The 144,179-nt window shown below is 43.3% G+C and overlaps 1 protein-coding gene and 1 long non-coding RNA gene across 5 annotated transcripts; one reads left to right on the top strand and one right to left on the bottom strand.

The window, feature by feature from the left end:
- Positions 1–29,712: 29,712 nt before the first annotated feature.
- On the bottom strand, positions 29,713–88,112 carry LOC141128991 (uncharacterized). The gene is made up of 3 exons (XR_012241753.1): positions 88,022–88,112; positions 30,276–30,401; positions 29,713–30,194 (listed from the first exon to the last, which is right to left on the bottom strand). It is a non-coding gene; the product is annotated as an uncharacterized lncRNA (long non-coding RNA).
- Positions 87,809–106,236, top strand: LYRM9 (LYR motif containing 9). Of its 4 annotated transcripts, none has more exons than XM_073616680.1 (4): positions 87,809–87,923; positions 96,771–96,987; positions 101,992–102,084; positions 104,862–106,236. In XM_073616680.1, exons 2-4 carry the CDS (start codon positions 96,862–96,864, stop codon positions 104,877–104,879), a joined length of 237 nt encoding a protein of 78 aa, XP_073472781.1. In that variant the 5' UTR covers positions 87,809–87,923; positions 96,771–96,861; the 3' UTR covers positions 104,880–106,236. The 4 variants fall into 4 exon arrangements, with proteins under 4 accessions (XP_073472781.1, XP_073472783.1, XP_073472784.1 ...); XM_073616682.1 differs by having other exon boundaries at positions 87,814–87,923; positions 96,847–96,987; XM_073616683.1 differs by having other exon boundaries at positions 87,820–87,949; positions 96,847–96,987.
- Positions 106,237–144,179: the final 37,943 nt, after the last annotated feature.

Below are 144,179 nucleotides of genomic sequence, written 5' to 3'. Positions count from 1 at the left end.
CCCCCTAGCGACACCACTGTATACTGTACTAATTAAGAGCTGAGGTTTTAAAGTTTTACAAGTATGCAATAAAAAATGTAAAAAGACCTGTCCCCCCCCCCCCCATAAAAAATGAAAAACTAGTAACCAAGTTGTATTTGTCTCTCTGGTGACCAGTGGAAGTATATCCCTGCCAAGGTGTCAAAAATCTTAAAGCACGGGACCAAGTCCACCCTAAAGAAAATAATCCAGTTTGGGTGGACTTGAGCTTTAAATTGTTATCATGTTGCAAAGGAAAATATGCCTTCAATATGCCTTTACACACATTAAGAAGCATACATCCTCTACAATATACAGGGCAGGTGAGTTTAAAGAAGATCCTCAGATTAGTATTTATGTAAGCCAGGCATTCAAATGTAAACTTCTGGGGTAGAACGGGCAATCAACATAAACAGCAAAACAACACACAATTTCTACACAAATGGGAGCTGAAAAAAAACAAAACAAAAAAACATTCAGAAAGAGTCCTATGTAATTTCTCTGCTATTTTCAGTAATTGCAAGTTTAGTGAATAAATCTTTTTATGCAGAAATTTTCACTGTGAGCTGAATCCAAAATATTTATAAGCAGAATGCAGCCTGAATGCTTAACAAAAGATATGGTATGTTCATATTACAGATATATGCAATCACCATCTTTCAGTTCTTTATTATACTTACTAAATAGGCTTTGTTCCTGGAATTCTCAGAAACCTGTGTCAAAGCCATTACAGTAATTACATATGACAGGCAACTCAGGAAAAAATTTAGGATTTGATTCTGTTATGTTTTTCTACTTTATTTCTTATCCCAGGTAAAAAGAAAAGAGATTGACTTTAAAAAACCTTCTTTGACTCTCATGCAGCCTAATGCCGCATACACACGGTGGGACTTTTCGACCGGACTTGTCCGATGGACGCCGATGGACCAAATCCGGCGGACAATTCGATCGTGTGTGGGCTTCACCGGACCTTCCGCTGACTTTTCCAGTCGCAAATCTGACGGACTTTAGATTTGGAACATGCTTCAAATCTTTACGTAGCCGGACCCAGAAATCCGCTCGTCTGTATGCTAGTCTGATGGACAAAAACCCACGCTAGGGCAGCTATTGGCTACTGGCTATCAACTTCCTTATTTTAGTCCGGTGTGCGTCATCACGTACGAATCCGTCGGACTTTGGTGTGATTGTGTGTAGGCAAGTACGGTCGTTTGAAAGTCCGCCAAAAGTCCGTCGAAAGTCTGTCGAAAGTCTGTTGGACGGGCTGTCGGACTTTTGTAGCTGAAAAGCCCGACCATGTGTACGCGGCATAAGGGCCCATTCGTACCAGCAGCATCGGGCATGCAGACCCAACACAAGAACAGGGCAATTAGCTTAATGTCCTATGTCTGCGTTGGTGTGCAGTGTAGGACATGCTGTATTTTTGCATTGCATATTCCAATGCAATGTAGTACAGCATGCTGCAATGCATACAATACCATTTAAATTGGACCTTCAGTCATTTCTTCAACTTTCCATCTATTAAATCTTCTGCCCTTGTTGTTTTCATTTTGGATAGTAAAACATTTTTTTTCTGCCAGTAAATACGTTATACAGCCCACTTCCTGTTTCTTGTCTGGTAAAAAGCCTAGGCTTATGACATCATGCACAGCTCTCTCTCTTACTCTTATGAGAGTTTGCCAGGAAGGGAGGGGGGATGAGTCATAAGAGGGCCAAAGAAAGCTGCAGAGCTGGAGGTGTGCCTCTGTGTGTCTGTGTAAATCCGGGAAGTGAACAGGCAGCAGCTTCAGCTGCCCACAGTTAAAATGGTTTCAGCCAGACTCAGCGGAGAGAGATTTCTGCAGCATATTTGGCAAGTAAAGAATCACAGTATATATAAAATAATATGCAAAGTGGTTGGAGGGAAGCTTCAGAATGGCAAAGATGTTTTAATTACAAATTATATGAGCAGACTGCAGTTCCTCTTTAAACGCTTAAAAAAGGCACTGCAATACCTGCTAAGGCACTACTAGCACACGTGCAATGGGCTGATATTTCTGTTTTAAATAGACTATGGTGAGATTTTTTTTTGTTTTTTGAAAAATGAGTAACTGTTATTAAATTGGAAATATCACCAACTTCACTCATATATAATGTAGATAATATACATTAAGTCAAATCTGGCACAAATCCTGTAATGGTTTTTTTTCTTCACTTCATCAAAAATCTTTACCCTCCACTGACATGATACCTCAGGGTTAGAGTGCTAAAAAGTATGGGACACCCCCTCTGGAAAAATATTTAATGCGACATGGGCAAGGCGCAGACAACATTGCTCTTTCCTGAGTGGCTGTGTCACGAGTGATGCGCAGTTTCACCGCCGCAGTTTTTAACGAAAGCAGGATAACTAAAGCTGGATGAAGATACAACAAGAACTCTGCTCCACTCTGAAAGATGACAAGCAAACCAGCATTTGACATTTATTATATATGAAGTCAGATTCCTACTCTCTATCCACTAACATGCTCCTTCTTCTCTTCCTTCTCACATCGGTGTCTTCTATCTTCAATATATCCTTAATCTAACCCTCCTCACTACCCTGAAGCATGCATCTATCACCCTCACTCGTACCCTCTCCCTACTACTGCACCTATCATCTCCTGCATTTGCTGCACCCACATGCTGACATAAACTCCAGGGCCATTAGACATGTGCGCTCATGCACATCCTACTCCCATCTTGCCTTCCTCACCCTCCTCCTTCTCCTAGTCTCAGGTGACATTTCTCCTAATCCTGGTCCACCATTTTCCAACTGCAAGCCACATATCCAATATCCCTCCTCCTCTGACAACCACCGCAATCCACTCAGTTTTATTTCTATCCCCCTGCTTCCTCAAAGCAGCACACCAATCTCATGCACCCTTTGGAAAGCCCGCTCCATCTGTAACAAGTTAAGATCTGTACATGACCTCTTCATCTCTCAGGGCTTTAACATAGACAGATAACATACATTTTGACTCAGCTTCTCCTGCTGTCCTCTCCCATGGTGGTCTCCATTGGACTCACTCCCCCAGACCCAATGGACAGAAAGGAGCCACCTGGATTCCTTCTATTCCCACAAAGCACCTTCCAAGTCCTTCCTATCACTCCCTCTCTATCCCTCTCTTCTTGTCGAGATGCACTGTATTCGTCTGTTTTCTCTTATTTCTCTGAGGATTGCAGCAATTTATTGGCCTCCTGGACCAGTATCGCACTTTCTTGATGACTTTGCTGCCTGACTACCCTACGTTCTCTCCTCTGAAATACCCACTATCATTCTTGGTGACTTCAACATTCCTGTCAATGTTAACAGCCCAACTACAGCTCAACTTCTCAAATTAACCTCATCTTTTGACCTAACCCAATGGACATACTTCCACTCACTCCAGTGGTAATACCTTTGACCTTGTATTCTCCCATCTATGCAATCCTGGCAACTTCACCAACACCCACTTTCCTCTCTCTGATCGCAACCTCATCAGTTTCACTGTATCCTTGCTTCCAACCACCCATCCCTCCAAGCAGCAAACAATTACTTGTAGAAACCTTTGCCACTTTAACCCTTCTCTTCTCTATTCTGCTACTGACCACCTATATGACATAATCTCTCTCCTGTCCTGTCCTGACCTGGCCACCTCTGTCTACAACAGTTCACTCTCATCATCACTAGATGCACTTGCTCCTCTAACCACACGCAGAATCAGGCCCCGACCGTTACAACCCTGGCAAACTGACAACACTAGAAATCTCAAGAGACATTGCTGTGCTCTTGAACGACTTTGGCGTAAAACCAAATGCCTGCAAGACTTCACCCTATATAAATCTGCCCTTCTAAAATACAATTCCTGCCTCCATGCTGCCAAACAAGCCTACTTTGTCTCTCTTATTAATACCTTGTCATCCAGTCCCCATCGGCACTTCTCAACCTTTAACTCTCTGCTTCGTCCCCCACCCCCCCTCTACCCACTAGCTCACTTACTGCCCAAGAGATTGCCAATCACTTCAAAGACAAAATTGATGCAATTCGTGAGGACACCTCCACTGTGCGTACATCTTCCCCACCCAACATACCTTGCCTAACAGCACATTCAACACTCTCTCCTCTTTTGAATTGGCTACTAATGAAGAGGTTACAAACCTTTTCTCAGATGCTCACCTAACCAATTGTCCCTTGGATCCTGTTCCCTCACAACTACTATGGTCACCCTCTTCTTCTATCCTATGCTCCCTCACTCACATTTTCAATCTCTCTCTCTAGTGGCACAATCCCCTTCCCTCTAAAACATGCGCAGATCACTTCCATACTTAAAAAGCCCTCACTGGACCCCACCAACCTGAACAACTTAAGACCCATCTCATTGCTCCCATTCACCTCTAAACTTCTAGAACGCTTAGTCTACAACCGTCTTAGCTCTTACCTCAGTGAAAATAACCTTCTTGACCCCTTACAGTCTGGCTTTTGCTTGCAGCACTCCACGGAAACTGCCTTATTAAAACTCACTAACGATTTACTAACTGCTAAAACCAACAGCCAGTACTCCATACTCCTACTACTTGACCTCTCTGCTTTTTTTATACTGTTGACCACCCCTTCTTCTCAATAAACTCCATTCCTTGGCCTCCAAGATTCTGCTCTCCCCTGCTTCTCTGCCTATCTATCACAGCGCTCCTTCAGTGTTACCTACAACTCTGTCTCCTCCTCTCCATTGCCCCTTTCGTGGGGGTCCCCCAAGGCTCTGTTAATGGACTCCTTCTCTTCTCTATCTACACCTCCTCCCTTGGTCACTTGATAACTACCCACGGCTTCCAATACCACTTATACGCCAACAACACCCAAATCTGTCTACTCCTCACCTCACTCCTTCAGTCTCCTCTCGCATTACTAACTTACTAACTGACATATCAGCATGGATGTGGCACTCTAAAACTGAGCTAATAATATTCCCCCCGGCCGTGCCCCCCTCCCTGACTTTTCCATCAAAATCAACAATGCAACCATCAGTCCCTCCCCTCACGCCAGGGTACTAGGTATAATCCTAGACTCTGACTTGTCATTTCAGCCTCAAGTCCAATTGTCAAAAGTTTGTAGAATTCACCTCTGTAACATCTTTAAAATTCGCCCCTTTTTAACAAATAAAACCACCAAGCTCCTTATTCACTCCCTTGTTATCTCTCGTCTATTGCAACTCCCTTCTCATTGGCCTGCCTCTCCATAGGCTATCCCTATTTTCAGTCTATCATGAATGCTGTTGCCGGACTTATCCACCATACCAACCACTCAGTGTCTGCCAACCCTCTCCTCCAATCCCTACACTGGCTCCCAATCACCCAGCAAATTAAATTCAAAATACTAACCACAACATACAAAGCCATTCACAACTCTCCCCCCGAGCTACATCACTAATCTTGTCTCCAAATATCACCCGAACCGTCCTCACCGCTCTTCTCAAGACCTCCTTCTCTCTAGCTCTCTCATCTCCTCCTCCCATGCTTGTCTCCAGGATTTCTCCTGAGCCTCTCCCCATCCTCTGGAACTCACTACTTCAACCTGTCCTGCTATCCCCTACTCTTGCTACCTTCAGGCGATCCCTGAAAACTCATCTCTTCAGGGAAGCTTATCACGTCTCCAACTAATCTTTTACCACTTCCATCAGCTCATTCCCCACAGCTACAACCTTTTGTACCACCTGCCCCACCATATTAGATTGTAAGCTCTTCTGAGCAGGGCCCTCTTAGTTCTCTTGTATTTTATTGTATTATAACTGTATTGTCTCCCTTGTGTATTGTAAAGCGCTGCGTAAACTGTTGGCGCTATATAAATCCTGTATAATAATAATAATAATGCTTGAGCACATACAAGCTGGTTTCCGTACAACAGTGGGCCACTTATTTGAAAGCCCTCAACCTTGGGGTACTATTCTGTATACCTAATGTGTCAGGCTGGCCTCATTAAGGTGAGGAAGCAAGCAGTTTTTCTTTTTTTTAAGGAAGGTATAGCGGTTTACTTTTTAAAATTTGTTTATTAGCCTGAATTAAAAAAAAATAAATAAAATTTTTTTATTAAGTAAACATGAATATGAAATTAGTCATATCTTTATACTACAATCTGCTCTCTGCAATGCTCCTGTTCCCTGGCGGCTGCTGGTCTCGATCCAGCGTGCTGATTTTGGCTGAGTTAGACTCTCCCTGTCTCACTGACCACCTGCAGGGTAAATGATGTGGACACACCTTCTGGGTGGAGACAAAACCCGTTTTAAGCCTGCCAAGCCCTTAGTGTCAGGCTTCTGATAGTGTTTGCAACACATGCTTCAAGCTCCCTGTTTGCCTGCCCCATTCCTGTGTCTTGACCTTTACATTCGCCTGATCTCCGCCCTGCCATCTAGTTTGAACTCCCTTGTTATCGACATCAGATCATACTTTTGACTATTTTCTGAACTCAGCCTGCCTTTTGACCACAGATTTGATCCTGACTACTCTCTGAATGATGCCTGCCCTGAACCCGTACTGCCATTGGACTGCTTTGCCTGTGTACTGGTTTGCTGTGCTTACCTCGTGCCTGCCCCAGTATGGTAGCATTGTGTATAAGAACTGGGGGCAACCGAGTCCTCCTAGGGGTGACTTGTCCCATCAGATATTTTAGTACAAGGGTAAAAAGAAGGTGCAAAGAAAACAGTGTCTGGCATGCATTCTTCTTGGACTCCGATATGCTGTATAAAATTTGTTGCAATATTAATTGACTGTGGTAATGTATAAAAACATGTTGACTGGTCATGTTACCTTGATGGTAGGTGGTTAAAAAGTGGCAGTTGATCTGCATTTTCTCCGAATGAAATGTGATCTATGAATGGGGGAGGGGTAGATGATTGAAAGGTCCATTTCCTCATTTATAGATCAATTGATATAGCTGTATATACAGCTTCTATTAATAGAGGAGCTGGGTTGAAAGGGCGGGCATTGTCAGGTACTCTTGATGAAAGCCTCTGAGAGTTACTCAATTCCATTATCCCCTGTTGCACCAGAAGATTAAGTTGGTGGGGGCGCATGAAGAGAGGAGGATTCCACCTGTAAGTTATGTCCCTTGTACTGACTTTGTGTTCTTTTATTTTGGCTGCACTTACAACATTTTTGTTTTCTTAACTTCAACCAGGAACCCTGGAGTCCTTCACCATGTGTAAGTTCGAAACCTAGGTGATGCATACACACTATGCATAATCCCACTATATATATATGTTTATATATATATATATATGTGTGTGTATGTATATATATATATATATATATATATATATATCATATACAGTATGTGTGTGTATATATATATATATATATATATATATATATATATATATATATATATATATACATACATACAATGGGGACGGAAAGTATTCAGACCCCCTTAAATTTTTCACTCTGTTATATTGCAGCCATTTGCTAAAATCATTTAAGTTAAGTTAACTTTTTTCCTCATTGATGTACACACAGCATCCCATATTGACTGAAAAACACAGAATTGTTGACATTTTTGCAGATTTATTAAAAAAGAAAAACTGAAATATCACATGGTCCTAAGTATTCAGACCCTTTGCTGTGACACTCATATATTTAACTCAGGTGCTGTCCATTTCTTCTGATCATCCTTGAGATGGTTCTACATCTTCATTTGAGTCCAGCTGTGTTTGATTATACTGATTGGACTTGATTAGGAAAGCCACACACCTGTCTATATAAGACCTTACAGCTCACAGTGCATGTCGAGCAAATGAGAATCATGAGGTCAAAGGAACTGCCTGAAGAGCTCAGAGACAGAATTGTGGAAAGGCACAGATCTGGCCAAGGTTACTAAAAAATTTCTGCTGCACTTAAGGAAGAGCACAGTGGCCTCCATAATCGTTGAATGGAAGACTTTTGGGACGACCAGAACCCTTCCTTGAGATGTCCTTCCGGCCAAACTGAGCTGACAGGGGAGAAGAGCCTTGGTGAGAGAGGTAAAGAAGAACCCAAAGACCACTGTGGCTGAGCTCCAGAGATGCAGTCGGGAGATGGGAGAAAGTTGTAGAAAGTCAACCATCACTGCAGCCCTTCACCAGTCGGGGCTTTATGGCAGAGTGGCCCGACAGAAGCCTCTCCTCAGTGTAAGACACATGAAAGCCCGCATGGAGTTTGCTAAAAAACACCTGAAGGACTCCAAGATGGTGAGAAATAAGATTCTTTGGTCTGATGAGACCAAGATAGAACTTTTTGGCCTTAATTCTAAGCGATATGTGCGGGAAAAAAACAGGCACTGCTCATCACCTGTCCAATACAGTCCCAACAGTGAAGCATAGTGGTGGCAGCATCATGCTGTGGGGGTGTTTTTCAGCTGCAGGGACAGGATGACTGGTTGCAATCGAGGGAAAGATGAATGCGCCCAAGTACAGGGATATCCTGGAAGAAATCCTTCTCCAGAGTGCTCAGGACCTCAGACTGGGCCGAAGGTTTACCTTCCAACAAGACAATGACCCTAAGCACACAGTTAAAATAACGAAGGAGTGGCTTCACAGCAACTCCCTGACTGTTCCTGAATGGCCCAGCCAGAGCGCTGACTTAAACCCAATTGAGCATCTCTGGAGAGACATATAAAAATGGCTGTCCACCAATGTTTACCATCCAACCTGACAGAACTGGAGAGGATCTGCAAGGAGGAATGGCAGAGGATCCCCAAATCCAGGTGTGAAAAACTTGTTGCATCTTTCCCAAAAAGACTCATGGCTGTATTAGATCAAAAGGGTTCTTCTACTAAATACTGAGCAAAGGGTCTGAATACTTAGGACAATTCTGTGTTTTTCTGTCAATATGGGGTGCTGTGTGTACATTAATGAGGAAAAAAAATGAACTTAAATGATTTTAGCAAATGGCTGCAATATAACAAAGAGTGAAAATTGAAGGGGGTCTGAATACTTTCCGTCCCCACTGTGTATATATATATATATATATATATATATATATATATATAATGACAGGGCTAGACCCTGCCACTGTGTTAACATAGGCAAAAATGACATGCGGGTTGCACTAATGCAGGGTGAAGAGCTCTGGAGTGACATGCCTGAGCTGAGAAGACTAGGGTTTCAGTTTTCTCCAGGCCTTCTAATTCCAGATCAGGGTCTGGAGCTTGGAGACTTTGAAGAGATTTGGGTGGCAAGAGGTTTCCAATCCTGTGTCCAGGTCATACTGGTGACCTACAGGCTGGCTGTGTGAGTGTGCAGGTAAGCACACTCGTTATAAGCGAGGCCTGGCCAAAGCTCAGGGCTCCCATCAGGAACAAGGTGTGTGCTCCCATTTGGAGACAGAGATACTCTACCCCTAACTCAAGAGACAGCACTCCATGCTGGAGGAGAGATTCTATGTCCATGGGACTGGGAGAGTCCAGGTGGCTAAGACTGAGAGAGTCTGGGAGATTCAAAAAGCCAGGATGACTAGGGATCTTAAGGAATCTGTAAGTCTCCGAGGAGTGAAGGAGCCCGTAGTGTGCCCCTATTAAGAGGGCAGGAGTGGGCCCATACAGCAGGGTGCTGTAACTACAGCCTGAGTGAGCCAGGAAAGCCTAGAGAGCCAGGAGAGCTGGGTGAGATGGTTTGAGTGACCAGTGACAAGAGCAGCAGTGCTGCTGAAGAGAATCAGGTGGCTTGGTATTTTTTTGTTATTTCTTTCTACTGGTAAAAATCCCCTGAAGGGGGAAATATATTAACATCTCTCCACACAAACACACAAACAGACAGATATACACATGGACAAGCTGGTAAGTTAACTGCTTGTTATATGTATGTCAATCTCTACATATTTTTTTTTTTTATACAGATACATGTAACCATACATGTAATGCAATCTGATCTATATTTTTATCCTTCGATAACTGGTGACTGTCAGGAATTTTCTATCTCAGTAATGGTGCCACTGTGCCATCTCCAAAAAAGAAATGATTTTGCTTTAGCAGATCTAACTATTCAGGGAATGATTAATATATTCAACTAAAGTTGATTATAGTCATCCTAATGAGTGATAGCTCATTGACGCAGATCTGCAAATTTCTCCAATCAGGATGAAAAGGCTCTTTGTCCTGCAGAGAAATCACTTTAACATGTTTCCGCATAAGAAGAGGCCGTCATCTAGACAGCGAAAAAAATAAGCATTAAATATTGTGGATATCGAAATATCTGATATGCAAATGTATGCGCAGAGAGCATTTGTATTCTTCAGTGTAGTTCTTTGAAGTTCTGCATCCTTTTCATGTGCAAGTACACAAGCTTTTGTCTTTGATGCTGTTAGTAATGCTTTATGAGAACAGACCCCACCCTCCTTTCATAAAACAGCTGGGAAACATATGCCGAATGCACTGTTCATGTATGATATAGTACACTGATTGCTGAGTATTGCTGAAGTATCTGTCAGAAAAAGAGATGCAGTTGTGTTTTATTTTAAGTGAATTTAAATATCAAGAACTGACTAAAGCATATATAACGAAAGGTCCATATAAAACAGAATCCAATAAAAAGCTTCTGCCTGTATGGTATTCTCATTATTTTTGTATTCTGTATCTTTGTTTTTATTTCTATGAGATTTACAAATGTTCACAACATATTTATAATGACTGATAATAGCTCACTAAATGTAACTTTTTAAAAATGTTGTTATTTTTAATAATATTACTATTATTATTGTGAAAAAGGAATCTAGAATAAAATAACAAACTCTATACATAATGCCTGGGAACAGAAAATTATTTTCCAATAATTGCAAAAAATGTCATAAACTCCTGTCTCCCTCAATGTTTTTTATTATAACCTAATAAGAGGATTTAACATTTTTAGAAATAGGTGAGGTTAGAATAGGTGGGATAAGGGGGCTGAGATGGGGCTTAATGTTTGAGTTAGCTGTGGAAAACTTTTAATGATGGAGAAATGTGGGTTTATCAAATAATGATATTAAGAGGTAACATGATATAATAAATAATGGTATCTAGACTTAGATGAAATTAGGAATTTTTCAATGTTGGATCCCATTACTAAGGAGGAGGCTGGTGGGATAGGCAAGATCCCCTGAAGGATTGACATCCCAGGGCAGCCAAGATAAAAGCAAGTATACACAGAAATATTGTAATATTGAAATATTGTAACCAGTGAATGAGGTGGTTCAAAATGGCAATCTTATAACAAAGAGCAAAATTATGGAGAATTATCACCACTGCATGAACATCCATGAGGGATATGACCTCTCATGGGGCTCTTACACTGCGTACTGAGAATTGGTGGAACATTCCACTTGGGCTGGGCTACTCAGGTGGGTCAAAGTTCGACTTAGTGTAGAGAGGTCCCGTGGCTCTTGAGGTCTAATGGTGACCTCCAGAGTTGGGGACAGTTGACATCCTTCTGTGTAAATTGGGTTACAAGGCATGGTGGTTGCGATGCAAGGTAGATTAATGGGCACCAGACACTTCTTGAATGCGAAGATATTTATTGTCTCTTAAACAGAACTGTGGGAGAGAGGGTTGGGGCGAGTGTTGGGGCCAGGACACCCTTTCGTAGTTGCAATGTTAATTTAGCAGACTCCGAGACTTCTACAGGTAGACAGCCATGCAGGGAAAGGCATCCAGCAAGACACCACATCTGCATGAGTAGGACCTCTGTCTCCTATGGCAACAATGGTGTTCAATGGCTCGCTTCTCAGTGCAGAGGTGGCAGCGACAGATGCAGCATCACTTCGATGCTGCATCCACCTAGGTAAGTATGATTATGGAAAAAAAAAATTCCCATACTTCTCTTTTAACTAATGCCTGGAAAGCTTCAGCATAAAAAGATTTGTCATTACACCTGAACCATCCTAGGACAGCCTACTTCACTTCGTCATCAGTGCTAAAAATGCTGACCTCGTCTCTTCTGCAATTTCACGATAGGTTATATGTTGATTATCCAGGTTCAGGCGCTCCACATGCTGAATGTTCACAGGAATGACTGCTGTGGGCTGAGAACTACTCCGGCCCAGATCGTCACTGATGGACATACGGCCATCTTTGAAATGTTTACACCATTCAAATGTTTTACAGAGTGTCTCATCACCGTACTGTCCTTTAAAGTCTTCTAGTTATCTGGTTTTACAAGAAACTTCATCACCACATGCTGTTCCATGCACTAACACTGTTGTATGCCATCTTGAATAACGTTCTCTGGACTGGCCTGTGACATGTGCACCACCTATCAGTAATAGGACACACTTGCCTTTTATCACTATGTGCAGTACCGCCACGTTAGCATTCCTTTTTATACCTGTAAAACTAAAAGTTCCGGTTTGACCTGAACGCCCCTCTTACTTAATATAGACCTTGGGTGCTGCTTTACATTACCACTAGAAGCTTGTAGTGGGCAAGAGAATTCTGATATTCAAAGAGGAACAGCAGTATCTGTATGGCGTGCCATGATCCAGCTAGGATTATCCAATTATTTTCAGGTTGTTGAGTCCTGTTGATTTTGCCTAGTTCTGTTGGAATCAGCCTCCGGCCATCTCTTTCTTTGTGACAAACCTGGCATAGTATGTTTTAAATACCACTCCGGTACAGTAGGATAAGATTCAGAGGCAAAGACTTTACATTTTAAGATGTGAGAAATTCAACTAGGTACGGTAAGCAGTATTTTATGCTTATTTCCCTTAATAAAATAAGCAGAGCAAGTCAGAGTGGATTAAAACCAAGAATTCGACCATAGAATTTGACCTCCCCTTGAAATTTAATAGCTGTTGTTATAGCCATTTGACTTTGTGAAAGTGTATTCGGTGTCTGTTGGGGTCATGGTTTTAAAGCCCACAGCACGGAGCCTGTACTTTAAGGTTTTTTCTTGCACACCTCACTTCCTAACATAACTTTGTTAGGAAGCAGACAAAATAAGCATATGACAGCCAGAAGTTTGAACTCCACCTTGCTCCTCCTCCTGGCTAGCTATATTATAGTGGGAGGTCAAAGACAGTATTTAAACTAAGAAGGTTTTAACCCTTGCCAAGTTTATTACAAAAGAAACATTTTGTACATATAGTAGTTACATTTTAAAGAAAAACTCTGCCTTTTAGTGGAAATATGAAAGGAATAATCCATTTGACAAAATAAAAAAAAAATCTTACTGCTTATGTTGGAACATTAACTCTTGACAGCTGAATTGAAGTAACAATTCAGGTAGATGGTGCTTCCCAACAAGGACTTTGCTGTTTTGCTGCAAAAAAGGAAACTGATTATTTATGCCTCTAAAGTCACTGATAGAGACAGATATCAGCTAATCCCAGTAAAAAAAGAATGAGCAGTTATATTTGTATGTGAACATTTCCATAAATACATATATAGATGGGAAACTCAGTTTGAGTTGAAAAGTGTTGGAAATTGGATTAAAAAAACATGATGCTACAACTACAAAAACACTGTATAGATTTACAAGACTGGGAACATGATTTTAGTTGCCGATACCCTTAGCAGAATACCACTCAAAGATAGGGCAACTATTGATTAAGCATTTGAGACTCAAGTGCATTTAATTATACTCAGCTTTCCAATTTTAGATAAGAAAATAAGACAACCAAAATAGCACACAGCTAATAATGCTCAAGAAGCACTGAAAATGTCATTCTAAGTGGCTGGCAAAAGGTAAAGCATTTATGTTCTCCAACAGTGAGTTCTGCAACTTTTATGTATGTATAGTATCTCACAAAAGTGAGTACACCCCTCACATTTTTGTAAATATTTTATTATATCTTTTCATGTGACAACACTGAAGAAATGACAATTTGCTACAATGTAAAATAGTGAGTGTACAGCTTGTATAAAATTGTAAATTTACTGTCTTGGGCCCAATTAGCCATTTTCCCTCCCTGATATCATGTGACTCTTTAGTGTTACAAGGTCTTAGGTGTGAATGGGGAGCAGGTGTGTTAAATTTAGTTTTATCGCTCTCACGCTCTCATAGTGGTCACTGGAAGTTCAACTTGGCACCTCATGACAAAGAACTCTCTGAGGATCTGAAAAGAAGAATTGTTGCTCTACATAAAGATGACCTAGGCCAGTGATGGCAAACCTTGGCACCCCAGATGTTTTGGAACTACATTTCCCATGATGTTTGTGCACTCTGCAGTGTGGTTGAGCATCATGGGAAATGTAGTTCCAAAACATCTGGGGTGCCAAGGTTCGCCATCACTGGCCTAGGCTATAAGAAGATTGCCAAAACCCTGAAACTGAGCTGCAGCTTGGTGGCCAAGACCATACAGTGGTTTAACTGGACAGGTTCCACTCAGAACAGGGCTCGCCATGGTCGACCAAAGAAGTTGAGTGCACATGCTTAGCATCATATCCAGAGGTTGTCTTTGGGAAATAGATGTATGAGTGCTGCTAACATTTCTTCAGAGGTTGAAGGAGTGGGGGGTCAGCCTGTCAGTGCTCAGACCATATGCTGCACATGGCATCAAATTGGTCTGTATGGCTGTTGTCCCAGATGGAAGCCTCTTCTAAAGATGATGCACAAGAAAGCCCGCAAACAGTTTGCTGAAGACAAGCAGACTAAGGACATGGATTACTGGAACCATGCCCTGTGGTCTGATGAGACCAAGATAAACTTATTTGGTTCAGATGGTGTCAAGCGTGTGGCGGCAACCAGGTGAGGAGTACAAAGACAAGTGTGTATTACCTACAGTCAAGCATGGTGGTGGGGGTGTCATGGTCTGGGGCTGCATGAGTGAGGCCGACACTGGGGAGCTACAGTTAGTTTGATGAGGAAACCATGAATGGCAACATGTACTGTGACATACTGAAGCAGAGCATGATCCCCTCCCTTCAGAGACTGGGCTGCAGGACAGTATTCCAACATGATAACAACCCCAAACACACCTCCAAGATGACCACTGCCTTGCTAATGAAGCTGAGGGTAAAGGTGATGGACTGGTCAAACATGTCTCCATAACTAAACCCTATTGAGCACCTGTGGGGCATCCTCAAACACAATGTGGAGGAGTGCAAGGTCTCTAACATCCACCAGCTCCATGATGTCATCATGGAGGAGTGGAAGGAGACTCCAGTGGCAACTTGTGATGCTCTGGTGAACTCCATGCCCAAGAGGGTTAAAGCATTGCTGGAAAATAATGGTGGCCACACAAAATATTGACACTTTGGTCCTAATTTGTAAATTTTCACTTAGGGGTGTACTCACTTTTGTTGCCAGTGGTTTAGACATTAATGGCTGTGTGTTGAGTTATCATGAGGGGACAGCAAATTTACACTGTTATACAAGCTGCACACTCACTACTTTACATTGTAGCAAAGTGTCATTTCTTCAGTGTTATCACATGAAAAGATATAATAAAATATTTACAAAAATGTCTGGGATATACAGTGCATTGCATAAATGTTTACTTCTTTAGGCTCTTCCACATTTTATAGAGTCACAATCTGCAATTAAAATGGATTTAGATTTAAAGTGGAGCCCTAAATCTTATTTGTTTTTAAGACACCCGAGCTGTTCATGTAACCTAATGTTACAAATGCTAAATATATGACAAGACGCTGTATTATAGCATATTTTTTGAGAAAAGTAACCTTTATATTCAGCCTGCAGCGTGCTCCCATCTTAATTGTGAGCATGTGAAGCCCACAATCGGCACTGCTGGTTACCCAGCATGCACCTCCAGATCTCGCACATGCGCAGAAGACACAAGGCGCGGCACCCGATTATGTCTGTGGTTGCCATCACAATGGCGGCATTGTAGGAAGGTTCTGCCCCATTGTTATGGCAACCAAATGTAAGCTAGACAATGGCGCCTTGCATCGCACCATTTCCTGTTTGGAAATAACACAATGCTATCAGGCGCCCACTGACTCCTAAGAATGATGACACGCACATCTCCAGGGGCCAAAGCGCCGCAGAATATGACGTACCTTGCCGTGGCGCAGAAAGAGGAAGAAATAAGAAGACACCCTAGCAACAAGGTAATCAGAGCTTAAAAAGAAAAAGGCCAAATGTTGTTTAAACTTGCGGGATTGTAGCAAGTAATGCAAAGATGAAAATATGGGTGGAACTCCGCTTTAATATCACCGATCTATATGTATATGAATGTATAATTTATTACAGGTACTTTATATATGTCTGTAATAGCAAAGTGGAAAAATATCTACATAGTTTTCTAGATTGTTTACAAATAATAGTTAGAAATAAACTAATTAGTCCTGATTTAGGATCCATGCACACTAGACGCTTAAAAAATGCTGAAAAAAATGCTGAATAAAAACCGTTAATATTTAGTGCTTTTTGCCAGCATTTTTGCAGTGTTTAGGAGCGTTTTGAAGTGTTTAGGAGTGGTCACCCTTAGCAACCAGTGAATAGCTGGTTGTTAAGGGTTCCCCGCTAAACAATTGCCTGCAATAAAAAAAATGAGAAATAAACAGCGTGCCCCCCCCCCCCCCCCCATTCCATGCCAGGCTCTTTTGGATGTAGTACAGATTATAAGGGGAAATCTACGCAAAAAAATAAAAAACGACGTGGGGTCCCCCTCAAATCCATAGCAGACCCCATGACAACATTTTTTTAAAAATGTTGTGGGGTCCCCCCCAAAATCCATACCAGACCCTTATCCGAGCATGCAGCCTGGCAGGCCATAAAAGTGCCCCCGCTCCTCAACCATACAAGGCCCTAATGCCCTCAACATGAGGGGGGGCTTTGGGGTGGGGGGGTGTAATCTCTGTTCTGTTCCAGCAAACTGTAGAAACACCTTATGATTTATGACAGTGGGTTCTAAACCCGGTTTAATAATACTGGATGTGCTGCTATATATGTTTTTAATGTACACTTAATAAATTTATTGATTTTATGTAAAGAAAAAAACATTTTTTTCTGGTGCCATTCACTACATGCCCTAAAAAGTACTTGGCTACAAATTTGTGTGAAGTTCTATATGTACTGTTTAGGTCTATGATGTGGGCATATAGGACATAGAACCTCCATCCAATTTTTCACTCTACACCTTCTTGTTATTATTTATTTGTTTATTATTATTTATTTATTATTGCTGTAATTATACCAGTCGTTTTGGGTATGTCTCTTCAGCTTTGCGCATCTAGAGAGTGAAATTTTTGCCCATTCTTCTTTGCAAAATAGCTTAAGCTCTGTCAGATTTGACAGAGAGCGTCTGAACGGTAATTTTTGAGTCTTGCCACAGATTCTCAATTGGATTTAGGTCTGGACTTTGACTGGGCCATTCTAACACATGAATATGCTTTGATCTAAACCATTCCATTGTAGCTCTGGCTGTATGTTTAGGGTTGATGTCCTGCTGGAAGGTGAACCTCCACCCCAGTCTCAAGTCTTTTGCAGACTCTAACAGGTTTTCTTCAAAGATTGCCCTGTATTTGGCTCAGTCCATCTTCCCATCAGTTTCCCTGTCCCTGCTGACCACCATGTTTCAGTGGGGAATGGTGTGTTCAGGGTGATGTGCAGTGTTAGTTTTCCGCCACACAACTTTGATTGACAGCAGCGAGAGCCAATTGCGCCACACTGCTGTCTCAGCCAATGAGGAGGGGAGTCTCGGGCAGCTTAAACACTCCTACAACATCGCTGGATCGAGATGAGGCTCAGGTAAGTATTGGAGGGGCTGAGGGGGGCTTCTGCACACAGAAGGCTTTTTATCTTAATGCATAGACTGCATAAAGGTAAAAAAACTTCTGCCTTTACAATCACTTTAAATCTCCCATATTTTTATTTAGAAGATGAAGAGATTGACTAAAGTCAGTAACTTTAGAAAACTTCATGTAGCCAGGAGCTGGATATTATGCCCGCAATTCAGAGACATTTTGCTGTGTTATTAATGTGGGGTTGGCTCCCTCTAGCAGTGCTGTATTTTGGCCTAGGCCGACAAGGCCAAGGGCGGCACTTTGTGGGGTGCGGCAAAAAAGCCACCCCCCGCATGAAAAAAAGCCTCCTCCAGAGTCCCGGCTCCTCCTCCCGCTTTAACAGTCCCCGGTGGCCAGCGGCTTGCTGTAGAGCCAGTATTATGGGGCTTACTTGGCAGCGACCGCCCATACTTCAGATCTACCGCACTTCATGCAACGGGCAGAGGCGGAGCCTAATGCTCTGCCTACCGTCCTCCGCAGCATCCTAACTTCCTCCAGGCTCGTGTGTAGTAGGAGAGCGAAGGACGAGGGGAACCCCCGGGCCTGAAACTTCCCATCAGTCAGCAATTGTCATCATGCAGCCAGTGTGCTTTTCTCCTCCTGGTTCTCTATGGTGTCTGGAGCGCAGAGCAATGCTAAGGGTGAGTGGGAATGTGTTCTTTACACTGCGTTGCAGTGCCAAGTATAGTCACTTTAAATCTCCCATATTTTTATTTAGAAAATGAAGAGATTGACTAAAGTCAGTAACTTTAGAAAACTTCATGTAGCCAGGAGCCGGCTATTATGCCCGCAATTCAGAGACATTTTGCCCTGTTATTAATGTGGGGTTGGCTCCCTCTAGCAGCGCTGTATTTTGGCCTAGGCCAACAAGGCCTAGGGCAGCACTTTGCCAGGGGCAGCAAAAAAGCACCCCCCGCACGAAAAAAAACCTCCTCCCGAGTCCCGGCTCCGCCTCCCGCACTAACAGTCCCCACTGGCCGGCAGCTTGCTGTAGAGCCAGTATTTTGGGGCTTACTTGCCAGCGACCGGCCGTACTTCAGACCAGCCGCACTTCATGCAAAGGGCAGAGGCGGAGCCTAATGCTCCACCTACCGTCCTTTGCTGCATCCTAACTTCCTCCCGGCTCGTGTGTAGTAGGAGAGAGGAGGACGAAGGGAACCCCCAGGCCTGAAACTTCCCATCAAACAGTCAGCAATTGTCATTGTGCAGCCAGTGTGCTTTTCTCCTCCTGAGTCTCTATGGTGTCTGGAGCACAGAGCGATGCTTAGGGTGAGTGGGAATTTGTTCCAAGTATAGTCACTTTGCATCCTCAGCAAAAGTAAATTCTTTATGTCTCAGCCAGTGGATTTATTGGAGAGGTGCATGTAAGAGATCCAAAAAATATTTTTTTTAAGTCTGCTTTTATAAAAGTGAATAATCTGTATAATGTAATGACTTTTACAAAGTTGTGCTGTTTTTTTCCCTACTAATCATATAGGCTTCCATGCATTTAGTTAGTTCTGAAAAAGTGAATGAGCTCATAAGATGGCAAATACCTAAAAACATTTTTATTTTACAAAAGTGAAGGACTGCAAGTGCCAGCATGAACCCCAACTAGTGAAGGACTACAAGTTAAAGATGTGACCCCCTTAGATCTCAGGGCCCAGGGTTCCTTCATGCTTGGACCGCATAGCCACCAGAGACACCTCACAGCCACCAGAGACCCCGCACAGCCACCAGAGACCCCGCACAGTTGCCAGAGACTCCGCACAGCCGCCAGAGACCCCACACAGCCACCAGGGACCCTCCACAGCCACCAGAGATCCCACACAGCCACCAGAGACCCCACACAGCCACCAGGGACCACTGTCAGGGTCTTAGTAGGAGGCCGAGATGCTGAGAGGGCTCCCCTTGCGGCCGATGCAGCACAACCCTGAAGATGACACAGGGATGCTGTTCTCACAGAAGCACGGGTTGCCTGGATATTAGAAGCTGGTGTTGGGAACTTGACAGAACAAAGTCACTGGAGGCAATGTGCTTGAGGTCCAGACAGGGGGACCAATGGAAGTCCAATAGAAAATCAGAAGCCAAGCCAGGGGGTAAAACACAGTAAGACAGTCCAAGAACCGATTCAACAAATCCAGGTACAGGAGACAGAGCGAAGCGGAGTCCGTTAGTCAAGCCGGGTTCAGGTGCAGGGAGCAGGCAGGAGGGGTCCAAAGCAAGCCGGTGCGTAGAGTCAGGAGGTTCAGAGGAGTAGATAAACAAGCCGGGTCGGTACACAGGAGGTCAGGAGAACAGGAAACTCAATCACAGGAACACAGGAAGAGCTGATGATAATCCACTGTGGCACTGTCAGTGGAGCGTTTAAATAAACAAGGCGCCTGTATCACTTCGTACGCACGATTGCGGCATTGTCACGCACGCGCATTCGCCCGATCGTGGCGCCAGGCGTTCGTCTAGTAACGGTATTGTACCTTCATGTACGCTGATGCGCGTTAGTGCGACCTTGCCTGTGATGGTTAGGTGACCTTGTGGAACTGTGCATGGGGATGGGCCTGTTTCCCTGACAGTGTCCCCCCCCCAAGGGGTAGCCTCCGGGTGCCTAAACGTGCCCATTTTCCGGGGTACCTACTGCGGAACCTCTGTATCAGCCTAGGAGCGTGCACATGTCTTGCAGGCTCCCAAGAGTTCTCTTCTGCAGAATACCCCTTCCACTTAATTAGAAACTGAATTGTCCTACCTCTCCGACAACAGTCAAGGATAGATTCAACTTCGAATTCAGCTTCATCTACAACCTGGACTAGAGGTGGGGGCACTTCTTCTCTCCCTGGAAAAGGACTAGAAACAACATGTTTAAGGAGTGAAACATGAAAAACCGGATGGATCTTGAAAGACTCAGGTAAGATAAGTTCAAAAGCTACAGGGTTAATTTCACGTTTGATCTCAAAAGGACCCAAAAACTTGGGTCCCAATTTCCAAGATGGGCATGGTAACTTGAGGTTCACTGATGAGAGCCACACCTTATCCCCTATCTTGAAGGTAGGGTTTGCTCTTCTTTTTCTATCTTTTTGTTTTTTATATTCTTCTTGGGCCTTTTTCATGGTATCCTGGAGCATTTGGTAATTTGTATGGATGAAATCTATTCTGTCCTGAACTGCTGGGACTGAAGATTCTGGAATGACGTTGGGTAAAAATGAAGGATGGAAGCCGTAATTCGCCCAGAAGGGTGATTGGTTGGTAGACGCGTGTACCGAGTTATTATGTGCAAATTCTGCACACGGTAATAGTTGAATCCAGTCATCCTGAGAGAAAGAACAGAAGCACCACAGATATTGTTCTAGCGTCTGGTTGGTCCTTTCGGTCTGACCGTTACTCTGTGGGTGGTAAGCTGTGGACAAGCATATTTCAATTGAAAGTAGTTTGCAGAGATTCTTCCAAAATCTAGAGGTAAATTGTACCCCTCTATCTGATACGATGTTGTCTGGCAATCCATGTAATCAAACAATTTCCTTAATAAAGATCTTTGCTGTATCCAAGGCAGAGGGGGTACCTTTCATAGGCAAAAAATGCGCCATTTTGGACAGGCGATCTACCACTACCAAGATGGTAGTAAATTCTTCTGAGGGGGGCAGATCCATGATGAAGTCCATGGAAATCTTCTTCCATGGTTGTTCTGGGACTGGCAGTGGTCTTAACAAGCCCCAAGACCTGGCGTTGGACCTCTTGTTCCGTTGGCAGATTATGCAAGAGTTAACGTATCTTTTTACAATCAGATCTCAAAGTGGGCCACCATAGGGACTGCTGAACCAGCTCAGTTGTTTTTCTGACCCCGAAATGACCAGCTAGCTGATGGTCATGAAAGGCCTTCAATACTTGTAGTCTGGCTTGCTGAGGAACGAAAATCTTGTCTTGGTGCCATAGGATTCCCTCTTGGCTTCTCAGGGAGGAGACTTCCGCTTCTGTACATTGACTAGAGGCCTGCTCAATTGAGGATCTTAGGTCAGGTTGGATTAGTAGGAAGTTTTGGGGAGACAAAAAATTGTACTGGGTGCAATTTCTTCAGGAGTGTCCGGGAACATCCGGGATAACATTCCGTTCTTCGACCCAGGGCGATAGGTTATGTGGAAATGAAACCTAGAGAAAAATAGAGCCTATCGAGCCTGTCGGGGTCTCAAGCGTTTGGCCGTGCGGAGGTAATCTAGGTTCTTGTGATCCGTGAAGATCAGGATGGGATGAGTGGCACCTTCCAGGAGATACCGCCATTCCTCGAGAGCTGTCTTAATTGCCAAAAGTTCCCAGTCCCCCACATCGTAATTCCTCTCTGGAAGGCTCATTTTCCGTGAGGAAAAGGCCACAGGATGCAGCAATGCCTTGGGACCCTGGCGCTGAGAGAGAATCGCCCCTGTAGCGACTTCTGAGGCGTCAACTTCCAGGACATAGGGTAGAGCAGGGTCAGGGTGTCGTAAGATTGGGGCAGAAGTGAAGAAGATCTTAAGCTGATCGAAGGCGGATTGTGCCGCTGCGGACCACTGAAACTTGTTATGTTGGCGGGTGGTCTGAGTAATGGGTGCAACAATGGTGGAAAAATTCTTTATAAATCTTCTGTAGAAGTTTGCAAAGCCAATGAATCTCTGTACACCCTTCCTGTCCGAAGGGGCCGGCCAGTCAAGGAGAGACTTCACCTTTTGAGGATCCATGGCAATTCCACCTGTGGTGTTGATAAGTCCCAAGAATTGAATTGAAGTCTTTTCGAAATCGCATTTTTCAGATTTAACGAATAACCCGTGGGTTCTGAGTATGCACAGTACCTTCTTAACATGTATTCTGTGGAGTTCCAGAGTGGCTGAAAAAATAAGAATGTCGTCGAGGTAGACAACAACAAAGTGATCTAAGTGCTCCCGGAAGATATCATTAATGAAATGCTGAAAGGTTGCCGGGGCATTGCACAACCCAAACGGCATGACCAGGTACTCAAAATGTCCAAATCTTGTTCTGAAAGCCGTTTTCCACTCGTCCCCCTCTCGGATACGGATGAGGTTATAAGCACCATGGAGGTCAAGTTTAGTGAAGATGTGTGCTGTGTGGAACCTTTGAAAGAGCTCGGGGATGAGCGGGAGTGGGTAGCGGTTCTTAAGGGTAATTTTGTTTAATTCCCTGTAGTCCACACATGGTCTCAGTTTCTCATCCTTCTTCTCGCCGAAGAAAATGCCAGCACCGGCAGGGGAAGAGGAAGGACGGATAAATCCCTTTTCAAGGTTTTCATCAATATATTGCCTCAGGGTTTCAAGCTCAGTCTTGGAAAGGGGGAATATACGGCCAAAGGGAATAGTAGCTCCTGGCAGTAACTCGGTGGGACAATCGTAAGGACGATGTGGCGGTAAGGTATCTGATTTCTTCTTATCAAAGACATCAAGAAATTCCCGGTAGACTGTTGGTATATTAGGATCCGGACTGGGTGTGGACTGTACAGTCAAGCAACTGGAAACATATTGGGATTCGGGGGCCAAACAATAGGCAATAGGCAATGGCAATAGGAAGATGTAATAAATACCTTCTTCTTGGACCAATCAATCTGAGGATTGTGTGCTTTTAGCCATGGGATTCCTAGGATGACCGGGAACATAGGGGAACTTAAGGAACTTAATCGAATCTAAGAAACTCCCGATGACCTGAATTGGTAAGGATAGGTACGGTTTCCTGGGTGACATAACCCGAGCTCGGCATGGAGCCGTCAGCCAAATGGACTGTCAGTCTCTGTTTCTTATGGTTCAACGGAATAGCAAGGTTTTTAGCTAAGGTCAAGTCTAAAAAACAACTACATGCCCCAGAATCCAGTATTGCTTGCAGGTGAACTTCTCTGCCTGCCACTAGCAACGTAACAGGGAGTGAGATATGAGCAGAGGAAGACTTGGCTACTTGAAGATAAACCGGAGTGCAAAGGGGTAGTTTTCTTGGTCTTGTGGGGCAGTTGTCTATGAAATGTCCTGACTCACCGAAGTAGAAACAAAGTTTCCCTTTCGGCGATTAATTTTTACCTCAGAGGTTAATGCTGGACGGAACATGCTGATTTGTATGGGGGCCGGTGCAGACTGGTCTTGGGGCTGTGTCCGTGTGGAGCAAGAGGCCCGATCGCGTTCAACCTGATGTTCCCGTAAACGTCTGTCAAGCTGAACTGTTAACTGGATGAGATCTTCTAGTGTGGATGGAATCTGTAACCTGGCTAATTCATCTATGAGGGCCTCAGACAACCCCATTCGATACTGGTACTTTAATGCTGCCTCATTCCAGCCAGAGTCTGTAGACCATGTGCGAAACTCTACCGTATAGTCTTCCGCAGGGCGCTGACCCTGACGAAGGGAGTGTAGAGTTGCTTCGGCAGTAACTACCCGTAGAGGATCATCATATAGCTGGGCCATGGCTTCAAAGAACTGGTCCACAGTGTTGATGATGGGGCTGCTTCGTTCCAACAGGCCATGGGCCCAGGTCTGTGGCTCACCACGTAGTAAGGAGATAGTGAAACCTACTTTGATTGTTTCACTGAAAAAAGTCTGTGGTTGCAAGGCAAAGTATAAGTAACAAGAGTTCTTAAAGGACCTCAATTTCCTTCGATCGCCACGGAAACATTCTGGCGCTGGGATTCGTGGTTCTGGAGGGGCCATAAACCCGGTAGTTGCCACTGGAGGCGGGCTTTGAACTGAGAGAGAGGGAGACTCAGGTAGGTGCTGCAGACGTTCCTTCAACCGGAAGTATTCCTCCTGAAGCTGCTGGATGACTGGGGTAAGAGCCGTGATCTGCTGGAGAACAGCCTTCATCGGGGAGTCACCTCCGTCGGCCTCTGACATGGCTGGATTATACTGTCAGGGTCTTAGTAGGAGGCCGAGATGCTGAGAGGGCTCCCCTTGCAGCCGAGTGCAGCACAACCCTGAAGATGACACAGGGATGCGGTGCTCACAGAAGCACGGGTTGCCTGGAAGTAGAAGCTGGTGTTGGGAACTTGACAGAACAAAGTCACTGGAGGCAATGTGCTTAAGGTCCAGACAGGGGGACCAATGGAAATCCAATAGAAAATCAGAAGCCAAGCCAGGGGGTAAAACACAGTATGACAGTCCAAGAACCGATTCAACAAATCCAGGTACAGGAGACAGAGGGAAGCGGAGTCCGTTAATTAAGCCGGGTTCAGGTGCAGGGAGCAGGCAGGAGGGGTCCAAAGCAAGCCGGTGCGTAGAGTCAGGAGGTTCAGAGGAGTAGATAAACAAGCCTGGTCGGTACACAGGAGGTCAGGAGAACAGGAAACTCAGTCACAGGAACACAGGAAGAGCTGATGATAATCCAGCGATGTGGCACTGTCAGTGGAGCGTTTAAATAAACAAGGCGCCTGTATCACTTCGTGCGCACGTTTGCGGCATTGTCACACACGCGCATTCGCCCGAACGCGGCGCCAGGCGTTCATCTAGTTAGGGTATTGTACCTTCGTGTACGCTGATGCGCGTTAGCGCGACCTTGCCTGTGCTGGTTAGCTGACCTTGTGAAACTGTGCATGGGGATGTGCCTGTTTCCCTGACAACCACACATAGCCACCAGAGACCCCGCACAGCCACCAGAGACCCCGCACAGCCACCGGAGACCTCACACAGCCACTTGAGAAGGAAAGGTTGAGACAAATTTAGATGGGGGGGCGCCTGATTTTAGTCTTGCCTAGGGCAGCACAAAACCAAAATACACCACTAGTGTTGGCTGGACTCCATATGTCATTTCCTTTTCCTTGTGACAAAAACTCAGAGCAAAGCATTGTGGGATGCGTAGTTCAGAATGATGAAGTTTCAATGCCAGCAGGGCTGATTTGAACTATGACTACCAGAATGCTGTAGGAACAGAACAGACTGCTGGGAGAGGATATAAAATGGGCTGGCGCAGCCTAGGTCATTCTCTTGGGATGACTCTGCCAGCTGCTGTTAATTTGCGGCCTACACAGCGGGGAGCCGTTCAGCTATACCCAGAGGGACCTCTGTGAACAGCATCGCTTCTTCCCTGTAGTGGACCGGAGGGTGTTCTAGGTTATCCAGAGACGTCTGCACTTCAGATCCAAGTAGGCCGCAGCATGGCACGCACAATTTCCTAGAGCCAGGATACAGAGAACGTTCCTGATAGAGTCCTATTCATCACCTACATCGTTGCCAGCTGTATCTGAGTCCAGTGTGTTGAGCAAGCATAGCCCATTTAGTTGCTATAAGACACTGCTTACAGACATCATTTACTCAGCTCAGCTTGGTGGCACTTGTAGTGCCACTGGAAGTCAGTTCTTATACTATAACGAACACTGTAAGCAGACATCTATGCCTTGTTCCCATCATTGCTTCTTGTAGTTTTACTGGATACAACACCACTAGGATCATACAAGAGGAGATTAAGGTAAAATAAGGATATTCTAAAATCTGCCAAATTTGCTATTCCCTATTATTAAGTATTACCTTAATCACATCACATCAAAGCTAGCTGAAGACATCTGGATTTCAAGAAACAACCCTTCCACCCTTTTATTATCCTTTCTTCATCTGCTCTAGGCTATTTGAGGGAGTCAGACAATTTGAATATAATATTTTGTATATTGTTATTTTCATGTTGTAAATTCTTGATGAGCTGTGGGCTGAGGAGATAGAAGGGAGTGAGCCTGACGTAGGAAATACAGTGTCAGTTCTCTACCCTTCTGCTGACCTGTTCACATAGGTTTCTGTGATTGGGTTAATATCTAATTGAATTGAATCATACTGTGTTGATCTGTGTTCAGTTACAGTTGAAGAAGCTCTAAATCACTATATTGCTTTTTCCATAAACAGAGTCATAGTGTTCACATGAGTGTACCTTTTTCCTGTTGCAGTGTTAAAATATACGTACTTCTGTGTTCTCACAAATTCAGTAAACAAACTTGAACTGTTTCCTTAATATTGTGTGAGTCTCTTATTATTAGTACAGTTGGTAAGATGACTGAACCCAGGGTGTCAGTGGTGATGGAGGGTCGAGGCAACCAGCAGGGTACAGAGTCTATTAGTAGCACTTATGGGGGTACTGCTACATTCAGGTAAAAGAAAAGTAAATTAAAGTATTTTAAATGCTTGCTTTCCATGTTTTTCCTTTCCATAAATAATTGTTTGTTCAAATGCAGTGTACCTTTGAACATGCTAGAAAATAAGACTGAAAGAGTCAATTCTATAGCATTGCCCACTCTCTCCTTGCACATTATTGGCCTTTCCTCTTCTTGGAGCATCAAGTTACACTCTGTGCTAGGCCAGCTCATCTGCCCCCCCCCCCCCCCCCCACCTCCCTATATAACCCTTCATATACTGTAGCTGCCAGGGGAGAAGTGAAGATGAATACTATGGAGTGGTACTTAAGTGACAGCTCTGAGCATGCTGTCAACATCACATCCACAATAGCGGCATCTAGAAGCCGTCTCAGGGCATTTGGAGATGTCTACACAAGGGAGATATGCATATATAACATTTTGAAAAGATTTGTGTTAAAATGAATGGTCTACGACATATTCTCTTTTATTCTACAGACCCTTGCTCCTTTACCTAGAAAATTCATCCAGCTGCAGAGATTTGTTCCTGTACTCCATCTTTTTTTGCCAGTTTTAGGTTGTCTGATTCTAATCCATTCTCCCCTCTTTTTTGTTGTTTTGTTCTTTTTTTAGTTCACTAAAATGCCTCTAAAAATCAAAGTCAAATGTGCATACCTCACTGTACTTCAATAAAAAATAAAACAAAGGGAAACTTTATTGCAGGCTAAACAATCTATATTTAACAAAACTATACAGTATTTTAATACCTAAAGAGGCCCCTTAACTGCATAGGCTATTTTCTTGAAAAGGTGAACTTCAATCCCGAACTGTCACAAGACGTGTTCAGCATTTCCTGTTGAACGTCACCCAGTTACTTAGGAGGCTGAGAACAACTGTGAATGCAGGATGTCATGGGCCTGCCCACTGAGGGTGCAATACCACAGTGTACTTCATTCACACAAACCTTGTGACTGGACTGAAGACATGAAAAAGATAAATAGATAAGTAAAAATAGAAATAAACAAGCCTTCAGGGGGACCTTCAGAGGGGTTAGGGGGCAATTTGGAGGAGCAAGGATTTAGCCAAGAATGGGATGTTAACATTTACAAACAACACAAATAGCGGGTACAGGAGTTAGAAACATATCATTTTGCTATTTTCTACTTTCAGAAGCACCCTCTGTATGTAAATATGATGTTATATTCCCCGATTGTAGTGTTATAAACCAAAAGCTCTTTAACTTGATCTTTTTAGAGTTCCCCATAACCATATTTGACACAAGAGCCATTTATTCATGGTGACATCTCAGTATTAAAAGCTCTCATGTGACTTTGTAACAACAATGGTTTACTTGTTTATTCAGATACATCTTTCACTTTTAGCTGCTAGCACCATTGCTTAGTGTTTGCAAACTGCATAAAGATCAGTCATGTTTGCACTTGATAGATAAATGGAAAAATATATGAGTCAAAACTGACCTCTCGTTTATGATATGATTTGTTATGCTATTACTATATTTAGTTATCATTTCTTCCTTCAACAAATGCATGCCTGTATTAATAAATTATGAAATTCAATAAGCCATTTCCGTCTTTATTTTCTAATAAAAGATTGCGTTGTACAACTGTATATGCTGTGAAATCTCTGTGCAGCGAATTACATGGTAAGAAAACTCAGTTAAAGAAAATCTGTTCTAAGAAAAATATGGGGGCTGCCAATAATGGCTTTCTGAGTCATTGACCCAGAACATGTATGAAGATCTGGTGTCCTGCTTTTGCTCTGACTTTACTTTGTCTTGCTTATTCCAAATTAGTGACTAAGAACATGTTGTAGACAGGGAAAGCCAGTCAGTTAGCATTTGCAGAAGGAGGTCAGCAATTGCAACCTATTAATTTCTTTCATTGCATGTTTCCTTTCCTCAATTACCTCTTTAAGACCAGGCCTATTTTTCAAACTTGTTGTTTACAAGTTAAGCCCCTTTCACACGAGGCGGACTCCGCTTCCACGGAGTCCGCCTCTGTCCGCCGGCTCAGCGGGAGATCAGTCCGTTGATCACCGCTGAGCCGGCGGATGACAGGTCCCTCTCTGCTCACTGAGCGGGGAGGGGCTTGTCAGGCGCCGCTGCCGCCTATGGAGGGATCGGATGAAAACGGACAGCATGTCCGTTTTCATCAGATCTCACCCGATCCGTGCCACCAGCGACGGACCTGGACGTAGGGCCATCCATCCGCTTTTAGCAGATCGGACCGGGTCGCTCCACAGGCTAACATGGAGCGCCCGTTCAGGTCCGCCGTCAAAACTGACAGGCGGACCTGAACGGTCCGATCGTGTGAAAGGGGCCTTAAAATCATGTTTTTTTGCTAGAAAATTACTTAGAACCCCCAAACATTTTTTTTCGAACACCCCAGAGAATAAAATGTATGTCGTTGCGCAGCGATCTTACAAGCGCACTTTTTTTGGAAAAAATACACTTTTTTGAATTAAAAAATAAGACACAAGTAAAGTTAGTCCAATTTTTTTTTATATTGTGAAAGATGATGTTACGCCGAGTAAATTGATACCCAACATGTCACGCTTCAAAATTGCGCCCGCTCGTGGAATGGCGACAAATTTTTATCCTTAAAAATCGCCTAATGCGACGTTTAAAAAATTCTACAGGTTGCATATTTTGAGTTACAGAGGAGGGCTAGAATAGTTGCTCTCGCTCTAGCAATCGCGGTGATACCTCACATGTACCTCACATGTACCACATATACCTCACATATGTGGTTTGAACACTGTTTTCATATGCAGGCGCTACTCACATATGCAAGCTCAGCGGGACGGGGCACGTTAAATTTTTTTTTTTTATTTAATTACTTTTTATTTAATTTTTTTACACTGTTCTTTAAAAAAAAAAAAAAATCGTGTCAATTTAATTCATTGTAATAGAAAAAAAGCATGACAGGACCTCTTAAATATGAGACCTCAGATCTCATATTTACACTAAAATGCAAAAAAAATGTCCCTTTAAGAGCTGCCATTGTATGGAGCCGAGCGGGGGCTATCTTCCCCTCACTCAGCTGCATACCAAGCAGGGGAGAGGATGCGATCGCCTCTGACGCTGCCGGCGGCACTGGTAAGGGGAAGGGGTTGCACCCACAAAACGTGTACATTGATATCCCCTGATGGCAGACAGCACATGTTGACACACTGTGTGCATCTTCAAAATTTGGTTTTTAAAATGCGTCAAAAATTTGAAAAAAATGGTCCCCACAAATAGAAAATGGTGTAATTTTGTTGTTCTTTAAATTCTTCCTAGTACATCAATCATGTTCTTCAGTTTTTGTTCTATGTCATTTGTTTTTTGCTTGATGAGGTCTAAATCCTGACTACAAAACATTATGTCCTGGATTAGCCTTTGTGCACTGTCACTCGTGAAATGAGGAGATTGTTCTTCCACAACATGCACATCACCTAAAAGAAAAAATACACACCATGTATTATAAATATGCAGGCATACATTTATTACCTGAATCTGTGGTGTCAGGCACTCACCTGTTGTGGTGACAATCTCAACCACCTCTCCTTCCTCCACATCCTCAGGTTGTCGTGTCCTCTGTTCCCCTTCTTCAGGAGGTGGGGGTTTCCTGGTGTCCTCAGATGTCAGGAGTCTTTTCTCCCCTATGAGAATGAAACCAAAGGTATACTTAGCACACAGATATTTGAGGCCAGAAATAGGAATATGAAACATTGCTTGGAAGTAGGGTACAATTGTCTGTTTTGGCAGAGTTCCAAGCTGAAGACATGATTTTTTTCACTTACCAAAGCTGGAATACTTACCTTTTTTGGACAAGTTTCACACATGGAGACACCCCAAGTATCCACTGGAGATACCCTAAAAAGTTTGTTCTTGTGTACCACACTAGTGCTCCTGAGTCCAGATGTGTAAACAGCTGCTGAGTGTCCTCTCCTTATATTACACTGAATCAAGTTTGCAATTCTTGCTAGTTTCAAACACATCTAGACAACAATGTCCTAAACTTATTTTAATACAAATTAGCATGACCAAGTGTAGTTAACCCTGTATCTGCCCAAAACATTGTATTTAGTTGGCAAACTAATGATGTTTCCTACAAACGATTGCTCTGCCCATGAGCATGAAAGTAGCAATTTTAAACTGTACATCAGTAAAGAAAAGCACATGGAGCAGCATGCAAGTAATACTAATAATAGGAACGCACGACACGAAATAGAAATAGTTAAACTATTTTATAGAATCACTAGCCAGAACAATCATGCAAGGCTGGGAAGCTGGCCATGCACCCGTATACTGACAACTACTGTGCATATTACTGCATTAAGCTTTTTGTTTTTGGTGTGAACCTTGTTAAATGCAAAAGCGACATGTCTGTGATATGTAGGAAAACATAGGAGGACCTATGAAAATGACTAGATGCTTATTTTAAACATATTTTGAAGGTATAGCTGAGGGATTTTAGAAAATAAGACATCTTCCTTTAAAAAGAAAAATTATTATAGAATATCTAAAAATTTTCATGAGAGCAACGCGGCTCTTTGAAATCAGTCACACACTAAAAAGCTGGTGTATGCAGTCAGCATGACGGAATCAAATCTTTCCTAAACTGATTAATCATTTTCATCTGGTTTACTGCTTACTTCCCCTCCCACCTTCTGTGACTGAGCTTCTACTGGGTGTATGTGTAGGGACAGATTTAAGTCAGCCACTGTCATCATAAATCAAACATCATCACTTATATTCATCTATCTTGTCTTTCCTTTAATTGTATGCAAAGTTTATTTTATAGTGAGAGGGAAGAGTTGGAATTCCTCCTGATATGGCAAAATTCCATAAAGTTTTCAGCGACTCCTAATTAAAGCAATTATAAAGAGAGGAAGCGCTTCAAGATTGTCATACATCGGTAAATTTAAAGAAAAATAACTTCTACATGAATCAGTAATGCCCCGTACACACGGTCGGACTTTGTTCGGACATTCTGACAACAAAATCCTAGGATTTTTTCCGATGGATGTTGGCTCAAACTTGTCTTGCATACACACGGTCACACAAAGTTGTCGGAAAATCCGATCGTTCTGAATGCGGTGATGTAAAACACGTACATTGGGACTATAAACGGGGCAGTGGCCAATAGCTTTCATTTCTTTATTTATTCTGAGCATGCGTGGCACTTTGTCCGTCGGATTTGTGTACACACGATCAGAATTTCCGACAACAGATTTTGTTGTTGGAAAATTTTATATCCTGCTCTCAAACTTTGTGTGTCGGAAAATCCGATGGAAAATGTGTGATGGAGCCTACACACGGTCGGAATTTCCGACAAGAAGGTACTATCACACATTTTCCGTCGGAAAATCCGACCGTGTGTACGGGGCATTAGTCTGCAGGGGGAAGCTGCCAGAAATTAGAGAAGATCTGTGTTTTTAATTTTTTTTCTTTAGGAGCTGTTGTGGATCCAGTAATTTGCCCAAGGAGGAATCATCCTTCATGTACTAACAATTTCTGACTTCCTTTTAAAGTTGAACGTTCATAAGCCCCCTCAACAGCACTAGCATTTTTTCCCTGGCTTCCTCTGGGTTCAAGGTCCTCAAACATCTTATTGGCCGAGTTAGGATGATGTAACTCCCACGCATGTGCGCAGGAGTTCATCCATATTTTGGCACCGAAGCATACCAAGAATGTACACTGTGCTGCCCATGTGCAGCTCAGTGTACATTCTAAAACATCTTTATATGTGGAGGAAGGTAAGAAGCCTCTATTGTATATATAATTATTCCTGCACTATCATGTGTGTTAAAGAGAGCTATAGGGAAAAGCTGCCTGCACCGAGTAGGGTACAACCAGACCCTGCCAGTAAATGGATAAATAGATAGAGTGGTGCTGCGCTAATCCCAGCAGGAACACAAATTATATTAATAAGATGCTTCTAGTAGACTTGATCGAAAATACTAAGGTACAAATAAATCTTAAAAAAACGATATGCATCAATAATAGATAGTAGTGATCCCTTAAAAAGATCAACCACTAAACAGGAAGTGACTAAGCAATAAATAGTGGATTATAAAGTGCACTAGTGCTGTAGTGCTGTAATAATAACAGTGACTCTGTGTTCCAAAATATCAATATAAAATACAAAAATAGTAACAGCAGATGTAGCAGTAGCAACTTCTGTATAAAGTGCAAAAAATCCAATATAAGAGTGGATTCCGACGTGTAGCATACATGCAACACACAAAGTGACTACGTGCAAGAAAATTAAAAATAAAAAAGCAAAATCAACGTGACACTAAAATAAACAGTTCAATCAAGGTGTTTCAGTATATAGAAGTCCTCCTTCATAGAGTGACAACAGCTTCCTAGCATGCAAATAATGCAGTGGAGTGCTCAAATGTGACACAATAGTGCTCCTCTTCATGTTCACACACACTAGTGGGTAGTGGCCCCTTACCTTAGGGTAATGGGGTGACAGCAAATGACTAGTATTGGGAGTTCCATCCTTTACATTCCTCCTCAATCCTCACGGTCCTAATCCCGGGCAAGGAAATGGAAAAAAAGGAAGATCCCACAATAGTGTAATATTGTATGGCTAAAACTGTTTTTTTATTGACAAACAGCATTGGTACTCACAGTAAAACAGCTAAAAAAGGCTTATCTCCAATGAGTGGCGAGCTCGTAAGCCACAATCAGCATCGGTACCTGTCCTGATTTTACTGTGAGTACCCATGCTGTTTGTCAATAAAAATCAGTTTTAGCCATACAATATTACATTATTGTGGGACCTTCCTTTTTTCCATTTCCGTGCCCCCCTATCATCTGAGGGAACATGCTCCGGGATTAGGACCGTGAGGATTGAGGAGGAATGTAAAGGATGGTACTCCCAATACTGGTCATTTGCTGTTACCCCATTACCCTAAGGTAAGGGGCCACTACCCACTAGTGTGTGTGAGCACGAAGAGGAGCACTATTGTGTCACATTTGAGCACTCCACTGCATTATTTGCATGCTAGGAAGCTGTTGTCACTCTATGAAGGAGGACTTCTATATACTGAAGCACCTTGATTGAACTGTTTATTTTAGTGTCACATTGATTTTGCTTTTTTATTTTTAATTTTCTTGCACATAGTCACTTTGTGTGTTGCATGTATGCTACAGGTCAGAATCCACTCTTATATTGGATTTTTTGCACTTTATACAGGAGTTGCTACTGCTACATCTGCTGTTACTATTTTTGTATTTTATATTGATATTTTGGAACACAGAGTCACTGTTATTATTACAGCACTACAGCACTAGTGCACTTTATAAGCCACTATTTATTGCTTAGTCACTTCCTGTTTAGTGGTTGATCTTTTTAAGGGATCACTACTATCTATTATTGATGCATATAGTTTTTTAAGATTTATTTGTACCTTAGTATTTTCGATCAAGTCTACTAGGAGCATCTTATTAATATCATTTGTGTTCCTGCTGGGATTAGCGCAGCACCACTCTATCTATTTATCCAAGAAGCCTCTATTGCAGAAGAGACACAGGCCCTGGAATTAATAACTAGAATCTAAGAAACTCTTTAGAATTCCAATGTGGCTCAACAAGACAAATGTCAGTGAAGGGACAGATTCATGTACCGGTTGTAGACAGGTGCATGAATCTGGGGCAAGCACCGAGTGTGGAGAGACACTGAGAGTGAAGTGTCCATATGGACACTCTCACCTCAGTACAGCAGCACTTCCTCCCTACCAATGAAGCTGTCAGTGCAGTGCAGTGGTGGTGCAGTTCTATACCTGGGGGGGGTATAACCTGATGGGGATTTACAGACACAAGTTCCTCATCAGGTCCAAACAAGCTGAATGCAACGAAGGAAAACCTCTTTAGGTGAGATAATGTATGATGTAAAGGTGCTGACAACTCCAATGCATGCCCAAAGGTGTCGGTCCAGTTCTTGGCCAGGAAACACAGGGAAGAAGAAGAGTGGATGACCACACTCAAGGGTTTGAAGCACCACAAAAAGCTTTCTTATAAATCCATAATAACACACAATAACATGGCTCAACAAATAGGGAGGCAGTTAATGCGTTTCATGCTATAAGCGCTTACTCATAACTGAGATCAGGTCTGCTCCCCTTGGGATTGACAGCAGGCAGTAGGCGGATCTTTAGCCAATAGACTGCTATTGGCTGAAGAATCTGCCCCTCACTGCCTGCTGTCAATTACATGGTGAGGCTTGATGGGGAACTAGAAATAGAAATTCCCCTATTATGGGACTTTGTAGGCACTTCAATAATATAACAATTGAATTGAAAAAAGCAATCCAGATATTAGGGAAATCTCGGTAAGAGGTAGAGAGTTCAAAATTTCCCTCTTCGCCGATTATATTATACTCACACTGACTCAACCCCACGTTACTGTTACGTTAAGTCAGAAGCACTCCCGATTAATATCCCAGCCACGGAGGTCATGCTCTTAAAATCCAATTTTCCATTCACATGGAGATCGACCTCCCTGAAGTACCTGGGAACTCACATCACCTCCAAATACAACACTCTGTACCAAGAAAACTTCCCCCCACTGTTCCGCTCTATTAGATCCTCATTGCTCCAATTGAAAAAGCACCATATCTCTCTATTAGGACGAATCGCTTCACTCAAAATGACTATCCTCCCGAAGCTCCTATATCTTTTTCAAACACTACCCATTCCAATTCCACTCAATCAACTGAAAAAACTCCAGTCCGACCTGCTTCACTATGTTTGGAGTTACAAAAGACATAGGGTACCGGGATCAGTATTGATGGCATCCCGCAATGAAGGGGGATTAGCGTTCCCCAACATTATTAAATACTACTACGCAGCTCAGCTGCAAGCAGTAGCTTCGTAGTTCACCCACAAATCCTACAATAAATGGACAGAAATTGAGAAGCTATGGCTGGCTCCCATACATCCAAATAATCTGCTGTGGAGTGCGAATGCGGATGTAGCCCCTGAACACATGCTGGGCCCCATGTCCCAATTGAGAAGGATATGGCGTAAACTGGCTCATTCTCATGAATTGTCATCAGAAAAATCACTCCTGACCTCTTTCATTGGTAATCCCAAAGTGCCAAATAGCTTAACTTACCTAGTGTCACATCCCTGGACTTCCCGGAATTTATTCCACTTTGGGAATCTGGTGGACCCCAGGACACGGAAATTTTTGCCATTTACTGACCTACAAAACAAATATGAACTCCCCAGACAGGTGTTCTATGGGTATTTACAAATCCGACATTATGCACTTACTATAACACCTAACCTGCAATTTTCACCCCTTTCCCCATTTGAAACTATAATATTGGTAAGTAATACCCAGAAGGGGCTCATATCAGCCATATATAAGATCCTAAACACATTCTCCCGGGATGGGCAAGGCAAACATTCTTATATGACCAAATGGGAAAAGATCCTCGGCGAGGAAATCCCTATAACACAATGGCAGACCATATGGTCCTAAACGGCAAAGAGCTCAATATGCTCATTATACAAGGAAAACTTTTATAAGATTCTTCTACTGTGGTACATGACTCCAGAGGTGCTCCACGCCATTTTCCCCAATAGTCCTGATAGGTGTTGGCAATGCCAAGGAGCAAAAGGCACCTTTTTACATATATACTGGAGCTGCCCGTTACTAGTCCCCTATTGGTCCACAGTCCAACAATTACTGGCTCGCCTTCTGGACACACAGGTCCAGGCGTCCCCAAAATTCTTTTTGTTAGGTCTATCGCCACTTAAACCTTCCACCCCATATAAGAAGCTAGTGTGTCATATTTTAACAGCAGCAAGATGTCTTATAGCATTGCACTGGAAACGCACTACCCCACCCTCTGCTGAGGATCTTTATGCCAGAATTAAGGATGTCGAAGTGATGGAGAAAATGACAGCCAGAATACAAGACAGATTGGAGGCACATAACAGGGTTTGGGAGCTATGGCATCTCCAGGAGGATCCACCATGATCAGGCAACACCACCACTTCTATAACTTCTATACCCCCCCCTTTTTTTTTTTTTTACCCCCCCCTCTTTCTTCTACCCCCCCTCTATTTCCCTATACTGTATAACCCTGTGACTCCTATAGTTACAGATAATAAAGTTACAGTCTTGCAATAGCACTAACGTTACATGTAAGCCAATTGATCTACTAAAAGACAGATACTGGATCACCGATGGCATTTAACACTGTTCTTACTTTAATGTATAGATGTTTAACACCAGCAACATATATGATAACTTACGTTTTTGTATTGCCATTGCAATTATCATTCTCTTTTACACATTGTACTGCACATACGATGGAAAATAAAAAATGTTATTTGAAAAAAAAAAAAGAAAAAAAAAAAAAAAACAGGTTTTATTTATAAATCATCAGTAAAAAACAAAAGACAAAAACCACAGAATGTACATGGTATGAGCAGCCAAAAATACATCAACTGAAGTGCAGAGCGATAATACAGTCTGGTATCCTCCATCCGACGCATTTCAGAGGTTATGCAGCTCCTTCATTAGGGGTGTAGGAGGTATCATTTGTAGTCGCTAAAATGGTATATTGATGAACATGTTTGGTTTAAAAACAAAGTCTCAGAAAATCCTGCCTTCATGCCCAACCATAGAGGTAATGTATATTGCTCTGAGTAAAGAAGCCAATATTGGAAAGGAGCATCACCAAAAGTGCTCCCCTCAACCTGGGAAACACTGAAGCCTGACAGACAAGGTCCTATAATTAAAAACAATGTTGAGTAATATTTATATTCGGGGGGTTCTAAAGCATGTACATAGAAAACTTATAAAGAATTAAAGAGATTAGATGTAATCGGGCCTACCTGCACCTATGGACCCATGAGAAGGCCTCACAATGAGTAATGATATAGATATAGGCTGAAAGGTAAAATGAGTATAAATAAATATATATATATATATATATATATATATATATATATATATATATATACACACACACCTGCATATATACATCTGCACGCTTGTATAGATTGTATATCTATTGTAGAGATACAAGGAGTATTTGCGGAAAAAAAAATATATGCAGCGCTTTGAAAAAGTATTCATACCCCCTGTAATTTTCCACATTTTGTCACGTTACAACCAAAAACATGTATGTATTTTATTGGGATTTTATGTGGTAGACCAATACAGTTGGTTTTCACATAATTGTGAAGTGGAAGGAAAATGATAAATGTTTTTCCAAATCTTTTCCAAATAAATATCTGAAAAGTGTGGCGTGCATTTGTATTCAGCCCCCTTTACTCTGATACCCCTAACTAAAATCTAGTGGAACCAATTGCCTTCAGAAGTCACCTAAATAGTAAATAGAGTCCACCTGTGTGTAATTTAAACTCAGTATAAATACAGCTGTTCTGTGAGGCCCTCAGAGGTTTGTTAGAGAACCTTAGTGAACAAACAGCATCATGGAACCGAGGAACACCAGACAGGTCAGGGATAAAGTTGTGGAGAAGTTTAAAGCAAGGTTAGGTTATAAAAAAATATCCCAAGCTCACATCAACATCTCAACAACACAGCAACATTTCACTGAGCACTGTTCAATCCATCATCCGAAAATGGAAACAGTATGGCACAACTGCAAACCTACCAAGACATGGCTGTCCACTAGGGATGAGCTTCGAGTTCGAGTCAAACTCATGTTCGACTCGAACATTAGCTGTTCGCAAGTTCGCCGAACAGCGAACAATTTGGGGTGTTCGCAGTGACGTCACAGGGAAGTCCCGTCAAGTCACCGTGCGTCAGAGGGGGGCGGGGTCACTGGGTGGCCCCGCCCCCTGTTATTTAAGAACCGTCAGACAAGGAGACGCCGTCACACAGCGGGAGCCTCCCTTCATGCCAGCATGGATGCGGAGCGGCCCGGAGAAGAAAATGAAATAGAGAAGAAGGAAGAAGAGAAGAGGATGAAGAAGAAGATGAAGAGAAGAGCGGGAGCCTCCCCCCATGCCATGGGTGCGGAGCGGCCCGAGGAGAAGAAGATAGAAGACGCCGCGGAGGAGATGCTGGACGAGAACGCCGGAGGAAGAACCAGAAGAGCCAGAAGAACCAGAAGAAGAAGAAGATGAAGGAAGATAGAAGAAAGAAGAAGCATTTAAATAAAGGAATTGTCAAAAACTGTCTCTTGTCATTTTTAACATTTTTGACAGTTTTTTAGTGAAATGGTAGGGGTAAGTACCCCCTTACCATTTCACACGGGGGGGGCCGGGATCTGGGGGTCCCCTTGTTAAAGGGGGCTTCCAGATTCCGATAAGCCCCCCGCCCGCAGACCCCCACAACCACCGGCCAGGGTTGTGGGGATGAGGCCCTTGTCCTCATCAACATAGGGACAAGGTGTTTTGGGGGGCTACCCCAAAGCACCCTCCCAATGTTGAGGGCATGTGGCCTGGTACGGTTCAGGAGGGGGGGCGCACTCTCGTCCCCCCCTCTTTTCCTGCGGCCTGCCAGGTTGCGTGCTCGGATAAGGGTCTGGTATGGATTTTTGGGGGGACCCCACGCCGTTTTTTTTTTTTGGCGCGGGGTTCCCCTTAAAATCCATACCAGACCTGAAGGGTCTGGTATGGAATTTAGGGGGAACCCCACGTCATTTTTTTTTTAAGTTTTGGCCGGGGTTCCCCTTAATATCCATACCAGACCTGAAGGGCCTGGTATGGAATTTAGGGGGACTCCCACGTCATTTTTTTTTTTTTAATTTTGGTTCGGGGTTTCCCTGTGGGGAATTCCCATGCCGTTTTTATCAATGAACTTCTATGTGTATTGTCGGCAATGCAATAGCCGCGGGTAGTTTTAAATGGGTTTTTTCCTTCCAAATGTCATTTTGCTGTCAGACTGTTCTAAACACGGGAAACATGCGCCCCTTTACAGGCATACTATAGACACCCCCCAGGTACGAAATTTAAAGGGATATTACACTTTTATTGTTTGACTTTAAGCATTATTAAAATCACTGCTCCTGAAAAAACGTCCGTTTTTAAAACTTTTTTTTGCATTGATCCATGTCCCCGGGACAGGACCCGGGTCCCCAAACACTTTTTATGACAATAACTTGCATATAAGCCTTTAAAATTAGCACTTTTGATTATTCATGTTCGTGTCCCATAGACTTTAACGGTGTTCGCGTGTTCGAGCGAACTTTTTTCCTGTTCGCATGTTCTGGTGCGAACCGAACAGGGGGGTGTTCGGCTCATCCCTACTGTCCACCTAAACTGACATGCCAGGCAAGGAGAGCATTAATCAAATAAGCAGCTAAGAGGCCCATGGTAACTCTGGAGGAGCTGCAGAGATCTAGGGCTTAGGAGGGAGAATCTGTCCACAGGACAACTATTAGTCATGCACTCAACAAGGCTGGCCTTTATGGAGGAGTGGCAAGAAGAAAGCCATTGTTGAAAGAAATCAAGAAGAAGTCTCAAAAAGCCATGTGGGGGACACACAGCAAACGTGTGGAAGAAGGTGCTCTGGTCAGATGAGACCAAAACTGAACTTTTTGGCCTAAAAGCAAAACGCTATGAGTTGCGGAAAACTAACACTGTGCATCACCCTGAATACACCATCCCCACCATGAAACATGGTGGTGGCAGCATGTTGTAGGGATGCATTTCTTCAGCAGGGACAGGGAAGCAGGTCAGAGTTAATGGGAAGATGGATGGAACCAAATACAGGGTAATCTTGGAAGGAAACCTGTTAGAGTCTGCAAAAGACTTGAGACTGGGGCTGAGGTTCACCTTCCAGCAGGACAATCACCCTAAACATACAGCCATAGCTACAATGGAATGGTTTGGATCAAAGCATATTCATGTGTTAGAATGGCCCAGTCAAAGTCCAGACATAAATCCAATTGAGAATCTGTGGCAAGACATGAAAATTGCTGTTCACAGACGCTCTCCATCAAATCTGACAGAGCTTGAGCTATTTTGCAAAGAAGAGTGGTCAAAAATGTTATTCTCTAAATGTGCAAAACTGGTAGAGACATACTGTCAGAAACCATGAATCAGACTGAGACAGAAGTACAGTTAAATCACACATGTTTAATAATAATAAAAAAAGGTAAACAGAGTATAAACGTAGTCAAAACATAGCCAGAGTTCAGGAACCGGAACGGATAATCAGACAAGCCAAAACGGCAGGGAGCCAGAGAACAGCGTAGTAGAACAGCAAGCAGGATCTGGAGCCAGAAGGAATGTCAGCCAAGCAAGTCTTAAACAGGAACAAATTAGAGCGTCTCTAGAGATGTGACCAAGGCAAAGGCAGAGATCATCTGGACTGGACGGCTTTAGTAGGCCCCTCCACTACCATAACCCCCACCCCCCCAACTACTGCCCTGCCACTCACCACTGACAAACCCCCCCACTGACAAATCACCACCCCCAACTAACACCCAAACCCCCCCTACTAGCAGACCACCACCCACCCAACTACTGACCCCCACTACCAGACCAAGTGGTTCATCCAGCCTGCGTGTCCTCTGTTCCAGCCTGTGACTGCATGCCCGACTGACCGCTCAGCATGTAAGGAGTTAATATTTGTAATCTGCCTGTTTGGCTGCAGCATCTCTGCTTGTATAGCCTGGAACCAGCACATGCGCAGTAACAGGAGCCGGGACTCGCGAGACCATAGCTGTCACTGTAAACACAGAAGTCCCTGTGTTTACAAGTGACAGCAGGAAGAGCGGTTGAGAGCTGGAGGTGGCAGCCGAAGGCCGATGTGGACCACATGACAAGGCTCGGTGGACCGAATTCGGCCCGCGGGATCTGTGTTTGACGCCCTGTGCCCTAGGTCTTAGGCTGCTCTCACACTGATTTGTAGGTACAGCGCAGTGACTTCTATTATATCCTGTGGGTTTTTTGTGCTTTCTGAAGTGCAACTTTCAGAAAGTGCACCACACCCACAAAATGTAATAGAAGTCTATGGCTCAGTGAAGTTAACCTGCAGGAAAGCCACAGGTGCACTGAGCTGTACCCGCAGTATGTGTAAACTACAGCATATCAGTGAAAGCAGCCTTATAGGGGGCTCAAGACAGTAATGCCGCGTGCACACAAGCGGAATTTCCGACAGAAAGAGTCCAATGGGAGCTTTTCATCGTATATTCTGACCGTGTGTATGCCCCATCGGACTTTAGACGGACTTAGACAGAGAACATGTTCTATATTTTTCTGATGGAACAAATCACTATCGGAAAAACCGCTCGTCTGTATGCTGCACCAAAAACGAAGCATGCTCTGAAGCAAGTACGAGACGGAAGCTATTGGCTACTGGCTATTGAACTTCCGTTTTCTAGTCCCATTGTATGTGGTGTACGTCACCGTGTTCTGGACGATTGGAATTTGGTGTGACTGTGTGTATGCAAGACAGCTTGAGCGTAATTCCGTCGGAACTCTGTCGGAAAAACCTTCAGAGTTTATTCCGACGGCAAAACCAGTCGTGTGTACAGGGCATTAGGGCTCATTTACATTAATGGTTTGGGGGGGCAGTAAAACCCTGTACTTCATTGTGGCCCACGACCGATTACTAAATCACTTAATTGGCCCCCGCTCTTCAAAAGGTTGAGCATCCCTGGTATATACCAAAAGGTAGAGGTAGACCATACCTACTTTTATGTGTTGAACATCTTTAGGGTTTTAATTAATGAGAAGATATTATTTATACTGAAATAATCTGTTTTCTTTCAACACTGGAATAGGGTGTACACAGGATACTAGTCTCTTTGGTTCAATTGTCATTCATATGGCGGGAAACCTGGGGTACATTCCAGGCGGAGTGATCTACTGCCAAATAGTGCCTGCATAGCTTTATTACCATGGTTGCAGACAAACAGCCAAGAGCAAAGAGGTGCAGGACCTGTGGAATTCTCCTCTTTCTGGTAATTAACCATCTATTTTACTTAACTCACCAGACAGCCAACCATAGGGGCCACTCACCACTGACCACCCACTGTATCTCTCTTTGTAGCCACTTTCTGTCAACATGCACTCTACTGATGGCTACATAGTATTTCTCAGAGCAAGCTTCCTGATAATGGCAAGAGTGGACCCTGCCCTTTAATAGCCATTAGTCGTCTCCAGCGTATGACCATGAAACAAGGAGACAATGCAGGAGCACAGTTGGGAGATAGAAGGAATGCTGTCATGCTTTAACAACAAATGCCTGAACAAGGAAATTTATAGCAGGACCACCAGGTTTTACCTGAAATAAATCTGAAGATTATAAAATATTGAATACTGCAGTGCCTGTAAATTGGCTTATGAATTATAATAAATTATTATGACTTACAGCATAATAGCAGAAAATACTGGATAACTTTGGACTGCTCTATTTGTCAGTAACTGCCAGATTTTTAAAAATAAATATTTTTTTGACACTCAAGTAGTGAATGAGTTAATTAAGGGGCCCACTTTGCAAAGTATTTGTTAGGTTACAGTGCCAGCACTGCTGAGGCCAAAAAGACAGACGTGATAAAATTCCTCATCCTCTTTGTTTATAATTATAGTTTGCTTTAAAGCTGGAAAATACCAATGTCACTGTTAAATTTACTGCCTTGACAGAGGTTGCATATCCATAATTTTATGAAATGAATCTAAATAAAAGCTTCCAACCATACCTAACAATTGTCAGCGTGTGCTGATCTCTCTCCTTTCCTACTGTCAGCATGAGAGACAGGATCTCAGCGCAGGGGGAAATGGAGTGTAATAAACACATTCTACTTTATGTTTATGTCAGTGGCAAGACCCTAACAAGCTTTCTATCAGAATGCCAGAGTGAAAAATATATAAAAAAAAAATAAATGACCTGATCAGGGCCTAGCAATAGGAAAATGTTTGCTGCTACTGGGCTGCCAGCTGCTGGAATATTTTGTGGCTAGTTGACTTGTTCGTTATGGATCACGTCAGTCATCCAAATATGCAGTCATGGGATGGTAATATCGAGACAGAAATACCCTGTGCTAGAACCTATATAAAAGGCACCTGTCATTTTTATAGAGACGATATGCAGCTAAGAAGGAGAAACAGTAGGGATTGACCTTGTTTTTTCATATCATTATAGTTTGGAGGTTTAAAGAGAACTTTTCACATAATAACACCTTTTCAGAAAGTGAGTTCCTATAAAGAAAAGACGTAATACTCACCTTTCCTCTGAAATAGTCCTCTGAAATCACCTGGGAAAACAACACTTCCAAAGGTGTCAATCCTTGTGGTCTTTCACAGCTCTCACTGGTTCTTCCAGTTGACCTCAACATCATTACTCTTGTCTACAGTGATGTGGAGGTCAGACAGAAGAACCAGCAAGAACTGCAGCAACTGCTGGCCACAAAAGAGGAGTATTAAGTCTCTTCTTTACAGGGATATGATTCCCAGAGAAGGTTGTAAAATGTGACAGGATTACTTGTATACATACAATGCATACTGGAAGAAATATCTGGGCTACCACTGCTGAACACAACACTTTCAGTGACCCTGAACAGACATGCAATAAGAAAAGGCAATATAAAGGGAACATCTCATCTGCATATTTATTTCAAATCACTGATGCAGAAAGTATTGAAACTTTTGGATCAGTATAACAGTCAGGCAATTAGTAATTTTACAAGGTGGGTCTAGAAATGGCAGTATATTAATTTTTCTCTTTCAAGATTGCCTTTAAAGCCTCACTCAAACCTTTTTGTCTAGATTGAGCAGGGGAAAAAATTTGAAACTCTTATACGTTTTTGTTGCTATGTTTGATCCTAATGGGAAGATTTCCCTCTACCTCCTTTGAGAACAAGTGGTGTGACTTTTCTCCAATGAGGACACAGATAAAAATTGTGACATCATCACGCACAGCCACGTTGGATCCCATGGCCATTTGTGGATTTTAATTACTGCTTGTGAATTCTAGTGTAAGTGCAATTACTTTTTAACAATTTGGATTTTAACAGTATAGTTCTATGAGGCTTCTCCTTTTCTGTGTCTAATATATATTCTTGCTGGAGCATGCTGGTGGCATATATTCCTGTGGTGGGGACCTTGCAGCTGAATCTTGCTGACCAGGTCACGGAGCTGTCTTGAGGTCCGATGATGAGAGCGTCAGCTCCCTATTGTGAAACAAAGTGCAAGTGATCTCTATTTTTTTTATATCAATCCTCCCTGTTTGAAAAGCACTTTGAGCACTGGAACACTTTTTTATATACAAGCACTGAATACTTTCAAGAGCACTTGGATAGACTTTATGAATGTTTATTCATATTTAAAGGTAGTTCATGAATTGATGTTTTTTAATTTGTATTTTTACATTATTAATCAAGGTGTTGTTTTGCAGATTTTGATTATGCACAGGATATTAAATATATTTTTTAATGCATGTTAATTTTTGTTACGTATATGCAATTTGTCCAGCATGAGTGCTTGTCATTTTGGGGATATTTAAAGAGACAGTACACTTTTTTCTTTTTGTAACAGCACATTTTTAGTGACAAAATATATATTACAAGAATGCCGTCTTCATCTTTCATCCCTAATGAAGGGGGCAAGGCTTAACCCCCAAAACGTGTTGGCTATATATATAGTATTATTTTGATATTGCAAACTTTTAACTGGATATAACTGTGGCAAATCAATCCTAGATTATTTTTACCCAATCACAACCTAAGAAGATTAGAGTCCAGACATCATATACCCAAACGATCTTTACTTCGTTTGGTGATATTAAGAAAAGTTTCAGAGAATCTGGCATCATCTATCCACTTCTTCAAGCAGAAGTCAGAAAATGGCTATTTCCATGAGATTCTTCTGAGATAGGTATTAACTTTCACAATAGATAGAGTTCCTTTAAAATCTAGCTGAAGAAATATTTGCAATGAATTATTGGCAAATCAGACAGCATTTGTTAAGTTTACTAGTTAATCACCATTAAACCTAGTATTATAATGCAGTTACTTTTATAAAATTACAAGTATTGCTGAAAGATAATTATCATGCATAACTATGTCATAATTTCATAATAAACAGCATAGCAGGCATGCAGTCATGCTATTAACCAGTAATAGCTATGCCAGCTATTATTTATTAAGTAAACACAGTTTATTGGGCATGTCAATTCTTTAACAGCTGACTAGAGCAGGGAGGATGTTGATTAACTTTTCCAATGTAATGTTGTGGAGGCGTATAAATTATAGGCAGCAATATATCTTTAATATTCTGCACAGATCATTAATGCAATTCATTACCTGTGGATGGGTAACCACTGGGTGATAATAAATTATTACTCTAGTCTAAACGTATCAAAATGCATGGGCACCGATCTAGGATGTCTGTTTCTTAGGATTGCAGCTGAGGGCCTGCTGAGATGGTTGTGCAGCATGTCATTGTGATATTACAGATCACCAGACCTGGGAAAATACCATACTACAATAGTGAAACACCATGCTAATTCCTACACACTTACATAAATGTACTCACCAAGGCACCGCAGCCAGAAGCTAAGGGAAATACATCTGTCTTTTAAAGTTTTATGCAGCATTTCTAAAAGTGGGAGGGGTGACACATTTAAAAAGCAGACCTTGTAATTTGGGTGCACAGCCTGCTTTAAGGCAACACTCTGCCTAGAGATGCCTCGGGATGGGTTTCGCCTTCTGCTGCACCTTGCTGCTGGAAGAAAACCCAAGAAAATTCTCAAGTCAACTTACCAACCAGCCTGCAACCAACTGAATTGTCCTGTCTAACAGTATGAGTTAAAAATAGGGGTTTAGTTTGCACACATTTGCAAATACATGCGTAAGCTACAGTCCTAACTCTAAATTTTGAGAGCCTCCATAGTAGAAGCACATGCATTATAATGGACAGGCTGAGGACAGGTGATGCTGGAGGGAGCCCACCCCTCCTTAAAGGCACAGAGGTGCACTGGACACTCAGCATATAGCACAATGGCAGGGATGGTGTCCAGTGCGTCCCCTCACCAGTATTACAACAGTACAAACAAATGGCCACTGCCCCCACCTATAACTGGCCTTTGGAGCAAGGAGCACATGGAAGGACAACACATGTCAAACAAAGACAAAGAAAATTCCCAGTTCAACGTACCGACCAGCCTGAAACAACCAAATTTTCCTGTCTAAAAGTATGCATTAAAAACAGGTGTTTAGTCTGCACACATAACTCAAAAACAAAACTCAAAACTGCATAACATAACTCAAACATTTGAGAGCCTGCATTGTAGAAGTACATGCATTATAATAGATAGGCCTTCTCTTTAATTTTTGTTCCTGCTACATACATCCAATGTTTTTGAGAGAATTTAAAGGGATAGTGGAGTACTTTTATTATTGGTGGAGGATTGGTCATATGGTGCAGTTGGTGTACTGTGCAAGAGTCCATTCTGATCCAGCATATGGTGTATCTGGCATTAACAATTGCATTTGACTTTCTTGTTCTAACAAGAGGTCAATATGATGGAACCGTCCAGCACCCAGCTTGCGTGCTTCTTTCAAGATATAGCTTCCTAGAGTCTGGAACCAAGAACCAGATATTATAGCTGACCATCCAAGACTAGCTGACAATAGCTTAGATGCAAACTGGAACTCTCTTTATTGAAATCTTAGGCAGAATTTATATACCACACAAGATCAGGTGAGCCTGATCACATTATTGTATAAAATAAACAGGAATATAATTACCATAGCTAATGAAATGCCAACATAAACATAATCTAAGTAAACTAATCAACATATAACATCCCACAATAGTTTGATAACAAGGTAACGTGGACACAATATTAATTTGATCTCCAAGAGGAGCAGACAGACAGAAACAATAGGTGACTCCAATAACATTGGCAATGCACACCTAGGAGGCACACAATGGAAGAGACTTAAATACAATAAACACATTATAGAAGGAAACCCCAGTGGTTTGAGTTGATTATATTAACATCTACTTTGAGTCTCACAGTCTAAAACAGTCATTGCTGATTTGGGCATACAGGCCCCAAATATGTATGTTGGTCCTCCAGTTCCCAGAGTCTGTGTGTTTTGGGGAGACATGGACTTGAATCAGAAGCAAGACCACTCCAAGGGTCCCCCAAACACACACCTCCCAAAGAGTAGTGTTCCCTTAAAAGCCAGGGCCCACAGTCAAGTCAGTATGCAAGAGGCCACCCTGCAGCCCTCTCCAAAAGCCTCTGTGCCAGTTGGGTCAGTCACATTTCTCCCCCATCAAAGGTAGACTAACAAGGTCCCAGACCTCCACCTGGGCTGGACCTGTGTTAGTCGGGCAGAGTGAACCCACATAGTTGATCCACATAATGTCCATTCTTGGTCGCAGGGAATAGTTGTCATCGGTAGGTGTGGGACAGAGGTAATGGAATCTCTGTCCGGCTGCCAGCGCTTCAGCTGGGTGATTTTTACCATTCCGGGTATTGGTCTGTTGCTTAGGAGAAGGGCTGATTGCCCTGGCTACCTGAAGCCATGGGGACACTATAGGTGCTAGGCAGAGGCCAGAGGCGCTCTGACCTGTTGCCAGCACTTCAACTGGGAGTAGGAGCTTCACTACATAAGCTTGTTGCCCGGGGAGAGAGGCCACCTGCCTTGGCTCCCTGAAACTCCCAAGTTGTTGCCGATGCTGAGCGGAGGTTGGTAGCACTCTGCCCTGATGCCAGCTCTTCTGCTGGGGATCTCACATAATCCTCTCTGGCTAACTGTTGGGGAGGGAGGCTGACTTCCTCCACTCCCAGACTGTGGATCTGCCACTGGCGAGGGAGGATGACTTCTTCCCCTCCCTGTATCTCGGACTGCTGCTGGGGAGGGAGGACGACCACCTCTTTTTCAGCCTGTGGAACTTCCACTGGGGAGTGAGGATGGCTTTCTCTCCTCCCTGGTCCTTGAACTGCTGATGGGGAGATGAGCTGGCTGCTCCATCTCCCATACTCCCATCCAGGTGCTGGGATGGCATTTCTCTGGTACTGCACGGATCCTTGTTTGGGAAGGAAGACCATTTCCTCCGCTCTGTCTGACTGTTAGGGAGGGAGGCAGGGCTGATCCTGGCCGGGTGCACGGGGGTGCAGTGCAAAGAGGTGGGGGCGCTGAAGTGCCAGAGTGATCCCCTCCCTCCTCCTCTCCTTGTCCGTAGGCGGCTCTTTCCACCGGTCACCGCCGCCCCTGTGTTTCTTGCCGAAGCCCATCCCCCCTCCCTCCTCCTGTTAGAGGAGGAGAGCTGGAGATTGGGGCGGCTGTGTCTCTGTGTGCAGAGAGACCAGCTGCGCAGTGATGTCACGGGGGGGGCTGTTCGTGCCCGAAGTGTTCCAGTTCTCCTCCTCCTGTATCTCACTCCTGCCTGCTGCCCAAGCCTGACGCGCTCTGTTCTCCACCCGGGCGGCGCGGCTGCACACTGTCCTCTTCACTCCAGCTGCCGCCCGGATGTTTTTTAATTAGTTTAATGGAGGGGGGGGTTTGTCGGGGGTTTATACTAATGGAGGGGGGGTTTTGCCCTATGGGGTCTATACTAATGGGGGGGTTTGTCCTGGGGGTCTATACTAATGGAGAGGGGGTTTGTCCTGGGGGTCTATACTAATGGAGGGGGGCTGTCCTGGGGGGTCTATACTAATGGAGGGGGGTTTGTCCTGGGGGGTCTATACTAATGGAGGGGGGTTGTCCTGGGGGGTCTGTACTAATGGGGGGAATGTCCTGGGGGGTCTGTACTAATGAAGGGGGGTTGTTTGTCCTGGGGGGTCTGTACTAATGGAGGGGGGTGGTTTGTTCTGGGGGGTCTGTACTAATGGAGGGGGGTGGTTTGTTCTGAGGGGTCTGTTCTAATGTAGGGGGGGTGGTTTGTCCGGGGGGGGTCTGTACTAATGGAGGGGGGTGGTTTGTCCAGGGGGGTCTGTACTAATGGAGGGGGGTGGTTTGTTCTGGGGTCTGTACTAATGGAGGGGGTGGTTCTGGGGGGTCTGTACTAAAGGAGGGGGGTGGTTTGTCCTGGGGGGTCTGTACTAATGGAGAGGGGTGGTTTGTCCTGGGGGGGTCTGTACTAATGGAGGGGGGTGGTTTGTTCAGGGGGGTCTGCACTAATGGAGGATGGGTGGTTCTGTACTAATGTAGGGGGGGTGGTTTGTTCTGGGGGGGTCTGTACTAATGTAAAGGGGGTGGTTTGTTCTGGGGGGGTCTGTACTAATGGAGGGGGGTGGTTCTGTACTAATGGAGGGGGGGTAGTTTGTCCTGAGGGGGTCTGTACTGAGGGGGGGTTTATACTTAGTGGGGAGTCTGCACTGACGGAGGGGGGTCATACTTAGTGGAGGGGGGTCTGTACTGAGGGGCGACTATAGTTGGTGGAGGGGGGTGATACCATGTTTTACCGGGTGACACCCCACTCCCTCTTCTCTTTGCGCGCGCTGCTGTACTAGTGAGCGGCGCACTATGTTTCTTCCCTGCCTTCATATCGGCCAGGGAAGAAAAAAAAAGGAGCAAAGAAGAGGATTGTGGGACATGTAGTCCTGAGGACTGGCAGCCCCACTGTAACACGGAAAGTGCAGCCCACACAGCATGCTCAGCTGAATGGGAGAGAGAGAGAGCCAGGAGCCCGGGAAAGCTTTCAGGGAAGTACACCCAGGACTCCAGAGGGAGAGGACAGTGCTGAGGGAACACCACCAGAGAGAGAACCCCGCTGCCCTACGCCACCAGAGGGAAAGCCACACAGCCTAGCTCCATCCCTGGCGGAGAAAGGAATGGAGTCATTGCCAAAATACAGATCTGGGCTCTACCCAATGGAGTTGCCATGGGCAATTCAGAGTGAGCTGACTCCTGATCAGAGGAACCGTTGTTGCTATATCGCTGGGTCAGGTGAGAGGGCCGATCGGCCATTATGTACTAACGTCCATAGGAATTGCAGTCTCTGACCATCTCTTGTAACATGTCTGCAGTCTCTGACCATCTCTTGTACTATGTCTTCAGTCTCTGACTGTCTCCTGTACTATGTCTGCAGTCTCTGACCATCTCCTGTACCAAGTCTGCAGTCTCTGACCGTCTCCTGTAGTATGTCTGCAATCTCTGACCATCTCCTGTAATATGTCTGCAGTCTCTGACCATCTCCTGTACTGTCTGCAGTCTCTGACCATCTCCTGTACTATGTCTGCAGTCTCTGCCCATCTCCTGTACTATGTCTGCAGTCTCTGACCATCTCTTGTAACATGTCTGCAGTCTCTGACCATCTCCTGTACTATGTCTGCAGTCTCTGACCATCTCTTGTAACATGTCTGCAGTCTCTGACCATGTTCTGTATCATGTCTGCAGTCTCTGACCATCTCCAGTATTATGTCTACAGTGTCTGACCATCTCTTGTATTATGTCTGCTGTCTCTGACCATCTCTTGTATTATGTCTGCAGTCTCTGGCCATCTCTTGTATTATGTCTGCCGTCTCTGATCATCTCCTGTATTATGTCTGCAGTCTCTGACCATCTCCTGTAGTATGTCTGCAGTCTCTGACCATCTCCTGTACTACATCTCCAGTCTCTGACCGTCTCCTGTAATATGTCCGCATTCTCTGACCATCTCCTGTATTATGTCTGCAGTCTCTGACCATCTCCTGTACTATGTCTGCAGTCTCTGATCATCTCCTGTATTATGTCTGCAGTCTCTGATCATCTCCTGTATTATGTCTGCAGTCTCTGACCATCTCCTGTACTATGTCTGGGGATTCTTTCTAACAGACTCTCTAATAGAAGCCCTCTCTGTGTGCATCAGAGAGACTCCGCTCCAGGTCTCATTAGTGTACACTCTTCCTGTATTTTCTTTATTGTTAAAAGATCATGGGAGGATCCCAGGGTAACAAAGTCTTCTTAGGGGAGCATCTCTGTGTTTGAGTTGTTGCCATAGTAACATTTGTAAAGGGGAGGAGTTGGTAAGATGACCACGCCCACGTGGGGGCGCCAGAAATATTTCTGCACCCAGGCGTCTGTGACCCTAGGATCGGCCCTGGAGGGAGAACGACCACCTTCTCTCCTGAACTGTGGACCTGCTGCTGGGGGGGGATTTATTCCTCCCCTCCCTGCATCTCTGACTTCTGCTGGGGAAAAGAACCGCCACCTTCCCACCCTGGGCCTCCTGAATTGCAACGGGTGTGGGGTGGAGGTCTGTAGAACTCTACTCTAATGACAGCTCTGTTGCTGGCATGTAATATCATGTCCATGTTGGCGGTGTGGGAGAAAGGCTGGTTGCTTCTTCTCTCAGGAAAGCTGAAGCTGCTGTTGGGGCTGGGCAGAGTTCAGTGATGTTCTGCCCTGATGCCAGCTCTTCCACTGGGAAGTAAAATGAAAAGTCCATGGCCTTGCACAAATCTTACAGGGCCACTGATTGCTATAGGCAGAGGTCAGCAGCAATCTGCCTTGATATCAGCTCTTCTGCTGGAGGCTCACTGGGTTGTTTGTCCTCAGCAAAAACGTCTATTAAATCCCCAGTCTCTGGAGATGGTGGCTGGGGATAGAGTTTCACTATCTCCTCTCCCAGGTCCTTGACCTGCCACTGGGGAGCTGAGCTGGCTGCTCCATCTTCCACACCTTCATCTGCCTGCTGGGCAGACACATTCCTCCATTCAATCTCATCCTGTGCAGAAACAGGTTTGTCAAGGTGGGTCAACACTTGCTGCATCTGCCAAAAGTTCAGCTTCCATATCTGGAGGTGGGCACAGCACAATGTTACTCTGTCCCATTGCCGAAACTTCAGCCAGGGTTTCAGAGCTAGGAGCCATGCCATGCTGCTGAGCAGAGTCTAGCAGCCATCTGTAGGCGATCTCCAGCCCCAATTGCTGAACAGCTAGAAACTCCAAGTCTTTCTGTGGCCAGCGAACTTCTGAAATGTTCAGCATCTGTTCTCTGTACTCCATAATCGAGTCTCACAGTTTTATGCCCTGTACACACGGTTGGATTTTCCGACGGAAAATGTGTGATAGGACCTTCTTGTCGGAAATTCCGACTGTGTGTAGGCTCCATCACACATTTTCCATCGAATTTTCCGACACACAAAGTTTGAGAGCAGGATATAAAATTTTCCGACAACAAAATCCGTTGTCGGAAATTCCGATCGTGTGTATACAAATCCGACGGACAAAGTGCCACGCATGCTCAGAATAAATAAAGAGATGAAAGCTATTGGCCACTGCCCCGTTTATAGTCCCGACGTACGTGTTTTACGTCACCGCGTTCAGAACGATCGGATTTTCCGACAACTTTGTGTGACCGTGTGTATGCAAGACAAGTTTGAGCCAACATCCATCGGAAAAAATCCTAGGATTTTGTTGTCGGAATGTACAGGGCATAAAACAATCATTGCTGATTTGGGCATACAGGTCTCAAATATGTATATGGGTCCTCCAGTTCCCAGAGTCAGTGTGTTTTGGGGAGACATGGACTTGAATCAGAAACAAGACCACACAGCTCCCAAAGAGTAGTGTTCCCTTAAACGCCAGGGCCCATAGTCAGTAGGCAAAAGGCCACCCTGCAGTCCTCTCCAAAAGCCTCTGTCCCAGTTGTGTCTGTCACAGTCAATATAGTCTTGTGAGTGTGATATGTGTTATACGGGCATGGTGGAGTGCAGAATGTACAAATTTTATCCAGAACACTTGGGATTTGGATAATTAAGCACACAGAATATATATAGCATGTGGAATTACTGTAGTAGAATACTGTTTGAAGTTTTATGCTTTTTTTCGCTAATAGTGCATTTATTATTGGAATATACAGTACATTACAAGCACCGTCTTATTATTTTTATTCTTGAGATAAAACTCAAGCATGGGCTACAAGGATCAATAGCTTACTTTTAGGAACGGGCAAGAGCTGATGTCATTGGCCCCATTTAATTTGCAAGGTGCTGCAGAATTTGTTGTTGCTACGATAACTTTTAAATTTGCTGTCTACTCAAAATAACCCAACACACAGCCATTAGAGTCTAAACCACTGGCAACAAAAGTGAGTACACCCCTAAGTGAAAATGTCCAAATTGGGCCCAATTAGCCATTTTCCCTTCCCAATGTCATGTGAATCGTTAGTGTTACAAGAATCAGGTGTGAATGGGGAGCAGTTGTGTTAAATTTGGTGTTATCACTCTCACTCTCTCATACTGGTCATTGGAAGTTCAACATGGCACCTCATGGCAAAAAACTCTCTGAGGATCTGAAAGAAAGAATTGTTGCTCTACATAAAGATGGCCTAGGCTATAAGAAGATTGCCAAGACCCTGAAAATGAGCTGCAGCACGGTGGCCAACACCGAACAGCGGTTTAACAGGGCAGGTTCCACTCAGAACAGGCCTCGCCATGGTTGACCAAAGAAGTTGAGTGCACATGCTTAGCGTCATATCCAGAGGTTGTCTTTGGGAAATAGATGTATGAGTGCTGCCAGCATTGCTGTGGAAGTTGAAGGGGTGGGGGGTCAGCCTGTCAGTGCTCAGACCATACACCGCACACTACATCAAATTGGTCTGTATGGCTGTCATCCCAGAAGGGAGCCGCTTCTAAAGATAATACACAAGAAAGCCTGCAAACAGTATGCTGAAGACAAGCAGACTAAGGACATGGATTACTGGGACCAAGATAAACTTATTTGGTTCAGATGGTGTCAAGCGTGTGTGGCGGCAAGGAGGTGAGGTGTACAAAGACAAGTGTGTCTTGCCTACAGTTAAGCATGGTGGTGGGAGTGTAATGGTCTGGGGCTGCTGCCGGCACTGCCGAGCTACAGTTCTCTGAGGGAACTATGAATGCCAACATGTAATGTGACATACTGAAGCAGAGCATGATCCCCTCCCTTCGTAGACTGGGCCGCAGGGCAGTATTCCAACATTATATTGACCCCAAACACACCTCCAAGACGACCACTGCCTTGCTAAAGAAGCTGAGGGTAAAGGTGATGGTCTGGCCAAGCATGTCTCCAGACCTAAACCCTATTGAGCATCTATGGAAGGTGAAGGAGCACAAGGTCTCTAACATCCACCAGCTCTGTGATGTTGTCATGGAGGAGTGGAAGAGGACTCCAATGGCAAACTGTGAAGCTCTGGTGAACTCCATGACCAAGAGGGTTAAGGCAGTGCTGGAAAATAATGGTGGCCACACAAAATATTGACACTTTGGACATTTTCACTTAGGGGTGTACTCACTTTTGTTGCCAGCGGTTTAGACATTAATGGCTGTGTGTTGAGTTATTTTTAGGGAACAGCAAATTTACACTGTTATACAAGCTGTACACTCACTACTTTACATTGTAGCAAAGTGTCATTTCTTCAGTGTGTTTGGGGTCAATATAATGTTGGAATACTGCACTGCAGCCCAGTCTCCAAAGGGAGGGGATCATGCTCTGCTTCAGTATGTCATGAAAAGATAAAATATTTACAAAAATGTGAGGAGTGTACTCACTTTTGTGAGATACTATATATAAAATGTGTCATTTAGCTTTAACCGATAATGTACTTATCTCTTATATTTAATCTCTTGTTTCAGACCAACAGTCTAGGGCATATTCCACATTGGAATGAATTTCCAACTTGGTTAGGCTGTCAAATTTCCTGCATGTAAAGTGAAAGTGCAGATACGTGACCTATGTATAATTTAAATGTCCTCAGACTGATAGATGACATTGTCAGTTATTGTCAATGATGAGGAACTGAGTCATTAGCGTATGTTCTTTCTAAGTATTTCCTCAGGGGTTATCTGGTGCAGAGGCACTTAGCTGGAAATTCTTGGCATCACCAAAGGGGTGCAACATCTGGTGATAACAGTATTATATGCATCATTCTACGTAAAAAAAGCTAAATAGAGATCTCTCTAGAAATAATCACATGTTGGCACCTCCAGATGACATTCATCAATCTGCTCTGATTTGCATGCACAGTCTGTCACTGTTAGGAACCTCAAGCTGCAACACTGTGCAGCTCAATAGCAGATTATACTACAGAACTGATTGATAGTGCAGGCTGATCACCTAATTGATCTCAGGATGAGGCCTCTGTCACCAAGCACAACTACTGCTGATGTAAAATTTATGTACCTATTAAGTTCACTCAAGACTGCTGGCACTAAATATACATTGACATAAAGTAGTTAAGATGTAATATGTTTCAATCTCTGGTTTTACATTCCCATGTCACCCTACATTATCCATCAGTACTGCATGACAAGGAAATAATCTTTAACTAACAATATTCTTACTGTTCTATCAAATTTGTCTCAGATATGTTCAGGGAAGTCTAATATATTATAGTAGAGTACTGAACTAAAGTTTAGGTCTAGAATAATGGGAAATGTTTTATTATGCCATCAGTATTCTTGAAATAAGAACACATATCACAACAAGCGTTGTGTTCTAATGATCTTTATTTTAAATTATTGATGCAGAGATACAGAAAGTAAGCATTGCTTTGCTATTACACAATTTAATAAATGACAAGTGCTGTCATAGTGTTTAAAAAATGTTTCCCCATGGGTACCTTAAGATCTAACACACCCTAAGGGATATATACAGTGTATATACAGTGGGGACGGAAAGTATTCAGACTCCCTTAAATTTTTCATTCTTTGTTATATTGCAGTCATTTGCTAAAATCATTTAAGTTCATTTTTTTCCTCATTAATGTACACACAGCACCACATATTGACAGAAAAAACACAAAATTGCTGACATTTTTGCAGATTTATTGAAAAAGAAAAACTGAAATATCACATGGTCCTAAGTATTCAGACCCTTTGCTGTGACACTCATATATTTAACTCAGGTGCTATCCATTTCTTCTGATCATCCTTGAGATGGTTCCACACCTTCATTTGAGTCCAGCTGTGTTTGATTATACTGATTGGATTTGAATAGGAAAGCCACACACCTGTCTATATATAAGACCTTACAGCTCACAGTGCATATCAGAGCAAATGACAATCATGAGGTCAAAGGAACTGTCTGAAGAGTTCAGAGACAGAATTGTGGCAAGGCACAGATCTGGCCAAGGTTACCTAAAAATTTCTGCTGCACTTAAGGTTCCTAAGAGCACAGTGGCCTCCATAATCCTTAAATGGAAGACGTTTGGGATGATCAGAACCCTTTCTAGAGCTGGCTGTCTGGCCAAACTGAGCTATCCGGGGAGAAGAACCTTGGTGAGAGAGGTAAAGAAGAACCCAACGATCACTGTGGCTGAGCTCCAGAGATGGGAGAAAGTTGTAGGAAGTCAACCATCACTGCAGCCCTCCACCAGTCGGGGCTTTATGGCAGAGTGGCCAGACGAAAGCTTCTCCTCAGTGCAAGACACATGAAAGCCTGCATGGAGTTTGCTAAAAAACACCTGAAGGACTCCAAGATGGTGAGAAATAAGATTCTTTGGTCTGATGAGACCAAGATAGAACTTTTTGGCCTTAAGTCTAAGCGGTATGTGTGGAGAATATCAGGCACTGCTTATCACCTGTCCAATACAGTCCCAACAGTGAAGCATGGTGGTGGCAGCATCATGCGGTGGGGGTGTTTTTCAGCTGCTGGGACAGGACAACTGGTTGCAATCTAGGGAAAGATGAATGTGGCCAAGGATATCCTGGACAAAAACCTTCTCCAGAGTGCTCAGGACCTCAGACTGGGCCGAAGGTTTACCTTCCAACAAGACAATGACCCTAAGCACACAGCTAAAATAACAAAGGAGTGGCTTCACAACGACTCAGTGACTGTTCTTGAATGGCCCAGCCAGAGCCCTGACTTAAACCCAATTGAGCATCTCTGGAGAGACCTAAAAATGGCTGTCCACCAACGTTTACCATCCAACCTGCAAGAACTGGAGAAGATCTGCAAGGAGGAATGGCAGAGGATTCCCAAATCCAGGTGTGAAAAACTTGTTGCTCTTTCCCAAAAAGACTCATGGCTGTATTAGATCAAAAGGGTGCTTCTACTAAATATTGAGCAGAGGGTCTGAATACTTAGGACCATGTGATATTTCAGTTTTCTTTTTTAATAAATCTGCAAAAATGTCAACAACTCTGTGTTTTTCTGTCAATATTGGGTGCTGTGTGTACATTAATGAGGAAAAAAAATGAACTTAAGAGATGGGCGGAGCCTAGCGGAGCAGACATGCATTGTTAGAGCTCCGCACCGCTGAGGAGAGAAGAGAAGGACAAAGCGGAGCCTGCAGGCTCAAAAGGTATCCATTTGAACCTTTTTGCCCCAGGGAACAAACTGTGAAAGTTTGGGCAGGAAATATGGTACTGGGAGGAAACCGTGGCAGAAATAAAAATCACCTCACAAAGAGCTCACAGGCACTCACTGCAACTAAAGCAGCTCCAGTCACCTCACAAGATACAGCATCAGGGCGCTCTCACAGACAGAAAATGTCACAGCAAGACTCTCCATTTGAGTCAGATACAGAACAAATCCTCTCACAAACTTCTCCACAAGCCTCCTCAGCATCCCCAGTAATATTATTACAATTTGAAAAGATGCTTCATAAGGCTTTAAAACAAACCTCAGACCAAATAACAAAAAGCCTAACCAAAGAAATAAGAGAGCTGGGAAACCGCACCGCAGCCCTAGAAATAAAAATGGATGAAATTGAAATTACAACCCAAGTAAATATAACAGAATTGGAACAATTAAAAGAAGAGAATTTAATACTTCAAACTCAGCTCGAAGATTACGAAAATAGAGCCAGACGTTCAAACTTGCGCATAAGGGGAATACCTGAAACTGTGACAGACCTGCAATCTATTATTACTGCTCTATTACAAGAACTAAAGCCAGATATCCCTATTGAACGTGTAGAACTGGACAGAGTGCATAGAGCCCTCACAGCCAAAAAGAAAGATGGACCCCCACGTGATATAATCACAAAATTTCATTATTACAGAACGAAAAAACAAATACTAATTGCTGCAAGAGAAAAAAAGGGACTTAATTTTCAAGGACACAATTATCAAATTTTTGCTGACCTATCCCAACTTACTATTACTAAAAGACGATCCATGAAACCCCAACTAATGGAACTGCAACGCCACAACATTATGTATCAATGGGGCTTCCCCTTTTCAGTCAGATTTAACTACCAAGGTACAATTTACAGAAGCAGATCAGCAGATGAACTACAACAAACCCTTTTAAAATTAAATCTGACAGAACCCACAAGCAGCAACTCTCCCACACGCAGAAGAATGGCATCATCTTCACCTTCAGGCAGCACTCAGAAAATTTCAGAACAAAATGGGAATCATCATTCTCACAAAAGAGGCCGTTATGCCACATCATCCATGGACCAAGAAGATTCAATGGACTGACAGCCTAATTCCTGATATCTCTTCATTTATTATACTAAGAGATGGTTCTCTATAAAAAACCTGTATTTATAACTGAATGTAACTGCATTCTGATAGTCACACACTGTGTGGGATCATGTTACATTCCAGTTATATTTCTTATTACTTCTGATTCATATAGCCTTAGAATATATAAGTGAAATAAGGAAATTCTTGTTCAGTTATATATTATCAGGTAATAACAATAGATTTATTACTTTTTAGGACAAATATGTTCAATAATCCAGAAGTAATGGAAGCTTTTTCTTTCTTTTCTTAAAACAAATATATTATTACCTAACTAGTTCCTAGAATTATGTTTTTGTTTATTCTAATCTGAAGCAATACAACATCAATTTTATGAGTTAACATATCTAAACAGTTACATATGAATAAAATATGTAATTGTTTACTCTAAAAGGGTTAAAATCCCAAAATAATTCAAACTATCTTCATCAATACCAAAGTTATTAACAGTACCTTTTCTAACTGAATTATTTAGCCTAGGGCAAGACTAACCATATACAACCACCCTGGAATAAATAATTTCAACAAAAACTATATTCTGCACTCCAATTAATGAAACATCATTTTGATGTCTTTTGACATAGCACTTCTCTCCTGTAAGCGGAAGATCTGTGTACCCCCATTAGCCCTCCTCATTCTCCCAACCATATTATGTGGGAGTGTGACGAAGGCACTTATTCCCCTGAGAGAGATATTTATTCTCTTTCACGGGTAAATTGTGATTACTTGCAAAAAATAATTTATACAATGTATCATCTAATCTCATATGTTTTTTGTTTACTCTTTACTCCAGAATTCACTGGTTTCTTTTCTATCTATTCATCTCTTCAGTCCACACAGGTTGATCTGCGCAGTCAGCTCTGCATAACAAAAAGTAAGTCAAAACTATTTGATCTGTTGCCATGGCACCACTGAATATACTTTCCCTGAATGTTCAGGGAATAAATGTCCCTCAAAAAAGGACCAAAGCCTTCCGTACTTTCCATAACAAGAAGGCTCACATAGTATGCCTCCAAGAAACACACTTCACCAAAGATTCTACTCCAAAATATATTTCTCCTTTTTATCAACAAATTTACACGGCTTCTGCCTGTACCAAGCAAAGGGGAACTCTAATTGCATTTCACCGATCCACACCATTCACCTTATCATCAGAAATTAAAGACCCAGAAGGTAGATACCTGATACTCATGGGTTATATAATGGATACAGCAATCACGGTGATTTCCTACTACGCTCCTAACAAACAACCTACACCATTCCTCTCACATATATTACAAGTGATTAATACACACAAAATAGGAACAGTGATAATGTGTGGGGATTCGAACCAGGTCCTCCTCCCATTTCTAGATAAATCACCTTTTACACCATCCAAAATAACCTCTAGATTACCTTTTTCTCAACTTCTTTCCAAATACAATCTGGTAGATTCGTGGAGAGAAAGTAACCCAATGAAAAAGAAATTCACTTATTTCTCGCACCCTCATCAAACCTTCACCAGAATAGATCATATTTTTCTAGAACTCAATTTTAATGCAGCCTACATATCATTTCAAGATAATCCATCTCAGAGTACAAAATCTCATCTGGAAAAATCTAGATTGGAATACGATCTATTTCTCACTGAGTCAGTTGATAAATCCCTCAAACGCTCCAAACACAATTTCTACATGAATACAAACAAACCAGGTACATATTTGGCTCAGGCATTAAATTCAACTGACAAATCTTTCAAACCAATACGTTTGAAATTATCAAAAAATGTTTACACTTGTAATCCAGTTAAAATAGTCCATAAATTTCACTCACATCTCGCAACTTTATACAAGACAAACAATGAATTTAATCCTACAGAGGCTGAATCCTTCTTCTCAAAAATAACCTTACCTGAGTTATCTCAGAATCAAAAAAGCAGTTTGGATGAGCCTATAACTATAGATGAAGTTGCTAACGCCATAAAAGACCTAAAACTTAACAAAAGACCAGTCCCAGACGGCTACTCGGCTTTATACTATAAAACATTCTCAGATATACTCTCTCCCATTCTCACTGAAACTTTTAACAAACTTCTAGATGGACATTCTTTTCGGCGAGAAACACTAATGGCAATTGTTTGTATGATCCCAAAACCCCTTTCTGATGATACTTCCTGTGTGAATTATCGGCCTATCTCTCTGTTAAACCTCGATATTAAATTATTAGCAAAAATAATAGCAAAACGCCTCAATAGCATTATAGGAAAATTAATACATAGAGATCAAGTAGGCTTCATGCCAAATAGACAGGCAGGCGATAATATACGCAGGGCAGTGTTATTGGCACATATTGCTAAAAAACGGAAAATCCCTTTATGTTTTCTATCTCTCGATATTAAGAGGGCATTTGATACAGTATCCTGGCAATATATGCAATATTCATTACAAAAATGGGGTTTTGGACCCCACTTTTTAACATGGATCAAAGCATTATATAATAAACTAAAAGCCTATATAAAATATGCTGGATACAAATCTGAAGCCTTTAATATCGAAAGAGGTACCCGACAGGGTTGCCCATTATCTCCCTTATTATTTCCCCTTATACTCGAACCCATGGCCCAATACATCAGAACAAACCAAACTATAACTGGCATTGAAGTAGGAGGTATTACACACAAATCATGTATATTTGCAGACGATATATTACTTTTTCTATCATCACCACAGGTCTCTGGTCCTAACTTAATACCAGCTCTTGATGGATTTGCAGCCCTATCCGGCCTTATGATTAATCCTAAGAAATGCCTAGTGCTTAATATTTCACTCACAAACATGGAATTGATCCTGGCTAGGACTGCACTCCCATTCACATGGGCAGAAAAATCAATCCCATATCTTGGAATTCATTTAACAGCATCTCATTCTGACTTATTCTCAACCAATTATCCTCCTGTATTAAGACAGATCACAAATCTAATAAAACAATGGTCGCAACTTCCTTTATCCTGGATAGGGAAGATTAATGCAATCAAAATGACTATTCTACCCAAATTGCTTTATCTATTCAGAGTCCTCCCTATTCCAATTCCTTCCTATTTTTTGAGAATAGTACAAAAAAGAGCAACTTCGTTTATATGGGGCTCTTCTAAACCACGTATACCTATACACACACTACATCTTCCCAAAAATAAAGGAGGCCTGGGATACCCTAATTTTACTAACTACTACAGAGCAGCACATTTGGCCAGTCTGTCCAAATACCATGCAAAACAGGAAATCCCATTATGGGTATTTATAAAGGCTTCAGAAAATGACCCTCTATTAATATCAAATTTATTATGGCTTGATCCTAAAGACCGCTTTAAAATTCATAATCCCATAACTAAACACTTCTTATCTCTCTGGGATAAACTAAAAACCAAATATCAGTTACAATCTCCACACAATCCTCTCCTTTCTTTTATCAGAAATCCGGCCTTTTATCCGGCATGGATCTACCCAAATTCTTTTAAAGCTTGGACAACATCAGGCATTCAGACACTAAATGACTTCATAGCATCTAAATCATTCCTTTCATTCCCATCGCTTAGAGAAAAATATGATCTACCAAACTCTGAGATATTTAGATATCTCCAAATCAAAAATTTCTATACACCATTCCTAAAGGGGGATACACCATTATCCCAATTATCCATTTTTGAATCAATCTGTACAAAAGATCCATTTGCTAAAGGTACAATTTCATCACTTTATAATCAATTATATGGAGTAGCAAATCTTAATAGACCCTCTTACGTTCAGAGGTGGGAGGAGGACCTGGGACGAACTTTAGAAAACACGGACTGGTCTAACATATGGCTCACATCTAAGTCATCTTCACCCAACATCTTAGCACTGGAGACAAATTATAAAGTCCTAACTCGCTGGTACCTTGTACCCGCTAGAGTGGCAAAATATTCACCTAATACCTCAGCTCTTTGTTTTCGAGGATGTCCAGAAATAGGCACATATTTACACATATGGTGTACGTGCCCAGTAATCCAAACCTTCTGGAAGGAAGTCTTCGTGATTGCATCTAAAATATTTAAAAAAATAATACAACCAGATCCATATTTAACTTTACTTAATCTAAAACCAGAATGGTTAACACTCTCTCAATTCAAACTTATGATCCAACTAACGGCTGCAAAACAAACAGTGGCCAAGGCATGGAAATCTCCTACATTGGTACTAGCAGAAACAATTCACAGAATGAATAATACAATGTCCCATGCTAAGATGGTAGCCATCGATCAAAATCAAATTCCAAAATTTGAAAAACTTTGGCATCCTTGGATAAAACAACAGTTCCTGTCAAACTTCAATGACTCTGTCCTGTTGCCATGGTAACAGATTAAATGACTTACAGAGACACCCATTCTAAGGCTTCAAAGAGAACTAAAAAGAATAATAAACTGACGAGCGGGACAACCTTGTGGACCATACCTCTACCTTTCAACCCTTTTTCTTCTTTCTCTTTCCTTTTCTCCACCTTACGATTAAAGCTCATTATCAGAATTTATTTGACCTATATACACTCTACTTGTAAACAATATGTATAGTAGGTATAAACCATTTAAATACCTACAAAAGTAACTAAGGAAATTATATATATCTTTAATTTAGGTTTACGTGAACCCAATGTTTAATATTTGAAATTTCATGATATTTACCTATATAAACCCTACTGTAAAACAATGAGCTTACTTTATAGATCCTTGTAAACTTACTTTATGTATCTTTATAACATTGTATACTCAATAAACTTCTTTTGACAAGGAAAAAAAAAAAAAAAAAAAAAAAAAAGAACTTAAATGATTTTAGCAAATGGCTGCAATATAACATAGAGTGAAAAATTTAAGGGGGTCTGAATACTTTCCGTCCCCACTGTGTATATATATATATATATATATATATATATATATATATATACACAGTATCTCACAAAAGTGAGTACACCCCTCACATTTTTGTAAATACTTTGTTATATCTTTTCATGTGACAACACTGAAGAAATGACACTTTGCTACAATGTAAAGTAGTGAGTGTACAGCTTGTATAACTGTAAATTTTCTGTCCCCTCAAAATAACTCAACACACAGCCATTAATGTCTAAACCGCTGGCAACAAAAGTGAGTACACTTTTGGGCTCAATTAGGCATTTTCCCTCCCCGGTGTCATGTGACTCATTAGTGTTATAAGGTCTCAGGTGTGAATGGGGAGCAGGTGTGTTAAATTTGGTGTTATTGCTCTCACTCTCTCATACTGGTCACTGGAAGTTCAAAATGGCACCTCATGGCAAAGAACTCTCTGAGGATCTGAAAAGAAGAATTGTTGCTCTACATAAAGATGGCCTAGGCTATAAGAAGATTGGCAAGACCCTGAAACTGAGCTGCAGCACGGTGAACAAGACCATACAGCGGTTTAACAGGACAGGTTCCACTCAGAACAGGCCTCACCATGGTCGACCAAAGAAGTTGAGTGCACATGCTCAGCGTCATATCCAGAGGTTGTCTTTGGGAAATAGACATATGAGTGCTGCCAGCTATGCTGCAGAGGTTGAAGGGGTGGGTGGCCAGCCTGTCAGTGCTCAGACCATACGCCGCACACTGCATCAAATTTGTTTGCATGGCTGTCATCCCAGAAGGAAGCCTCTTCTAAAGATGATGCACAAGAAAGCCCACAGTTTGCTGAAGACTAGCAGACTAAGGACATGGATTACTGGAACCATGTCCTGTGGTCTGATGAGACCAAGATAAACTTATTTGGTTTAGATGGTGTCAAGCGTGTGTGGCAGCAACCAGGTGAGGAGTACAAAGACAAGTGTGTCTTGTCAACAGCCAAGCATGGTGGTGGGAGTGTCAAGGTCTGGGGCTGCAAGAGTGCTGCCGGCACTGGGAAGCTACAGTTCATTGAGGGAACCATGAATGCCAACACACCTCCAATAGGACCACTACTCCTATTGAGCATCTGTGGGGCATCCTCATACAGAAGGTGGAGGAGCGCAAGGTCATTAACATCTACCAGCTCTGTGATGTCGTCATGGAGGAGTGGAAGAGGACTTCAGTGGCAACCTGTGAAGCTCTGGTGAACTCCATGCCCAAGAGGGTTAAGGCAGTGCTGGAAAATAATGGTGGCCACGCAAAATATTGACACTTTGGGCCCAATTTGGACATTTTCACTTAGGGGTGTGCTCACTTTTGTTGGCAGTGGTTTAGACATTAATGGCTGTGTGTTGAGTTATTTTGAGGGGACAGCAAATTTACACTGTTATATAAGCTATACACTCACTACTTTACATTGTAGCAAAGTGTCATTTCTTCAGTGTTGTCACATGAAAAGATAGAATAAAATATTTACAAAAATGTGAGGGGTGTACTCACTTCTGTGAGATACTGTATATATATATATATATATATATATATATATATATATATATATATATAGTGTCATTTTGGGGGATTGGCGCTCCACAGGACCAGGTGCAAAGCCGTTAAACTTTAAACAAAAAGGCTTTTATTTTCAGCAAGCAAATCAAAATAAGGCTTCCAGCAGTCCAGCAGCACACAAGCACAAAAATACAAAATAAAGTCCGCTTGTCTTCAGCACAAAATAAAAGTAAAAGTAAAAAATGCACATTCAGTTCATGGGTGGGTCTTAGCCCCAAAGGTTTAACTGTCCTTGTTGAATCTTTTTAGCAGCCTCCAGCAGACTCACAGCTCTTCAAGAAAGGTATTCACCAACTTCTCCTCACCACCATTCCTAGCACTACTTCCTGCCTTTAAGAGCTGCTTCCTGGAGGCTCTTAACCCAGTGTGTGCTGGAATCCCTGTAGTCAGGGAGTGGATGCTCTTTCCCACCTGAATATCACTTCAGAGCCTCCGAAATTCCGGGTCCCAAATATCTCATTATTAACACAGAGAGAACTGTGAGTCAGTCCTCTCCTGATTAAAGCTATTCCCGGGAATTCCTCACCCCTCCTGGGTAACCCCCTGAATACTACCACACTTCCCTTAAAGGGACCATAACCCAAATATCAATGCTATATAGCACCTGTCCAGGACCCAAACTTGGCGTCCTGTACAATATATATATATATATGGAATGTATTTCACATGATTGCTCACTCCCTTATTATTTAATGTGCAAGCACCTAGAAGTACCTGCACATGCCCACTGAAACCTCTAACTCTGTTGGTATTCCTAAGCACTTGGTCATTCAGATGGTCAAGGTACCCACCCAGTTCTGCCTCCTGTACATTGCTATGGCCCAATGAGTAAGGCAGAAATGTGTAAAAAGTGGGAGGGAGCCCCAAGCTTCGACATTACCTGGAAGTGTCACTATTTTGTCCTTCAGAACAGCCTGACATTCATATAACTGGGCTTCTAAAAGTTGCCAGCTCTGCCTGCTCCCTCCTTCCTGTCTATTGTGCCTCACTATGGGCTAAAAGGGACCCCATCAGAGTGGGCATGGAGCCAACAGTGGATCAAAGTGCTGCCTGCTTTTCAAAGTGTCAGATTCAGTTGTAGCTATTACTGTGTGTAAATTAATGCTAAGAAATGGTCATTTGAGCTGTCCACAGTGCTGATTCTGTGTTGTAAAAGCATGAGTGTTATAATAGTTTTTTTTTAATACAATTTTTGATACATTTTTTTTTAAAGTGTGTGCCACTCCAGACATGGGAAGCACCAAGTATTTCCATGTCTGGATAACTGTTTACCATACAGGCCATCCACCATGCTGATATCAGCCCATATGCCCTGGTATGCTTTCAAAGTGGTTCCTTAAAATAAAATGAATTATTTTAAATTGGGTTGGATTAATATTAATTTAAAATAAAATTTATTAAGACACTTTTAGCATCATGTAAACATATGCTTCAAATATTTTCTATTAATCCAGTTGTAGAATTATGTCATATTACTTAATTACATAGAGGTGCTTTAAGACACAAATGGGCTTTGGGTAAGACTAAAATGAGGGAGTCTATTTTTATACATCCAGGAGGCATTTGTACACAGAAAAACATGAATTTCTACAAATTCCCTAAGAGAAATGAACCAAAAGCATCTCAAAATTGCTACAGTTCATGTTTTAAGAAGGATCAGAACATTTCAGATCTTTTTTTATAGAAAATGTTTTTGTAGCAGGGCTTTGATATTATTTTGTTTTTTGTATTTCTCTCCATCTAGTAATCAGGAAGCCTTATGATGTGCTGTCATTAGCTGACAGCCAAATAGTCTTTTTCTTTTTTACTTTAAACTGCAATTGCATTCACATTGTATGAGCACGGATGTTTACATATTGGAGGGCAGAGATGGTCAAAAAGCACCAAACCCATCAGTGCTGTCATGATTTCAAAGAAAACCTTAAGAATTAGTTGTAAAAAATGAACCTAGTTAAAAGTTTGTTCCCCTGACAATAACCACCATTTGGTGTCTACTGCTGCTCTCTGACATTGACCTGACTAGAAAAAGATCATCTCATGACAATAGCTACTTTTACTACAGATATAATTATTAGGATAAGGAAGGACTATCTATTTTTTAGGATGGACTATTAAAAAAGTGTTTTTATATAAGTGTTATCAATTCACATTTTTGCCCACTTATTGATCCATGCAGGCATGCCATAGACCCTTTTATTACAAACTTACTATCTTACAATGAATTGGATTGAGATCTTGAGCATTTGGAGGCCAAGTTAGCACCTCAAAACTTTTGTTCCTCAAACCATTCTTGAACCATTTTTACAGTTTGGCAGGGCACATTATCCTGCTGAAAGAGGCCACTGCCATCGGGGAATACTGTTTACATGAAAGGGTGTACTTGGTAGGCAACAATGTTTAGGTAGGTGGTAAGTGTCAAAATAACATCCATATGAATGGCAGGATCAAGGTTTCCCAGCGGAACATTGCCCAAAGCATCACAGTGGGGTTGATTTACTAAAGGCAAATCCACTTTGCACTACAAGTGTACTCCAAGTGCACTTGGAAGTGCAGTCTCTTTAGATCTGAGAAAAAGATCTGAAATGAGGGGAAGCTCTGCTGATTTTATCATCCAATCGTGTACAAGCAAAAATGCTGTTTTTTTATTTTCCTTGCATGTCCCTCTTAGATCCACAGCAACTGCACTTTCAAGTGCACTTGCAGTGCACTTGTAGTGCAAAGTAGATTTGCCTTTAGCAAATAAACCCCAGTGCCTCCATCAGCTTGCCATCTTCTCCTAGTAAATCATGATGCCATCTCTTCCCCAGGTAAGTGATGCACACGCACCCAGACTCAGTGGTTCAGTTCTGATGCTCACATGCCCAATATAGGTGCTTTTGGCTGTGGACACGGGTCAGCAATGGCACTGTGACCAGTCTTCGGCTACGCAGCCCCATACACATCAAACTGCGAAGGGACTGTGTGTTCTGACACCTTTCTATCAGAACCAGCATTAACTTTTTCAGCAATTTGAGCTGCAGTAGCTTTCCAATTGGAGCAGACTACACAGGCCAGCCTTCGCTCCCCATGTGCAACAATGAGCCTTGGCCGCCCTAATGCTGTTGTTGATTTGTTGGTTTTCCTTCCTTGGACCACTTTGGGCAAGTCCTGTTGATTTGTTGATTTTCCTTCTTGGACCACTTTGGGTAAGTCCTGACCACCGTAGACCTGGAACATCCCACAAGGGCTGCAGTTTTGGAGATGCTCTGACCCAGAGTCGTCTAGTTATTACAATTTTGCCCTAAGTTACAGTTGAATTCTTACATTTGCCTAATTTTTCTGCTTTCAATACATCAACATCAGGGACAGCATGTTTATTTGTTGCCTAATATATCCCACCCACCTTCAAATGCCATTGTAACGAGATAATCAGTTATATTCACTTTACACGTCAGTGGTCAAAATGTTATGGCTGATCGGTTATATATATGTACCCTTTATTATTTAAAGGAAACTTACAGTATATAATCAACCTACAGCAGGCAATAGCAAACATTACCTGAGCCTTCACTGCACAGTCCAGGGGTATATTCTCACAGAATCCTGAATAACCAGCAACGTGACACAGTAACATCGCCAGTACCCCCAGGATGGAAGTCTGGGGTAGCTTTTTTTTTTTTTTTTCTTCTAATGGTGCCATCTTTTTAGCTTTTATGCAACTGTATGTGGGAGATGGAGGGCTATCATTAATGTGGACTTTACATTTTCCATTCAAGGCCCACTATAATATTGGCAGGGTGGTTAAGAGGTAGGCCACATACACATAAGTGTTTTTTCCCATGTAAGCCAAGTCCTGGCATTTTCAAGCATCCAGGAAGTGCAGGTGCAGTTTTCAGCCCCACTGCCAACAGACTGTAAAAATCTAAGACAGGCAGAAATATGGCTGGATGCTGTATCGAGTGGTACTCACATTTAGGGCTGTATGCTTTAGGGATGTATCCCATGATAGCAAAAGGCCCTAAACATCAGTGAATTTTTAGGATATTGCTATAGCACAATTACCATTTCTGAATGTTCTATAAAACAAAGCACATCTTCACTTTTTGAGTTCAGGTTCACTTTAACAAGAAAAAGTGCTAATGCTCAGTCCACTATAGTTTTTAGATAGTTACATCACTTCATAATACACAAGGTAATTCATTTATTACATTTTTTGCATAATGAAGAAGAGGTGGTAAAATAACTTCTGCGTAGGACTGCTACTGTGTCATATTTCTGAGCCATTCATTAAGATTACTGATGTAGTATTGGACTAAATAATTATAATAAAAGACTTAAATAATTTCATTGCAGATACAATTTTCATACCTATTTTTACCATTTTCATACAAAATTTTTATGAATGATTATGAAACAAGAAGATCAGAATGGGCAAAAAACAGAAATAATGTTAATTAAAAATTCTCATAATACAAAACTGCCTAAGCTATTAGTACTGGAAATATTGATGAATTGATTACTAAAATCATCCCACTATGGCTGGAATGGAAAGCAGTCTAGTAAAGCCCTTTAGCACATGCATGTGCAAATGAATCAATGTGTAATCAATATAGGGTGTCCCTGAAAGAATGAATGAACACAGCAAACACACACAGCTCTCAAACCTTCAGGATACCAGGGTCTTCTAGCTACAAAATAAGGCACTGGCTCCATCTGCAGGCATCTGAAAAATTTGAAAAAAGCAAACTAGAGCAATGTAATGGATTAGCCAAAAACAAGTACCAGGTTGTTTAATATTTATAGTTAGTATGGTTGCATTTTGTATGCTGATATTTTTGTTCATGCTTCCATTGTGTAGATGTGGATGATGTGAACTGATATACACCATCTACCTCCCATACACAAAATCACAATAAAAATACAGAAAAAGTTATACTAGCACAGGTGTACAACACAGGTCTCTTATAAATACATTACTGCTGTATGCCTGCCATGGGTGGCAGAATGCAGATGATGTCTTTAACCACTTAAAGAGGAAGTAAACCCTCAGCAAAAAAACGAAAAAAGAAAAAACCCTGCAAGACAAAGACATAATTAGCTAGTATGCATAGCATACTAGCTAATTATGTATTACTTACATCAGATCGAAGCCCCCGATTTGGTCCACGTCTCCCCCTCCGACCGCCGACATGTTGTCCCAGAGTGACTTCCGGGTATCGCGGCTCCGGCTCTGTGATGACGTCACTCCGCACATGCGCGCGGGAACGGAACAGTACAACTGAAGCAACGGCATATAGCAACATTACTTCAGTTGTTTTAAGTGCACATGTGCCGCATGATGTCGGCACATGCAAATACAGGGATATCTCCTCAACCGTGCAGGTTGAGGAGATATCCTTGTTAACTACAGGTAAACCTTAATATAGGCTTACCTGTAACATAAAGTTGTAAACAAGGGTTTACAACCACTTTAAGGACCGGAAGATTTCCCCCCTTAATGACCAGGCCATTTTTTGCGATACAGCACTGCGTCACTTTAACTGACAATTGCGCGGTCGTGTGATGCTGTACCCAAACAAAATTGACATCCTTTTTTTCCCACAAATAGAGCTTTCTTTTGGTGGTATTTGATCACCTCTGTGTTTTTTATTTTTTGTGCTATAAACAAAAAAAGACAGACAATTTTGAAAAAAAAGCAATATTTTTTACTTTTTGCTATAATAAATATCCCCCAAAAAAATATAAAAAACAAATACTCTTCCTCAGTTTAGGCCAATATATATTATTCTACATATTTTTGGTAAAAAAAAAAAAAAAATCGCAATAAGCGTATATTGATTGGTTTGCGCAAAAGTTATAGCATTTACAAAATAGGGAATAGAATTATGGCATTTTTATTATTATTATTTTATTTTTACTAGTCATGGCAGTGAGCTGTGATTTTTAGCAGGACTGTGACATTGCGGCGGACAGATCGGACACCTAACTGACATGTTTGACACCTTTTTGGGAACCAATGACGTTATTACAGTAATCAGTGCTAAAAATATGCACTGATATTGTACTAATGACACTGGCAGGGAAGGGGTTAACATTAGGGGTGATCAAGGGGCTAAATGTGTACCCTCACTGTGTGTTCTAACTGTATGGAGGATGGGCTGCCAGGGGAAACACACAGATCCGTCTTCCCCTGTCAGAATTGAGATTTTCCTTGTTCACACAGGCAGATCCCTGTTCTGTCACTGCGGGGAACGATCGCGGGTGGCCTGTGGACATCGAGTCCGCCCCACCTGCTGATTGACTCCCCCGATGGCCATTGGGTGTGCGCGCAGCGGTGCATGCCCACCCTCAAACTAGAGTTCCCGAGCCAATGTACAATGACGGCGACTCGTGGGAACGAGCCGACCTTCTGCAGTACAATGACAGCGGCTGGTCGGCAAATGGTTAAGGGTCTACAAGCACAGGGTGCAGGTAGGTGCACACCTCTCCTGTACATTGCATACTGAATATCTACATGTTATGATCAGGAGCATATTAGACAGGGTGTAGATGTTAGCCTGTACTGTACTCTGTGCTGTAAACTGAATATGTTGCCAGCATAGGAGACAGGGTGTAGGTGTAAGCCTCTACTGTACTCTATGCTTTGTACTGAATATATCGGCAGTAGGAATGGGCTCGGGTGTGTTCGGATCGAGCCCGACAGGAAGCCCCGGCACTGTACACCGCCAATCATAGGCAGCGTGTGTACGTGCAGTTGCCAGTCAGGAAATGCCTCACTGCCTATGATTGGTGGTGTGCAGTGACGGCTTCCTGGCACGTACGATCCGAACATGCCTGAGCCCATCACTAATCGCCAGTATAGGAGACACAGGGTGTAGGCCTGTACCATACTCTAGGCCTGTACCATACTCTACTCTGTATACTGAATATATTGCCAGCATAGGACACAGGGGGTAGGTGTAAGCCTGCACTGTACTCTGTGCTGTATACTGAATATACCACCAACCTAGGCGACAGTGTAGACAGTGTAGATGATAGCCTGTACCCTACTTTAGACTGTATACTGAATAGATCACCAGCATGGTGGACAGGGTATAAATGTTAGCCTGTACTGTACTCTACACTGTACAATGAATACTCCTTGACTAAAGATGACAAGAATACAACTAGAAATTAAAGTGAAAGTAAAGTCAACAAATGCACTTTCAATCAGATGGCAGCTCACCTTGCAAGCTTTAGGTCATGCACATGGTATCCCCCAGCAAACCTTTTAACTTTTTACATAGGCTCTGTGTTGCAGTTTGTTCAGGGGTATATACGACAGCACCTGTACACATTTATCAATGGTCCCTGCATCTCCCTGAAGCCAGGACAGATGATGAATGTGGCTATGTTCTGTGCGCTGTGTTGTGGTGATATCATCCTCCTTCTCTAATAAATAAACTAGCTCTTTTGATAGTGGTCATTGCCTAACCTCATCTCCTAGCTGAACGGGTGGCACATCTGCAAGATTTTGTTAATTTCACTTGTGGTCAGATGAGGCTGCCTGAAAAGGAGTCAGTGGACTTATAAAAGATGGCACTGGCTTCATAAATAGAGCTTGGTGTGGCACAATTATAGGTAACATTTACTAATGTAACAAAGTCCCAGGCCTTCTTTATCCCTTACCATTTCACACAGGGGGAGGGCCAGGATCTGGGGGTCCCCTTGTTAAAGGGGGCTTCCAGATTCCGATAAGCCCCCCGCCCTCAGACCCCCACAACCACCGGGCAAGGGTTGTGGGGATTAGGCCCTTGTCCCCATCAACATGGGGACAAGGTGTTTCTGAGGGCTACACCAAAGCACCCTCCCAATGTTAAGGGCATGTGGCCTGGTATGGTTCAGGAGGGGTGGGGGCGCTCTCTCGTCCCCCCCTCTTTTCCTGCGGCCTGCCAGGTTGCGTGCTCGGATAAGGGTCTGGTATGGATTTTTGGGGGGGACCCCACGCCGTTTTTTTTATTTTGGAGCGGGGTTCCCCTTAAAATCCATACCAGACCTGAAGGGTCTGGTATAGATTTTGAGGGGGACCCCATGCCATTTAAAAAAAATTTTTTAGCCGGGGTTCCCCTTAATATCCATACCAGACCTGAAGGGCCTGATATGGAATTTAGGGGGACCCCCCCCACGTAATTTTTTTTTAAAATTTTGGTTTGGGGTTCCCGTGTGGGGAATTCCCATGCCGTTTTTATCAATGAACTTTTATGTGACTTTAAATGACTTTTTTTCCTTTGAAATGTTATTTTGCTGTCAGACTGTTCTAAACACGGGAAACATGCGCCCCTTTACAGGCATACTATAGACAACCCCCAGGTACGAAATTTAAAGGGATATTACACTTTTATTGTTTCACTTTAAGCATTATTAAAATCACTGCTCCCGAAAAAACGGACGTTTTTAAAACTTTTTTTGCATTGATCCATGTCCCCTGGGGCAGGACCCAAATCCCCAAACACTTTTTAAGACAATAACTTGCATATAAGCCTTTAAAATTAGCACTTTTGATTATTCATGTTCATGTCCCATAGACTTTAACAGTGTTCGCGTGTTCGAACAAATTTTTTGCCTGTTTTCAAGTTCTGGTAGGGTGGGGTGTTCGGCTCATCCCTAATCCTATCCTATAATAACATGGTGCAGTATATACAAACGTGATTAAGTGGTTTTTAGTTGCCCTCGGCCGAGAGCAGCATAGCAGTGTAAATACACCCTATAATATATCTACATTATACACATCATGAAAGCAGGACCCATTCTCAGCCGGGAATGCCACCCCCTTTTTCTTATCAAAAACAAACTTCCCTAATGTTCATCAAGCAACAGTCCTGATGCATGGATTAGTCCCTTATTCGCAGAGAAGGTAAGAATTTGCCTCTTTGCCACAGCTCATTCTACCTAACTAACTACACACCCAGTGCCCATGACGTGTCACAGTCCATCAAATTTCACTGGGGGTGGACAACACTTCCGAGCAGTTCTCCTTCTTCCTTAGGCCCCTTTCACACTGGGGCGGTTTGCAGGCGGTATTGCGCTAAAAATAACGCCTGGAAACCGCCCCTAAACAGCCTCCGCTGTTTGTTCAGTGTGAAAGCCCGAGGGCTTTCACACTGAAGCGGTGCGCTGGCAGGACGGTGAAAAAAGTCCTGCAAACCGCTTCTTTGGAGAGATGAAGGAGCGGTGTATTCACCGCTCCTAAACCGCTCCTGCCCATTGAAATCAATGGGACAGCGCGGCTATACCGCGGCAATACCGCGGCTATAGCCGCGCTGTATGAGTAATTTTAACCCTTTTTCGGCCGCCAGCGGGGGTTAAAACCGCACCGCTAGCGGCCGAATACAGCTGCAAGAACGACGGTACAGCAGCGCTAAAAATAGCGCTGTTGTACCGCCGACGCCCCCACCACCCCAGTGTGAAAGGGGCCTTAGGGGTAACTCCGGGGACAAAGAGGCACAGCTGCATTCAGATATCAAGCAGCCAGGCCATGATGCAAGGGATCGCACTTAAAGGCCTGAACTTTGTTATAGATTTAAACTGCTTCCTCACCAACTTCTAATTTTATCTCCTTTTGTCAAAGTTTTTACTATAAAGGGTTCCCCCATCAACTATGGTCTTCATCATATGTTTTTAAAGCATTTCTATATGCATGTGATACATCTGACATACATTTCTCAGCAATTTTAGCTATTTGCGGCTTTATGCGATTTATGGCGTTTTTTGCAATTATTGGCTTTTTTGCACTTTTGCCGCAATTACACCCCCTTCTTTTTTCCTATTTCTCATGACCTATTGATGTTACTACACTATACATCACTTCCACCTTTAATCTAAGATGCCACTAGTATAACACCATTGCACTATTTTTGAATGATGAGGGCATTTTTGTATGTATAAATGCACTTTACACACTTTTTTAGCAACTTTATGCGACTTGCTGCGATTTTCCACTTTTTTTTGCATTTTTGAATGATGAAGGCATGTATAAATGCACTTTACATACTTTTTAGCAATTTTTAGCAATTTTCCAGCATTTTTTTGCAACTTGCGACTTTATGCGACTTGTTGCGATTTGTTGCAATTTTTTGCATTTTTTTATCGCAATAATACCCTCTTTTCTCTTACGTCCACTTTCAGATGTCACTATACATCCTCTAACATCATTTTTTTACCTCTAGTCCAGCACAATATCATAATGCAATTATATTTCTTATCCATTTTTAACTTAATTTTAACTTGTAATATTGTGTATTATGATATGTATTTTGGTATTATGTGGTGTGTCCGTTACAACTTGGAGTTAAGCAGTCCTTTTAAAATTATCCTTCGTCATGTTGCTGAGTAGTGTTGTCTATTGGCACTACTAGCAATAGCATCCGCCATGCTAAAGCCTGGACTAACCAAAAATGGCTGCGGTCACATGGCCATCAATTTAGGACACACCTCATACCATATAAAAACTGGATGGTGTAGCAGGATGGCACCGCTCCAGATGACGTCCCATTGATGAAACGCATAGGGCGGGACTATACAGCGTAATTGCATCACTTCCAGTTGTGAGCCGTGGAGCGCAGAACGCTCCAGTTTCCTGTTTTTAAATACTGTTTTCGCTTTTAATGATTTTTAATAAATGTGAGTACCCATCAGTATTATTAATAAATGTTTGGATATTTGTACGGTATCACACTATGGAGTCTCTTTCCTCTCTACATGTGGGCAATATCTAAGAGGTTAACAGTGAGGAGACCACTTACATCGCAGATAAGGAGGCACTTGGAGAACACAGGACAGGAAGTTTCCTCCCACTCCACAGGCTGCACAGTGGCTCATACTGTGAAGGTGAAATACCTCCTTGTGGGGTGAATAATAGCGGTGAGTGCTTTGGGGCACTGTTTTCCAAGAAGCACAGAACAATTTGAAGGAGCACATTGTCACTTTATTGGACTTTTTTTTATACCCCAGGGTTTAAGGACGGTATATGCATATTTCTGAACCCAGTTTCACAGCAACAATATACACCAGTCATATATGTTGGATTGTTTTGCACAGAAATGTCACTTTGAATTGCAGGTTTTGCACAGGATTGTGTTTTCGTTTGAACATAACAACATGCATTATATATAAGCGGTTAGGAAGTTTACACAGTAGGATTTTTTTGTGGATTTTTGTGAATATACAAATATTTATTTTCTGCACTTTTATTGTCACTTTTTGCACTAAATGCACCAGTGACACACACCCCTCAAGTATTTAGAGGTTGTAGGTCACCTCTTAATAAGAGCAGCGCTATACCTATCCCCTCTTTTTCACACCCCTTGCAAGGATGTCCGCAATCTGTCCATATGACAGCTGGGGACTGAGAAGAATTTCTTCATCAATTGGAGAAACAACAACCTGCGGAAGATCACAGGTCACTTTTCAGAGTGAAGCAACAATTTCAATCACTAGCCAACGTGGCTCAGATGGGCACTCCCTGTATCTGCCGGCAGCATTTAGTCCAGCACAATCTCAGCAGTACAGTCCTAGAATGTTCTTTCTCTAGCAACAACTTTTCTGCAAAGGTGAATTGGCTTACAGCATAGCGTCCTTAACTTCATACAGCACACATTTGTAATCCACAGAGGGTAAATCATAGGGGCACTTTCATGGAATTTACCAGTATTACCCAGGATCGGGCAAAATTAAAGTGGTGTTCCAGCCGCGATTTTTTTTTTTTAAAGTCAGAAGCTACAAACACTGTAGTTGCTGACTTTTAATAAGGACACTTACCTGTCCAGGGAGCCCACGATGTCGCCCCTCTGAGGGCGATCCGTCCATCGGATCGGGTGCCGGCGCCGCCATCCTAACGAAGGGAAACAGGCAGTGGAGCTTTGCGGCTTCACTGCCTGTTTCCTACTGCGCATGCGTGAGTCACGCTGCGCTTTGTGAATGGGCGGCTGTCTGCTGGGACACTCACAGATCCCAGAAGACAGCGTGCCCCATTTCCCAGGAGGCAACGCAAGGGATGAAGAGAAGGAACAGCTCCGTGGAGAAGGAAGTGGCAGATTAGGACGACTGCCTAGCAACAGCCATTTCTGGTAAGTAAAGCATTTTTTTTTCAAATGTTTTTTAATATATTTTAAATAGACTGTTAATGTAAATTTTTTTTTTAGGGTGGACCTCCGCTTTATGGACTCTCCTTTAGCATTCACCATGGTGACAAAGCGTCTAATGTCCTTCTTGTTAAGTTAACATTATTTGCGTTAATCCAGCGGCATTTGTAGGCAACAGTGGGGCCCTCAAACCCTGGCTACTATGCCATATTCAACGGTAACAACTTCTTCATGAGGCAGTTAAAGCGGGGTTCCACCCAAATTTTGAACATTATCTCTATGCATTCTCTTCCTTGCCTAGATGCTGACATGCTGTGTAAAAAAATTTAAATCGCCGTAATTACCTTTTTTTTTCTAATCTTCTTAGCACTTCCTGGTTTTCCTCCCATGGGAGTAGGTGTGTTTCTAGCCTCTCCCAGACCTCCCACAGTCCCCTGGGAGCTAGTCTCAGGCTTCCCAGCATGCATTGTGCAACAGCGTCATCACAACATCTCAGTGAATGCTGGGAGCACAGCATTCACCGCATCCAGGAAATACATGCTTGTGGGCTTCAAATGCCCACAATGCAGATGGAAACCGCCTTCAGTGAATTTTTTTTAAGTTATTCTTTACAACGAAATCGGACACAGGCGGACTTATTACACAGAACATGTGAGTAGATAATCATGAGAAGAAAAGTTTGTGAATGAACTCCAAAAAAAAAAAAACGATAGATAGGTGGACCCCCGCTTTAAAGTGGCACTATCTTAGTGCCTTCGCCAACGGCAAGAATACTTCTTTCCTTAACCACTTGCCGACCGCCTCACGCATATATACGTGAGCAGAGCGGCACGGGCAGGCAAAATCACGTACCTGGTACGTGATTGCCTTCCCGCGGGCGGGGGGTCCGATCGGACCCCCCCCCGGTGCCATCGGCGGTCGGCGTTTGGCTGGGAGAGTTGAGAGACGAGGGGGAGACCATCCGATCGTGGCCCCCCCCTCGCGATCGCTCCCAGCCAATGAGAAACATCCCCTGCCTCTGTATAGTACACAGAGGCAGAGGATGTGATGTCATCTCTCCTCGGCTGGCCAGTTTCCGTTCCAGCACCGAGGAGAGAAGACATGTAAGTGCACCAACACACACACAACACAGTAGAACATGCCAGGCACACTAAACACCCCCGATCCCCCCCCAATCACCCCCCCCCCTGTCACAAACTGACAGCAAGCAGGTTTTTTTGTTTTGTTTTGTTTTTTTCCTGATTACTGCATGGTGTCAGTTTGTGACAGTTAGCAGTGGTAGGACAGTTAGTATTAGCCCCCTGTAGGTCTAGGGTACCCCCCTAACCCCCCCTAATAAAGTTTTAACCCCTTGATCACCCCCTGTCACCAGTGTCGCTAAGCGATCATTTTTCTGATCGCTGTATTAGTGTCGCTGGTGACGCTAGTTAGGAACGTAAATATTTAGGTTCGCTGTCAGCGTTTTATAGCGACAGGGACCCCCATATACTACCTAATAAATGTTTTAACCCCTTGATTGCCCCCTAGTTAACCCTTTCACCACTGATCACCGTATAACTGTTACGGGTGACGCTGGTTAGTTTGTTTATTTTTTTTAGTGTCAGGGCACCCGCCGTTTATTACTGAATAAAGGTTTAGCCCCCTGATCGCCCGGCGGTGATATGCGTCGCCCCAGGCAGCGTCAGATTAGCGCCAGTACCGCGAACACCTACGCACGCAAAAAAATAATAAAGAAAAAAAAAAAAAAAAAAAAAGCACCCCTGTCCCCCCTGCTCTCGCGCTAAGGCGAACGCAAGCGTCGGTCTGGCGTCAAATGTAAACAGCAATTGCACCATGCATGTGAGGTATCACCGCGAAGGTCAGATCGAGGGCAGTAATTTTAGCAGTAGACCTCCTCTGTAAATCTAAAGTGGTAACCTGTAAAGGCTTTTAAAGGCTTTTAAAAATGTATTAATTTTGTTGCCACTGCACGTTTGTGCGCAATTGTAAAGCATGTCATGTTTGGTATCCATGTACTCGGCCTAAGATCATCTTTTTTATTTCATCAAACATTTGGGCAATATAGTGTGTTTTAGTGCATTAAAATTTAAAAAAGTGTGTTTTTTCCACAAAAAATGCGTTTGAAAAATCGCTGCGCAATTACTGTGTGAAAAAAAAAAATGAAACACCCACCATTTTAATCTGTAGGGCATTTGCTTTAAAATAATATATAATGTTTGGGGGTTCAAAGTAATTTTCTTGCAAAAAAAAATAATTTTTTCATGTAATCAAAAAGTGTCAGAAAGGGCTTTGTCTTCAAGTGGTTAGAAGAGTGGATAATGTGGGCCATAAGCTTCTAAATGTTGTGCATAAAATGCCAGGACAGTTCAAACCCCCCCAAATGACCCCATTTTGGAAAGTAGACACCCCAAGCTATTTGCTGAGAGGCATGTCGAGTCCATGGAATATTTTATATTGTGACACAAGTTGCGGGAAAGAGACAAATTTTTTTTTTTTTTTTTGCACAAAGTTGTCACTAAATGTTATATTGCTCAAACACGCCATGGGGATTTGTGAAATTACACCCCAAAATAAATTCTGTTGCTTCTCCTGAGTACGGGGATACCACATGTGTGGGACTTTTTGGGAGCCTAGCCGCGTACGGGACCCCGAAAACCAAGCACCGCCTTCAGGCTTTCTAAGGCCGTAAATTTTTGATTTCACTCTTCACTGCCTATCACAGTTTCGGAGGCCATGGAAAGCCCAGGTGGCACAAAACCCCCCCAAATGACCCCATTTTGGAAAGTAGACACCCCAAGCTATTTGCTGAGAGGTATAGTGAGTATTTTGCAGACCTCCCTTTTTGTCACAAGGTTTTGAAAATTGAAAAAAGAAAAAAAAAAAAATTTTTTTCTGGTCTTTCTTCATTTTCAAAAACAAATGAGAGCTGCAAAATACTCACCATGCCTCTCAGCAAATAGCTTGGGGTGTCTACTTTCCAAAATGGGGTCATTTGGGGGGGGGGTTGTGCCATCTTGGCATTTTATGGCCTTCAAAACTGTGATAGGTAGTGAGGAGTGAAATCAAAAATGTATGCCCTTAGAAATCCTGAAGGTGGTGCTGGGTTTTCGGGGCCCCGTACGCGGCTAGGCTCCCAAAAAGTGCCACACATGTGGTATCTCCGTACTCAGGAGAAGCAGCTGAATGTATTTTGGGGTGCAATTCCACATATGCCCATGGCCTATGTGAGCAATATATCATTTAGTGACAACTTTTTGTAAATTTTTTTTTTTTTTTTTGTCATTATTCAATCACTTGGGACAAAAAAAATAAATATTCAATGGGTTCAACATGCCTCTCAGCAATTTCCTTGGGGTGTCTACTTTCCAAAATGGGGTCATTTGGGGGGGGTTTGTACTGCCCTGCCATTTTAGCACCTCAAGAAATGACATAGGCAGTCATAAACTAAAAGCTGTGTAAATTCCAGAAAATGTACCCTAGTTTGTAGACGCTATAACTTTTGCGCAAACCAATAAATATACGCTTATTGACATTTTTTTTACCAAAGACATGTGGCCGAATACATTTTGGCCTAAATGTATGACTAAAATTTAGTTTATTGGATTTTTTTTATAACAAAAAGTAGAAAATATCATTTTTTTTCAAAATTTTCAGTCTTTTTCCGTTTTTTTTTTTAAAATAAAAACGGCAGAGGTGATCAAATACCATCAAAAGAAAGCTCTATTTGTGGGAAGAAAAGGACGCAAATTTCGTTTGGGTAGAGCATTGCATGACCGCGCAATTAGCAGTTAAAGCGACGCAGTGCCGAATTGTAAAAAGTGCTCTGGTCAGGAAGGGGGTAAATCCTTCCGGGGCTGAAGTGGTTAAGGTTGAGATAGAACTTTCTTTCGGTGGTAATTAATTACCACTGGGTTTTTTATTGTTTGCTAATCAAATGAAAATTTTGAAAAAAAAATTATTCTTGTTAGAAACTGCACTGATGGGTACTGATGAGACGGCTCTGATGGGCACTGATAAGGCGGCATCAGATGGGCACTGATGAGGCTGCACTGATGGGCACTGATATGCAGCACAGATGGGCACTAATAGGCAGCACTGATGAGAAGCACTGATAGGAGGCAATGATGGGCACTGATAGGCAGCACTGATGGGCACTCATGCGGCTGCACTGATAATCAGTGCCCTGCTATTAGTGTAAATGTCCCTTCAGAATTGCTGTGACAGCGTGTGAGGAAAGTAATAGTCAAAAACCGACAAGTTTGTTTAAGAGTCTAGCACCCTCTAGTGTGCTAGAAGGATAGTGCATGTTTTGTGAGAGTAGGTACATTTCCAGGCTTGGCGGTATGTTTTGATCTGGGTTGGAAGTGACTCTGAGTAGAGCTGGGTGACTCACAAACAGGATCACCAAAACCTCCCACTTCTTTCCAGAATGTTATGGTGTTTTCTGGAAAGGGAGGTAGAGTGGGGCGATGGAGCTGTTGGGGTGTTCTGAGGAGCCCATACCCAGAGTCAGCCCAGCTGGGAAGGCGTTGTTCGGGAGGAAGCTGGAGATGGAGTGCTAGGCTGTCGTGGCCTTTGAGGGAGCTCCCCAGTCTGGGTGGTGACCTTGGGCCATGGGTTCGGGTGTGGACAGGACCCTTCTCAAGACACAAGGAGTTGTACTGGACAGGTGGCACGAGAGCAGGAGAGGACAGCAGGAGAGCACTGCCAGGCAAAGTCTCCAGGAGAGGAACAAACAGTCACAGCCAAGAGAGCACACAGTCAGGAGAGGACTGGAGAGGCACGCCTGAGAGAACCAGGAGATTGCAGTCTGAGATGGGTGCAGAGCCAGTGGAGTGGACTGTGGTGGCACGGGCAGTGGAGAGAGGCAGCTGCAGCCGGGAGGACTGGCAGGGCCTGAAGATGTGGTACTGGCAGCAGTTGCCACGTGGACAGCTAGTACTGGGTCTTTCTACATTTTTTTGCTACACCAAAAGGGCCCGCGGTCCCTCCCTGCAAAGGGCATCTGATTTAGGCCTAAGTGAGCCAGTGTCAGGCCTACAAATCAGTGCTAGCTAGTCCGGGAAGTGCAAGCAAGTGATGTGCTGGAGGTGTTGAGGAGAGATAGTCTGCAAGCAAGTGAAGTGCTGGAGTGATGTGCTGGAGCTGTATATACCCGAGGTGTATATAGTTGTTCCATGTATTTTTCTTCAATCAGTTGGGCATCTCATGAATATCCCATCCCTATCCAAGTTTATTCCCCTCAATTAAAAATACAAAACAAAGTTCAAGGACTGGTTTTCTGCCTGAGGGTGAATAAGAACTATGTGCCTGGCTGGGCAGGGTGACAGACGGACCACAACACTTAGCAGCCCTTACGGGGGGTACCGCTACACAAGTGATCAGCTTGATCACAGAGCTCGCTGGATGCGTGCCCCAGGGGGCGCGTGGAGGGCGTGGTATTTGAAAAAAAAATATGTGGGACGCTTTTTTGGCTGTAGGCGGAGCCGTACAATAATTAGGGGGCGGGGCATTCGTTTGTAGGCGTGTCTCAGCAAAAAATTCATAAGTGCGGCGCGCAAAACGCGTCGCGGCGAAAATGGTCGTGGCTTACGTGAAAAGTGGGCGTGGCTTACGTGAAAAGTGTGTGTGGCTTACGTGAAAGTGGACGTGGCTTAAATGGGCGTGGCTCAAGAGGGTGTGGTTAGAGTCTGAGATGAATGAGGGATGGAGAGGGAGAGGGGGAGAAGGAAAGGGGGAGAGGGGAATGACGGGACAGCAGCCCCAGATCCTACACAATAGAAATATGTGTATTCTAGAAAGTTTAACAATCAGCAGATAAAGATACTCCAAACACCTGGTGTTAACGCTTCAATCATCCCGACACCATGGTTGTTATGGTGTCAGGATGATTGAAGCGCATTATTTCTATTATTACCTTGTAATATAAAATTAAATCATTCAACTCACCATAATGCCGAATCAGTGGGATCCCTGAGCGTGTCACTAGCCACGTCGCCTGCCACCAGCAGAGTCTGTCCTTGCATCAGGTGCCCCCGGCAGAGTCTGTCCTTGCATCAGGTGCCACCGGCAGAGTCTGTCCTTGCATCAGGTGCTCCCAGCAGAGTCTGTCCTTGCATCAGGTGCCCCCGGCAGAGTCTGTCCTTGCATCAGGTGCCCCCGGCAGAGTCTGTCCTTGCATCAGGTGCCCCCGCCAGAGTCTGTCCTTGCATCAGGTGCCCCCGGCAGAGTCTGTCCTTGCATCAGGTGCCCCCGCCAGAGTCTGTCCTTGCATCAGGTGCCCCCGCCAGAGTCTGTCCTTGCATCAGGTGCCCCCGCCAGAGTCTGTCCTTGCATCAGGTGCCCCCGCCAGAGTCTGTCCTTGAATCAGGTGCCCCCGCCAGAGTCTGTATAGACCCCCTCAGTGCAGATCCCCTCCATCAGTGCAGACCCCCCCTCTATTGGTGCAGACCCCCCCTCTATTATTGCAGCCCCCCCTCTATTAGTGCAGACCCCCCCTCAGTGCAGCCCCCCCTCTATTAGTGCAGCCCCCCCTCAGTGCAGCCCCCCTCTATTAGTGCAGCCCCCCCTCAGTGCAGCCCCCCTCTATTAGTGCAGACCCCCCCTCAATTAGTGCAGACCCCCTTTATTAGTGCAGCTCCCCCCCTCAGTGCAGCCCCCCTCTATTAGTGCAGACCCCCCCTCAGTGCAGCCCCCCTCTATTAGTGCAGACCCCCCTATTAGTGCAGCCCCCCTCAGTGCAGCCCCCCCTCAGTGCAGCCCCCCCTCAGTTAGTGCAGCCCCCCTCAGTTAGTGCAGCCCCCCTCAGTTAGTGCAGCCCCCCCCTCAATGCAGCCCAGCCCCCGCTCAGTGCAGGAGCGGCTGGTGTTCTGCCGAGAAAGTTCCCCTCGGCAATGGAGGACCCCCTGTACTGCGCAGGCGCAGCGCTTGTGCAGTACGGGGCTGGGGAACTTTCAGCAAGACACGGCGACGGCGCTGTGTCTTCTGCTTGCTTAAGTGGAGAGGGGAGGGGCCGTGCAGCTAAAGAAGCCGCTTCATTGGCTGCACGGATCGAGCCACCTTCCCCTCTCCACTCAACACTAGAGGTAGATAGAGCGGCGGAGCTCTATTTTGCTGGAGCCCGCTGCTCCAAAAAAACAAAAAAAACAACATTCCCGATTTTCCTTATGGAAAATCCCGATTCGGGACAGCCTCCAATCGGGACGAGGGTCCCAAAATCAGGATTGTCCCGGGAAAATCGGGACTGTTGGCAACTATGGAGTTGCTCTCACTACCCCCACGATTGAGCACTTGAGGAACTGATGTGATAGTAACTAATGTTATGAAGGATTGTAGTATCTTTGAACTTAAAGCTGAACTCCAGGTACAGTAGAAATCTTTCCTGGGCATGCATTGCTGGGTATGCATTGCAAGTGTGTTTTACTTTCCTGATCCTCCACTACTCCACTGCTTCTCTACGCTTCTAGACTAGTAGCTGTGGCCTCTTCTCCCTTGCGCTCTGGAGGTGTAATGCCTTCTGACATCATCAAGTACAATGCAGAGCCTATAGCCCTGAATTGGACCTGAGGACGCTAGGAGACAGTCCAATGTGGAGCATATGGGAAGAGCAGCCTGCTGGGAGAGTGGAGAATCAGGTAAGTAAAAGAGCTTTTCTCATCCTTTAGACCTAATGAAATGCAGGCTTTATTGAAGATGATAAGAATAGCACAGTATTTGAGTATACCCTAACTGCCTCCCAGCCGTTGTATAGACAAATGACGACAGGATGCTCTCTTGTTCTGGGACGACATCATATGGGGTCACCCAGTCTCATCACGATCAGGCGCCCGATGACGCAGCTCTTTACCCATGTGATCAGCTGTGTCCAATCACAGCTGATCACATGTAAACAAGGAAGTGCCATTTATCAGCTCTCCTCATCTCACACTGACAGAGTGTGAGGAGAGGAGAGCCGATCAGTGGCATCTCCTCACAGGGGAGACCTGTAGAGATCAGTGCCCTGATTATCAGTGCAGTCCCAACAGTGCCCATCAGTTATGCCTATCTTTGCCTATCAGTGATGCAAGTCAGTGCTGCCTTTCAGTGCCTATCTGTGCCACCTATCAGTGCCCATCAGTACCATAGTTGCCAACAGTCCTGATTTTCCCGGGACAATCCCGATTTTGGGACCCTCGTCCCGATTGGAGAGTGTCCCGAATCGGGATTTTCCATAAGGAAAATCGGGAATGTTGGTTTTTTTTTTTTTTTTTTTGGAGCAGCGGGCTCCAGCAAAATGGCGGCCGGCGCTGCCGCTCTAGCTGCCTCTAGTGGAGAGGGGAAGGGGGCTCGATCCGTGCAGCCAATGAAGCGGCTTCTTTGGCTGCACAGCCCCTCCCCTCTCCACTGAAGCGAGCAGAAGACACGGCGCCGGCGCCGTGTCTTCCTGAAAGTTCCCCAGCCCCGTACTGCGCAAGCGCTGCGCCTGCGCAGTACAGGGGGTCCGCCATTGCCGAGGGGAACTTTCTCGGCAGAACACCGGCCGCTCCTCCACTGAGCGGGGGCCGGGCTGCATTGAGGGGGGGAGGCTGCACTAACTGAGGGGGGGCTGCAATAACTGAGGGGGGGCTGCACTAACTGAGGGGGGGGCTGCAGTGAGGGGGGCTGCACTAACTGAGGGAGGGCTGCAGTGAGTGGGGCTGCACTAACTGAGGGGGGGCTGCAATAACTGAGGGGGGGCTGCACTAACTGAGGGGGGGGCTGCACTGAGGGGAGGCTGCACTGAGGGGGGCTGCACTAACTGAGGGGGGGGGGCTGCACTGAGGGGGGAGGCTGTACTAACTGGGGGGGGCTGCACTGAGGGGAGGCTGCACTAACTGGGGGGGCTGCACTAAGGGGGGGAGGCTGCACTAACTGAGTGGGGCTGCACTGAGGGTGGGCTGCACTAACTGAAGGGGGGCTGCACTGAGGGGGGGCTGCATTAACTGAGGGGGGGGCTGCATTAACTGAGGGGGGGCTTCACTGAGGGGGGGCTGCACTGAGGGGGGGCTGCACTAACTGAGGGGGGGCTGCACTGGCGGGGGCACCTGATGCAAGGACAGACTCTGGCGGGGGCACCTGATGCAAGGACAGACTCTGCTGGTGGCAGGCGACGTGGCTAGTGACACGCTCAGGGATCCCACTGATTCTGCATTATGGTGAGTTGAATGATTTAATTTTATATTACAATGTAATAATAGAAATAATGCGCTTCAATCATCCTGACACCATAACAACCATGGTGCCGGGATGATTGAAGCGTTAACACCAGGTGTTTGGAGTATCTTTATCTGCTGATTGTTAAACTTTCTAGAATACACATATTTCTATTGTGTAGGATCTGGGGCTGCTGTCCCGTCATTCCCCTCTCCCCCTTTCCCTCTCCCCCTTTCCCTCTCCCCCTTTCCCTCCCCCATTCATCTCAGACTCTAACCATACCCTCTTGAGCCACGCCCACTTTCCGCGTAAGCCACGCCCACTTTCCGCGTAAGCCACGCCCATTTTTCGCCGCGGCGCGCTTCTATTATTTTTTACTAGGCCACGCCTACAAACGAATGCCCCGCCTCCTAATTATTGATTGGCTCCGCCTACAGCAAAAAAAAGTGTCCCACATATTTTTTTTTCAATGTTGGCAACTATGCAGTACCACCTATCAATGCCCATCAGTGCCACCTATCAATGCTGCCTATCTGCGCTGCATATTAATGTCTCCTCATCAGTGCCACCACATCAGTGCAGCGAAGGAGAAAAATGACTTATTTACAAACTTTTCTGACACTAAGAAAAACTTTTTTTTTTTTTCCAAAATTTTCAGTTTTTTTTTAGCCCGCAATAAAAAACCCAGCGATGATTAAATACCACAAAAAGAAAGCTCTATTTGTGTGAAATAAAATAATAAAAATGTCATTTGGGTACAGTGTTGCATGACCACGCAATTGTCATTCAAAGTGTGACAGTGCTGAAAGCTGAAAATTGGCCTGGGCAGGAAGGGGGTAAAAGTGCCCTGTAGGCAAGTGGTTATAAAGCGATGTTTTTGGTACATGACAAGACTCTCACCACAAAGAGTATTGTGCACATGATGAGATGCAAAGTAATGTTTTGTGTGTATTATGGAACGTCAGTATAGGAGCGGCAGTAACATCTGTCTGCCACCAGGGGGAGCTTTGGTGTCGCAGAGACAGCAAATACAGTATAACTAGCAGGCGTGTGTGAGGAGAGGACCGGAAGTGAAGAGGCCTCGGGGGTCCCACACTAAACAAGGTCCGTACACACAGAGGAGCCTAGCGGTTAGTGTTCCCCTGTATTAGCAGCATGACTCTTCTATTACAGCATACCTTATTCTCTATGGCACTGCTCACCTTACCACCAATGTCATGGTGACTTCATACAACGCTGCATGCTCAGCACGGTCCTGGGTGACAGAGATCTTAAAGGGGTTGTAAACCTTCCGGCTCAAAGGGTCTTATGAATGCATAGAGCAGTGGCTTGGATGCGAGCACGCAGTGGTGCCCCCAGGGAAAGCGGCTTTCTCTAGGGGTACTGCCTAGGGGGTAGGAGCCAGGAGTAGGGTTGTCACATCATCCCTTTAATCCACATATTAATTACACAGGTTCTGTGGCTGATTAAGGTGGTAATTAACCACTTGCCGACCGGCTCCCGCCAATATACGTCAGCAGAAGGGCAAGTACAGGCATATTAATGTACTTTTATGTTGCCCTTTAAGAAGCGGGTGCGCACGCGCTGCCGCGAGCTCTGTGAGTGTGATGGCGGGTCCCCGGACTTGATGTCCATGGGGATACCCACGATCGTCTCACAGAGAGGAAGAACGGAGAAATGCCTAGTGACATTTCCCCATTTCCCCATTCTGCCTAGTGACAGGACACTGATCACAGCTCCCTGTAATCGGGAGCGGTGATCAGTGTCATGTCAAACATAGCCCCTCCCCCCACAGTTAGAATCACGCACTAGGACACACTTAACCCCTACAGCGCTACCTAGTATTAACCCCTTCACTGCCAGTCACATTTACACAGTAATCAATGCATTTGTAATCATGCTGATCGCTGTATAAATGTGAATGGTCCCAAAATAGCACCAAAAGTGTCCGATCTCTCCGCCTTAATGTCGCAGTCATGATAAAAATCGATGATCGCCGCCATTACTAGTAAAAAAAAAAAAATTATTAATAAAAATGCCATAAAACTATCCCCTATTTTGTAGACACTATAACTTTTGCGCAAACCAATCAATAAAAACTTATTGCGATTTTTTTTTTTTTTTTAACCAAAAATATGTAGAAGAATACGTATCAGCCTAAACTGAGGAAGAAAAATGTTTTTTTATATATTTTTTGGGGATATTTATTATAGCAAAAAGTATAAAATAATGCGTTTTTTTCAAAATTGTCGCTATTTTTTTGTTTATAGCACAAAAAAAAACGCAGAGTTGATCAAATACCACCAAAAGAAAGCTCTATTTGTGGGGGAAAAAGGACGTCAATTTTGTTTGGGAGCCACGTCGCATGACCGCGCAATTGTCAGTTAAAGCGACGCAGTGCCGAATCGCAAAAAGTGCTCTGGTCTTTTGCCAGCCAAATGGTCCGGGGCTGAAGTGGTTAAACTCACTTGGTGCCTTATCTGCATTAAATCAGCCTCAGAACCTGTGTAATTCATATGTGTCATGCATTAAAGTTATGATGTGGCAACACTAGCCAGGAGTGCTGGCAGGTGACATAAAAAGAAGAGGATCAGAGCTGCTCTGTGCAAAACCACTGCACAGAGCAGGTAAGTATAACATGTTTGTTATTTAAAAGAAAACAATATACTACTTTAAGACTGCATTCACACCTGCACGTCCTGGGAATGCGTGAAAAACGCGAGTCACGCTTGAAGTGCCATTAATTCTTAACGGTATTCCGAATACCGACAGATAAATGCATGAAGTTGTTGACTTGTGCTAGTTGTGAATGGCGCCTTAGGTGTATGTGTAGTCAGATAATTTTATTTTGCTTTGAATAGATGAGGAAGGGTTAAAACCCTGCCAAGCTATTTTTTTTATTTTGCTGTCTATACACCATTGGGGAAATTTCCCTTCACTTCTGGTATCCTTGATGCACCTGGACGTTAGATGTTGGCATGCAGTGTGACTTGAGCTCTTCCAGAGGGCCACATAATAGCAGCACATTTTCTTGCATTATAATTCACCTCAATGGCCATAAATATCAGTCCCGCTGCATTTTTTGCAACGTATTGCACATTGAAAAAGTTGGAGCACGATAACCCCTAGCATTGATGTCAGTGACAGGAGATATTGGTGTCAGTGGCTGCAATAGTAGCACCCAGCACTGGTGTCAGTATTGTTACAAACATACACACACATGTGGTCAGTGACAGTGAAATGTAACCCTCCCTCCACACATTGGTGGTCAGTGAAAGCTATCACCCACCCCACATTGGTGGTCATGGCAGTAAAAGTTACCCCCCCAATCCTCCACAGGATTGGTTGGCATTGCAGTGGAAGTTAAACCCCCCCCCCCCCTTATGTTGCTGGTCAGGACAGTAAAGGCTAACCTCCCCATCTCCCCTAGCATTGGTGGGCACGACAGTGAACATTAAGCCCCCCCCCCCTTTCCATTGGTGGTCATTGCATTGAAAGCTGAAGTGCTTGTAAAGGCTAAAGGTTTTTAGCATGCATCAAGGTAAAAAACCTTCTGTGTGCTGCTCCCCCCTAATACCTGAGCACCCTCTTCATCCAGCGATATGCACGAAAGCCTCGGCTGTCCCAGGACTCCCTCTTCTCATTGGCTGAGACAGCAGTGAGAGCCGTTAGCTCCCACTGCTGTCAATAACAGCCAATGAGGAGAGAGTGGAAGGCGGGGGCCAAGGCGCGACATTGTGTCTTATGGACACATAGAGCGGGGCTCGGGAGCGAGTACGCATCAGTGCCCCCATAGCTAGCGACTTGATATTGGGGGCACTGGTGAAGGGGGAGGAGCCACACGTGTCAGTGGGGGACACAAGAAGAGGAGGACCTGGGCTGCTCTGTGCAAAACCACTGCACAAAGACATATTTGTTATTTTATAAAAAAAAAAAAAACTATGTTGTATGTTCCATGTTTTCTATGTGCAACTCCTAGCCCCCCTTAATACCACTTTCTCTAGTCGTCTGTCAAGGACAGCACTAGAGAGATAGGCTCCACCTCCAGAGGCAGGAAACACAGATCTTTAAAGGGCGGCTTCCGTCCCTCTGCTTCAGTATTTGTGTCCGGAGGAGGAGGCTGGATATAGGAACTCTCCTTCCCCTGACCCTGGGAGTCACCCATGGGAGAAGGGGAAGGAGATCTGCATACCTGCAGTCAGCAGTCGCTAAAAGGTGGCAGGCATCTGGGTCCCCCGGCCAGGATAACAGCAGCTGGTGCCGGTGTCCTCCTCCTTGATAACCCTGGGAGGGCTGGCGTTCCCCGCTCGGCTGCCAGATACGGGGGGGGGCGGGTGTAGGCCACGAGTTCCCGGCCCTTGAAATGCAGGAGGAGGGCGGGGACTACCGGTGCACCACTTCTGGTTCCAGGTCACGCGGCGAGGGCCAGGGCGCTTTATTTGAAAAGCACCAGCCACAGAAGAAAAAAATACTACTCCACAGCACAGTCGTCCATAATGAAGGAAACAGACAGCATGGATGCAGCCGATCCAGGTGGCAGTGGAGCCGACCCAGCTCAGGTAGGCGGACACAGGGGTGCCTTAGACCTACGGGGCTGGGGGGGGGGTGATGGACTCTTAGGTAGCCCATTTTTTGACCCCTCTTTTTAGACGGGATCCGGACTAAGGAGTCCTGTGAATCCCATCAGCAGCTGGTGGGGGTGCACTGAGGTGTTGGTGAAGGACACCCATACTCTGCTAAAAGGTTTGCTGATGGTAGCTTGTCTTTATTTTTTCCCTTCCCTTGTCCTCCTTCTCCTCCTCAGCCCAAAGAACCGGAGAGGTCGGGGGGGGAGAGGAAATGTCCGTCATGTGCGAACAAATTTAAGGAAGGGTGGAACAAGCCCCTCTGTAAGCCCTGTATTAACAAATTGGTTTACAAAGAGGCAACGGGGGCCTGCAAAGAATTAATTTCTGGGGTCCAGAAAGAAATGAAGGCCATTAAGACAATGCTGACAAACCTTGAAACCCCAAAACTACCAGCCGCAGTCCCCCTGCTTCCGCCCCAGACATGGCTGACGAATCAGGGGGAGAGGAATCGGATTCTTTGGATGAACCAAGTGAGGCGGCATCATCCAAAGATATTCCGAGCCAAGGGACAAGTTCATTCAGATACAGGCTCTCACTCGAGGAGGTTGATGCCTTATTGGGGGTGATCTACGAGATGCTTGAGATTAAAGAAGAGCAAGTCTCCTTGTCTTTGCATGACCAGATGTATCGGACCCTGAAGGAAGACCAAACCAGGGTTTTTCCTGTACACAGCGCGCTTGCAGACTCTATTAAAAAAGAGTGGGTGGAACCGGAGAAAAAATTGTTTTTTCCCAAGAGTTTGAAGAGGAGATTCCCTTTCAGTGACGATTCCACCTGTGTTTGGAACAAGGTGCCTAAAGTAGAAGCAGCCTTTTCCCAGTGCGCCAAATCAACAGACCTCGCCTTTGAGGACATGGGTGTCCTTAGGGAACCCATGGACAAGAGGATGGAGGTACTGCTAAAAAGGTCATGGGAAGTAGCCATGGCGAACCTAAAACCTGCAATGGCTACAACAATAGTGGCTCGTAATTTGGAAGTCTGGCTGGACCAATTACAAGGTCATTTGGAAAGTGGGACCTCCAGGCAGGAAATTTTGGATTCCCTTCCCATGCTGCTTAAGGCAGCGGGCTATATGGCAGACGCACCAAAACTAAGAAAGCCACAGGGAAACGTTTTTTTCGTCACCAAAGACAAGGGCCATCACAAGGACAGAGCTCTAAGGGGTCAACTCCTAAAAAACAGTGGAAAGGAGAAAACAGAAAGGTGTTCTGTTTTCCTCTTCTAAAAAAAAAAACACTAAATCCCAGTGATTTGGTTCCCGTGGGAGGGAGACTGTGGCAGTTCCTCCCACAGTGGGAAAAGACTACCCCAAATGCTTTTATACTGAGGATAATCAGGGAGGGCTGTCGAATACAGTTCGAAGGAGTAACAACACCCGAGTATGAAAGGGGTTAACGTCGTTTAGGACATTCCATACCCAAACACAAAGGTATTTACCGAACATTTCAATCAGCCGAACAAGGAACCCATGCAAATAATTTTCCCCCCAAGTACGAGGACGAGGCTCTGTCTTGAGTTTCAAGCAGGACTGAATCTTTATTCAAACAGGTGTTATACAGATCCCACTTCAAAACACTTCCCCCCACCCTTGGAAAACAGGGCGGGTTAAACTGTCCAATGACAATGAACACACAGGTCAGGTGTGTTTAACTTCTCATCAGTAAACAGTCTTAACAGGGGGGCTGCTGGAAGAATCCCCCCTCCCTCTTTCCTCACAGCAAGACACTTCCCATAATAGTTGAGCCAGACAGCCACAATAGACAATAGAATACACTCACACCCGAACCAGCAAATAGTACACAACATAATGAGACAGCACACATTTTATATATATATATATATATATATAATATATATATATATATATACATATATACAGCATTGAGTCTGACTAGCACAGATCATAGTGGGGTTCTCATTCAACCTGTGCCCCTATTAGTGACTCCCGTCACAATGGCATATCCAGGGTCCCCACAGTCTGTGTGTCTTGGGGGACATGGACCTGAATCTAAAGTAACACCACCTCCAGGGTCCCAGGCATACTGCTCACAACAAGCACGATTCCCCCAAATGCCAGGGCCCATAATCGGTAGGCAAGAGGCTGGCATTCAGTCCCCTCCAAAAGCCTCTGTCCTGGTTAGGTCTGTCACAGAAGGCACTCCACCCGTAAGGATGTGTGTGTGTGACCACGCCTCCCAGGGATCCTCAGAAGGCTACGGCCTTGTTGTCACAAATTGGCGACTTGGTGGACCAGCGGGTTCTTGTTCCAGTGCCACAGAAATAAGTAAACCACAGTTTCTACTCTCACGTTTTTGTAGTAAAGAAACCGTCTGGCAAATTCCGTCTAATACTAAATTTAAAGTTACTAAACAACTGGGTAGCATACAAAAAATTCCGGATGGAAACAATCTTTTCGGTAAAGTCAATTCTTCCCCTAGATTGTATCATGACCTCCCTCGTTCTGAGGGACGCCTATCTACACGTCCCAATCCATTAGGACTCTCAAATTTTTGAGAATAGCAATCCAGTGGGGAAGGCAGGTCCGACAATTTCAGTTCACGGCCCTACCATTCGGCCTGTCCTCATCCCCCAGCATTTTTACAAAAATCCTGGCGGAAGCACTGGCTCCCCTGAGATTGAAAGGGATATCGGTCATACCATATTTGGACGACCTTTTATTCTTTGCCCTCTCCGTGCTCCAATTACAGGGAGATCTGCGGGCGGCCATTTCCTTTTAAAAAAACTGCGGTGGTTGATAAACAAAGAAAAGACACAGGTCTTACAGTACCTGGGGTTCTTGGTGAACTCAGTGACGCAAAAGATCTATCTCACAGAGGAGAAGGTAGAAAAGGTGAAGGCGACTGCAACCTTTTTTACAAAACAATCTGGCAATTTCCCTCCTCTCAGTTATGTCAGGTCTGGGTTTTCTGGTAGCAACAATTCCTGTGGTACCATGGGCGAGGGCCCATTTCATGTGTCTGCAGGCCAACGTCCTGAACAGCTGGGACGGAGTGCAGGAATCGCTAGACACAACCATCCGCCTATCTTCAAAGACCAGAAGGTCTCTGGTGGTGGAGGAACGAAAAGAACCTTGTGCAGGGTCTATTGTGGTCTCTTCCAGTCTCCATCTGTATCGCCACGGGCGCCAGTGCTTGGGGGCCCATTGGGGTCAAAAATAGCCCAAGGGCGCTGGGAGAAAGTACAGTCCCAAAGGTCTGCAAACTGGAGGGAGTTACAGGCGATCTGGGAAGCGCGAAAGACATTTGCAGGAGAGCTGAAAGGTCACCACGTACAGATCCTCTCGGACAATGTGGTAGCAGTGTCTTATTTAAACAAACAAGGGGGAACAAAATGTCTGTCCTTAATCAGACTAACAAGTATCATCTTTTTTTGGGCCAAAAGAAACCTGAAATCGGTATTTGCAGTCCATCTGAGAAGAGTGGACAACCACCTGGCGGACTTTCTGAGCCGACACCAAGTGTCCGAGTCGGAGTGGTCACTAAACAACGAGGTCTTCCAGCTAATAGTACAGAAATGAGGTCTCCCACATGTGCCAACAGAACAAATGCCCAGGTAACGGTGTACTTCTTGCTAGAAAGAGAAGCAGGGGCCAAAGGGATAGACGCCTTGGCCCAGAGGTGGGCCTTACCCACGTGCTACGCCTTTCCCCCATTCAAACTTATTCCTCTAGTCCTGAGGAAATTTCTTCAAGAATGGACCACGATGATATTAGTGGTCCCGTATTGGCCGAAAAGGTTGTGGTTTTCCACACTGTTACGCCTGACAGAGGAGCCTCCCCTCATGCTGCCCAAGAGGAAGGATATCCTGTCCCAGGGCCCAGTTCTGTTACCAAAAATACAGGCTCTAAAATTATCGGCTTGGTGTCTGAAGAAAGCCTCCTGAAGTCTAAGGGGCTCTCGGACAGGGTGGTAAACACAATTCTTTCTAGTAGAAAGAAGGTAACCCAAGCGATTTATGTTAAGTGTTGGAAAATTTTTTGTTCATGGTTAGATACCAAGAAGATGTCTGCAGGTATTCCAGCCGTCTTGGAGTTTTTACAAGACAGTGCGGATCAAGGACTGGCCATTAGTACATTAAAAGTTCAGGTTTTGGCCTTGTCTGTTTTTTTTAGCGCAACCCCTGGTGTTAGACCTGCTAGTTAGCAGGTTCTTTAAGGGGTTAGCCAGAATTAGACCTGTTCCATTTAATATTTTGCCAAAATGGGACCTATTGATAGTTCTACAGGGTTTGATAAAATGTCACAGGAAGAGGAGCTTTCCATAAAATGGGTCATGCTCGAAACGGTCTTCTTAGTGGCCATATCCACAGATGGCCGCATTAACGAGCTACAGGCATTTTCCATTAAAGAGCCTTTTTTGCAAGTTTGAAGACAGGCTGGTACTACGCACAGACCCAGGGTTTTTACCTAAAGTAGTGACAAAATTCCATAGAAAACAGGAAATTGTTTTGCCATCATTCTGTGGGTCACCCGCCAATCCAAAGGAAATAGAATTTCACCAACTGGATGTGAGAGCTTGTCTTCCGGTATCTGGAAATGTCGAAAAACATTAGAAAATCCAATGCTCTAATTATTTTACATGCAGGGAAAAATTGGGGTCTCAAGCTTCAAAAAAACACAATCGCAAGGTGCATTAAACAAGCTATTGTGGAAGCCTACAAAATTATGAAAAAGAAATGTCCCTTTTCCCCCATGGCTCACTCCACACGGGCACTATTGGCTTCTTGGGCGGAGCGAGCTGGTGCGACACCAGAACAAATCTGTCAAGCAGCAACATGGTCAAACTACTCGACTTTCATGAAGCACTATAGATTGGACCTTACCTCAGCGCAAGACCAAGCGTTTGGGAGAAAAGTCCTCCAAAAGTCCTCCAAGCGGTAGTTCCCCCCCCCCCCCCCCCAATCTGGTAAATTCTCGTTGATCGTTGATAGTGCTGTCCTGGACAGACGACTAGAGAAAACTAGAGTTAGTCTTACCGGTAACTCTGTTTCTAGGAGTCGTCCAGGACAGCAGGGATTTCCTCCCTATATGCTGTTATAACTTTGGACGAGTGTTTTTGTTGTTTCAGAAGCCGTTCTGGGGAAGTTCTCAGTTAAAAACTGAAGCAAAGGGACGGAAGCCGCCCTTTAAAGATCTGCTGATGTGCTTCCTGCCTCCAGAGGTGGAGCCTATCTCTCTAGTGCTGTCCAGGACGACTCCTAGAAACAGTTACTGGTAAGATTAACTCTAGTTTTAACCCCCTCCCCCCACTTCCTGCATTGGTGGTCATGGCAGTGAAAGTTAGATGCTTTATTTTTATTCAAGGTCAAAGATGCAAACTGACTGCGAGTTAGCTGCATGCAAGAAAAAGTAGTGACGCCTGGCTTACTTCTATTAAAAGGAAACTGAACATAAAATGGTACCACTAGCTGGTGCAGAAATGGTGCATAAACCCCTACAGCTTTATCGATACCTTATTCGTTGTTGCAAGCAACTTCCAAATGAGAATCTCCAGCATCATTACAGACATGCAGTACGACAGGTATGTTTTAATGTGCAGAAGCTTAAATATATCGCAATTGATTTTAAAATAACTTGAACATATGAAGGAATATCAAAAATGTTGATATACAGTACACTGTAGTTACATATTTCCTTTGCCAGGAAGATTTGGGTAACATTGACTTTTTTTTTCTTTGAGGCCGCTTTCACACTGCCGCAACTTGAAAGTTGAACAATTTTGCCGCAATTTCAGGGAATGCCTGTGTAAACTTGAGGTCTGTGGACTTCAACTCACATCAGAGTCGGACCAAAGTAGTACACTTTGAAGTCGCACAGATATGAATGGTTATCATTGGGAATCATGGGGCATGACCTCTCATGCGACTTTGATGTCCAAAGTCGCAAGAAAAGTCACACAAGTGTTAAAGGGGCCTAACTTTCGCAGGGCAGCAGTATATACAGTATCTCACAAAAGTGAATACACCCCTCACATTTTTGTAAATATTTTATTATATCTTTTCATGTGACAACGCTGAAGAAATTACACTTTGCTACAATGTAAAGTAGTGAGTGTACATCTTGTATAACAGTGTAAATTTTCTGTCCCCTCAAAATAACTCAACACACAGCCATTAATGTCTAAACTGCTGGCAACAAAAGGTGGAGGAGCACAAGGTCTGTAACATCCACCAGCTTCGTGATGTCGTCATGGAGGAGTGGAAGAGGACTCCAGTGGCAACCTGTGAAGCTCTGGTGATCTCCATGCCCAAGGGGGTTAAGGCAGTGCTGGAAAATAATGGTGGCCACACAAAATATTGACACTTTGGGCCCAATTTGGACATTTTCACTTAGGGGTGTACTCACTTTTGTTGCCAGTGGTTTAGACATTAATGGCTGTGTGTTGAGTTATTTTGAGGGGACAGCAAATTTACACTGTTATACAAGCTGTACCCTCACTACTTTACATTGTAGCAAAGTGTCATTTCTTCAGTGTTGTCACATGAAAAGATATATTAAAATATTTACAAAAACACGAGGGGTGTACTCACTTTTGTGAGATACTGTGTATATATAAATATTTTTTTGTTTTGTAAAGATATACTTGCAAGCCAACGGGCGCATAACTTGAAACACCTTAAATTTATCTCGGGCAGATCCCATATGACAGAAGGAAAAGACAGCATGATCCCTATTAAAAATAAATGACATCAGAGAATGTTTGGGTATCATCTTGGGCCCTTTCATAGAGGCAGCCTGATCAGATCCTCCTGTCAGTTTTTTAGGCGGATCTGATTGAAAGTTCCTTGTTAGCTTGTGAACTGCGAGATGAAAATGGGCTTGCATCCCATTACATTTGAGTCCATCCTGGTCCAAAGGAAAAATTGGAAAAGGTCTGTGTCCCTTTCTATTTTTTCAGACCTAAACATGGTGGATTGTATGTAATCAGATGGAAGTCTGTTTATATCCGGTAACCCATATACTGTATCTAATATAGGTCAGGAAAGCTCTGATATTTAAATGCAGCAAAAAACAAAATAATGGACACAAACTTGTGTCCTGCTCTGCTTCAGCAGGGGATGTGTTCCCTGGGTAAGGGGAGGTGTCCCCTGACTTCCCTAGGTAATGCCCACATATGATTCTGAGCATCCATGATTGAAAGAACTGAACTCTAAATAATGAAATGGGCAGGCCAAGAACAGTAAGTCTAGGGAGGGAAAATTAGATGAGCTGGATGTGCTCTAACCAGGAGAAGAGGCAGGCTCCTTCTGACTTCCTGCAGTTTGTAATGCACACCGTGATGAGCTCACAGTGTGTAGTTAAAGGATAAGTTCACCTTTGGAAACATGTTACACGTTCCACCTGTTTTTAAGGTGGAACATGTTCCCAATGTTGCAGCCGCTGCTTGATCCCTGCACTTCCTGTGACAGCAGTTTGGGAAGAAGTTCCCCATACTAGCTGTCACTTTTTAAAATCAGCGTGGCCATGCTGGGCGCCGCCCACACGACTGCATCATTCATTCACACAGCTCTGTGTGAATGAACTACAAGCCCTGACATCCTTTGTACTGGCGGCTTGTAGTTCTCAATGAACTACCACAGCGCTGTGGAGCACCATGGTAGTTCATTGATTCTTCCTGTCAGTGTATCTGCTTGCCTGTACAGGATGTACGGCCCAAAGATACACTGACTGTTCTGCCTGCAGAAGACCTGCATGGCACGAGCGATCTGCTGATCGCTGGTGCAATGCTTTATAGGCTCAAAAAAAAAAACAAATAATACATGCACATTTTTTTACCTGCAAAAAAATGTGCATTTATTATTTATTTTTAGAAAAGTGAACTTATCCTTTAAATCAGAGTAAGCATTTTAGTACAGGAGAGGAGCCTGCACAACTGTACAAGACTAAGGGTAAGGCTGGAGTCTAGTTTTTATTCAGTGGGCAGCCATTGCTTATTGATGTAGTGCTGTGAGTGACAGCTGTTGCCATACAAGGGATTGGCATCCTTTAGAAGCGTATGGATTAGGTGGTTTAGGGGTTTGAAGCTGTAAACCTGTTATTGCAGAGGGACACATTAATTATGACTAAGTCACACTTTTCTTCTGTACCTATTTAGCTAGTCCCACTTTTCAGCAGGGCGCAGTCCGCTCCCTGCTTACCTGATTATGTGACATTATTATTGGTGTAAATGCCACTGCTAGTGATGTCCATGAGTTAATCTCAGGGCAGATGCAATTATTTGGTTTTGGGGGACCATTTTTGGTAGACAGTAGATACCTGTGTCTGCTGGACACCAAAGTTTACAGTCCACTCAGCATCTGCATTTTTGGAGTAATCCATTAAATGCCAGGCATTGTGTGAATCCTATAAGGAAAGGGGAGGTAAAATGGGGCTTCCTAAATCTAATAAGTGGTTGTGATAAAAAAGTTGGAAAAATAAAATAAACCGACCTAATAATGTGTTCTATCTCTTCAAATTACAAACCGCGCAAACATTATTAGTGTTAAATCGTATGGGTGCTCAATATAACACTTTCAATCCTGGATGGCTAAGAAAAAGTTCAGTAAACCAAAAAATACACATATAAAGTGCTCAGTGTGCTTATTGTGCAAAAAGTGTCCACACAAAATATTTGTCTATTAAAAACTGGATTATACTCTGTATAAAAAGAAAATAAATATATATATAATATATATATATATATATAATGTGTATATGTATGTGTGTATATATAATGTGTATGTATGTAAGAATCCACTGGTGTAAACCAAAAAAATCACAGTTCAAAAAATATAATAACTTCCAAAGTGCCTGGATAAACAATATCTCTTGGTAAAAAATTAGGTGAATTCCCCATGTGCTCCCCTCTCGGTTCCACACTCACCAGAAAGATGTATCCCTGCAGGGGTAAAGCACATTCAAGCAGGGTCGTCTCTGGTCTCTTGTCTGGTGGAATCTCCTCCACGGTGGGTCTAGTCATTGGGTACACTCGCATATGGGTGGATGGAAAAAAATGCTCCTCATAGCGTAAATCCATAAAAATAAATTTTATTCAAATCAAAGTTTTAAAATCACACTTTCAATAGTGCTGCAAGGTCAGTATAAATACCACAGCAATAGATCTTAGGCACCTTGAGTTCCATAGACTGGAAGTAATGTGATGGCGCTCCAACTTACGCGTTTCATCATACAGACGTCTTCAGAAGCGGCACCATCTTGGAGCACCTCATGTCTTTTATCTCGTGCGGTCGCCATGCCAACAGGACGCACTGGGGGCCATATTTAATTTAGTTGCCACGGGAGTCATATACGGCCCGTCAATACAGGGCATATATTCCACATTACTCAGCCCCCTGCGGTCAACAGAAAATTATTGCCAGGCGTAAGTAACAGGACACACTGGGGACTACTGGGGCCATATTAGTTTGATAACCACAGAAATCATACGCAGCCCATCATTGCAAGGCATGTGTTTCACATCACTGAGCCTCCAGTTGTCAGAAGGAGTATTGCCAGGCAACTCACACAATACAAACAGTACAATTTAGCAGTAACTGGTAAATTTAACCCAGATATTACACAGTAAACTCGCACAATAATCCTTTTTTAAAACAAAGATCATAGAATACTAATTAAAAGAGGAAAAAGGGAGATAAATAAGGATATAGATATGAGTCTCCTAAAAGTCATTGGATACTGGGGCCATATTGTTTTGATAACCAAGAGATATTGTTTATCCGGGCACAAGTCACTTTAGAAGTTATTATATTTTTTGAACTGTGATCTTTTTGGTTTACAAAAGTGGATTCTTACATATATATATATTTTTATACGGATTATAATCCCGTTTTTTATGGACAAATATTTTGTATGAACACTATTTGTACAATAAGCACACTGAGCACTTTATATTTGTATTTTTTGTTTTATGGAACTTTTTATTAGCCATCCAGGATTGCAAATGTTATTTTGAGCACTCATACGATTTAACACTAATAATGTTTGTGTGGTTTGTAATTTGAAGAGAGAGGGCACGTTATTAGACGGTTTATTTTATTTTTCCAACACAACCACTTATTAGATTTAGGCAGTGCCATTTTACCTCCCCTTTCCTTATACCTTTCTTACTAACTCCACTCTGTGGAGCTTTGGGGGTAGGTAGCTGCCACATCTGTTTTACCATAGCGTGGAAAATAACAACCTATTTCAGTTGTGTGAATCCTGCATAGTGCTACTTTTATGAATGGACCCCTTAAGTGAAGATACTTTGTACTGATGGTTTCAAGGTTACCATGTGTAGAATTTGTATACAGTACACCATGCAAAGCTCCTAAGTCAACTGTAGCTTAACTAGTAATGATATTAATTAAGTATATTCTTCCATCATTTAAAGCAACAATATAAATAATATGCATGCTTGCAAATATCCAAGCAGGTGCTTATGGTGTATGTGTGGAATCTGTCACACATTTTTTTTTTTAAGTCACTTAAAACATTTAAAATGTATGTTGGACTACATTGAATTACTAAATGTGCTTTCTAACAGAGTTTTCAAGTTCATGCTGATGAAGATGATCCAGAACGAATACAGCAGATCATTAAAAGAGCCATAGAGGATGCTGACTGGGTGATGAATAAGGTATGTGAAAGAAAATCCTAATCCAAAGCCAAAGTTTTGTTTGGAAACAAATTTAGCCAGTCAAAAAAATAAGCATTGATATACAAGGGAGTACAGCCTTATCTGTTCACTATTTCAGTTTTCCATGCAGGCCTAAGGGGGCCCGTTTACACCAGTGCATTGCATTAACACATGTGAACGCACATTATTGTGTGTGTGTGTGTAATGCATTGCATTAGGAAGCCTATTCATTTTGAATAAACCCAAATGCTCCAAAGATGGTGGATGCTACACTTTTCTGAACACAGCTCAGCTCACCTGCAACTCACAATTATTCACATCTGTGTGCTAATGAGCATTTCAAAGCCTTGTGTTTATGTGTTGGGGTGCTATTCAAAATGAACGGCAAAGCACCTTACTGTAGTACACTTGTTGCTATACGTTTGTGATAATGCTTGTCAAAATGGGCAATTTAGAGTGTGTCGACACAATGCACAGGTGCAAGGGGGCCCTTACTCTAGTGCACTAGCCCACCCCATTCCAAGTAAAGTGCAATAACTTTTAGCAACTGGGCAGCTATCGGTTTACTGTAGTCAGATGAGTAAAAAAAATAGAGCTTCATTCCTTGTAATCAGTTACTGCACATTACACTAGTTATTGCATATTTAAAGTGGAACTAAACCCTCCAACCCTTTACAGCCCAGGGAGCTGCTATTTAAAGTGGATGGCCACCCTGAAAAAAAAATTACACCAAAAATCCTAAAAAAAATAAAAAAAGAAACATTTGAAAAAAAAAAAATGTTTAAACTTATCTAAACCCTTGTTGCTAGGCAGTCTTCCTAATCTGCCTCTTCCTTTTCCGCGGCGTCTTCTGCTCCTCGGTGAGCCGCCCCGTTGTCTTCTGGGAACTGTGTGTGTTCCCAGAACACCACGGGGCCATTCACAGAGCGCCGCGTGGCTCGCGAGTATGCAGTAGGAAACTGGCAGTGGAGCCGCCACTAGGATGGCGGTGCCGGGACCCAAGAGCCGAGGGATGGGTCGGCCTCAGGCGGCCGACATCGCAGGCACCCAGGACAGGTAAGTACTTATTTAAAGTCAGCAGCTACAGTGTTTGTAGCTGCTGACTTTTAATTTTTTTTTTTTTAAGCCGGAATCCCGCTTTAAGCCTCTGATCTGCAGTTTCCATGATGCTGCACGTGACACCAGCCATTTTAGAGCTTAAAGTGGTTGTAAAGTCTAAAGTTTTTTTTTTTTTTTTTTATCTTATTGCCTTCTATGCCTTCAGATAAAAATCCTTCTGTGTGCAGCAGCCCCCCTAACACTTACCTGAGGTTCATCTAGATCCAGCGATTGTTGCAGGAGTGTATCGGCTGCCCAGAACCCCCTTCTCATTGGCTCCCCCTGCTGTCAGTCAAAGTCAGTCAGCCAATGAGGAGAGGGGGGGGGGGTGGGCTGTGGCTCCGTGTATGAATAGAATAGCTTTGGCTCAGGTGCTCCTATAACAAGCTGCTTGCTGTGGGGGGCACTCAACAGGAGGGAGAGGCCAGGAGCGCTGAAGAGGGACCTCAGAAGAGGATGATCGGGGCTGCTCTGTGCAAATCATTACACAGGGCAGGTAAGTTTAACATGTTTGTTACTTGTAAAAAAAAAAACAAAAAAAAACCAAACAAACAAGACTTTAGTGTCACTTTAACAGTTGGATTGAGAGCTGACATGAACACACTAGTAACTGTAACATTTATCATTCAAGGCATGCCTTGAATGTAACGGTTTTGGAAAACAGTCTCCTCTCCCCTGACAGAACGGGGATTTGTGTGTTTGTGTTGAATCCCACAGGCAGAGGCATGATGGGACTTGTAGTTTTGCAACAGCTGGAGGGCCGCCAGTTTGAGACCTCTGCGTTACAGTAAAGGAAGCGGCTTCTGTTCGATCTACAACTGCCCTGGTACTGCACATGTCATTAGTTATGACACCAGCCATTTGATAGTTTGACAGTTTGTTTGAGGACACAAGCAAATGTGACAGTTGGCAATCCCGGCATTCCAGGAATGTAACTGTTTTTTGAAACCTTTGATGGATTTTGATGGATTTAGTTCCGCTTTATGATTTACTGCTGTTCAGGGGCTCTGGGTTTCAGTAAAATGGCAGCCTCCGGCAAAAAGAAACAGAAGCAATGCTGGAGGCAATTTATAGCACACGCTCATTTTGGTAGCATAATTAATGTGGAATGTGTGTTCCTTGCTAAAGAACTTTATTTTTTATCAAGTTGTTTTGGCTAAAGTTTAAATTTGCAGCTTTCATTAAAATAATACCTGATAATCTTACCATGTTGGACCTTGTTCAGCCACTTCATGTTATGGGTGACAAAGCTCTGTCCCTGTTGACCAGTTGTGCTCCTATACTGTCACCCTGTCTTATGGGTTTCCAGTGGAGAATACAAGTGGCCATTTCAACACAGTGATTGCAAGAATGGTCCACTGTCAACGCCATCCGGGCACTGACCCTAAGAATTGCCATCCAGCCATTTTTGGAGTGCATGCATAGAAAGGAAGTAGCTGCAAAGATGCTGCAGAGTGGAGATGCAACAAAGGATGGAAAAAAAGGTAAAAATGCCTATTTTATTAAAAAAATGCCATGTTATGATAAAACAGTGCTTGAGCCAACTAAATGTACTTTAAAAATTCAGCTGGTGCTTTATCAGTAAATCAGCAAGTTGCTAGGAGACAGTGGCATATTTTCAGTCCTGGACTGAGTTTTCTTTTATTCTGGGAAAAAAACATTTGTTTCTGTTTTTGTAGTATAAGAAACAAAGCTAGAAGAAGAGTGGAAGAAAAGAGAGATGCCTTTCCTTTAGAGACGCGATGAGTATAAATTGTGAGGTGGTTTCTTGTTCTCCATCAGGTTGCATGTCATCTTCTAAGACTATATTATATCTTATGGTGAAAACTACTTCTCTCCCCCATAAAAATGACTTACTGATGCATATTGGAATGCCTGCAGTGTTCAGCTTTGAGATCAGCCATTCTGAAAGAACATTGTGGTGCTTATTAAACATTTGACTGCTTTGTAAAAACACCAACATTGTTTTCTTCATAATATCTTTGTCTATCATATCGAAGTTATTGTTAGGTATGTGATCACTATTATGAAGATTGTCTTTATGTGGCACAATGTTCATTTTCAGCTTCTGAAAATATAAACAGAAAATCAGTTTCAGTGAAAAAATGTTTACTGTTTTTTTATGTGGTCCCCATTCATCTGAACAGTCAAACACATGAGGAAAAATAAAAAAATAAAATTAGGACCCGTTTATCATTGCTTTTCAGCATGTCATACCCAAGCAATTATGAATCAATGAGGAAAAGAAGACTAGTTTCCACATGACAATAGCAGTTTTCCCCTGTTCTGTCTAAGCTGTGGTGTTCGGTGATGGAGGCGCCCAGTGACAAAAGACTTTCCCAAGCTGTCAGATTCTGGTTTCCATGTTATTTCCATTTACTTTTTTCCCATTGCAATGAAATAAGGTAAACCAGGTCTGTTTGGGTATATTGATTTTGGCAGCATCTGTTTTTTTCAGTCCAGCTTTGTGCTGGCACAGCTGACTCTTGCTTTTTTTTTTTTTTCTTCCCTTTCTCCGAAGTCTTCTGGCTTATCACAAGATGCTCAGGGTCCTCTTCTTCTGATCTCTCTTTGGTGGGTAGTCCTGGATAATTCAGACAGTGGTGCTGACATGACGAGCGTCACTCTTCATTATTATGCTGTGAATAAAGGGTGCCATGGTGACGTCCTCTCAGGGGGTGGGCTCAGGAGACCCTGCACGCATGGTATCTCCACAGTATTTTAGGGTGGGTATTGCTGGGCATCATTCAACATGAAACTGTGGACATCTTGTTTCAAAAAGAGTATTGTCTGGATTAAAGGTGAATTTTGCAATCTGTGGATCAATTTTTATTTTTAAAAGCTTTGCCTGGGGTAGTGCTTTAATACACTGATCCATTTATTTTACATACAGTAAACATTGTATTTATTATTCAACTGAATTACTTAGTTTACATAAAACAAATTTACCAAACTGATATTCTGATTGTATTTCTGACGAATTTGACCTCTCAGAAATATCGCTGCTACAGCTTATTTGATTCAATTCAAATAAAGATATTCCATACATTGACATTTTGTGGTCTCACTTTCTGTACTAAGAAATCATTGTATTTATATTTAGTTCCTTTAGTTTTCTTGGCCAATGTTCACTTATTGAAGCACCAGTAGTTGGCAGCAATTTCACGCATTTCACGACAATGTTTTGTTGTCTATGGGGCCTCATCATAAATGTTATGTGGTCTTTTTCATTATAAATATCAGTAGCTGTGGCCTTTATCCAAATTTTGAACAATTGCCTAATGGGTGGTATTGTACTAAAGGGTAATACTCATTTGCATTTCCATAGTTGTAATGCATTATATGTTAATCACTTCAACCCCGGAAGTTTTTACCCCCTTAATGACCAGGGTATTTTTTGCGATTCGGCACTGCGTAGCTTTAACTGACAATTGCGTGGGCATATGACATTGTACCCAAATAAAATTGACGTCCTTTTTTTCCCACAAATAGAGCTTTCTTTCTTTTTCATACATCATGGGACACAGAGTCAGGCTAATATTCATTACCTGCTGGGTTATACTTCATCATCAGGTGAATGGACACTGGTAGACCAAAGGTCTTCAGGCAGGAAGTGATCCCCTATATAACCCCTCCCATACAGGAAGTACTTTAGTTTAATACCAGTGTCTGCAAGGTGGATGGCACGGTTTGTTTGAGCTCTCTGAGCTCCAGGTCTCTAGTCCCACAAATGGTTCCAAAATGAATCAAGGGATTGACCGATCAGATCCATTTGACAGAGGCTTTTATGCTTAGATAAATGGTACCCAAGCCTCGGGAAGAAGACTCAAGATCCTGAGAGGTTTTGCCTGTAATGTAGCCTCCAGGTGCTGGACCCTGTGGAGTAGAAACCCTGGACACTACAGCGCTAAGGCATTTCCTGCAGGGTGCTGTACAGGTCCAAGGGAGTGGACCCTAAACATGAAAAGGGTACCCAGTCCTTAAAGGTCCAAGTGACAGGAACCTCTTGTGAAGGATGAAGATTAGGCCCTTAGTTTCTAAGTGGCCCTGCGCCTGGACGGGTAAGTGAAACCCCTTTATTTTATTAATGTGGGGTGTAACAAGTGATTGTAACAATCAGTCAAGCTAGCTAAAAACTGGACACCTGTGTGTGGTGACCATAAGGGGGAGTTCCGGGCTAGCTGTGGGTGTTTGCAAAGTGTACCTTTTTTGCTTGTGTCTGGCTGTTTCTTACCTGTATAATGGTGTACGACGGTGCCCCCTTTTGCCTTGGTTCACCATGGCGCACATGCATTCGCAAGTGTGCCGTTGTGCTCAGCAGTTTGTTTGGTGGCCATGACGCATGCTGCTTAGCCGCACATGCTCAATAGCCTTTATCTGGGCGCACGAAGATTTGCGTCGTATGTGAATACAGTCACGCCGGTTCGCCGGGACTGCGTATGTGCGTGCGCACACACGCACAGAATGTTCCGGCGCACACCCAGCTTATTTAAGCTGTGTAAGCCAAGCATGTGATGCTTCCAGAAGACAGCTGTGGGACACAGAGCAGCCTCTGAATGGACACTTGCAGCGATTTATTTTTCCTTACCCGGGTCACGTAAGTCACCAGGTGTTGCTTAGCAGGCTAAAGGTGCTTAGCAGGATTGTTGCATAGGGGCTTGTTGAGCCCTATTAAAGGGTCTCCCTTCTGAGGTGTTTTAATACTACAACCAAGTACTCTTTGTGGCTATTAAATGTCTTCCAAAAAGAGGAGTGGGACTAACACCAGGGATGTTAGTCGTATCCCTAGTGTTGTATCCCCTGAAGGACCAGAGGCTTCCGGGCAATCGGAACCGCTGTCTGGTATTGTGCCTACAGTCAAAGCTGCTGTCCTCAGCCCTAGCCAGGTTAGAGCACAGGATTGCTGGCATGATTGCCTCCATCCCACAGGGTGGCAGGAAGCGTGACAGATCCCCCTCCCTGGAGCCTCCTAGTCTGGAGCAGGAATTGGTTGAGGATGGGGAAAAGCTTAAAGCTAAGGATTCGGTGGAGTGCCCAGCAGATGAGTCTGCTTCCAAGCAATCTGGACAAGAAGATATCCAGTCGATGTCTGCTTCTCAGTCGCAGATGCTTTTGATCCTGACTCTGGCCTCCTTTTCTGGCCCTGGGTCCAAAATTCTTCTAAAACCAGCACCAAGCCCTCCTTTTGAGGGGACCCCCCCACTCTATTGGGTGAGGGGAAGGCTGCTGCACTTTGCGGATATTTGGAAAACAACAATTCAGGACGAGTGCGTCACCTCAATTATATCTCGCGGTTACAAGCTGGAGTTACGAGATTTCTAAGATCCAGCGTTCCCTCGGATCCTCCAAAAGGAAACTTATTGCTTCAGGCACTAAATTATCTAGTGCATCAAGGAGTGATTGTAGAGGTTCCTGTATTCGAAAGGGGCACAGGGTTTTACTCAAACCTGTTTACGGTTCAGAAACCAAACGGGGACACAAGGCCCATTTTGGACCTAAGGTCCCTGAACAAGTATCTATTGATAAAGTCCTTTCGGATGGAGTCTGTCTGCTCAGGAGTAACCTCACTCCAGAGGGGAGGCTTTCTAGCCTCCATCGATATAAAAGACACGTATTTACATGTACCTATCTTTCAGCCTCTTCAGAGGTTCCTACCTTTTGCAGTAGAGGAAGGTCATTTTCAGTTTGTGGCTCTACCCTTCAGGCTTGCTACAGCTCCCTGGGTGTTCACAAAGGTCCTAGCACCAGTACCGGGTCTTTTAAGGGCCCGAGGGATCCTGGTGCTCGAGTATCTGGAAGACCTGCTCAGAGATCACTCAATACAGGCTCTAGAACAGAGCATAATATACACAGTGCGGTATTCAAAAAGCTTAGGCTGGATCATAAATACCGAAAAGTCAGCCTTGAGACCAGCTCAAAGTCTAAAGTATTTAGGTCTGATCCTAAACATGGTCCAAGCAAGAGTTTTCTTGCCACCTGTAAGGATCTGTGCCCTGAAGGATCAGGTGCGTCAGATAAGGGGCACCAGACAACCCTCCATTCGGCTCTGTATGAGTCTTCTAGGGAGGATAGTATCCTTCTTCGAGGCAGTACCCTATTCCCAGTTCCATTCCAGGCCCTTACAACAAGACATCTTGTTGGCTTGGAACAGAGGAAGAAAAGCCCTGGATTATCCAATGTGTTCATCTCCTCGGGCATGATTAAGCCTAAACTGGTGGTTGCAGGATCAGAACCTGCGAAAGGGAAAATCCTTTCTCCCGGTAACTTGGAGAGTACTGATTACAGATGCCAGTCTCTCAGGCTGGGGAGCGACCCTAGATGGGCTCACAGCTCAGGGGAAATGGTCAGGGACAGAGCAGACCCTGCCCATCAATGTCCTAGAATTACGGGCAGTACGTCTGGCCCTACGTTCCTGGACGGTGGAGCTTCAGGACTGCCCCATCAGGGTTCAGCCCAACAATGCCATGGCAGTGGCCTATATAAACCACAAAGGCGGTACTAGGAGTCGTTCAGCTCTGAAGGAGATGAACTACATACTAGCCTGGGCAGAGGGACATGTGCCAATTATATTGGCAGTCCATATCCCGGGAGTAGAGAACTGGAAAGCAGATTATCTTAGTTGCTAGCAGATCTGCCCGGGGGAATTGTCTCTACACCCAGAGCTGTTCCAGGAAATTTGCCAACGTTGGATGGCCAGAGGTCGACCTACTGGCATCCAGGTTCAACAACAAGCTACAGCAGTTTGTGTCTCGAACAAGAGATCCTCTGGCAATTGGAGCAGATGCTCTGATAGTTCCATGGAGCCAGTACTCCCTGGTTTATGCTTTCCCTCTGATCCCTCTCCTTCCACAATTGTTGCGCAGGATTCAGAGAGAGGGGGTTTCAGTCATTCTGGTGGCACCAGCCTGGCCCAGAAGGCCCTGGTTCCCCGGAGATTGTGAGACTGACAATAGACGGGCCATGGACGCTTCCACTTCGCCCCGATCTACTGTCTCGAGGTCCTGTATTCCACCCCAATTTACAGTCTTTAAATTTGACGGCATGGCTATTGAAGCCAGGGTGTTAAAGGACCGTGGCATCTCGGGACCAGTGCTGTCTACTCTAGTGAATGCTAGAAAATCTGTCACTCTGAAGATCTATCATAAGGTCTGGAAGACTTATATTGCTTGAGGTGAAGCCAGAAAATGGCATCCTCAGAAATATGTGATTGGGAGAATTCTCTCTTTTTCTACAGTCAGCTGTGGAAATCAAATTGGCTTTGAGTACAATCAGAGGTCAAGTTTTGGCCCTATCGGTATTCTTCCAAAGGCCTTTAGCCTCCCATTCACTGATCCAAACCTTTATGCGAGGGGCAACTCGCTTGCTTCCCCCCCATTAGGTCACCTATGTGTTCTTGGGACTTGAACTTGGTGCTGTCTCTGTTACAGAAACAACCATTTGAACCTATTAAGGAAATTCTATTAGACTTGCTGTCATGCAAGCTAGCCTTCCTGATGGCTGTCACCTCGGCTAGAAGGGTGTGAGAGTTGGCAGCCCTTTCATGCAGGGAACCGTACTTGATCCTTCACCATGACAGAGTCGTGTTTCGACCTGTTCCATCCTTTTTGCTAAAAGTGGTGTCGGCCTTTTTATTTAAATCAGGACATTATTTTGCCTTCTTTTTTCTCTCAGCCTCGTTTGGCGGAAGAGAGACGACTGCATTCTTTGGACGTTGAATGGGCAATCAAGGTTTATTTGTCTAGATCTGCGAAGATCCGGCGATCAGGCCTAAGTTCAAATGGTCATTTTTTACCACCCACTCTACCCAGGCTAAACAGATTAAGGCCATTCTAAAGAAACATTGGAGAGTGCTCCTAAACGACAGGCTTCTTAGCTCCATTCTACCGGATTCTACCGGAGCAAGCGGCTGTCGTTTTCAGAGGGGCACGGTCTATTCAGGGACAAATCGCTCCGAATATAATAGATCCCCCCAAGAAAGTTTCCTTTTTTCAGGAATGCAAGGGTTATTACCCTTGCCGTAGATGCAAAGTGTGTTGCCATAATATTGGAGGGAGACGCAAAAATACCACTTTTAAATCCACTGTCACTTCCCGTATATATCATATGAAGCATTTCACCACTTGCACTTCACAATATATTGTTTATCTAGTGACTTGCCCCTGCCTTAAACAGTATGTTGGTCGCACTATTAGGACTTTTTCTACCAGAGTCAACGAGCATGTGGCTGGCATTAAGAAGGGCAAAAGTAAACATACAGTACCTCGGCACTATCTAGGGTGCCACAATAGAGACCCTACTTGGACTTTATTTCAGGTCATCGACAGGTTTGTCCCTCAGTGGAGGGGAGAGTCACGTTTTCGGGGCATTTCACGCCTCGAGACTTACTGGATATATGAGTTGAGGTCCTACTTCCCGTTCGGGTTGAACGTGGAGTGGGACCTCAACTCTTTCATTAACCAATCTTGATTATTTAATATTTATTTTTCCACTCTTAATTTCCCCTTTGTTCTTTTCTATACAATTAGTCCCTAATTTAGGGTCTGCTATTTTTGTAAGATCCATGTCATTCAGAATATTTTCTACAAAGGTCTTGAATTGCCCATGAGTCCTATACCATGAGGTCATTCATTAGGGAATGTATTATTAACTTCCTTTAATGATTGCTTTCAGTTCTTTTTCTTTATATATTTATTTATGGTTTGATGCTTTGATTATTCACATTTCCTCAGCATTTGAATTGTGCTGCCCCTTTCAGTGACATTTGGTCATCCCCTCTATTGAGGCATTCTCGTCAGGTTACCTTGATGTTTACTTTTGTTTCCACATGCGCAGTGTAACCAGGGAGAATGGATTCCGCATTTGCGACTTCAATTCTCCTTGGCCCTGCATGGTTCCCGTTGCCGATCACGTGATGAGGATTTGATGCTTCCAGGTGCCACGTCATTTCCCTTAGTCTGACACGTGCACTGGCGGCTGGCTGAGCGCAATCTCCCACTCGCTCTCTGATTGGCCGCCGGACCAATTGGGAGATGCACGCCGGGTGCACCTCCCAGCGTGACGTCATTTCCCCTAGTTAGACGTGCTAATCAGCGTACGTCGGAGCGGAACTGCAGTCAGCTATCCGATTGGCTGTTTGATCCGCCTGTCACACAACTCCTATGTTTCTATTGGCCCCTTGCACTGTTATTGTCAGAAAATACTTCCTACTGTCAACAGTGGTGTCTCCCGACATGAAGTTTCATTGTGTGCGAATCCATCATTGGCCATGAGACCCTTCAGTTACCCCTGGGCTTTTTTGTGATTGGCTCCAATTTTTTTCCATTACACAGGGCGATATGAGAGGTTTGCACAGATCCAATAGGATTAGGCTATTACTTCCTGTTTTCCCAAGTGCGATCAGGTGATTACACTCACCCAATGAAAATGGCTTGATTTGCACTCACTGTAATTGGTCCTTTCTAGACAGTTTTAGTTATAAATACAGGCAACCTGGAGTGGATGTTTTATGCCCCTGTTGAAGACCCCTAGGTCGAAATGCGTCGGGCTCATATACCACCCTTCATGTTGCCCACTTATTTTAATGCATTGTGATCACGTTTTTTTTTAATTGTAAATGGTGTTTTTTTAGAAATAAAAATACCCCCTTTTTTATCTGCACCATATGGAGGCATATCTTTTCTTTCCATATACCTTCCTAATGAGGTCAAGTGCCTACTTCAGCTCCACAAGTGACGTCTTTGCCCTCCTGATTCATATCCTGGTTGTTTGCTGTGAGGACCTGCCTGTAGGCCCCCGGAGATTCATGCAGATTCCAGCCTAGAGGATTCGAGTGACAGGACGTCCCTTTCCACGCCCTGGGTGGCACATTGCTCATGTGATTCCCTGTCGTTGACACGGGAATCCACGGGATCTGGTAAGAGTTTTCTACATACCATTTCTTCCATGATTGCTTCATCTCGTGGTTATGGTCCGGTTTCTGTGAAGTTCAATTTCGGATAATTATTTGAACACCACCAGACTTCGGAGTATATTCACCTTCCTGTGCTGCGGGACATTATATCTCACTTATAGACATTCATCCATTGACTTTATGTTTATCACAGGCCAATTGGCTGATGTTCCACCTCTCTTTTTTGAAGTACAAATTAGGAATAGTTTGTCTTTGATCATATACACACACATTATGAAACATAAAGCTCCCCCCTTTAGGGTGAGAGCTCATTCTACCAGGGGTGTAGGAACCTCTTGGGCTTTTTGCCATCAGGTATCTGTGGCTCAGAATTGTAAGGCTGCTACCTGGTCTTCAGTGCATACGTTCACAAAATTTTATCAATTGGATGTTCGAGCAGCTGAGGATTTGGCTTTCGGCCGCAGTGTACTGCGGGCTGCCGTATAAGTTCTGATTGCTATTTTTTGGCAGGGTGTCTCACTCCTCTCAAGGCTATTGTTCTGGGACATCCCAGCAAGTAATGAACATTAGCCTGACTCTGTGTCCCATGTTGTATGAAAAAGAAAATAGGATTTTTTTGTCATACTTAAAATCCTTTTCTTTGATTACATCATGGGACACAGAGATCCCTCCCCTCTTTTTTGAGGATTTAGTGCTTGCTACAAAACTAAAGTACTTCCTGTATGGGAGGGGTTATATAGTGGATCACTTCCTGTCCGAAGACCTTTGGTCTACCAGTGTCCATTCACCTAATGATGAAGTACAACCCAGTAGGTAATGAATATTAGCCTGACTCTGTGCCCCATGATGTACTCAAAGAAAAGGATTTTACAGGTAAGTATGATGAAAAAATACTATTTTGGGTGGTAATTAATCATGTCTGCGTTTTTTATTTTTTGCGCTATAAACAAAAAAAGAGTGAAAGTTATAGCATCTACAAAATAGGGAATAGATTCATGGCATTTTTATTATTATTTTTTTTTTTTTAGTAGTAATGGCGGCGATCTGCGATTTTTATCGTGACTGTGACATTGCGATGGACAGATTAGACACTTTTGACACTATTTTGGGACCATTGACATTTATACAGTGATCAGAGCTAAAAATAGCCACTGATTACTGTGTGAATGTCACTGGCAGGGAAGGGCTTAAACACTAGGGGGCGATCAAGGGGTTAAATGTGTTCCCTCAGCGTGTTCATAACTGTAGGAGGGATGGGCTACCTAGGACATGACAGAGATCACTGCTCCCGATGACAGGGAGCAGTAGATCCCTGTCATGTCACTGAGCAGAACAGGGAAATGCCTTGTTTACCCGTTCATTTCCCCGTTCTGCCTCTCCTCGTTGTGATCGTGGGCCACCGGCAGACATCTGGATCCGTGGGCACACTCCCGCGGAGCGCGCCCGCTAGCCCGGGATTTTGAATGGACGTACGGGTACGCCCCTTTTGCGCACCCGTCGGCATGTGGCGGTGGGGAATTGGTTAAAAAGAACAACAGTCATGTTTTCTTTAGCTAAAATATTGATTAGATGGGTGAACATTACAATTTAGAAGGTAAGAAGATTGTTTTCAAAATAGTGATAAATGTATTTTAAAAAATTGGGTTACTTTTTTTTTAATTTGAATTGATGTTAACTCTAAACTCCAGATCAGTATAAGGCACACACATTAATGCAGCTATGTATTCAACAAATCGGCCCCATCACTGCTTTAAAAATGCCAACAGCTGCAGGGGTAGTGCTTCCAATCCCTGCTGTCTTGCAGAGCTAGCAGCACTGTATCTGACACTTCCAGGGGCGTCCCATAGCTTATCGCCTGTTAGGCACTGTGGGTCCTCCCTCCAGTCATGGAGGTCTGTAACGATATACAGTGCCTTGCAAAAATATTCACCCCCTTGGCTTTTTACCTATTTTGTTACATTACAGCCTTTAATTCAATGTTTTTTTAATCTGAATTATATGCGATGGATCAGAACACAATAGTCTAAGTTGGTGAAGTAAAATTAGAAAAATATATACATGAAACAATTTTTCAGAAATAAAAAACGGATAATTGGCATGTGCGTATGTATTCACCCCCTTTGTTATGAAGCCCATAAAAAGCTCTGGTGCAACCACTTACCTTCAGAAGTCACATAATTCGTGAAATGATGTCCACCTGTGTGCAATCTAAGTGCCACATGATCTGTCATTACATATACACACCTTTTTGAAAGGCCCCAGAGGCTGCAACACCTAAGCACCACTAACCAAACACTTCCATGAAGACCAAGGAACTCTCCAAACAAGTAAGGGACAATGTTGTTGAGAAGTACAAGTCCAGGGTTAGGTTATAAAAAAAAAATATCCGAATCTTTGATGATCCCTAGGAGCACCATCAAATCTATCATAACCAAATGGAAAGAACATGGCACAACAGCAAACCTGCCAAGAGATGGCCGCACACCAAAACTCACGGACCGTGCAAGGAGCTGTACGCTCCATAGAGTTGGGCTTTATGGCAGAGTGGCCAGAGGAAAGCCATTACTTTCAGCAAAAAACAAAATGGCACGTTTTTGAGTTTGCGAAAAGGCATGTGGAAGACTCCCAAAATGTATGGAGGAAGGTGCTCTGGTCTGATGAGACTAAAGTTGAACTTTTTGGCCATTAAAGAAAACTCTATGTCTGGTGCAAACCCAGCACATCACATCACCCAAAAAACACCATCCCCACAGTGAAACATGGTGGTGGCAGCATCATGCTGTGGCGATGTTTTTCAGCAGTCGGAACTGGGAAACTGGTCAGAGTTGAGGGAAAGATGGATGGTGCTAAAGACAGGGATATTCTTGAGCAAAACCTGTACCACTCTATGTGTGATTGGAGGCTAGGACGGAGGTTCACCTTCAAGCAGGACAATGACCCCAAACACACTGCTAAAGCAACACTTGAGTGGTTTAAGGGGAAACATGTAAATGTGTTGGAATGGCCTAGTCAAAGCCCAGATCTCAATCCAATAGAAAATCTGTGGTCAGACTTAAAGATTGCTGTTCATAAGCGCAAATCATCCAACTTGAAGGAGCTGGAGCAGTTTTGCAAGGAGGAATGGGTAAAAACACCAATGGTAAGATGTGGCAAGCTCATAGAGACTTATCCAAAGCGACTTGGAGCTGGCTCTACAAAGTATTGACTTTAGGGGGGTGAATAGTTATGCACATTGACTTTTTCTGTTATTTTGTCCTATTTGTTGGCTGCTTCACAATAATAAAAAAAAAAAAAAAACATCTTCAAAGTTGTGGGCATGTTCTGTAAATTAAATGATGCAAATCCTCAAACAATCCATGTTAATTCCAGGTTGTAAGGCAACAAAAAATGAAAAATGCCAAAGGTGGGTGAATACTTTTGCAAGGCACTGTAGGTTAGGGCAAAATGCAAACTCTCATGATTTTGTGTGTTTTGGGCAATATGTAAAAATATGCTTTTAAATGCCTAAAGGCCCACCTGATTTATTATTATTATACAGGATTTATAAAGGCACCAACAGTTTATGCCGCACTTTACAACATAAGGGCAGACAGTACAATTATAGTACAGTTTAATACAGTAGGAATAAGAGGGCCCTGTCCGTTACAGCTTACAATCTAACAGTGCATAGCATGGTTGACACTAATATGTTTATAAGCATTGTGCATCCAGACTTAAATTGTTTTTTTGTATTGTATAGTGATGTAGCCCTGGTGTCTAGGAAGGGTTGCTCCTAAATTTACTTGCCAGGTATAGCTACCTTGGCTAATTGTTAAAGATTAATTGACTTCACTCTAAGTATGTAATTGCTGCAATGGATGTGTGTTGTACTGTCCAGGCTGCTAGGCCAGAGATTGGGCCTATCCCGGGCACAACTGGCTGCTAGGCTGTCTGAGGGTCTATCCAGAAGCGAGAGAACAGCACAGGGTTGGGATTGCGGCTTGCAATCCAACCAGAAGTGACGGTTCTGTCGTCCAGAGAACCTGTCATGGTCAGAGGTAGAGAGGAAGCTGTTGCCACTAAGGGACCATCCACCTTATTACCAGGGACCACAGTGAGTAACTGAAGCAAGTACCGGAGCAGTATTCTCACCAACCGGGGATGGTGAGATCTTCAGTGGGTATCAAGCCAGGGACCCAACCAATGGAGGTGACACTTGCAGAGCAGCCTTGTGTGTCAAGCCAGGGACCGAGCAGGCCAGTGGGGTGAAGCTTGAGAGGTATCTAGAGTGCCAAGCTAGGGACCCAGCAGAGAAGCGCGGGGGTGACGCTTGAGGAAGATACCACCGTGAAGATTGGAGGAGCTCAAGGGATTCAGTGTCAGTGAATCATTTAGTCTAGTGAGAGACTGGGAGCTCAGTGGGCTGAAGAACTACAAGAAGGGATTGTAGTGGAAGTGAAACAAAGGAAAAACACCCCCTCACATGGGACTTTAACAGACCATCCACTCAATAATATATAAAAAAATAATCTTTAATAGTATAGAATAAAATACATGTGAAATCAAGACATGACAAGAGTGCACAACAAGTCTCACATGAAAAAACAGAACAAAAACAAACAACTGTGTACATGAACGTCATACAATGTGAATGCCCTAATGCCCGATGCGCTTCCGGTATGAAGTGTTCAGATACCTTTGTCAGGGGCTGAGGGTTCGAAACGTTTTTTTTTACATGTATATTGGTTCTAAAATACAAAGAGATATGTCAGACAGTACATACAATCGGAGTGTAAATAGTATTAAAAGCGAGACCATTAGCCATATACAAAAGATGTAATATAATGTGGATGAATAAACATAGGGGCGAGGAGTACATAATTAAACAGTGAGTATACACATACCCAGTTTGATGGTTCCATGCATAAGTAGGCACTGAAGATAAAGAGTCCATAATAGTATTGCGTGGCTGTCAGACTATGAAAAAAAGGACCAACTCTTAGATGCGTAGTGTCTGCAATGTCTGCGTGGTGGAAAAAAAAAGGGGAATAAATTGAGTAACGGAAGAGACGCCCCACAGCATTCTCAGGGATGGGTAAAAAAAGAAAAGGAAAAAGAAAAAAACGAAAAAGTGAAAAAATCATTTACTGGAGAAAAATAAATAAAGATATATGTATTTAAATATAAAAAAATAAAAATAAAATAAAAATAAAAAAGTCTGCTGGTGATAAAAAGAATATGATAGACAGGACATGGCCCACGGTAAGTATCCTTGCACTCATAAAGGGGGGAAGAAAATGACCTGATGGAATAAGCGGGGGCCAAAGAGGAACTCAGAGAAGAAGCAAACAGGATGTATATAAAATAGACAGCAGCAGAGTAGATGTGTTCAAAATAACCCAAAAAGAAAAAAGACAGAAAGGGGAGAAAACGTACCAATCCTGTGGTCTATGCCAATGTAGTACCCATAGGAATATGGGGGACAACTAGTCACTGGAGCCTGGAATATTAGCTGAGTGACCAAGGGATAAATATCCAGATGTCCCTGGAACGGTGTGTCCTACATATACCAATGCATAAGGTAAGTATCATGAAAGATAAACAAGTTTCAATATGAATTCAAATCCCCAAGGTAGCAAAAACCTACTTGAAAGTGTCGCTGTCTGGCGTGTAGCGTGCTGTAGCTTGGCATGTGCCTGGGATGGAATGATTAGTTTCCTGTATTTATATGCTGGTGTGTGACGCCAGTGCATGCGCCCCAGTGTGTGCAGCAATGATTGGAATGGGGAAAGAGGCCGCGTGCATGCGTCACTCCCACTGACGTTGTCAGTGGTGGAACGCAGCGTTCATGGAGTGCACAGATCAGCTGAGAGAGAAGGGAGGGGCCACCGTAGTACGGCTCCTCCAAGTGAATATAGAGCGCTCATTCCTAGACCTCATCAGCAGACTCAATAGGGGGACTAGTAAAGTGCCTATAAAGCGCAATACTAATAAAAAAAATATGAGAAAGAATGGCAAGAATAAGTAAGTAGGAAAATGTATAGTGTATCAACAAAAAAGAGAAGGTAGGTGCAGAACCACTTGTGCAAAGAGAGATTGGCCCAATCATCTGACGCCATCTAGTGGAAATAAATAAATACAGCAACCCAACTTATTTCATATGAAAACATCAACAAACTGGATATGTTCCCTGGGACATATATCCGGCAGAGTTTTAGTAGAAAAAAAATAGCTATCCATGTATAATGACTAACAAATGAACCAATATAGACAAAAATTTTATCCAATAAGTCAGTACTAACAAAAAAACAAATGATAAACCCTGCAGGTATAGAGCCCCAGATGTATATGGACCATAGAGTGTAAATATTCACAAAACTGTTTATTAAAGTCTGTTCTTTCCTCTCCCTTAATTCATCCATCCATCGTTTAAATGGTGGTGTAGTTTCTCAATTGGGGACCTAAAAATAGATCATACCCACAGAGGAATTGGGAAATGCAAAAAACAGAGAAAAGGAGATAAGTTTGGTTAAAGGTTGCAATAGTAGGTAGAAAAACCCCAGGGTGTTATGGGTGTCTACCACTATGGCAAAACAGAAGAGAGGGGGAATGCTGTAGCCAAGTCAACTCCCGACATTTTATCCCTGACCCTCCCATATTCTGTAAATCCCTCCAGGAACGGCCGATAGCTAAATAGAAGAGAGGGGGAATGCTGTAGCCAAGTCAACTCCCGACATTTTATCCCTGACCCTCCCATATTCTGTAAATCCCTCCAGGAACGGCCGATAGCTAAATAGAAGAGAGGGGGAATGCTGTAGCCAAGTCAACTCCCGACATTTTATCCCTGACCCTCCCATGTTCCAGATGTAAATCCCTCCAGGAACGGCCGATGCTAATGCAGTCATTTAGGCCCGGTGGTGACGTGGCTTGTAGGGCCACTATGCACCTGGTCTCTTTTTGTAGTAGGATCTTGTCCCAATTGACCCCCCTACTACTGGGATGCCCCCGGTCGAGTACCAGAAATTTGATTTTAGGGAAATTTCCCTGATGTATGTCCCGGGCATGTCTGCCTAGGGGTAAATCGGGATTGCAAGTACGCATGCTAGTTATATGTCTACCCATCCGTACGTGTAGTTCCAGCTTTGTTTTGCCCACATAGAAACAACCACATGGGCATGTCAACAGATAGACAACCCCCTGTGTGCAACAATTTGCAAAATGGGAAGGTCTATATCTTTGTCCATTAGGTAATAAAAGCCAGGGACCGAGCAGGCCAGTGGGGTGAAGCTTGAGAGGTATCTAGAGTGCCAAGCTAGGGACCCAGCAGAGAAGCGGGGGTGACGCTTGGGGAAGATACCACCGTGAAGATTGGAGGAGCTCAAGGGATTCAGTGTCAGTGAATCATTTAGCTTAGTGAGACACTGGGAGCTCAGTGGGCTGAAGAACTACAAGAAGGGATTGTAGTGGAAGTGAAAGAACTGTTACACTTTGTGTTAGGAACTGTTAAAGACTGTTGCCATAGGAGACATTCCTACACATGCAGATGTGGCATCCTGCTGGATGCCTTTCCCTGCATGGCTGTTCTCCTGTTGAAGTCTCGGAGTCTGTCAATTAATCTTGCAACTACCTAAGGGTGTCCTGCCCCAACCCTCTCTCCCAAAAGTTCTGTTAAGGGAAATAAAACTCTTTTTCATTCAAGAAGTGTCTGGTGCCCAATAACTTTAACTACCTTGCACCCACTATGTCTTACAACCCACCATATTCAGAAGGATGTCAGCTATCTCTGGCCCTGGAGGTTCATTAGGCCGAAGGAGGCCTGAGACCTTGCTACAGTATATAGTACTAACCCTACAAAGAAGGAATTTTTAGGCACAGTGCCTTGTGGAATGTGCATGGAAATAATTAAAATACATATGGAGGTTTGAAAACTTAAATCCTTATGGATACTGTATAAATACCTACATATACACTGTAAAATCATTAATGGCATTTGAGTGTTACAGCACAGAAATGAGTTGTTCTATGATCTTTATTTGTTTTTAAAGTAGACGCAACACACCTATATATTGTCTGTGCCCATCCTAATTTAAAAATATTGGGAGTCAGTGAACACTATGCATTATACACTAACTATTCGTGTTTATGGCATAATGAAGTGAAAGAGTAGCTACATACAGCTTCTAGTGTTTACAACCTTGGAAATGTGGACAAATAAACTGAGGTGCTACTTGACAGAAAGGGATGATCTCACTCACATAAAGTCAAATGCATTGAATGATAGAGTAGGGAATGGTTAACATCCTTGGGCTGTTTTTTGCTGCCTGTCCTGCTGGGAATATTTCCCTTTACTTCCTGCATTGCATACACAACAGGAAGTAAGAGGAAATCTCTCCAAAGTTAGGAGAATTCTATCTTAGACCATAGTCACCAAACCATTTGTTCACATTGGATGATTTCCTCTCACCTCTTGCTGCTGAACTGCCCTGTATTGAAGTGGTTAAAATTTAAGACCTACTTTCTTTGTGAGAATGGTCACAGATCAAAGAGAGCCCCAGCTGGGATACAGACCATAAGGCTTCTTTTAAACTGAAGTGTCGCTAAAACAGCGCTAAAGTGCCGGTAGTTTTTGCAGTGCTTTAGCGGCGCTTTTCGGGCACTAGCAGGCTGTTTTTTTTTTTAGGTCACGTGACAACGGGACCTTTAAAAACAGATAGAAGACCCGTTTTGCAGCACCCATTTCAATGGGCAAGGGTGTTTTGGGAGTGCCAAGCTGCCCCAAATATGCTGCTTGCAGGACTTTTCCTAACATCCCGCAAGCGCACCGCCCGAGTAAGCACACATTGGAGCGAATGGGGGGCAGTTTTCAATCGCTTTTTCTAGCGCTAAAAGGCTTGAAAACTGCCTCAAGTGTGAAAGGGGTCTAATAAATACTTAGAAAGAGATCTGACCCCCCCCCCCCCCATTCTAAAGCTCTGTCTACTGCTCCTGTTTTAATAGAAAGAAATAAGAAATATTTGAAAATCATCTGTAAGTATACATAATTTAGCCCCACTTTAGCCCACAGGGGACCAGTAAAAAGTGTTCAAGCCTCTGGTTATATCAGATAGTATTGTAAGGGGAGATAGTATGGGTCTGTGGTGATGAAAGTATCTGTGGACATTGCTTATAAATTTAGACATGTCAAAATGGAGGTCCCTTCAGTAGTATGAAAACTTACCTTAAAGTGGTTGTAAAGGCAGAAGGTTTTTTATCTTAATGCATTCTATGGCCAGCTTAAGGTTCCTTTCAGATGGGCATTTTAATAAGGTCTACTGTACCTGTCAATTTTTCCATGAATGCCTATGGACAGGCTGATGTAAATGGACTTGTGTCTGTTTACACCCGCCTATCTCCGAATCCATCCAGGTCTGGACCTAAACGTGACACATCGGCAGTAGCCTGATGTAAACAGACACTGGAGTCTTTAGCTCTGGCTGCCCATAGAGCTCTCATGGGTCCACCTGTGTCTACTGAGCAAACTGAACGGCACAGATGTAAAAAAATAAATAAAACCTGGCATCCGTCCTGTTCAGCTTTCATTCTGCATGGGCTGTGCTCATACATTCCCCTGTAGATTGAATTGGGCTCCATTCCATTTGAAAGGATCATTAAGGCTGATTCACACATGGGACTGGGGGCAGTAAAAGTCATGGTTTTACCAACCCCCCTCCCCACCAACTGCCTGCCTGAACACTAAAAATACACACTTTGAATGACACTTGTGGGGTCATGCAACACTGTACCAATATAACATTTTTTATCATTTTTTTCACACAGATAAAGCTTTCTTGTTGTGGTATTTTAAACACGGCTGGGTTTTCAATTTTTTTTACTAAACAAACAAAAAAGGCCGCAAATTTTAAAAATATGTTTTTGTTAGTTTCTATTGTAAAATTTTGCAAATAAGTAGTTTTTCTCCTTCACTAATGTGCACTGTGGAGGCTGCACTGAGGGGCACTGATAGGATGCACTGATGGGCATTAATAGGTGGCACTGATTGGCAGCATTGATGGGCACTGATAGAACTGGTTAAACAGCATGTTGCTTTCAGCGGGTGGTGCTGTTAAAAAGAATAAAGTTCAATGTGGCCACCATATGGCAATTATTGGGTTAAATCAGGTGGTGAGGAGGCAACATATTGCCTCCTCACCACCTCTCAAACAGCTCTGAAAAGCGATCCAAGCATGGATCTTTTCAGAGGAGCAACAGTTACTTCCATACATGTGAAGGAGCTCTAAGAGTAGCCAAGCAAAAGCATGCAGGGAAGTAGAGTGGTAAATCTATTCACACTTATGTCCAACCGGGATGATAGTGTAAGGTGATACAGTCTTTGCTGACAGGTCCTGCAGTCTAGCAACTGGAGACACATTCCACAAGCAATTTGCTGCTAACAGAAGATAACAGCGATCAGGAAGCCAGTGAAGTGAACATTCTCTTATCATGTTTGAACACTACTTTCCTGCACTTGTCTTTGGGCTCTGTAGAAAAATAGGGAGAAGGGAGCTGCTGGAGCTCCAAGTGCGCTCCCTGCCTCTACGCAGAGAAGCTCTGTCCTGGGCAGGTGCCCCTTCTGCCCATGCCTTGTAACGGCTCTGACTCTATGCATTAAGATAAAAGCCTTCTGTGTCCAGCAGCCCCCTAAAACTTACTTGTTCCCATCTCGGTCCAGCAATGTTGCAGGAGGGACTCGACTGTCTGGGACTCTCCCTCAATGGAGCTGCTTGCTGTGGAGGTACTGAACAGGGGGGAAGGGCCAGGAGCGCCGAAGAGGGATTCGAGAAGAGGAAGATCAGGGCTGCTCTGTGCAAAACCACTGCACAGAGCAGGTAAGTATAATGTGTTTGTTATTTATAAGCAAAAAAAAAAAAAAAAAGGAGTTTAGTATTTAAGATTTAAAAGAGTTTTGTAGAGGGAGGGAGACTACTGCAGCCTCCGTGGAATTTATATATATATATATATATATATATATATATATATATATATATATAAAACATTATTTATTTTTTTGGGATACCCACTCTGAAAATACAAAGAGCCATCGGTAGCCAGTTCTCCTATACAGTCTCCAAACCTGCTATTAGGTAAGCCATTGTGTATAACATATGTCTTATATAATGTTTAAATATGTTGCGCTGCTGTATCATGTATAATAAAAATAAAAAATAAAAAGTGCAAATACTCGAGACCTTCTAGGAATCCATCCATGGCCAGCCTATCCACCCGCAGTGTGCCAACTGACTGGAGGGTAAGGGATTACCCTACTTATGTCCATGGCTAGTCCACCGAACACGCAGCCCATTTCAATACTGACACATATTGTCCAGGGGCTAAACTCCCCAGTAAAGGTGACGTAAGGCCTTTAATTACTTTCAATCGATTGGAGCCGAAATGGTGTTTCTACCAGAAACACACTTCCCAGTATCGTATAAGCCCAAATATTTTTCATAAACATTATCCTACATTGTTTATGTCCAACACTCCAGATAAAGCGAGGGGAGTCACCATCTGCATATCTAAATGCTTGTCCTTTTCACCATCTCAGATCCTCTCTGACCCAGAAAGCAGATATCTTATGGTGCAGGGTGACTTAGAAGGCTCACTAGTGACGTTTTTGATGTATTAATCTCCTAACAGAGCAACTGGGCTTCTTTCAGACACTTCCGGACTCCGGAATGTAAAGGGTTCTGTGGAATGTAAAGGGGGGCTGCGGAATGTAAAGGGGGGGGGGCTGCGGAATGTAAAGGGGACTGTGGAATGTAAAGGGGGCTGCGGAATGTAAAGGGGGGGCTGTGGAATGTAAAGGGGGGGTTGTGTAATGTAAATGGTTCTGTGAAATGTAAAGGGGGCTGTTTAATGAAAAACGAGCCTGCCTAATGTAAAGAGGGGCTGTGTAATATAAAGGGAGGCTATGCCATTTAGTATTTACTGTTCTAAATAAATACTGTTGTCTGTTGTGTTCAGACTTTGCTACATGCAGGTAGTATCCTTTTTTTTATTTATTTTTTAACAGATAAAATAAAATGGAGTTTTTCTGATTGTTTGAATTTTTTTAATAAAAACCACGGGCAGTAATCGTGATGCATATAATAAAGGGAGGACAAAGGATACCTCAAGAGATTCATCAATGAGGAGTAAAGCAGGTTTATGAAAAAGTACAATATGCTTTATTAAATAAACATTCATAAAACCATAATAACCTTCACCATTTCATAGAAAAATTGACAACGTTGTCAGTAACAGACTTGCAGCCACCATGCTCATGCCTACATGCTCACACACACAGTCACACATCAAGTACCCTGAAAAGGGGAATGTTGCTGGTAGATTAAAAAATAATAATAATATCTAGTCCCAGGTTTAATGTGGTTCTAGGACAGTAGATCTGTCAGTATAATGATATCAAAATCTGGGGATCTGGAAAGAAGTTAATCAGTAGCTTGTGGAAGTGTGTGAAAAGGAGGGACATAGCTCGGTAGTAATGGGAGTTGCTGGGTTAGATCCTTGGCCGGATATCAATGGATTTCACATAGAAAACAGCAAACTCCGTGTGCAATAAATAGAAAACTGAGCTGGTGCAGATCAAGACAGACAGGCAGTGGACTTCCGCGGATGAAGATGGTATGCCACAGAGAGATAGGGTGGTATCGGGTCAGAACAGGTGCAGGTAGATAGTCCAGTAAATCTCACAATAGCACCAAAAGATCCACCGGTCAATTCTGGGATCCGTCCCCACAGCACATCAGTCACCGCGTCCACACTCCTCCTGTCACGCCTGCTAGGGTCTCTGTTTAGTAGTTGGAGCATCAAGGCAAGTCAAGTGTCTGTTGTATGGATCAAGACATCACACCCTCTGTGATAATGATGTCATGCTGACGCGTTTCACTAGTCAGGCTAGTTTCTTCAGAGCAAGGCTTGGTGTTAGGGAGAGGTGTCTTTATATATGCTCCACCCACTCGTGGAATCAATTAGTTATCACCACAGTCACCTCCAAACAACCCAGCCTTAACAGATTTTCATCACTTAATAAAAACCTTAAGTGCAGCATAGTAAAAAGAGAAATAAACTGTCCCAATTAGATATTTTAAAATACAAAACAAAAAAGGAAAAAGAATGTTTTAACAATCACAATGGGACAAGAAGTGGGCAACGCAGCTAGGATGTCATGAAGAATTCACAGAGGATTCGCTACACTGTAGCTTACTGTTTAAATATATCAGAATCCAAACACAGGTTTTATGATTCAGTCAGAGACACAATTACCTGAGGTATTGCTAGCAGGAAGGGTCCTAAAATTATAGGCAAAGGATCACCCATTATTGTTCTAAGAATGCTGATAGATTACACTCTGTATTTAACCCTTTCAGAAATAAGGTATCTAAACATATCCACATCTTTTCTTTTTGAACTAAGATCCTAAGCTATAAATACCCTTAACTTTTAGCCCTCTGGGCTCCCCTCCATGATGTTGAATAAAGTGCAGGGCAAAGGGTTGTTCATCATCTTTGAATATGTTCACTGATTCGAATCTTAAGTTGCCTTTTAGTTTTACCCACATATGCTTTGCCACATGGGCAAGTAAGCATATAGATAACATGGGTAGTCGAACAATTGATAAAATGATGGATCCTCAACTTTTTTTCTCCGTCTGAACTCAAAATAGAGTCTGTTTTTTCCACATATTTGCAAATCATGCACCCCCCACAGAATGCATGCCTCGCAAAGGTGCCAAAATGGTTAGCCAATTGCTATCGGATGTTCTACGGTACTCAGAGTGGGTAAGATTGTCCCGCAAGTTTTTGGCCCGACGCGCTGTAACGTCTTTCTCCCACAATTCCTTCAAGCACTAGAGATCTGGTAAGTATATGCCAGTGTTGATGCAAAATTAATTTAACCTGGTTCCACTGTTATCCATACCGGTAATTATAGTGGGGTTATTTTTGGGGGACACTTGTTTAGGATCTTTTTTAGGCTGCAGGAGATCCTGACGTTTACACTAAATTACTCTCTTTTTAGCCCTCCTGATGCAACTATGGGAAGAGCCCCTTTCTCTGAATCTATGATACATGTTCTTTGCTTCAACTTGGAAATCTTTTTCTACTGAACAATTTGTTTAATTCTGAGGAACTGTCCCATAGGTATTCCACAAATTAGGGATTGGGGATGATGGCTAGTGGCCTGCAGCAAGGTGTTAGCTGGGGTATCTTTACGATAGGTCCTGGTAGAGATTCTTCCTCTAAGTGCCTCTATTGTTAAGTCCAGGAAGAGTAACCGTTGATGGTGAAAGGAATGGGTCAATCTAATATTCTGACAGTTGTTAACTAGTGCCCCCCCAAAGCATCAAAAAATCAATGTACCTCAGCCACATACGACTATGGCTGAGGTACAAAAAAGAAAGGAAAACCACCTCTTCCTCCCACAGGCCCAAATGTAAGCAAGCATAGGAGGGAGCCCAAGGGGCACCCATCAAGGTACCCCTGAATTGCTTATAGTTAACCCCCAAGATTCGGAAATAATTAGCATGAACCCGAGTGTCTCAACCACAAACTCATTGTGGGCACCCAGTTCAGGAAATTTCTGTTCAAAAAAATGCATCACTCACCGTAAACCACATTCATGTGGGATCGACGTATCAAGTGATTCGAAGTAGATGCCAACCAATAGGGCTCCCCCTGGAAAGTTGATGGATTCAAGCTTATGAAGGACATCTCGTGTCCTGCACAAAGGAGGGTAACTCTCACACCAATTACTTAATAAAGGCATCTATAAATTTACCCACCCGTTCCAACGGGCCTTTGACAGTAGAGACAATCGGTCTCCCGGGGGGGATTATTAACTGACTTGTGGAGTTTAGGAATGATATAGAAGGTTGGTATATTAAATTCATGAACCATTAAAAAATTCAGTTATTTTTTTAGAGAAAGATTGACACCTGCTGGACATTGTCATACTAATCTAGAGTTTTGACAGTGAATCAGACAATCTAACTTCACAAGTCAGTTTCAACCTGCGATTAAGGGCATCAACAATGGATGGGAATGGGCTGGTAGATATTTTTTGGTATGTAGTTATGTCAGTAAGTTGACGCATAACTTCTCATTCATACATCTCTTCCGTCAGCAAAACTAAATTCCCACCCTTATCACTGCCCTTAAAGTGGTTGTAAACCCGAATATCTCCTAAAACTGCGCGGTTTAGGAGAAATCCCCTGTATCTGCATGTGCCAATGTTATCAGCACATGCACACTGAAGCAATGTAACGTACGTGCCGTTGCTTCAGTGAGTGTGCCGTTACCAGCGGCTCCCGCACACATGCTTTCCACTTCCAATGAACCTTAGCTGGGTCCTTCTGTACTTGATCTAAAAATAGACTAATCCATTTGTGTTTGGAGAGTAGGGGCATTTTAGTGGATTTAATTTGAATGTTAGGTGATCTTCTCCAACTTGGGGGGTACGTAGATTGATCAGCAGCTAGATCATTGTCAGCATTTTCCTCTAGAAATGATACCAAAGTTTTCAATTCTTCTTCCTCTTTATCCACCTGACTCACAAATGAGTCAGTTTGGCGATGATTGTGCCAATATTTAAATATCACCTTCCGCACAAAAAGGCTGACATCCTTGAACACTTCAAAAGGACAAGCCCTTTTGAAGTAGAGAAATGTGATGCTGATTGAGGGGAAAGTTGAAAACGTTAACTACCTTCAAATCACCCAATTGCCCCTCCATATCTCCACAAACAGGGCTGGTCTCAGATACTGTTATCTCGTGCGTGTCCTTGTTCCTAGCTCCCTCTGACTTTTTCCTCTGATTTCTTGGCCTTTTTCTTTGTTTACCAAAGTCACCTGGGGGTTGTCCCTGCTCCTCTGTCTGTTTTTTTTTTTTTAACTATTCCTTTCTTTGGGACCACACTGTGGTCTCCTGTTTCTAGCTGATCTAAAAAAGTGTCAGACTTGTCCAAAGGTTCCCCATCACTATCTGATGAAGATTGAGTATATTAAGAGGGGGTTTGATTTCTCCCTCTACCACGTCGAGAGCAACTTCTATCAGGCTGTACTGTAGGATCAAAAATATCATCCTTTTCCCAATACTGGATATTCTGTCAAAATGTTTCCTGTTTATTAACTCAGATTTATCTGAGCTCTCTCCACTTCCTTTTTAGGTTGTTCATTATGTCTATCAAACTGGGAGTCCCCCTTAATGGTTTTAGTAATTTACCACTCTGATCAATCTCAGCCTGAATTTCTATCAGCTGGGATTGTTCTTCCTCTACAATCAATCACATGATCTCCAACCCTCAGTCTAAGCAGCTTTTTTTTTTTCCCCCACACTGTCAAGAATCTAGATTAGTATGAAGATGTCCAGCAGGTGTCACTCTTTCTCTGAGACCTCTAGGAATGACACTCTGTGTGATATGGGATTTTAGCAAAGAAATATCCCGCTTTCTATTTAAATATTTAATAGTAAGTTTTTTTTATGGTTCTTAAATCATTTTTTAAGAGAGTAATTCCCAGGGTCTTCTGAGGGAGAATCACGCGAAAATGCAGTTTGTATTTCAGTCTCAGTTTTTTCATCCAAAAGGTACGCCATTTTAAAAAGACACTGAACCAATTCACTATGCAGCACTCAAATGACAAACAAATTAAAAACACATGAAATGGTAATAGTGGTCAATAAATAAGGTCAAGCAAGGAGGAAGCTCAAAAGCAAGGAAAGGAACAAAAGAGATCCTGTAATTTCAGCATAAACAGAAGAAATAAAGCTTAATGAGCTACACCTCCGTGTAAAAATGTGTGTGTGTGTGTGTGGCTTCTAATCAAAACCCACAGCTGTGGCACCATCTACGTTCAGTTAAGAACTATAACTCCTCTAGACTAAAGGCAACATATAATAAAGGGAGGACAAAGGATTCCTCAAGAGATTTATCAATGAGGAGTAAAGCGGGTTTATGAAAAAATACAATATGCTTTATTAAATAAACCTGCATAAAACCATAATACCGTCACCATTTCATAGTAAAATTATTGACAACATTGTCAGTAACAGACTCGCAGCCACCATGCTCATGCCTACATGCTCACACACACACAGTCACACATCAAGTATCCTAAAAAGGGGAATGTTGCTGATAGATGAAAAAATAATAATAATAACATCCAGTCCCAGTTTCAATGTGGCGCTAGGACAGCAGATTTGTCAGTATAATGATATCAAAAAAGAAAAAGGGGGGTTTTGGGACTTTAGATGAGGCATGCAACTGGGAAGGTAACACAACATAATAATGGTGAGAAAATGGATGCACCATGTATGCGACCACATCGTATTGCATAATAACAAGTTGTGAACAATAGATTATAGTAAATCAGGGAGACTTTATTTCATAGTAATATACATAGTAAAAACATCATAAAACAGCATGATAGCATAGCAGCATATTATAGTCATAATGGTGCCATAGTAAAAAATCATCAAACAGTTTATTGCATGTGACTGCATCATAGTATTAATAATGTCTGGTGATTGGACCACATCAGTGACCAAATAGCCTGCATGTAATAACATATATACAGAATAGTATAATAAAGGATATGAGTAAAAGTTCCATAAACCTGATCCACAATAACATAGTAGCCTAGCAAAATAGCAGCACGATGTGAGTCGCAATGGTGAGGTAAAAAACTCAGACTTATAGTTGTGTGTCTTCACTGTAACATAATAGCAGTGGGTGGGGTCCAAACGGCATAATTTGGTAGAAGTATACAAAGGTTATTGGTGTGAATAGCATCTAAAAGCTCGACGCGTTTCGTGGATCTTTCCAATCTTCAGGAGCAGATGCTCCTGAAGATTGGAAAGATCCATGAAACCAAACCAAATTATGCCGTTTGGACCCCACCCACTGCTATTATGTTACAGTGAAGACACACAACTATAAGCTATCTATAAAAATGTATAAGGAGATTAGTAACCACATATTCATGACCTATAAAAATAAATATAAAACTATTGAAAGTGACTATCAAATAATACGTAGATAAAATAGAATAGTTGTCATTGTGAATAATTGTTGTGTGGGTACAAAAATGAACCAAAAGATATAGCAGTAATGGTGTTTGAAGATTCGGGGGAAAAAGGGAGAGTGAAATTTGTAAGTAATAACGTAATTACTTACTTAATAATCTCCTTATACATTTTTATAGATAGCTACATTGCATCTGCTCCTGAAGATTGGAAAGATCCACGAAACGCGTCGAGCTTTTAGATGCTATTCACACCAATAACCTTTGTATACTTCTACCAAATTATGCCGTTTGGACCCCACCCACTGCTATTATGTTACAGTGAAGACACACAACTATAAGTCTGAGTTTTTTACCTCACCATTGCGACTCACATCGTGCTGCTATTTTGCTAGGCTACTATGTTATTGTGGATCAGGTTTATGGAACTTTTACTCATATCCTTTATTATACTATTCTGTATATATGTTATTACATGCAGGCCATTTGGTCACTGATGTGGTCCAATCACCAGACATTATTAATACTATGATGCAGTCACATGCAATAAACTGTCTGATGATTTTTTACTATGGCACCATTATGACTATAATATGCTGCTATGCTATCATGCTGTTTTATGATGTTTTTACTATGTATATTACTATGAAATAAAGTCTCCCTGATTTACTATAATCTATTGTTCACAACTTGTTATTATGCAATACGATGTGGTCGCATACATGGTGCATCCATTTTCTCACCATTATTATGTTGTGTTACCTTCCCAGTTGCATGCCTCATCTAAAGTCCCAAAACCCCCCTTTTTCTTTTTTGTTGTATACAAATTAGGGATGGAGGTACATTTTTTCAAATGTCCTCATATAAAGTCCCATTTAAGTTTCTCTTTTTCATAATGATATCAAAATCCGGGGATCTGAAATGAAGTTAATCAGCAGCTTACTGGAGTGTGTGAAAAGGGAGTTGCTGGGTTAGATCCTCGGCCGAGTATCAATGGATTTCACATGGAAAATAGCACACTCAGTGTGCAATAAATAGAAAACCGAGCTGGTGCAGATCAAGACAGACAGGCAGTGGACTTCCGTGGATGAAGATGCTATGCCACAGGGAGATAGGGTGGTATCAGGCTCGAACAGGTGCAGGTATATAGTCCAGTAAATCTCACCAGTCCACGATAGCACCAAAAGATTCACTGGTCAACTCTGGGATCCGTCTCTACAGCACATCAGTCACCACATCCACACTCCTCCTGTCACGCCTGCTAGGGTCCCTGTTTGGTAGTTGGAGCAGCAAGGCAAGTCAAGTGGCTGTTGTCTGGATCAAGACATCACAGCCTCTGTGATGATGACGTCACTATGATGCGTTTCACTAGCCAGGCTAGTTTCTTCAGAGCGAGGCTTGGGGTTAGGAGAGGTGTCTTTATATATGCTCCACACACCTGTGGAATCAATCAGTTATCACTACAGTCACTCCCAAACAACCCAGCCTCAACGGACTTTCATCACTTAACCACTTCACCCTGGAAGGATTTACCCCCTTCCTGACCAGAGCACTTTTTGCGATACGGCACTGCGTCGCTTTAACTGACAATTGCGCGGTCGTGCGACGTTGAACCCAAACAAAATTGACATCCCTTTTTTCCCACAAATAGAGCTTCCTTTTGGTGGTATTTGATCACCTCTGCGGTTTTTATTTTTTGCGCTATAAACAAAAAAAGAGCTACGATTTTGAAAAAAGCAATATCTGTTTACTTTTTGCTATAATAAATATCCACAAAAAATATATAAAAAAACACATTTCTTATTCAGTTTAGGCCAATATGTATTCTTCTACACATTTTTTATATAAAAAAAAATCACAATAAGCGTATATTGGTTGGTTTGCACAAAAGTTATTGCGTCTACAAAATAGGGGATAGATTTATGGCATTTTTATTATTCATTTTTTTTATTCGTAATGGCGGCGATCTGCGATTTTTATGGTGACTGGGACATTGCGGCAGACACATTGGATACTTGACACTCTTTTGGGAAAAGTGACATTTATACAGTGATCAGTGCTATAAAAATGCACTGATTACTGTGTAAATGACACTAGCAGGGAAGGGGTTAAACACTAGGGGGCGATCAAGGGGTTAACTATGTTCCCTCACTGTGTTCTAACTGTAGGGGGGATGGGCTCAATAGAACATCACAGAGATCACTGCTCCGATCACTGGGAGCAGTAGGTTCCTGTCATGTTGCTAGGCAGAACAGGGAAATGCCTTGTTTACATAGGCATCTCCCCATTCTGCCTCTCCATGTCACATTTGCGGGCCACCAGCGGACATCGCACGCCCACTAGTCCACTAGCCCACGATTTAAAGGGGACGTACAGGTACGCCCATTTGCGCAGCTGTGCCATTGTGCTGACGTACATTGTCGTGCGCTGGTCGGCAAGCAGTTAATAAAAACCTTGAGTACAGCATAGTAAAAAGAGAAACAAGGTGTCCCAATTAGATATTAGGAAAATACAAAACAAAAAAGGAAAAAGAAAAAAGTAATCGTGATGCATCGTAAATCGTTGACAGGGTAATCAAATCGTGAGACCAGTGAAGATGCGCACCTCTAGCTCACACACTCCCTGTTCTATGTGTTCCCTTTTCCTCTCTTTTCCTACTTTTTTATTTTAAAGAGACTATGTAAAAAAAAAAAAAAGAAGAAAAAAAAAATGTTTTAATGCGCCCCATCCCCACGTGCTTGCGCACCAAATAAAACACATACGTAAGTCGTGCCCGCAAATGTAAACGGTGTTCAAATCACACGTGAGGTATCGCTGCGATCGTCAGAGCGAGAGCAATAATTCTAGCAAAAGACCTCCTCTGTAACTCTAAACTGGTAACCATTAATAATGTAAAACTTCGCCTATGGAGATCTTTAAGTAACGTAGTTCCACGAATACATGCAATTTTAAAGTGTAACATGTTAGGTATCTATTTACTCGGCGTAACATCATCTTTCACAATATGCAAAAAAATTGGGCTAATGTTACTGTTTTCTTATTTTTTTATTTAAAAAAGTGTATTTTTTCCAAAACAATTGTGTTTAAAAGACCGCTGCGCATATACTGTGCGACATAAAATATTGCAATGGCTGCCATTTTATTCTCCAGAGTCTTTGCTAAAAAAATATATATAAAATGTTTGGGGGTTCTAAGTAATTTTCTAGCAAAAAATACTGATGTTAACTTGTAAACAACAAGTGTCAAAAATAGGTTTGGTCCAGAAGTGGTTAAGCAAAAGGTATAAACTAAGACTAGAGACGGGTCCAGGATGTACTAGTGCTATAACCATGTGGAAGACTATTCACTCATCCAGGTTTGAAAGAAAGGCAGGCAGATAGAGGGGAATATGAGGCCTCTTTACCAGAGGAATTCAACGAGTTTCATGCCCATTTTGATAATCAAAATAATTATATAATTACTAGGTTCCTTACATCAGTGCTTCTCAACCTTTTTTGAGTCACGGCACCCTTGAAAAGTATTTTTAGCCTTGAGGCACCCCAGTCTAAGGCTTGGTTCACAATACTGCATGTAGGGTAATGTGCACAAAATCGTACATGTTCCTGACATGCAAACAAACGCACTTCTCTTTAGCACAGAGATGTCATTAATTCCTAATAGTTCCCCCATGCATTGGCAAATACGGTGTGTTTTTCATGTCGCACGATTAAAAAAAAAAATCATGAGACTTCTTTCCCTGTGTTTTTGCGGGTAAGGAAACCCATTGGAATGAATGGGCTGCCCTACACGCAGCTGCAAGGATGGGATCCAAGGGCTCATTCACATGTGAGGTTTGGGGGACAGTATAATCTCATGGCTGAGACACTTTTTTTTTTACCACCACCAACTTCTCCTCCTTTAGCTGCAGTGGCAACAGCTAGGGACGTACACATGGTGTGGCTGGAAGTATACCCCCAGGTAAATGTGGCTGCACTACAACCATCCCGCAACCGTGTGCAATGCATGCAGTTGAGGCAGGGTGATGCTGCATTTAGGGGATTAAAACAGGTGGTGAGGAGACAATATATTGCCTCTTCATCACCTGTCATATACCACTGAAAAGCAATCCAAGCATGGATCACTTTTCCGATGAGTGACAGTCCTTGCCGCTATTATGAACAAGCCCTAAAAAAGCATACATACATACATACATACACACACACAGCCTTTTTAAAAACTGCAGTATTGTACCTGTACTCACTACCTCCCCCTTCCACTGCATTCTCTTCACTGTCCTGACCGACCTCCTGTTGTTCTGATGTACAGTTCGGCAGAGGAGTAGGAGCTTGGTCTAACAGCCTTTCATAACCAGGATGCCCTTGCATCCCTAATGACCACAGATGGCACCCTAGGGTGCTGCGGCCCCTCCTCCCCTCCCAGATGGGAAAAGCTGTCCTACATTACCAGGGATATGCTACTTACAGTCTCTGCTCAGGATGTGCTTTTGGGGGTTAATGAGAAGAAATCTGCAGGGCCTGATAACAGCCCAGAAATTATTGTAAAGAAATGTGCCTTTCAATTGGCAGATGTCTTTGTGAACATCTTGAATGTTTCTTTAGAACAGAAAGTGGTGCCTTCTTGCTTGAAATCATCAATAATTATTTTGATCCCAAAGAAGTCTAGTATTTCCTGCCTTAATGATTATCACCCAGTGACCCTGACTCCCATTGTAATGAACGGTTTTGAGAGATTATTCTTAAATCATGTTTAACAGAGTATTCCCCCGGGGCTGGATTACTACCAGTTTGCTTTTAGACAAAATCAGTCTAATGCCCCGTACGCACGGTCGGATTTTCCGATGGAAAATGTCCGATCGGAGCGTGTTGTCGGACATTCCGACCGTGTGTGGGCTCCATCTGACTTTTTCCATCGGATTTTCCGACACACAAAGTTTGAGAGCAGGCTATAAAATTTTCCGACAACAAAATCCGATCGCGTCAATTCCAACCGTGTGTGGCCAGTTCCGACGCACAAAGTGCCACGCATGCTCAGAAGAAATTCTGAGACGGAACAACTCGGTCTGGTAAAATTAGCGTTCGGAATGGATACAGCACTTTCGTCAGGCTGCAATGTTTGAAATAGTTTAATACAGCGCACTCTCTTCTTCTTTATAATGTGAGAAGAATGAAGTAGTTTTGCTGCTCATATTCACACAGACTTCTCACAAACTTCTTTCTTTATTATTTATTGTGATTCCCTCAATATATTTAGATTTGTCACATCTGACCAATTTTTTTTGTTGGTTTTTAAATATTTCTTTTTTTTTTTTTTTTTTGGTCAAGGCATTTTTTATTTTTTTTGTGTGTGTTTGTATTTTTTCCAAAGCTGACGTTTTTTTTTGTTTTTTTTGTTTTACTCCATAATATTTTTGTGTGTGTTTTGTGTGTCAAGTTACTACAACACCATTATTATCTTATATTATTTAATCTCAAGGAGATTGTTTGGTGTTGTTGTCTCTTGTTAATTTTGTATTTTTGAAATGTCCCTGCCTCCTCACAAACAAACTGTCATTTTTGAAGGAAAACACACATAGGCGAGTATAATTGAAACAAAAATTCCTTTAGTAAGGGCTCACAACTAAACAAAGAGGGAGGCAACACTGGAGAAACAGCTGAAATTGGTGAAGCCTTTGGCCCCCAGGACAGACATCAACTATGTGCAAGCAAAATTGGTGGTCTGAGGAGTCCATATCTAATGCCGCGTACACACGGTCGGACTTTTCGTCTACAAAAGTCCAACGGACGCCGACGGACTAAAGCTGGCTGGTAATCCGATCGTGTGTGGGCTTCTCCGGACTTTCAGCAGACTTTTTCAGCCTCAAATCCGACGGACTTTAGATTTGAAACATGCTTCAAATCTTTACGTCGTAACTACGACGGACCCCGAAATCCGCTCGTCTGTGTGCTAGTCCGACGGACAAAAACCCATGCTAGGGCAGCTATTGGCTACTGGCTATGAACTTCCTTATTTTAGTCCGGTGTACGTCATCACGTACGAATCCGTCGGACTTTTGTGTGGTCGTGTGTAGGCAAGTCCGTTCGTTAGAAAGTCTGCTGCAAGTCCGCCGAAAGTCCGCAGGAAGTCTGTCGGACAGGCTGTCGGACTTTTGTAGACGAAAAGTCCGACCGTGTGTACGCGGCATAAGGGAGTGCAGTCTGGTCCAGAAGTCCCAGAGATCATGAAAGCAGCAGATGACATCTATGTCCCCAGGCTGTGGTCATACAAGAGACTGCATCTTTTGTCAGACCAGACTGAACCCAGGTCATCACTCTCTGGTCTTCCTTCCACGCTGTGGCTGTGGTGGTGGATTTGTGGCAGGAGGAGGAGGGGGATGGGCCAACTCACTCAGGTGGGTATTGGGTGTGATTTCGCCACTCACCCCCTTACTTAGGACTTTATACAGAAGGTCCTCCCACAGCTTGCGTTGACCCTCCTGCATGCCCTTCAGTTTGGTGGCAGCCATGCAGGCAAAGGCCTCTTCAGGAGTGGGTAAGGCTCTGAGGGACGCAGAAGCCTCCTGAATGAGCCTGAGCGCTGAATCCTGCACGTGACTCCCCTTCCTCTGTCTTTTGTATGGAAGGCGGAGGGGAGGAACCTGCGATTCTGTCAGGCTGCGACTGGTCCCAGGCTTCTCCTGGCTGCCACTTAGCCCCTCCTCCTCCTGGCTGCCACTAACCCCCGCCTCCTCCTGGCTGCCACATTCCACAGCCTCCTCCTGTGTGCCACATTCCACAGCCTCCTCCTGGCTGGGGTCTTCCTGTGTATGAAAAAGGGACATAGTTTTAGTTTTTTCTTCATCAATCACACACAATTTTCATCTCATGACTGTTGCAAATTGAATGTTAACAAATATAACAGATTATCATTCTGAGCCCAGCATTTTTCTTTCTTGTCCGAATTTTTTGTGCCCACTACTGTCTATTGATATGTAAAACACTTTATTACATCACCAATTAGTGCTCAATAATAACATCTAGTAAACATCATTTATTTAGTGACTAGAAATCTGTAGAAGAATGCTATACCTGGCTCAAGCTGAGCTCCTCCATTCCTTCTGGCTGGAAGTCCCAGGTTGGACATCGGAAGCCTCAGCTGGGGTGGAAGGAAGAGTGGAAGGAAGGGTTGAGAGGGATTCCCTGACTCCAGTCTGGTCTGACAGAAATCGCAGTGTCTCATAGTACCACAGCCTGGGGACCTTCTTGCCCTCCCTTAGATAAGTGCTCCTCAGGCCACCAATTTTGTTTTTTAAATAGGGGATAGTTGCTGTGGGGACCACCGGCTTCACCAACTCCAGCAGTTTCTCCAGCGCTGCCTGCCTCTTTTGTTTATTGTTGTAATGTGGATGTCTCACCTGCCACAGACAGGGCAGCTCCCTGTATTTGTCTATGAACAGGGGGAGGAAATTGTGGTCATTGAAGCCATCCATTTTCTCTGCAAGACACAACACAAGACAAACACTAATGTCAGGTGAAACTGTCCTAATATAGTTACAATATAGGCCTCAATTTAGAAGCAGTATAAGCCCAAGTTTAGATCTTACCTTCGTTTTCACAATTGGCGCCTCCGATACTCCTTCCTCCGCTCACAGATCGTACGTACTACGCACGCGTGTTACGCTTTATAGACACTGCGCATGCGTGTAACTCCGCCCGCCCCTGACGTTCATTCTAGTCTCTTCCCCGCCCCTTCTCGTTCTGCGCAGTGGGGAAGAGCACATGGCGGAGTCAGAGCAGGTGCGTGCTAATTACAGCAACGAGGAGGAGGAAAGCCCGGAGGCAGAAACGTCCCGATCCCGGTAGTGACGATTTAAGGCATCAAATATGTCCTTTGGGGAGATGTTGGAGATGGTGGACATCCTGTAGAAGGCCGACTATGACGGGAAGTATGGAGCTTACTCCAACCCCAATGTCCGAAAGGCTAAGATCATGGTGAAAGTAGTCAAGAGCCTGCACCGGAATTTTGGGGTACGACGATCGAAAGATCAGCTCAGGAAGCGGTGGTTGGACCTGAAATTAAGAGAGCATGAGCAGTACCGAAAGATCCGGAGAGTGCTGCAAAAAAGTAAGTAGTTGTCCTGTGTTCCTATTCTTTATGTTTATTACGTTCATGCTACTCCATGTGCTTTTCTTAACTGTTATCCAGTTTAAAATGGCAACTTTCATGTTCATGGGCACATTATTCGTTCGTATCAAACATAGTTCATTTGGCCATATGCATTTGCCAGCATTTTTTAGGGCCTACTTGTGTAAAAAGAATTGGGTTGTGTAGATGGGTTTGTTACTATAATGAAATGCCAACTACATTCTGTGTAAGGAGAGGACACTCAGCAGCAGTTTACACATCTGAATGCTGGAGCACTAGTGTGGGACACAAGAACACCCTTTTTATTAGGGGGGTCCAAACACAGGTGCTCCAGTGTATACTATAGGGGGGTCTCCATCTGTGAAGCTTGTACAAGACAGGTAAGTATTAAAGCTTGACAAAGGACAAGAAAAATGCCACATCTTGGAACTCTGCCAAAACAGACAATTGTACCCCACTTCCAAACAATGTTTCATATTCCTATTTCTTCCATCAAATATCTGTGTGCTAAGTATACCTATTTTTTTGTACATAGGGGATAAAAGACTCGGAGGACACTCCTCATCCGAGGAGACCACAGACCCCCCACCTCTGGAAGAAGGGGAAATCCACCGAAGACCAGCAGAGCAGGAGGAAGAAGACGTGGTGGAAATTGTCACCACAACAGGTGAGTGTCTGCGACCACAGGCTCAGGTAAGAGATGGATGTCACCATATTTATAATACATGGTGTTTTTTTGTTTCTATCTTTTTAGGGGATCGTGATGTTGTGGATCCAGATCCTTTCACCAGTGAAAGTGCACAGATCCTGATTGGGCAGATCATGGGGTGTAATAGGGACTTGGAAAACATCGTGAAAAGCATCAATGATGTTCAGCAAAAAATGAAGAACATCATTGATGTTTTAGGGAGAATTTAAAACCCCTCAAAATGCCTTGGGTTTTTGTTGTGCCAAATTTTTTTGTATTTTTTATGTCAATTTGTAGCAAAGCCAAATTTGGAAGAGGCACACAGTGTGTCAACATGTGCTATCTGCCATCACGGGAGATCAATGGACGCGTTTTGGGGGTGCAACCCCTTCCTCAATAATAAGTAGCTGTGAGGAAGGGGTTGCACCCCCAAAACGCGTCCCTTGATCCGCCGTGATGGCAGCTAGCACATGTTGACATTTGGAAATTTGTGTGCATCTTCCAAATTTGGGTTTTCTAGTGGTGACTTCACCCCATCTGAACGCAATATCAAACACAGTTTGTAAATACTCATGTCTGATATTGCTTTCAAGTTCTACCAAATGTGAACTTTGTAAGTTCTAAATTTGTGCCTTTCTTGTGGGTTTTACACATGCCTGTTTTATCTTAAATGGACATTTCTACTTTTTCTAATGTGACCCCAAAAATTGTTAAACAACAAACATGTTGGTTTGTTTTAAAAACCTTTTTGAAATTAACATGTAATTGTGCTGTTATTAAAAAGATTGTTAATCAAGATTGTGTGGATTATTGTCTCAACGCTCCAACACTTTTGTGGTGCTCTAATTGGTGTTTTCTGTGACAATGGGGGTTATTTCCTAAGGGAAAATACACTTTGCACTACAAGTGCAGTTTCAGTGCAGTTTCAAGTGCACTTGTAGTGCAAAGTGTCTTTGCCTTTAGTAAATAACACCCAACAGTGCTTTGTAATGTTACACAATCACGCCATTTTCAAGACTCACCACATTTCTGTCAGGGTCAGCTAAAAAAAACACAAGCAGTAAATGTCACCAAAGATTTCAGTTTTTTTTTAAATTTTAAAAAGGTTTTACACATTGTCTGGCATATTGATAGCCCCCCTACCCGCAAAGAATTCAAGGTATCTTAGCCGGACATCACGGGCACTCAGGGGGGGCAAGCCAGTACGGCCACTTTCAAGCGCCGTCATTGTTGATTCATGTTGAATTCTGGCCTCAGGCCCAACTGAGCCAGCATAGTTGGCAAAATGTTGCCGTAAAAAGTTGTGTAGAATACAGCACGCCAGGATGATGTGATTCAGTTTGTACTCCGCCATATGTATGGGTGTAAGAAATAGGCGGAACCGGCTGGCCATGATTCCAAACGTGTTCTCCACCACTCTTCTGGCTCTGGCCAGCCGGAAATTAAAAACCCTCTGGTCCAGGGTGAGGGTCCTCATCGGGAATGGCCGCATAAGATGGTCCCCCTGCGCAAAAGCTTCATCCGCAACGAAGACGAATGGGAGTCCTTCCACATTGTCTTCTGGATGTGGCAAGTCCAAGCTGCCATTCTGGAGATGCCTGTAGAACTCGATCTGGGCGATGACTCCACCATCGGACATCCGGCCATTCTTCCCCACGTCCACATACAGAAATTCATAAGTAGCCGACACCACCGCCAACATCACTTTACTATTGAACCCCTTATAATTATAATAGTACGACCCCGAGTTGGGTGGTGGGACGATGTGGACGTGTTTCCCATCAATTGCCCCTCCGCAGTTAGGAAAGTCCCACCGCTGGGCAAAGTGGGAGGCCACAGTCTGCCATTCCTGTGGCATGGAAGGAAACTGTGGAGTCAAAACCCCAAAAAAAAATTAGTCTTTGTGCACATAAACAGGGAAAGCAGATTAGACTCAAACATTGTTGGCTAACATCAAGATAACATTTATTAGAGGAAATTTTTTAAAACCAAAGTATAAGGTCCAACTATCAGATCCCCCCCCCCCTCTCCTGGGCCATTTCTAACATTATAAGGGGGGGGACTCTGGGACAGGTAACCCTCTCCACTTCATTGAGAGATGAATGCCTAAATAATGGGTATTACTTTGGCCAGCCCCTCCTTAGTTACACTATTGACACTGGACAGGTAAGAAGTGTCATAATACAAAGATATAAATACACACTGTACACATTTTAGCACATTTGGACATTCTGCTATTACCTATCAAGATAATAATAGTATACAAAAACTTTAAACAGTACCATTTGAAAGTATTCAGGCAGGCCCTTGCACTACATGCTTTGGGGAATTCATCCATAAATCTGACCACAAAAGAGATGGCTATAGTGTGTATGGGTTTGGCAAAGTTAGCAGATAGATGATTGAGGATAGATAGAGAATTGGTATCAGCTGACTTAACAGTTGGGGGGAGGGAGGGTTCCAAATGATTTGGGGACCCCCCCAAAAAAACTCGGGAACTCTGCATGAATTTTAAGCACCAATCACATTTCTTAAAATTTTAGGGGGTGTTTGGGGTAAAGCACTACTATGGAGCTGATGAAATACATTGTTAAGTGACTACATGAGGTGAATATAGGGCCAGGAGAGACCATGCTGGGGAGGTAAGTGAAGGCAAATATGTACGAAGGAGCAAAAAAATAATTACATAAAAATCCAGCATGCATGAGGACAAAGGGGACATTCACAGCATATTCCAATCATGGTAATTAGGGAATGAGGAAAGAAATACAATATATTATCAAACATTAAATACAATAAAATGTGATATTAAAGGATAAAAACCTTACCTTAATATACTCCTTCTGCAGGACCTGGATGATGGCAGAACAAGTCTCTGAGATAATGATCCCCAGAGCCTGGGGGGAGATGCCTGTCGAGTACTTGAGGTCCTGCAGGCTTCTCCCCGTCGCCAAGTACCGCAGGGTGGCGACTAGCCTCTGCTCCGGAGTGATGGCTTGCCTCATGCAGGTATCCTGCCTGCTAATATAAGGGGTCAGCAAAGCCAACAAACGGTGAAATACGGGGTCCGTCATCCGGAGAAAGTTCCTGAAATCATCAGGATTATTCTCACGGATCTCATGGAGCAAAGGCATGTGACAGAACTGGGTCACACTGAAGCAACCAATTCTTGGTCCATGAACTCCTCCCCACCCTGTTCATGGACTGGACTTGTGTCAAGGTAAGGACCCCAACACTAAGCCCCCGCACAGCACGAACTCTACGAGGAGTACGTCTACGCAACATGGCTAGAAAACGGTCGGCTGCTCAGAACGAAGTAACAGAACGCACTGAGAACAGCAAGGCCTGTGAAAAGCAACCTGAAAAACAGTAACGAACGAACAAGAACACAATGACAAGTCAATGGTACTCGCTGCACGCACTGAAGAGCAGATACAAACCCACAAGCACAAACTGAACAGCAGAAAACGATCTGAAAACCACGAGTCTGAAAAAGCACGAATCGTCTCTCACCAAACTGTTACTAACACGAGATTAGCAAAAGGAGCCCAAAGGGTGCAGCGCTTGGTTCTGAACTGGCCTTTTCTAGTCTCGTCGTACGTGGTGTACGTCACCGCGTTCTTGGCGAGCGGAAATTCCGACAACTTTGTGCGACCGTGTGTATGCAAACCAAGTTTGAGCCAACATCCGTCACAAAAAATCCATGGATTTTGTTGTCGGAATGTCCGATCAATGTCCGATCGTGTGTACGGGGCATAAGGAGGATGCTATTGCATTGGCCTTACATTCTGTATTGTTTTACGTAAAAAACAAAAACAATTATGCCCACATGCTTTTTGTAAAACAAACAAGTTTTTTTAAAAACTTGTTTGTAAGCTAAACTCTTTGGAATTGGGAGTTGCTTTGTAACTGGGTTTTGGATCACCTGGTGGACAGGCAGCAGAGGGTAAAAGTTGATAATCATTACTCATCGACCCTGTCCCTTAGTACAGGGGTGCCACACAAATGTGTACTACGCCCCTTTTTGTTTAAGTTATACATTTATGATTATGTCTCTTGCTCAAAGTAGACTCTCTTTGAAGGATACACGGAAGCTTGGGAGGATGCACAGAGGCATGGGAGGATGCAAATAGATTACAGTGGCCAGACGTCCCTAGTTTCCAGGGACAGTCACCGGACTGAGAACACTGTCCCTGGAGCCAGTCTGTGCCCAGATTTGTCCCCGGATTGCAGGGGCACCGCCAGGT

The sequence above is a fragment of the Aquarana catesbeiana genome, linkage group LG02 (assembly GCF_042186555.1).
Source record: "Aquarana catesbeiana isolate 2022-GZ linkage group LG02, ASM4218655v1, whole genome shotgun sequence".
NCBI lineage: Eukaryota > Metazoa > Chordata > Amphibia > Anura > Ranidae > Aquarana > Aquarana catesbeiana.
The sequence above is the reverse complement of the archived record's forward strand: the minus strand, read 5'-3'. Positions and strand labels throughout refer to the sequence as shown.

Coding starts and splice junctions, on each gene's coding strand:
- LYRM9 (XM_073616680.1), top strand. CDS start 96,862: ATGGTACCACTAGCTGGTGCAGAAATGGTGCATAAACCCCTACAGCTT. Junction 96,988..101,991: donor ACAGACATGCAGTACGACAG/GTATGTTTTAAT, acceptor GCTTTCTAACAG/AGTTTTCAAGTTCATGCTGA.